At 41.5% G+C, this 113,750-nt stretch overlaps 3 protein-coding genes across 8 annotated transcripts; 2 read left to right on the top strand and 1 right to left on the bottom strand.

Annotated features, from left to right (window-relative positions):
- The first annotated feature begins 4,584 nt into the window (after window positions 1-4,584).
- On the top strand, window positions 4,585-6,228 carry apoc2 (apolipoprotein C-II). The gene is made up of 4 exons (XM_061777655.1): window positions 4,585-4,683; window positions 4,841-4,899; window positions 5,584-5,743; window positions 5,823-6,228. Exons 2-4 carry the CDS (start codon window positions 4,854-4,856, stop codon window positions 5,911-5,913), a joined length of 297 nt encoding a protein of 98 aa, XP_061633639.1. The 5' UTR covers window positions 4,585-4,683; window positions 4,841-4,853; the 3' UTR covers window positions 5,914-6,228.
- A 3,281-nt stretch (window positions 6,229-9,509) lies between these two features.
- On the top strand, window positions 9,510-13,983 carry LOC133480109 (trypsinogen-like protein 3). Its single transcript, XM_061777793.1, has 5 exons — window positions 9,510-9,668; window positions 9,747-9,888; window positions 10,604-10,857; window positions 12,278-12,412; window positions 13,775-13,983. The coding sequence occupies exons 1-5, from the start codon at window positions 9,629-9,631 to the stop codon at window positions 13,849-13,851; spliced, it is 648 nt and encodes a 215-aa protein (XP_061633777.1). The 5' UTR covers window positions 9,510-9,628; the 3' UTR covers window positions 13,852-13,983.
- A 13,828-nt stretch (window positions 13,984-27,811) lies between these two features.
- Window positions 27,812-97,935, bottom strand: bcam (basal cell adhesion molecule (Lutheran blood group)). 6 transcript variants are annotated; one of them, XM_061776142.1, is made up of 17 exons: window positions 97,691-97,935; window positions 53,450-53,577; window positions 52,867-53,080; window positions 48,050-48,123; window positions 45,691-45,787; window positions 45,430-45,612; window positions 43,617-43,738; window positions 42,322-42,463; window positions 41,434-41,549; window positions 39,718-39,859; window positions 39,148-39,272; window positions 37,356-37,497; window positions 35,197-35,247; window positions 34,704-34,736; window positions 32,672-32,813; window positions 31,682-31,781; window positions 27,812-30,298 (listed from the first exon to the last, which is right to left on the bottom strand). In XM_061776142.1, the coding sequence occupies exons 1-17, from the start codon at window positions 97,752-97,754 to the stop codon at window positions 30,296-30,298; spliced, it is 1,878 nt and encodes a 625-aa protein (XP_061632126.1). In that variant the 5' UTR covers window positions 97,755-97,935; the 3' UTR covers window positions 27,812-30,295. The 6 variants fall into 6 exon arrangements, with proteins under 6 accessions (XP_061632126.1, XP_061632128.1, XP_061632127.1 ...); XM_061776144.1 differs by having other exon boundaries at window positions 35,197-35,220; XM_061776143.1 differs by lacking the exon at window positions 97,691-97,935 and adding an exon at window positions 90,629-90,656.
- Between the last annotated feature and the right edge of the window lie 15,815 nt (window positions 97,936-113,750).

Below are 113,750 nucleotides of genomic sequence, written 5' to 3'. Positions count from 1 at the left end.
CTCCTCAATTCTACAGACACGCCTTTCTATAAGGAAGCAGAGTCTGGGGACTCTGAGGCGAGTACTCCTATTTCAGGGGTTGCGGTCACCGAGGTGGTTAAAAATCTCCTCGGTGGCAGGGCCCCAGGAGTGGATGAGATCCGCCCGGAGTTCCTAAAGGCTCTGGATGTTGTGGCGGTGTCTTGGTTGACACGCCTTTGCAACATCGCGTGGACATCGGGGACAGTGCCTCTGGATTGGCAGACTGGAGTGGAAGTCTCCCTTTTTAAGAAGGTGGACCGGAGTGTGTTTTCCAACTACAGAGGGATCACCTGCCTCAGCCTCCCTGGTAAGGTCTATTCAGGGGTTCTGGGGAGGAGGGTCGATCTGCGAGTCAAATCTCAGATTTAGGAGGAGCAGTGTGGTTTTCGTCCTGGCCGTTGAACAGTTGACCAACTCTACATGCATACATGGGAGTTCGCCCAACCAGTCTACGTTTTTTGTGGACTTGGAGAAGGGGAGTCTTGTGTGTGTGTGTGTGGGGGGGGTGCTCCAGGAATATGGGGTACCAGACCCCCTGATCACGAGAAGTTCGGTCCCTTTACGACCAGTGTCAGAGTTGGTCCGCATTGCCGCTACTTGATCGGATTTGTTCGCAGTAAGAGTTGGACTCCGCCAAGGCTGCCCTTTGTCACCAATTCTGTTCATTACCTTTACGGACAGAATTTCTAGGTGCAGCCGAGGCGTTGAGGGCTTCCGGTTTGGTGACATCAGTATTATGTCCCTGATTTTTGCAGATAATGTGGTTCTGATGGCTTAATCAAACAGTGATCTTCAGCTCTCACTGGAGCAGTTTTCAGCCAAAATCAGTACCTCCAAAGCTGAGGCCATGGTCCTCCTTCAGAAAAGGGTGGAGTGCTCTCTCCGGGTCAGGGCGTATGGGGCCAGTGACTCATTCATGCCAGACCCGCCACTGTAAGTTCATTGGTGTACAGTGGGTACGGAAAGTTTTCAGACCCCCTTAAATTTTTCACTCTTTCTTACATTGCAGCCCTTTGTTGAAACCATTTAAGTTCATTTTTTGTCCTCATTAATTTAAACACAGCACCCCATACTGACAGAAAAAAAACGTAATTGTTGACATTTTTGCTGATTTATTAAAAAAGAAAAACTGAAATATCACACACCCATACGTATTCAGACCCTTTGCTGTGACACTCATATATTTAACCCGGGTGCTGTCCATTTCTTCTGATCATCCTTGACATGGTTCTACACCTTCATTGGGGTCCAGCTGTGTTTGATTACACTGATTGGACTTGATTAGGAAAGCCACACACCTGTCTATATATAAGACCTTACAGCTCACAGTGAATGTCAGAGCAAATGAGAATCATGAGGTCAAAGGAACTGCCTGAAGAGCTCAGAGACAGAATTGTGATAAGGCACAGATCTGGCCAAGGTGACGAAAAAAATTATGCTGCAATTAAGGTTCCTAATAGCACAGTGGCCTCCATAATCCTGAAATGGAAGACCTTTGGGACGATCAGAACCCTTCCTAGAGCTGGCCGTCCGGCCAAACTGAGCAATTGGGGAGAAGAGCCTTGGTGAGAGATGTAAAGAAGAATCACTGTGGCTGAGCTCCAGAGATGCAGTCGGGAGATGGGAGAAAGTTCTAGAAGGTCAAGTCTTGAAAATGGCTGTCCACCAACGTTCACCATCCAACCTGACAGAGGAGGAATGGCAGATGATCCCCAAATCCAAGTGTGAAAAACCTGTTGCATCATTCCCAAAAAGACTCATGGCTGTATTAGCTCAAAAGGGTGCTTCAACTAAATACTGAGCAAACGGTCTGAATACTTATGGCTGTGTGATATTTATCTTTTTTAATAAATCTACAAAGATTTCAACAATTCTATTTTTTTATGTTAATATGGAGTGCTGTGTGTACATAAATGTGTAAAAAAAAATGACCTTAAATGATTTTAGCAAATGGTTGCAATATAAAAATTTAAGGGGGTCTTAATACTTTCCGCGTAAGTCGGCTTTCACCGTTAAAGTTGAAATTTACGTCGAAATACTTCTGTTACGGGTGTTGTCCCACGTGATTGTGACAGCAAGCTCAGTGTGTGTGGTCGTGTGCGTCGATGTGTGAGTGAGACGGGACTGCGCAGGCGTCGTCCGGCGGGACTGCGAAGGAGGAAGGAGTGCGCACAGGTGCGAGTGTGTACAGTAGCAAGTGTAGTGACGGCGAACGGGGAAGAGTAGCGATTAGCGGAGGACCCGTTGACGTCGAATGTGCGGAGGACCCGTTGACGTCGAATGTGCAGAGGAGCTAATAAAGCCATTAAAGCAGCAAATCGGTGCTTCGTGCCTTTATTGTTGCCGCCACCCAGCTCAGCTGTGTAACGAGAGAAGGGAGTTAACCCCTGCGTCTCCCGACCACGGTCAGGTGACTGTAGCAGGAAAGGTTAACACTTCGTACAACGAAACTAAAATACATTAAAATTAAAAAAAATAAGATGCTGTACTTACCATTACTGCTGAGTGTGTGAAAAAAGGAGGACGAAAATGCAAAGATACTCCCGCCGCACAAACACAGACAACCACTATGCACTAGCTAAGCAGAAACACTATCGTACTGGGGACAAAATGGCAGACGAGGCGCGGGCGTCGTAAAGCCGAAACGTCGTAGGTCAAGTACGCCGTAACTCGAGGACTTCCTGTATATGGATTTTTAACTGAAACTTGTCAGCCAATCGGCTCCCGGAGTAGCAGAGGAAACCAAAAAGAGTCGAGGAGATAATGTTGAGAAATAATGAAATAAGTTATACAGTTTTACTTTATTTTTTATTTTTTATTTTAACCAGACTTATTATAGCCAATATCTCACAAAAATGTTCCCCAAAAAGGCAAACCCCCCCACCCCCAACCACACCCCCACACACACACAAAACTGGAGCCCACCATCCGAGTTTCAAAATTCTTGGTGCATTGTACTCAAGTTGAAGTGGGCCTTCCAAACAGACTCAGCATTTTGACGAACTGTCATTAGCACATTTTTACTCTACTCATACAGTTTTAAGCTAATTTGGGGGAGCTTTTTGACCAGATTTTCTATAGGCGATATCATACAAAAACAATTCCAAAAAAGGCAAAACATTTTCCTCCACACAAAAAAATAAAAAAGAGCCAGAACCGATCATCCGTATTTCTAACTCTTGTTGGGTTGTACTCAGAATGGGGTTTTGAGTTTTTCCTTGCGCGGTTGGGGGTTTCAGATAAGTGAATGTTGCAGGTCTTTGGCAACTGTGTGCCTCTGACGGCCTTTGAAACTCTGTGATTAAGGGTTGTACAACCCCAATTCCAATGAAGTTGGGACGTTGTGTTAAACATAAATAAAAACAGAATACAATGATTTGCAAATCATGTTCAACCGATATTTAATTGAATACACTACAAAGACAAGATATTTAATGTTCAAACTGATAAACTTTATTGTTTTTAGCTAATAATCCTTAACTTAGAATTTTATGGCTGCAACACGTTACAAAAAAGCTGGGAAAGGTGGCAAAAAAGACTGAGAAAGTTGAGGAAAGCTCATCAAAGACCTGTTTGGAACATCCCACAGGTGAACAGGCTAATTGGGAACAGGTGGGTGCCATGATTGGGTATAAAAGGAGCTTCCCTGAATTGCTCAGTCATTTAAAAGCAAAGATGGGGTGAGGTTCACCTCTTTGTGAACAAGTGCGTGAGAAAATAGTCGAACAGTTTAAGGACAATGTTCCTCAACGCACAATTGCAAGGAATATAGGGATTTCATTATCTACGGTCCATAATATCATCAAAAGGTTCAGAGAATCTGGAGAAATCACTGCAAGGCCGAAAACCAACATTGAATGCCCGTGTGGACTTTTGTAGTGTATTCAATTAAATATAGGTGGAACATGATTTGCAAATTATTGTATTCTGTTTTTATATATGTTTAACACAACGTGTTAAACATGGAATTGTACAAATAAACTTCAATTGACTTGATTTGGCTTGCGAAAAATTGACAATTGCTAATTTCCCCCCTGGAAACTTTGAAAAAGAGAGAGAGAGAGAGAGAGAGAGAGAGAGAGAGAGACAGAGAGAGAGAGAGAGACTATGAATGTAATGTAGCTAGCCCCATTCTTTCATAAACTTAAGTAGCCTGGATGACGTGTTCAACATCCTCTGGACTAGGGTCCAGCTTCAATGGACTTTTCGTGACACGTCGTGAGGCGTCATGCCCTTTATGTAAGTCATGAGAAGGAGGCCTGTGATTAGTGCCGCTGAGTGTAAGACATTATGGAAGTAGTTGGTATGAAGTCAGGCATAAGTGTGATGCCTTCAAAAGCTCAATGGTAAGTATACAAAAAGATAATCATCACACCAAATTCCCAACTGATAACATTCCAAAAATCCCCTCGGTGCTCCTCGTCATCACCCTCTTCCACATATTTGCACAGATAGTGTGTTTCAATCAACACACAATGCCACACCGCATAGACTCACAAACACACCAGTGGAGGGGGACGTCAACAACACAGGTTTATCTCCCCCAGGGTGCACTTTGGCTCCCGGAGCGACAAGTCAACACATTGCCACCGCTATATAAAGGGAGCAGGCTGGCCGAGTAGCCGATCCGTTGTTCTCATCACACTTCCAGAAGGAAATACAGTGAGTACTTTGACATTTGCTGTAGTAAATGATATGTTTGATATTAAACTCATTAACTGAAAGAGATTCTGGATGCCTAAGCGCAAAGGCAACACAAGAGGGACAATGTTGCACCCTAGTGGATAGAACGGATAAATGTTTACACTGTTTTTTGCAGATCCACCGTCATAATGAAGCTGTTGGTAGTTACTGTGCTGCTTGGACTCCTTGCTGTCAGTAAGTGGCCACTCTTTAGCCATGAGAAGAAGAAAAAAGCCGGAAAATGTACAGTGGAACCTCTAAGGTTGAACACTATTTGTTCCTGGTTCACTGTTTTTCAATGTAAAAGCACATGTTTGCAAATGTCTTATTTTTATTAAATACAAAGATAATCAGTCTGCTTTCATGGAGGACTGCAGATATCAAAGAGGTTGAGAGGCTGAAATCAGAGGATTTGGAGTTAAACAATGGCTCTAAACAATTAATCAACTCTCAAAATAGTTGTCGATTGATTTGATAATCGATTATGTGTCGATTAATTGATTAGTTGTTGCAACTCCAGCCTGAATGTTGATGACAAATCCTGATGCGTAAGGTGACCCTATGTATATTCTTCTGCTTGATTTGAAGTTCTTTTTTCTTCTTCTAAAAAAACCTTAAGACTACTACTTCTTTAGGAATAGGTTTTGCGAAATATAACACAGAAAAAGGAAACCAAAACAGATGGCGATGATACGTCGATGCTCACTGAACTGACACCGTAGGTGATGGTACGCATGACGGTTACATCCCTGAAGTTTTTGTAGCCATATTTTTCCAAAACTGCGCTACGTCAGGGGTATCTGACTGGTCAGGTTCCACTTATACTTGTGACCACTCCCCTCCAAATCCCTACTAACCCCTTGTCCTGTTGTCATGCAGGTGTTGAAGGCTTCCGAATGCCTCGGCAGGTCGAGGAGGAGGAGCAGGGCCCACTCACCACGTTCACCAATGGAATCAAGTCCTACTACAGTGACGTGGTCAACACAGTCCACGACTACGTGGACACCATCAAGGGCCTGAAGATAGAGGAGAAAATCAAGTAAGATGTCTTGATGGTGTCGAAATGCTTCAAGTGGAATCCATAAAAAGAAAATGACAACATTTCGATGTTTCTGCAGGAATCTTTATACGGAAACCAGCACCATTGTCAGCACCTACAGCGGCATCTTTCAGGACCAGCTCTATCACGTGTTTTACGCTCAGCAGTAAACAAGAAGAACTAATGTGACTAAACATCCACAGGGAAAAGCAATTGCCAACATGAAAATGGACTAAACCGCTTGAAAAAAAGCACACAGCCAGGAAAAAAAGAGCAAGGAAGATATTCCTTAGAGTGGCTTCAAATGAGATACGCAAGCAAATCGTCAAGTGAAACTTTGCCCCATTGTGGCCACCACACGTGCTGACCTCGACTATTTCACGTCTTGAAATATTAAATGTATTTATAACAAACTGCAACGTGTTTAAAAAATTATTATGTGTTTAGGAACAGCCTTATTCAATAATAAATGCAAAAAACAATGACCCTGATGTTTGGTATGTAAATGTCGCATGTGTCTAAGAATTCGGTAACGACCCTAACCAAACTAAAGGTTCTGAGCACAAATAATTGTAAAGGTTGTGGTACAGTATATAAAAACTGCTGTTTTCCACAAAGTAAGCCTAAAACAGTGTCATGGAATAATAACAATAATAATAATTAGTGTCACCCATCTGTCTAGGGCAGTGTATCTCAACCTTCAGTCAAGCCACATAGTTTACATTAGAACAATCTCACAGCACATCACCTGAGAAAAATCTTACAAAGAAATACTGAAATAATGATGACGCAAATGTATTTACTCGACGTGAATTGTGAGCCTGTTGAGTTGAACATAAAGCTAATATTCTGTTGAAAGAATGGCAACAGGCGAGTACACAGGTACTGTAAATTGTACCATCTGCCATCGAGTAGAAGAGCTTTACCTAGAGTTCATTGTTCTGCATATCACTACACGTTGCTGGCATAGATAGACGAACAAAGGCACATTATTTGTAGTAAACAAATAGTAATTTTCGTACCAATTACAGGATAATTTCTCAGTGCACACTCATGTGCAGAAGCACAGTGGTTAGGAATTAGTGGTCCGTGGGAGTCGGTCAAAGTACGACTCTTGGAATTCACCCAAAATGGCTGCTTCAAAGCAAAATGGCTGACTCCCTGCTGAATATCATGCCTGTGTCCTTAAGACTGTTTTGTGTATCCTGTAATGACAGACACGTTTGCGGAATTCCTTGTCACTAGGTGAAACTTTAGTGCAAGGCAGATAAATGATACTAGTACTGACTTGACTGCAACTAACAATTATTTTCAGAATCGATTATTCTGCTGATTATTTTTTTCAATTAATCAATGAATCGGATAAAAAAAAATTCCATCCCTTTATTCAACAGGACATTATTTCAAATTGACAGGACAGAAAATGCACAAACAAACTCATTATGACTCAGTTACTGGTTTGGGCCATAATGTCAGAAAAAAGGGAAAAATGTTCATTGTTTTCAAAGGTTTGCAAATGTCTTATTTTGATTAAACACAAAGATAATCAGTCTCCTTTAATGGAGGACTACAGAAATCAGAGCATATTACTGTATTTACTGTTGAGAAGCTGAAATTCTGAGGATTTGGATGATTTTCAAAGTAAATAAGGTCTCTAAACGGTTAATTATTATTATCAAAATAGTTGTTGGTTAATTTGACAATTGATTAGCTGTTGATTAATCAATTAATTGTTGTATCTCTGACACAAACGTCTCCAGGCTGGTCCACTAAGATGCCAGATCACAAGGGCAGGTGATAAGGCATTGCCATTTTCCTTTATACGAGCTGTAATGACTGCTAATGAAGCCATTTGTGCAAATGCTGAGAATGTCTGGTTGTATTCCATGAAGCTCCATTAGCTAATAGAATCATATTTTCTTGACGGATTTCGACCCGACAGAAGAAAAACCTGCTGCTTGTACATTGTATGTATTTCATGGTACATGGTGATCTCTATTATAGACTATGATATATATGAATCACCATTATAATCCTCAGATTATTGCTTTCATTGGCATTTCAGCATCTCCCAGAATTCACAGTGATTTGCCAGGTCCAGTTTCAAGTCTGCTCAGTGCCATTCCTAAGTGGGCGTGTGATTATAGAGACATCAGGACTTTCGTTAGGAGAAACAGACTTCCCATGTTCACTTTGACAAACATTCTCTGGTGCAAACATGTATTTGCCGTTCTCCAAGTGCCTTAATTTGTTTTGCAGCCAATAAATTCGGAGGGCCCATAGGAAAAAAACAACAACAACAGGACTTTAATGCAGCATAGAGACGAGCAAATATTTTGGCCTTCAAAGCCCGACTCTATTTGTGCAATCAAGGAGGATACTTTATGAAATAATATATGGGGGAAAGGTGCGATGGTAAAATATTAACTTTATTAACAGAATCAGCTAAACTTATTTCCTCAATTTGTTCTTATGCAACAAATGCTTTGTTCTCAATGTCAATGGTGCACTGGACTTTTTCATTTCATTGATTTATTGTAATTACATTTGAAATAATAATAATAATAATTAGGGCAGCACGTTGACCGACTGGTTAGCACATCTGCCTCACAGTTCTGAGGACCGGGTTCAAATTCAGCCTCGCCTACGTGGAGTTTGCATGTACTCCCCTGTGCCTGCATGGGTTTTCTCCAGTTTCCGCCCACATTCCAAAAACATGCATGAATACTCTAAATTGCCTGTAGGTGTGAATGTTGCGAATGGTTGTCTGTTTCTATGCGCCCTGCAATTGGCTGGCGACCAGTTCAAGGTGTACACCGCCTCTCGCCCAGAGTCAGCTGGGATAACCAGCTCACCCGCAACCCTAGTGAGGATAAGCGGTACAGAAAATGGAAGGATGGATGGATGGATAAAAACATTAGTAAAATAAACAAGTTTAACAAGTCATCTATTTAATTATTAGAATTGTTTTTTAAAAATAATTACATTATTTATAAACAAAACAATAAAATTAAAATGACAAATGTATTTATATGAACCATTTTACATACACATTTTACCTTTTTTATTTTTACCTCATCTTTGAATGACCTGGCCCATCTGTCCATATTCTAAAATCACGTGAGCCTTGAGCACAAAAGCATGCCCACCAATTTATGAGATGATTACGAAATGGCGAAAATGGATTAGAAAGTCGTTTCACTGATACAGCATGTTCTATGTGCTGTATAAAGCAACGCTTCCCAACCAGTGTTGTGGCACGTTAGTATGCCGTGAGCGATCATAAGGAGTGCCTTGGGAAATTGTCCAATTTGACTTAATCTGTCCAGAAATTATTATTTATTAAATACAAGTACGTATGTTTGTTCATCTATCTATGCCAGCGGCGTATAGTGACAGGCAGAACAACTATACGCTCTTCTACTTGATGGCAGAAAGCACAATAAACCTGTATATCCACCTGTTAGCATTTATACATCAGAATAAGTAATGGCTTCCTGCAAATATCTCTGTTCAACTAAATAGGCCCATAATAGACACAGTGAAAGTAAATTTGTGAGTAAATCGAAACGAGATAATTATTATTTCAGTATTCAAACTTTGTGTGACATTTTTGTTTGGTGGTGTGCCGTGAGATTTTTCTGATGTAAAATGGGTGCTTTGGCTCAATAACCGTTGGGAAATACTGGACAATAAAGAATGTGTCCTCATTGTTTTAGAAAGGACAGAAGAAGACGGGAAACAAGGTGTGATCCTCCAACTTTAAGCGGCATTACAAAGGTCAAGTTGGGACACGACGTGATGGGAAATAAAGTTCCTCCTTCCCTCCTTATATAAGGAGGAGGCTGCGTGACCTCAGAAATAATACCCGTAAAGAAGAACAACATGGAGCTTCTCCTTCTGCTGTTCGCTTTGGGCCTCACGGGTACACGATTGCTGAAGTAAATGTGTGAAGTTTCGCCCCATTGGGCTTTAACGACGATATAATAATTATTATTAACAGGAGCATCACCGTTGGAGGACCACGATCTGTGCCAGCCTCACTCCAGACCTTGGCAGGTGTCTCTTCACGACCGAGGGACGAGGTGCAGCGGCGCCCTCATAAACCAGTGGTGGCTGGTGACGTCTGCCGCCTGTGCGCCCAGGTAAGCGAGACTTAAAACCTAAATCAGCTCTATCGATCATTGCAACTTTTTAAGAATGTGCCTCATCCTTTTTGTCATTGGTGACGTAAATGTTTTCACGTGACATAAAAAGACTGGACCACGGGTATAAAACTCAAGTTGAGCCACTTCTCACCTGTACTGTGGGACAAATGTAAAGTACGCTTTCATTAATGTTACAATCAAGGGCAGGGCAAGGGCGCTGCGATTAGGCAAGTCCCGACCTATCCTCAAGCAGGACAGTCTGAAGAGAAAAGTGAGCGCCAAGAATTCGACATAAAAGCAATCGTCCCAATGTACAGTAATTACACTTTTTAAAGCCAGTTTATGTGTTTATACTCTTGTGTTATATGCTTTTATACAATACAATGTGTTTTTTTTCCTTTATTAAAACATTTAACAAAAAAGGGTTTGGATTTTTTGGGGGGTGGAAAGGATTAATAGGATCTTAATTCATTTCAATGGGGAATATTGGTTTGAAATACAAATAAACTGAGTTACAAGTTTGGTCCTGGAACAAATTGGACTTGTGTCAATGTACCGCTGTATGTCCGATTTAACATGGGTTGACGAAACTATCGGAGGTACCGCTGGGGTGAATCTGCGGCAGGGCTGGGACTCTTAAATGACTGCACATCGACTGGTTGTTTTATTCTAACCTAAATAAAACTGCTCACTTCCCTTCCAACCGCTTTAGATCGACCAGCGTCATCGCGTCGCTCGGGGAACACGACGTGACGGTGGACGAGAGCACCGAGCAGCACATTCCTGTGGCGGACGTGATCCGCCACAGCCCGTACCGCTCGCCCCTCCATAGCCTGGCCATGGTGCGTCTGGCCGAGCCGGCCCGCCTCACCCCCCACGTCCGACCCATTGGCCTGCCGGGTCGCTGCCCTCAGCCTGGAGAGAGCTGCAGTGTCAGCGGTTGGGGCTCCACCGTCCCAAATCAATGTAAGCAGATGTTATTCACTGCCACACTTGATGTTTTAGTATGATTGCAGAAGGGGTTTCCAGTCTTTCACACACACGTTTTAGAGTTTCTTGCTTTCATATCATCTTAATGCAAACAAAGGTCACACAGGATACATAGGATCTCAAACAGGCGAAATACAGTATTTTGCTCTACGGCATAAAAACATACTCTACAGTAACCCCTCATTTATCGTCGGGTTAGAGTCCGGAACACCCCGCAATAGGTGAAATCTGCAAAGTGGTGGTATATTTTTAAAAGACACTTTAAAGCTTTATAAATCTCCCTAGTCCCACACTTATTAATCTTTCCCACACTCTTATTAACCTCTGTCATACTCTTATAAACAGTTCCTATACTCTTAAGCACTGTTTATACTCTTAAACATGTATAATATTAACAACATAAAATTGTTGTTAACCTAAAATTCAATTAACCTACCGTGCATGTTTTTCAGATGGGGGAGGAAACTAGAGTACCCGGAGAAAACCCACGCAGGCACAGGGAGAACATGCTAACGTGCTAACCAGTCGTCCACCGTAATTCTTTATTTATTTTTTAAATTTAGCTTGACATACCACCATGTTTAGTTTGACCACCACCAGCTTTTTTTTTTTTTTTTTTTTTTTTAAGAATTCTTCACTATCTGTCAAACTGCTGCTTGTTGTGAAGGGAGTTCAGTGAAGATCACTGCCACCATACAGCACTTGCCTCTCAAATTATTGCTCGTAAGTCAAAGCAAAAACTTAGCCGCCGACGGGTCGTATCTAAAAAAACGTGTAAGTCGGTTCACTCATATTTCAAGGTAACAATGTAATTTTTTTAAATTGCATGAAATTAATGAGAAATTTCAGTGATCTTTTCTCCATTGATTTTATACAACAAATTTTATATATAAAATGCAACAAAATTAATAAAATATTAGCACAAATATTAGCACAAATAAAATTAAACAAAACAAATCTGCTGGCCAAACAAATACCATTCAAAATATCTGGTAGTACAACCAGTATGAAAGAACGACATTCAAGTATGTCTATCATGGAAAAGGTGTAAGAAAATGAACGGTTTCAGAGGCTGAGTTTTAGGAACACTACTTTATCAGCTTGTTCCGAAGGCCATGGTTTACATGACTGTGGTGACTTAGTCTGAACACTAGGGGCATCTTTGCATGCATCTAATGCTTCTGGATGCTGTGTTGCTGTGTGGAAACGACAGTTGCAGCAGTATCCTGCATCATAAAACTCAAAGGCAGCTACATATGCACTCAAAAGTGGCTTCAGGTGCCATAACAATTGCACCGAGGGCCAACCACGTGTTCCAATACTGTAAATGCTTACTCTCGAATAAATACCTCATATTGAAGGGAAACTCACTCTCTCTTTCTCCTTCTTTAAACAGATGAGTCTCTGAAGGCAGCTGAAGTGTTTGACTGTGCCTGTTGTGGAAGATCAAACTTGTATCAACACTTTCCCCGACTACCTGTTCTGGAGCATGGGCATGGTGTGCGCTGGTGGGGACAAGATCAACTGCTTGGTGAGCCCAAATGTCCTACAGTTTATTGACTAAGCCACTTTTGTTTTTTATTTAAAAGGGACTTTAAAGTCATTTACGCGTTTTGTTTCTAAATACATTAAATATGTTGGAAGTGGCGGCACGGTGGCCGACTGGTTAGAGCGTCAGCCTCACAGTTCTGAAGACCTGGGTTCAATCCCTGGCCCCGCCTGTGTGGAGTTTGCATGTTCTCCCCATGCCTGTGTGGGTTTTCTCCGGGCACTCCGATTGCGAGTTACTTAGTAATAAAACCTTGGCACATTTCTACCACTCTCGTGTCCATTTAGCAAGAAAGCTATGCCAACAACCCGAAAAAAATGCATCTTCCCTGAAGTGTTATGCCACGCGCAGCGAGCCAATGGCAATTTGGATGGCTCCACTGCGGGTTGGCCCGCTACTAGCAGCAAGTAGTTAGTAGCTAGTAGTGTGCTCGTGGACCGCCGTTGGGTCCATCCAGTACTCCACAGCCTCGCTCCATGTGCTGCGCATAAATCGACACAACAGAGAGACTTAAGAAAAAGTCAATGTTTTACTATGTTCGATAGCCCCTGAGCTAACGACGGGGTTGTTCAATACGTCAGCACCCCACCCAGTGTTGTTGAGTGTGTACCCAAACAACAGAGATACTTAAAGGTCAGATGATAAAATTGTTATGGGGTCAGTTAACATTCATATTTGCATTGTTTATATGTTATGTAATACAACCACCTAACTTCCAGCAAGTTGTCAACTGTAGTTTAGCTAAAAATGAGGTTTTTATTACACATATTGAGCACTCCCCGAACGTACCGAAACTCAAGACACCGGGGTGTCATTACTCTCTTCCCCTGTCGATTGACTTTCCCTATCCACTGGTCACGTATTACTTTTTCCATTTCTTTTTTGGAAAGCCAAAAAAAAAACTATTGCCACTGCCTGAACCATTTGCACAACCAAATGCCACACAATAAACCATTGTGACATTGCTAAATCATACGACAAATATACAAGGACGGGGACAACAGCATGGAACAATAGCACACAAAGCAGAATGAACAGGCTGTTTGGCTCGTGTGACATCACAGCGCCGGATGGAGCCGAAGACCGGAAGGCACTGGATGCAAAAAGCACAAGGCGCATTCTGCATCATATTTAGCGATTTAACTGCTGTATATCTGCTATATAATCACTTCGAAAGGGCAGATGTGGTTCCTGTGGTTTTTATTCATTCAAATTTGGCAGACTTGTTAATAACACTCTTCTCTGTGGTGTGTTAAGACATTTTTTCCCCACTGTACATCCCCTTTAACTTTGTTTAACTATTATTATTCATTTTTTTAATGTAATCCTATGCCACCTGTGTAGAACGACAAAGGCGCAGTGCTGGTGTGCGGCGGGCAGCTGCAGGGCATTCAGTGGTTCAGTCATGGCTGTCAGAATGAGGAACACCCCAGCGTCTATACCAAGCTGTGCATGTACGACAACTGGATGCGCAGAGTGATGGACAACTACACGCCGACCACCACCACTGCACGTGTGATGACCTCGACAAAGGGGCTGTGAGGGGACGGGAAACGCATAGAAAAACAAAACATTGTTACTGCTCGTCAGCTTCAACAGCTGCCTCGCGGCACGTGAACAATCACTGATTATTCAACAATTTTAACAGACCTCAAACTGCAACTCAGAGAGCATTCATTCATGTGTACCTACTAAATAAACATGAAAATCTGTAATTTCAAGTGATCATGATCAGGGTTGAACAAGATGTTTCACTTTTTTAAACATCAAAAGTATTTATGCCATTCTCCTTGTAAAAACAAACAAACAGATAAGAACATTAAGTTTAATTGCACAGAACCTTTCAAATTAAATGTCTTCTCATTTGTATACGTGCCCCTGACTGTTTACAGTTGCACCATTTCTGTGTTTGGATTCAAATAAATATGCTAATTAGCTTATTTTTATTTATAGATTTTTTTAACAATATGGCTGGGCCGTTTAGATGTAGATCAACAATTGGGATTTAAAATTTGATTTTGTATTTTTTTTGGAGGGGGGAGGGCGTCATTTAATACAACTATAAGAAAAAATACTATTAGTTTTACCTTTTATCCAACACTGTCCATCCCTATAATTTTTTTTGTGCAGTGCACAAATTGTCTTCCTTATATTTTAAACTTAATACTGTATCTTCGCTCAGTCTGCATCTCTAATTTTGTTCTAATAAACAACGATACACTGTGCCTTTTCTGGAGGCGAAACCATGGTTTAGGGGTTTAACAGAACCTATTTCATCAACCTATTTAATCAAAAGGGTACCTGAAATCAACCTCCACAAATGCAGTGTGATTAACAACTTTGCTAACCACCGAGTACTTGAAAACAATCTGATTATCATCATCATCATCATCATCATTTTTGGAGGGGGTGGATACCCTGCATGGATCATATCACATCTTTATGAAAAATGAGGAAAGCACGGTGGGCGACTGGTTAGCACATCTGCCTCACAGTTATGTGGACGTGGGTTCAAATCCGGCCTCCCCTGTATGGAGTTTGCATGTTCTCCCCGTGCCTGTGTGGGTTTTCTCCGGGTACTCCGGTTTCCTCCCACAACCCCAAAACATGCAGGGTAGGTTAATTGAAGACTAAATTGCCCGTAAGTGTGAATGTGAGTGCGAATGGTCGTTTGTCTATTTGTGCCCTGTGATTGGCTGGCGACCAGTTCAGGGTGAAGCCCGCCTCTCGATAGGCTCCAGCACGCTCAGAAAATGGATGGATGGATGAAAAATGAGTGCTGCCCATGAGCGCCACTAGAGGGTGCGCTAATCCTGTTTGAAGTTCTCTCAAAACGTGCGAGCATGAAACTCATGCTGCTTGTGAGCAAGTGACACGACGCTTAAATACTTCACAATCCTGAGTACAGAATGTGATGTGAGATCAGAGCTTTGTGCATTGACAGAAATACACTCGTGCCATAAAGACGTGGATATCGTATTGCAATATCGAGTACAAAGGCGCACACACACACGCGCGTGCACACTTACGTGCAGAGTGAGTAACAGCTGTGTCCATAATCAGCCAAGACTGTGGAAGGAGGAGGCCACTGTGCCATCTGTTGTCAGCACCGCCACCCTCCCGCGCTCCTTCCCCACGGCGGGAAGCCCAAAAGCCAAGCGAGCGATGGCGACGTTGCTGACGGCACTTTAGAAAGTCAGTGTGTTGTTAATTGCCGTGTTGTCACAAGCGCCGCCTGTGTTTGATGGTCTCTCAGGCACGATCGATCATTTTGACCGGCACTCATTTAATGCAATAGCTGGTGGCTAGCGCGTCTCGATGGGGTGTGGAAAGCAGGCTTTAAGAAAATATATTTTCGCAGCTCAAACATGTAGGGATGTGTACGCATAAGAAAGATGCTAGATGAAGTAGCATCTTTTTTTTTTTTTTAAGCAGGGAGTGGGTTCACCCATTCAGCAGCCAACAGCGTTTGAGAGCAGACACAACATGCTGATTCCTCATGATTTTGAAACCTCATTTTATATAGTGTTCCCTCGCTCTATCACAATTCACCTATTGCGGATTCAGTACATTCCAGATTGTTACTTTAATGTTCATATCGTGTATAATTTGCCATATCGAGGGGTTTTGAGTGAATGGTTTCTTTTTTTTGTGCTAAAATAAACGCTTCCTCGCCTAAAAAAACAAAACAAAACAAAAACTAAAAAGGCAGGACACGCTTCCACCTTCCATCGCAGCAGGCCGCTGGCTCGTGCACGCCCACGAGTGACCGCTCTGAGTGGCCACAGCGACGCCCATCCCCCGCCGCTTCTCAGAGCACGGCGAGAGCGGTGGAGCATCCTCTCGGCCGCCAACCTCCGCCGACCCGCTGGAGAGGACCGCATTCGCTTCATTTATGGCACACAGAGTGTGTCTAAATCATTGTGAAGCACAATTCACCGAGCATTGGATTATAAAAGGAGATTGGACGTGTGGGTGACAAAAGAGAGGGGGCGATTTTGAGCTCGTCAAACGCGATCATTCATGTGAATGGAAGTAGCCGCAATGACCATGAATGCAGGCTTCGCTAGTTCAGCCACCACCGGTCGATTTAAACACGGAAATGCCGTGTTGCTGTTGAGTTGAGCGGGCAGGTAACAGCCACAACATGGTCAGGTATAATATATGAATGTATGCATGTATATAATTACCAAAACTACATCACACTGTCGGCGATTTCAAATCCTGTCATTTGCAAGCAGTTTTGGTGTTCAAAGGATTTCGCATTCAGATGCCAACCTTAAACCATGTCACAGACTCATTTTGACCTATGTTATTAAAAAAACAATGGAAAAAAAAATGGATTCTGATGGAAAGGGATGAATCATTTTGGCCCTTTTTTTTCCTAGAGCACCTGTCCCCAAAATGTCTCTGCACGTGCCTAGGTAGATTAGAACAATTTGGAAGGCAACCATGCCACAGACTGGATTGTATTCAACTTTGAAAGTTCTACTTCATAATAACAAAATCTGACGCATGGCTGGAACCAAGTCTCAACCTCAGTCTAGGGTTTTGTGTGCAAAGCAATTTCGAGGCAAAAACAAGTTTTGGTTTTCCTAAGCGATGATCCATCTTGCAAGGATTTATTGTTTGTGCCAAATAAGGAGGTGATTTATTTCAATAGGACAAAGGACAGGACCATTGTGGGCGGAGGCGGCGGAACTTTCCTCCGATTTGGCTCGGCAGCTGATGACCCTCCTGAGCTCCCACTCCCACTTTAATGGAGCGCCACAATAACAAGTCGCAAAGATAAGATGACCTTGGTGGCCAGAGGGATTTCAACGGCGCGATACAATTCAAGAGACAAGTCTGACTCCCACTCAGCGCAACCCTTCTTTCTGTCCTTCACACTTACAATCACATCTTGGACAAAATATAAATTTGTTGTCTGTTACCACCCCATTTATGTGTACCGTATTTTCACGACCGTAAGGCGCACTTAAAAGTCGTAAATTTTCTCCAAAATGGACGGCGCGCCTTATAATGCGGCGCGCCTTATGTGTGCACCGAGTACCAAAATCTATAAATGTTGTTGTGTGATGAGCGCGCGTCCGTATTATTGGGAAGCTTTTATTTTGAAGGTGACTTTCACCCCGAGTTGGCGACCTATTACCGTAATGCCTAGTATGCCTTATGTATGTGTTAAATACAGAAATAGACCCCGTAACTGAGACTGCGCCTTTTTATACAGTGTGCCTTATGGTCGTGAAAATACGGTAATGTCGCTCAGTTCTTGGTATCTAGTAATGATTGTAATTTGTCTGAACGTTTGTACACTGGCTAGGTAACCTTCTAAGAAAGTTTCTATGACATTTTGGTGGACATTTTGAATGTTTATGTAGAATCGTAATCCATTTAGTCCCATTGGCTCTATAGAAGAAATTACGGATCAATATTTGAGCTTTTAGCGATCATGTCGTTATAGTATGAGAAGTGTTACTTTACAAGTAAAGGTTTCAAGTAAGGGTTGAAATTACCAGTTCAAGTTGGGGTTTCAAAGTAGGGTTGATGATTCAAATTAAGATTTCAAGTTAAGGTATGAGGGCATAACAGGGTTTCTAGGGGTTAACATGTCAGCTTCAAAATTCTGAGGTTGGGAGTTTTAATCTGGAGTACCAACTTCCTGTGTGTAGTTTGTATGTTCTTTTGTGCTTGCGCGGGTGAGTGTGAATGCTTGTTTGTCTACAGCACACGTGTCCTGCAAAATGCTCCATAGAAGGAAGCGTGTCTCTGTTATTGGGTTATCAGGAGGATGAAAGATTTACTGTATTCCTCCCTGCTTCCATCACTCGTCACCATCTTGCACATTCCCAGCATTCCCCTGTGACACCTGACTCCCAAGAGCATTGAATGGCTAACACGCAATCAAACAAGCCTCCACAAACACACCACTTTCCATCACAGCTTACAGCTCTTTTCACTGTGATGTACACAGGAAGGCAGCCATTGTTAGCGAGTGTATGGCAACGCTGGGCTAATGGCTCTGCGAGATCAGCCTGGGCCACGTCAATCACGCTGAGTCTCTCCCACGCTGTCCCACCGAGACCTGCGGCTCATCAGGACGAGATAATTAGCCTAAAGAGCTTTTATGACAGTGGCCTAATAGCTACAAGAGCGCATGGAGAGGCCCCAGAGTCTGGATAAGGATAATGTGAAAGCTTATAGGGTAATGAATACAGATGTGACGAATACATTCACATACGATAATGTATTAAATTTCAAATTAGAAAGCAGTGGACACAAGAGAGCATGCAAATTGTATGGATGTTGTGTGCTCAAGCTATACCAACACAACCGGAAGTCTTTGTGTTTAAATCAATCATTTTCTAACACCTTTGGTGCGCAGCAAACACTACCGGTTCGTGAATCACTACACACCACACTCTGTAGAACATACATTATATTATTTGCTAAAATTGCCACCTACTCGCACCTATCTGTTTATTTTTGTGCTCTTTCTGTAGTACCCTAAGAAGCCACCCAAACGCCCGGCTCCTTCTAAGGTTCCATGTTAGCGTAATGTTGGTCATCAGCAGAGATTGGTCGAGTAGCCAAATATTGTAATCAAGTAAGAGTACTGTTACCTTAGAATAATATGACTCAAGTAAAAAGTAGTCATCCAAATATTTACTTGAGTAAGTAAAGTACTCAATGAAAAAAATACCAAAGAATTACTCGTTTCAGCTTTTTTTTTTTGTTTTTTTTTTAAAAAATAAATCAGAGCGGCGGCACGGTGAAAAACTGGTTAGCACATCTGCCTCACAGTTCTGAGGACCGGGGTTCAAATCCCGACCCCGCCTCTGTGGCGTTTGCATGCTCTCCCCGTGCCTGCATGGGTTTTCTCCCACATCCCAAAAACATGCAGGGTACGTTAATTGAAGACTCTAAATTGCCCGTAGGTATGAATGTGAGTGTGAATGGTTGCTTGTTTCTATGTGCCCTGCGATTGGCTGGCAACCAGTTCAAGGTGGACCCCACCTCTCGCCTGGAGATAGCTGGGATAGGCTCCAGCACGTCCGCGACCCTAGTGAGGATAAGCGGTAAAGAAAATGGATAGATGGATGGATGAGTGATATACATAGTATAGTATATATGTAATATATACATATTACATAGTCACTCCCACCACTCTTAAGTTGTACAGCCGGGTTCACGACTCTTGTCCTGCATGCTTCTCCTGTCCTATCTTGTCATGTCCTTCCCTCACAGGGTGTAGCACTACTGCCCCATACAACACTCATATCTATCCATCTATCCATTTTCAGGGCAAATATAAACAAACAACCATTCGCACTCACATTCACACCTATGGGCAATTTAGAGTCTTCAATCAACCTTCCATGCATGGTTTTGGCATGTGGGAGGAAACCGGAGTACCCGGAGAAAACCGACACAGGTACGGGAAGAACATGCAAACTCCACACAGGCGGGGCCGGATTTGAACCCTGTTCCTCAGAACTGTGAGGCAGACATGCTAACCACTCGTCTACCGTGACACACCCATATCTAATGTTTAATTATTCTAGATATTGCACAATGGTCATTGCACCGGACTATTGCAATATTAGTCATTCGAACTGCTCTACGTGCTAGAGGACTCTGCATCTTTTTGCACAATTGTCAAAAAAAAACAATTATGTACCGGCATTACCAGATAACTAGCAACCCTTTACTGCTCAGTGACTTTTTTTTTTTTTTGTCAATGTCTTTCTGTCTCCAAAGTGTTTCTGTAAATTGACTGTCTGTTATCGTACTAGAGCAGCTCCAACTACCGGAGACAAATTCCTTGTGTGTTTTTTGGACGTACTTGGCAAATAAAGATGATTCTGATTCTGCTATATAATGATTTACTTTTCTCATCTTGTTTACAATTAGTGCTTTGTCTTTTGTCTTCTTTTCTCACTCCCCTCTAGAAACTTTGTTCTGTTCGACTGATCGATTCGGATTCTCAGTAAATATCCATTATAATACTAAGAAACCACAGCGGCAGCTTAAAAAGTCCACTGTAACAGTAAAACTGTACGGGACAAAAAAAAAAAAAAATATATATATATTTTTTTAAAAAACTGTAGCGGATCTGTGCGTGTACCAAAAGCAGTAAACACAGCAACATGTTTTCTTTTGACCATGTATACACACGTGACTGCTATCACAAGGCATACAGTAATGGCGCCACATGAACTGAACTGCTGGGTCACAGGAGCACATGCAGTCTGATAATGCATTTCTATCGATGGGAGCAGGTGAATATGGCGTGATTTATTATTTATTTTTTTTATAAAAAGGGCCGAAGTTAGAGGTCAACTCCACAGGGAATCAATTTGCTTTCACAAACACTCTAAACACACATCTCAGAAAAAAAGATCTGTTTCTATGGTGACATACCGCTTCACTCCTCCCTTACAACTGTGCCATTTTCTCTAGTTTTTCACTCATGCAAAGCCCCACGGGTTGGTTAAAGCGCTGGCTACATACCAATGCATGTTGTTTTCCGTATGGAAGGTTGTGTCAGTGTGTGGAACGCAGTAAAAAAGCTTCACCCGAGGGTGGGGGAAAAAAAAACCTCTCTCTGATCCAACCAACAAATAATAGTCATGCTTTTTACTTCAATGAGGAGGCATCATGGAGCGTATAGGGCCTCTTGCTACTTCTGTAACATGGCTAAAGTAAGGTCACCTCTTGTGTCACCTGGAAACTCCCCGCCGGCCGGAACATGCACAACAGATAATGTTACTTCTAGGCAAGTTAAATGAGACCGATTGGCTGGGCAATACTGAGCGTGCCGTGAATCCTGGGAGAAACATACGTCCGGTGGAAGGACAGCGGCACAGTTATACTATGTTTTAACCACAATCAGACACAGAGTAAAAGGAGACTCGCAAACAAGAGTCAGACACAACAGGATGTAACTGAATAGTTAAACTTTGAAACTTTTTTTTTTTTTTTTCCTCTGGGGCTGTGGTGGCAATTCTAGTGACAGCTAGCATTTTATATAGTGCGTTTATGAGACAACACTGATAATGCTGCTAGACATTGCTAATGTGTCGCTCCTTGTGAGTAGAGCTACAACTAACGCTTTTAATAATCGATTAATCTGTCGATTATTTTTTTCAATTCATTGATGAATCGGATAAAAAGCAATACAGAAGGACTACAGAAATCAGAGAATATTTACTGTTCAGAGGATGAAACTGAGCATTAGCACAATTTTAATTCAATCAAGGTCTGTAAATGATGAATCCATTATAAAAATAGCTGTTGATTAATTTGGTAATGTATTAGTTCTTTGATTAATTGTTGCACCTCTACTTGTGAGAAAAGAAAATGGCGGATCATCGCCCAGCTACCAGTCAAAGTCGTGTGAAGAAAGGTATTATACAAATTGACCCGACTTAAGTGACAATATAATCAATGTCCTACAATGGAATTCGGTCAATGTGTAGGACCAATGTCGGATTGAATGTCTCTAAATGTAACAATTTTCAACTGAATCCAAAAATGCAGCCTTGTACCATCGGGTATCCCCACTGGGAATCTTCCAATGGCTTGTACCATCCAAGAAAATAATCAGGATCTAACTTTTGACCCCACGTTAAGATCTCAAGTATTTTTACACAGAGACATGCACTATGAAGGAAGGGGGGCACAACCACTCACTCTGGCCCTCGTGCTGTAAATCAGAGCAGAGGTCAAGACGAATGAACTGGAAATCTTTGACTCTGAAAGTATTTCAATGAGCTGACCTGACCTGACATGCAAACAATCAATCTCAGCTCGTTTTCCATCTTTAGAAGTCAACATGACGTCAGCTGTGGGAAGTTGCGTTTCATCCACACAATCTTGGCAACATTACTGGGCTCAATATGACACTGGCATCGAAGTAAGAGTACACAACACACGAAGAGTGATTTTCCCATTCCATTGAATATAATATTGCAGAAAAACATAATTCAGTAATATAAATTTTTTTTCAAAGGTTCATCCCTACTAGTTTTCTTTTACACAGGGCTTTGGTGTATGCACAAAAACAGCAAAAATGAGTTTTTCATCTCAGTTTAAAACACCAAAAAAAAAAGGGATCTGGTCACTAATTGCTTTGTCTAAGGGTAGGGAAGGTCAAATAAGCGAGCAAGGGAGATATATAGAAAATTGGGGTGAAGAGGGGACATTGAAAATGTAAAAGAAGCTACAACCAAGGAGGAGTAACTCCAGGCGTCTCCATAAACAGTTTGGGGGGAAAAAACCCTCTTTATTGCACCGAAGGAAAATGGACACCATATATTGTGAAGGCCAAAGGTGCGTGCAATAGCACAGCAATTATTAGGTGAACTCTTGGGGAAGAACCCTCAATGCTAACCACATTTGTGATGAGTACATGATGACATTGATACACCCTTTAGCATTCTGAGTGTTTCTGACAGTCAAGCAACAAGTTCAACTGGATTTTCATAATACAACAGACTGTTAAAGAAGTAGCTAATGATCCCAATTGCTAACACAACAAAATGTTGCTCGTTTAATACTGTATTTGAAGGTAAAACTTTCAGGTAAAAGTTTACTCACCGCTTCCTGTTTGTCATCAGGGGGTGGAGCCAAGAAGCAAGGAGGTGGTAAACATGCAATTTCACGCCATATTTAGTCTTTAGTCGCATACTATGCCTTATTGATCAAAAAGAGTTGCGTTATTTTCAAGAGAATCACTTTTCATTTGTTCCTTCTATGGTGTTTTTACGATTTTATAATGTAACTGTGGTCTCACCTGAATGGTGCACGCAATCAAATCAGAGTAGGTAGAAACCGCAGCTGCGTGCCCCTTGGGATATTTAGAAGGCGGGCTGACTGAAACTGGTCGAAAATGAGAAAATGGTCGCCATTTTGTGTGGAAAATATGTTAATGCTCAGACTTGACAATTTACCACCAGTGAGCTACACTTCAACAAGCTAGCTTTCTAAAAAAACTAACGTGGTTCACCCAAAGCATTGCGGCAGTTTTGAAAGAGACAAAAAATATATATTCTTACCTCTGAAAGGTTATTCCCAGTTCGTAATTCCCTTGTTGTGATTGTACGACGTGTGAGCAACAATGTGCAGACATCCTTGTGATTTTTACTTTCTGACCGTGCCGTCCACAAACATGGACTGCGCCGACACTTTGCCCCCACTAGCTTAGCGTCGCGTAGGCACGCGACTCAAAGGGTAGTGTTGTATTTACGATATCTATGACCAATGCACTCGACTCGCTTACTGCCGGTTTCGGTTTCCGGTTTTTTGCCGTTCTCCTTTTTGCGTTGCGTACTGTATAAGATGTTAAAAGTAACAGATTTTTAAAATTATTTTATTAAATTTGTAATAATAATAATTGTATTATTAATTTTTTTAAATTTAAGACGTTGAGAGTACACATATAAGTATATATATATATATATACACACACACACACACGTTTATTTATACATATAGGATACATGATCATTGATCATCTTTGGTATTTCTTGAAGACATCTTGTTTAAAACAAAAGACCTCGATGTTTAAAGTACTCATTTAGTTGTAGTACACGTAGGCCAGTTTTACTGCCGCATCTTCTCTCTCCTTCCCTTTCCTTTCTTACTCCGAGAGGGGGCTAGGTGAGGCTGTTGCTGTATGGATTCTGCACCAACCAACTGGGACAAGATCTGAAGTGGACCACTTCCCCCGGAGGCGTTGCTGTGGAGGATCAGGCCAGGTCCAGAGGCAAAACCACAAATGGACTCCTCTGCCGTCGTACGTTAACATTGTACAGCACCACACTATGTGATAAATGTTGCCCACTTGACATCCATTTCAGCCAGGTCATCCTGAAAGGGGAATCCCTCCATCTGTGGTCCGTTTTTCCTTGCCGAATTGGGGCTTTATATCAGGGGATGTCATCAATCTTTGTCAACTGAAGCCCTTTGAAACTCATTTGTCATCAAGGGCATATCCAAATACACTTGCTTTTGAAATTTGGAATGTGTGAACATGCAAACACCACACAGGAGGAAGCTAGGTTCAAACCCAGAAACACAGAACTGCAAGCCAGATGTGTGAACCACTAGTTCACCATAAAGCCTCCTTGAAAATCCAATTCCACATAAATAGGTAAGCACATTTGAGCAGAAAAGTTAATTTTAGTGGGCTGTCATATCATATGCGTGGAAAGAGAAGTTCTGAAATGAATGAAGCGAAGATGAGGTAAAATAATGGTGAACAGCACGTCATCGTGACACACACAACACAAAATAACACTTTTCCTTTTTGCCATCACACAAAGAACGCCACTGAACAAGCAAAACACATTTGACTTTTGGTCAGCAATGTAAAATTCAAACACAAACACTGCATTTGGCTGCCGATTACAGTAGCTCACTACAGTTATCGATACAATCAACGATACAGATCCACCAGGATATAAGAGACACAACAGTACACACACACGCACAGGATATGAAAGTGTAGGACTGAGGGAGATAAAGACAGTTATAAACCAAGCTCTCCCTCATTCTTCTTCTCGCCTTTATTTCCTCAGAGCTCACATTTGTATCAATCAGAGGGCAAAATCCAGATTTATGACATCATAAGACATGCTTCCTTTATCCCACTGTGACCGCGCCTCCTTTTCTGCTCTGCAGTTTTTGCATCCATCCGTCGATTATCATCTTTACTTTGCTTCCTGCCCGACCGTTAATCTCGCTGCTCTGGTCTTATTTGTTGTGTTGCTCTTTTGTGTGCATGCTGGTTAAGATGAATGATGGCACACACACACACACACACACAGACACTTGCAACATCACAATCTGTTTGCAAGATGAACTGGGCTCGCAGGTATTGACTTGGATGCCCGCCGTTTCTGAGACAATGGTTGTCATTCCTCACCGAAGTGGACAGCAATGATTTTAAAATGCATTCATTTGGTGAATATAGTTCTGTTCTGGACCAATTAAGCGAAACTGGGTCGATTGATTGGATCCTGCGGCACACCTAATGATCTCTCACAGGACACTAATGTTCCGTGGCACAGTGGTCGAGAATCACTGCTTTAGTGTCGATCTGGGCATGTGGTGCATGGAGCGGATTCACCAGCAAACACAAATACTGCCCACATTGACACATTTGCCGAACATTCGACTGTGTACCGCGTATCAGAGGTTAACCTTGTGCTGCAGTTAGCTAATGCTAATCTGCGTTAACATTGCAGAGCTCCTTACCTTTTGAATTTTCAATGACAGTGCTTCTGTGGAGTTGCCTGAAAATGGCGGATCTTCGCCCAGCCTACCTGTCATGTCATCGGTGGAGAAAATCAGTGCAGAGGTGGAGATATATATATATATATATATATATATAAATTAGCATGGCTTGCTCACGGATACATTTTCAGAAGTACACAGCTAACAAACGATTTACTTGGTTTTGTAATTCCACACATGATGAATGGGCAGGCTCTACACAGACCAAACAAGTATACAAGCAATCAAGAAGTCCTTGTGTTTTTTTCCCCTCTCAATCGATTAAAGCTTGACTACAAGGATTAGACTTGCATCTCGGTTCAACACCCAAACACAAACCAATGCAAGTCGAATCATAATGGCAGAGGAATTGCATCTAGTGATGGAAATAATATTTCACAGGAATCTTTTTCTGTTTTTTTTTCCAATGAGTCGAGGCCTGCAGGAAATCCTTTCAAATTGATCCAATCACAGCTTTCCCTAACTGTGTCTTTGCTGCTTTGCATTGCTGGGAGCCACTGATTGATAACTGCTTTGATGGGAGACACTTTTAATCTGCTAATGGACGGCTAGCCGAAGGCGTCTGAGGGCGAGGACGCTGATGATTCTGCCAAGCGTGGCATAAACAGCACCGACACCATGCTTGATTAATGCCCAGTTTTCAATCTCAATTGGATCAATTGTAATGAGTCATCCTGGTTACTGCAAGTGATCTGTGTGCAGCTGTCTGGTGGTAATTGATGGCTCAGTTGAAATAGTTCGAAAGTAATTTTCTTTCTTGTCATAACAAATCAAGAGAGGAGGGTTTTTACAATACCATATATAGAGGCCAATCCGAATTTCGAGTTGTGTGCCTTTAGTGTAGTACCACGGTTAGGGCTGCAACTAACAGTTATTTTAATAATCAATTCAATTATATTTTTGATTAATTGATGAATCAGATAAAAAAAAAAAGTTCATCCGTTTAAAATAGGGAATTATTTAAAATTGTAAGTGCAGAAAATGTACAAATATTGATTATGATTCAGTTACTATTTTGGTCCATAACAGCCATCCATCCATTTTCCGTAGTGCTTATCCTCACTAGGGTCGTGGGCGTGCTGACTCTGGGCGAGAGGCGGGGTACACCCTGAACTAGTCGCCAACCAATTGCAGGGCACATATTAACAAACAAGCCTTCGTACTCACATTCACACCTACGGGCAATTTAGAGTCTTCAATTAACCTACCATGCATGTTTTTGGGATGTGGGAGGAAACCTGAGGACCCGGAGAAAACCCACCCAGGCACAGGGAGAACATGCAAACTCCATACAGGCGAGGCTGTATTTGAACGTCCACCGTGCCGCCTCGGTCCAAAACATGTTGATCATTGTTTTTCAAAGTAAAAGCAGATGTTTGCAAATGTCTTCTTTCGATTAAACACAAAGTCAGTCTGCTTTCATGGAGGACTACAGAAATCAGAGAATATTTACTCTTGAGTGGCTGAAAATCCAAGCATTTGGACAATTTCACGTTAACCAATGTCTCTAAACAATAAACCGATGATCAAAAAAAAGTTGATTAATTTGATAATCAAATAGTTGTTGATTAATCAATTAGTTTTTGGACCTATAAATACGTGACACAACATGGCAAGAAGCACTGAGGTCTACTGGAAAAGATGCAGCATAGTTAACAGCAAAAGGAAGAGGCAGAAAATGTCCTCAACAAACTCCACCACAATGCAGGAGGAGAATTTATGCCTGTGAGTAATGTTGTAGGTTGTGTTAAGTGAAAATTAACAATTTGAAGCCAGCACGCTTTGTTCTCATTGGGAAAACCATGCGACCGAGAGCAGGCACAAAGGAATACTTAAAAAAGTTTAAAAAAAAAAAAAAAAAAAAAAAAGTTTAAAATCAATTAAAGTGTGTTGGAGCAGGAACACCTTTTTTTTTTTTTTCTTCTACACATGGTTCCTATATCATTGGTTGGTTTGTGACGTATGCCCTGTGATAAACGGGGGTTCACTGTCCAGGCCAAATTCAGAAACTGACTAAAAGTAATGAATTACCAGTGACGTGATTTTTTTCTTTGCTTTTGAATAAAAACAGAAAACGAATAAGTGTTGTTTTTTTCCATTATAAATTCTAAACAGCTGGAACAAAATACAAAAAGATACATCAAAACCCCACAAGAGCGTACCACAAAATATACAGTTTACAGAAGAGAGAAGTAAAGCATGGAGAATCTCATCCAAATAATAATCCTCAAAGAGGAAACAAAAGAAAAGACAACTCAGTAGTCCCAAATTTCACAAATAAAAAGGCAACAAGCACATCATTTTGTATAAAACAGTGACTAAAACAAAAAACAGATGCTCCAATTTTAAGCCTGCCGTGACAGGTTTGCTAACAGTCAAGAACAGTAGACACACATTGAAATACAAAATCAGATAGTGGTTTGAGGTGACCCTTTGTATTTTTACGGTAATTCAAGGCCATTAGTTCCAGTGTACAACAAAAGTCAAAAGCCACGTCAAGCCGCTATTGGCGCGCACACAAGATCATAAGTCCCCCCCCCCCCCAAAAAAAATAAAAAAAATAAAATCAGCTCTCAACAATACCACCTCCCTGACTTTCTGCTGTGACATTTTCAAATGATTAATAAAGAAACCCCCAGAAAAAAAGAAAAAAAATTCACTCACTTCCCTTCATCTAACTGCTGGGCCCGAGCGCCTTCAAATTCTGCTCAGACAAGTGATTGTACCAGCATCCCCCCACCCCTTGCCTCTGCAGTTTCACATCATTTTCACTGAAATTGGGCTTTCGAATGGTTTAATCCTTGAAAAAAAAAGGCAGCTCAGACACTTAAGAAATCAGTTTCGAACTTGCAGTTCTAAAAATAATCTTAAAAAATAAAAAAATAAAAAAGAGAGGAAAGAAGTCAAGGGAAAAAAGTGGACGTAGCAAAATTCTATACTATATCTATAAATGTGTATGCTGGAAATGGCTTGACTGGCACTAAAAATCTTAGAATAATAAGAATAACGTTGGGGAAGTATTGTATAAAGTCCTTCGAGGAGCATATTAGGCCAAATAAATCATTTTGAAGGGCTATACTATGAAAATGAGACAGAACTGGCACTAAAATGCCAAAACTGTTTTTCTGTCCTAGGTTTGGGTCGAGCAAGGCAGCAAAGTTTGACTCCACATGGTCACCAACATCTAGTTAGATTTTAGATTTTCATGGGGGCTAGATCAAATAGCTCTTGTGTCAGCACACATGGCCCAAGTTCCCCAACCCTGTTGTAGAAAGTCTGACTAGAAAGAGCGATGCTGCAAAAAAATATTTGTTTTTCCCCTTCTCACTTCCTTGTAGGAGTATTAGGCTGGATTTACACTTAATGGTTCAAGTAACAGAATTTGTTATTTTTTTTTTTTGCTGTGAAGTGGCACAATTGGGATTTGGCAGCGTTTGTATAAAAAAATGCATGGAATCGGATATCTTCAGCTTGGAATCAGGCCCCTTCCAGTTATGTGGATAAAAATCCAATACGTATTGGATATCTTCCTGTGTGCGTGCAGATGGATACAACTCATCAATAGAAGCTTGACATCAAGATAAATACATCGTTGATGTATACACACCCGCGTCTACCCAAATGACACACAGAAAAAAAACAACAACAAAAAAAACCCCACTGAACATCCAAACTACAGCAAAAGCCGAGACAACTAAACATGGTCCAAATATGCAAGATTAGAAGTGTGTCCATCATTAAATTAGGAAAATAATTACAGATGACGGCCAGTGGGGCTAAGGTTAGCCTCATTTACAGTAATCAATGGTGGGAAGAGTTAGTCAAGGACAACTAAATACTATGAATGTTTCATATTTGTCTAATTTATGTATTATTCTTTCGTGTTGTCATTTGTGGGGTTATTCGCGTGCAATTTGGGCATCTGTCTGAAATGAACATGGAAACAGACAGTAAAAACAACAACAGTGAATATCGGCATTAAATCAGAACTGCATACTTGGACTTGCAGTGTGAATCCAGCCATAGTCAGGTGTCCCAATACATTTGAACATAGAGTGTGTACATGTATGTATGACGCCATCAAACATTGCTAAAGCAGAGCAGAAATGTAACACAGTGCGCTTGATTTAGAAGCAGACAGTCATGATTATGGAAGTGGGTAAAGAGAGAACGTCGGCAAATTTCACACACACACTACAATGATTTGATTTAAGTGCAGACTCCAAGGCAGAGTAGTCGTAGTGTGAAACTTGAACAATACACAAACGCACAGGGGCATGGTGGCACTATATGAGTTTGCCACCGTTGAATTTTTTTTTGTAATTTAAAATATTATTGAAAGCACACTATTGCACTACTCTGCCAGGGAGCACCCAAAAGCTGTGATTGGTTCAGTAAAGCATCATTCAGTGATGCCATAGTGTAGCATTTTTCAAGGAGAGCTGACACCCCCCCCCCCCCCACCCCTCAAAAAAAAAAAAGTTTAGCGAATACAAATCGGTCCAGTTTTTTCTTCATAACTGTCGAGCTTCTTCCCTTGGTCCCTCTGTCAGTCTTCATTCATCACTGCAAGAGAACACAGAAGAAAGAGCGAGCGCGGCGTCAATGTCAAAAAGCAACACAAATGTCTCCAAAGTGACAGTGTGACGGCATCGAGGTGGACGTGGTGATGTTATTTTCTTGAAAAAAACAAGCTGCTCGGATTCAAGACAAGATGCCAAAGGGAGCGTGTCAGTTGGCTGCCAATCACAAGACCAGCTATCAAGGGTTTGACAAGACGTCTTACTTGCGCGATGGCATTTTGGAAGCGAGATGTCGCAACCGCTAAACTGTGGGGGCAACGTTCTCAATCTGTCTGGGAGACAGTTGACTGACAAGACAGTTTGCGAAACTGATATGATATCGGTGGATGTTTCCGCCCTGACCACAGCTCATTAAAGTGTTCCTCTTCTATCTGCGAGTAATTGACGACCACCTACTTCTTTTCCATGGCCTGACTAAATGAAGCTTCAACAAAGGTCCTTGGCACCAAGAACAGGTGAGCTTTTCTTCAAATATTGAGGAATAGCTGACAATTACATAGTTGACAAATTCTATCTACAATTCAAAACACTTATTTAAAAAGGGTGGCCCGGCGGGCGACGGGTTAGAGCGTCTGCCTCACAGTTCAATCTGGGGTTCAATCCCCGGCCCCGCCTGTGTGGAGTTTGCATGTTCTCCCCGTGCCTGCGTGGGTTTTCTCCGGGCACTCCGGTTTCCTCCCACATCCCAAAAACATGCAGTGTAGGTTGATTGACGACTCTAAATTGCCCGTAGGTGTGAATGTGAGTGCGACTGGTTGTTTGTTTGTATGTGCCCTGCGATTTGAAGAGTATTAAGACAACCTAATGGTTAAAAAACGTCAAATTTACACCAAATTTGCACATGTCCGCATATTTTTGTGCTCTGTAACGCCCTAAGATGTCGCCCAAGAGCTATATTCCCTCTTAGGCACCATGTTAACAGAGGGAAAGCTCTCTATATTTAGGGTTTAAAACTATTAATATGGGCAATTATAAATATTGATACTATTAACAATGTTTTACTATTTGGTTAGCTGCCTATATCCAAAGATGTGTTTCTGTGAGCGAGACATTCTGAATATTGCCGAATTGTGATTTTGATGGAACAATCAAATGCAAAATGTCCTCCCTTTATCATTCGTTTTTAAGGTTAAGACCAAAGGTTTTGTTGTTGTTTTTGTTTTAATAGAAAGAGCTGTTAGCTTTACACTTGCATGACTGTTAAAAATGTTAAAGTGGCAGCTTGACACCAGAAATGGAAAAACAAAAGGAAAAATCCCCCCAAATTTGCCAAACTGTTTTCACCTGGTATCAAACGATGACTTAAACCGAGGCTACTACGCCTTTAGGAGCTTCTTAGCATATTAGGCTGTGTCTGTTAGCCCACCTGCTCTGCGGGCGGTCTCTTGTTGAGGAGACCGGCTTCTTCGTTGGCCTTGTCTGTCTTCATCTCCACGACGATGTCATTGTTCACTTCTGTGTCTGCTCTGTAGGGGGAGCAGGAGAGAAAACACTTTACATTAAAAATCTAGACATTAAAAACAACCAAAATTATACAGAAAACATCCTCTGAAACAACAATATGAACCTTTATATTGTCCTCGAATGTGAGGACAACAACAATACAATCAGAAAGAAATAGTTCTTTGGTACAGTGAAGAAGTGCCATTTACATCTAAGTTACTGTCGTAACTATGAGCAGTAGTTATATATATATATATATACCTTTTTTTTCAAGCCAAAGACTAGTCAGAAGCTAATGACTAGCACTAGTGCATACAAAACAAGGGTTACTGTAATTTGAGCACAACATAAGTTGCGTACATTGTGGAGCAACCACATTTCAGGATATACTGGAACGCTATTTGTTGTTACGTTCGTTGTGAGATCACTTTTCTAAGGTACGCTTCATACTTCAATTTATCGGAGACTGTTTACGTGCCGGGCGGCACGATGGACGACCGGTTAGCACATCTGCCTTAAAGTTCTGAGGACCGGGGTTCAAATCCCGGCCCCACCTGTGTGGAGTTTGCATGTTCTCCCCTGTGCCTGCGTGGGCTTTCTCCGGGTATTCCTGTTTCCTCCCACATCCCAAAAACATGCGTGAAGACTCTAAATTGCCCGTAGGTGTGAATGTGAGTGCAAATGGTTGTTTATTTATATGTGCCCTGCGATTGGCTGGCGACCCATCAGGGTGTACCCCACCTCTCGCCCAGAGTCTGCTGGGATAGGAACCAGCACGCTGTTCAGAAAATAGATGGATGGATGTTTTACGTGCCTCAGTTGGGTGCTGCTGTTTTGGTTCGGGCGTATTTCAAAGGGGCGGACCCCCAAGGTATCGCGCGTGGGTTTGAGAAGCACTCTACCAGATACTCACACTTCCTTCTTGTCCTTCTTGCCACAGGGCAGCTTGCTCTTCTTGTTCAGGAAGTAGATGAGGGCCACCAGCAGCAGGAGCAGCAGCACGCACACCACCACGGCTATCACCACCCCGCTGGAACCTCCCTGCTGCTGGTCAGCTACAGCGCCGCAATGACGGGGTGGGTGAGGATGGGGATGGAAGAGGTGAAGGTTCAGGAAGAGGTTATGGGGATGGAGGTGGAAATTCGTCATAGTGGAGGAAGAATTTGGAGGGGATGGGAGCGTTTTATTGATTTGGGAAGGGGGGAATCATGAGGCGTTTCATTCACATGGGGAGCGGGGGAGGATGATGATTTTGTTTTGTAGGAGGGTAGGGCAGATGAGAATGAGGATGGGAAGAGGGAAGGGATGGAGGAAAGATGGGGATCCAAATGCGGGCGGGTGGGGGAGTAGGAGAGAGAGCGGGGGTAAGTGGGATGTGGAGTTAGTCTTAAATGCAAAAGACTGAAATGTGATGGGACCCAAATAAACGGGACCGGCATATTCACAACAATGAAGCTGCTGACCAGCCACGGCACAATGACGACATCACCGACCCCGACGCCACCCATGTTTTTATTACTGGACTTGTGGAGACATGACGTTACAATACAATTACAATTATAACATTTTTTTTTTTTGCGGTGAGTTACCAACCACGTTGCAAAATTTTGTCATCAAGGATTTTATTTCAGATAAAGAATAAGTCTGGGGAAGTCTTTGATTCACAACAGAGTTCCGTTCCTACGATGGCGATGTAAGCTGAACTTGTTCTTGAGTCAGAACGTGCCATAGTCTATGACTAACCTACACTGGCATGCATATTACCGCAATGTCAGTGGATTTTTGTGTTTGTCAGCATGTATGTGAATCGTCTGAATCGCTACTGTCACTGTCCAATGAAATGCATGTACACGGGGTCCTGAGTGTAGGATGGGGTTCTGTTCGTAAAACACAACTAAACCTGAATTTGTACAGAAGTCGGAATGTGGCACAGTCTCTCCCTAACTCAAGCTAACGGCAGTAGTAAAGTCATAATTACAGTAAGTATTTTTTTGTGTGCTCGTGACCACGTATTCTTATACTGCTAGTTCATTGCTCGCCGTTTGCAACCACAAAAAGTCATATGTCGGACTGTTGTAAACTGAGGATCCCGTTTCTCCAATTTTTTTTTTAGTTTGCGTTTTTGTTTTTATCTGAAAAAGTAACAATGGCAAAAAAAAAAAAAAAATTAAATAAAATTGGAGATACAGTGAACATCTGCCTATTCGTGGTTCACGATTCACAAATTCACCAATTTGCGTTTTTTGTGCTCTTTCCACAAGATTGCCCCAAAACCCCAGCTAAAAGGAAAATGGTAATTGGTGTCAAAGACGTATGTTGAAGTGATACATCTCGACTAAGAGACTAACATCTTTGTATGTCAGGGAGGAGCTAAGTTTAGCCTGAGTTGTTAGTGGAGGTTACGGTGAGTCTACATCGAATGTTCACGTGCATTTCCAGTGCATTTTTTCTAAAATCTAATCATCTTTAAGCCATTATTTTTTAAGGGTAATGTTGTAAGATGAGTTTAAAATGATATTAATTGTTTTGCGATCATAGTTTTGGGTATATTAATGCTTTAAACTATTAGTATAGGAAATTATTTAGTCGGGGTGTCAATTACTTGTGGCAGGTCTCGGTCCATATCCCCCTTGCACAGCATGGATTGACTCATGTTTTTATTGGACAGTGACTTTATGCTCGTTCCAGGAACTACCATCTAAAAAAAATGACGTCGCACAAACTTAAAGATGGAAATCTAAAAGACGTAAAAGTCAGATGATGTTATGGATCTCTACGCAAGACGTCTGTCCCCACAGCAGCAGTAATACAAGCATGCGTACACAAACAGCTTTTGTCAAAACACGACTAAACTAAATCGTAATGTGCACAGAGACACAGTTAAAACACACACACACACACGCACGTGGACAAACAGCCCGTGAGTGAAGTTAGCGGTTACAGACCTGACTTAAGCACAGGGTTTCCAGAGAGCAGCACTTTGAGAGAAAGAAAGTTGCTCAGTCCAGTAGCTTAGCAAAGCAAGCACCGCAACGCACACACAAACGGCGAGAAAAAAAGAGAACGAGCGTGCAAATACAGGCCGAAAGGAGACACACACAGAGTGGAAAGGAAGGGATAGAATAGAATAGAATCCTTTATTGTCCCCTGAGGGCCACAAAAAACGTGTCGCAGCATCCACAAAATATCTGACAGACATTACAAAGGTGACAAGAAAAGAAGAAGTACAATATACAATATCCACAGTGTTTGGTAGCAAGAGGGCTAATGTACAAGATTGCAGTGCAGTGGTGTGTGTGTGTGTGTATGATGAAGGGAAGGGGACAGGTGGGTGAAGAAGGAAGGCGTTTGGGAGGGTGTACTAAAATGACAGGGTCTGTACAACAAAGAGTCCTGAGAGCAGGAGGGACAAGAGGAGGAGGAGGGAGAAGGCTCTACCTCTGTTGGCGGAGTTGTCAATAGCTGCAAAAGCAGGAAAAGAAGAAGAGACTAGTGAAAAAAAAATGAAAAAAATCATCAGGATTGTGTGGCTCCATTTGGATTTAGTTGATTTTTTTTTTTTTTTTACCCATAAATGTAATGCGCTGAAATTAATAGAAGGTCAGCATTTGTTTTTACATTCATAGTTCTGAAAATAAACTGCATGGTCTGCTTTTAAAAAGGCACATTTTGCATGAAAAGTACAATGTTAACTCATTCTTTCCTTTGCATATTATTTTTAATGAAAAATTCAAAAAGGAGAAAAAAAAATGAGTGGTGGTGGTGCAGGAAAAAACAAAAACAGGATCGTGTGCTTTCCCTAGAATTTAGTGGTGAAAAATGTATCGCAATATGCTGAAATTAGTAGTAAGAATCTTAATTTTCTTAATTCATTCAAAAATAAATTGCATGAGAATTTTACTATTTTTTTTTAAGTAAGGTGGATTTTATATTAAAACTAATGCACTGAATTTAGTCAATTGTTTTTTGCTTAAAAAGCTTGTTTTTATAAACAACTGCAAAAAGGAGCAGGTCAGGATTGTGTTTTCATCACAAATAGGATTATTTCTTTTTCTTTTTTATAAAAAAATGTAATGCGCTGAAATTAATAGAAAGTCAGCAATTTTGTTTAAAAAAAAATCCTATTAATGAAAATAACATGCCTGATTTATCTTTTTTGACATTCTGTATGAAAAGTAATTAAGTGAAATTTGTGGAAAGTGAACTACAGGCGGGTTTGTTATAATGATATAATAATTAAAAGCAGTTCAAGCGCGTTATATATCATTCTGAAAAAATCCGTTGGACTGTTCAATTTTTCACAATTTATTTTGAAAAAGTGGAAATCCTCACAAGAATTCATTCAGATTTTGCACAAAGCTAATGTACTTTAATTAGTAGAAACATGAAAAATACTGGGCCTTTCTGAAAAAAGCTTTCAGCTATTTATTGTGCGGTGCTTCTGCCATGTTTGTAGCATGTGTTGCACCATTTATTTTATTTTAGTTCTAGAGTTGTTTTCCCCCGTGAGACTTCAGGGAGGTTTTGCACTAAAACTTATGCATTGTGACACATTTTGGCCTTACATAAAATAGTTCAAGTCATTTTATTACATTTTATTAATATAAACTATTTCCTATTGATTCGTTGTGTTGTCCATAAAAAATGATAGCAAATGTTGCATTATGTAAACTAGAGATGAAAGTCATCACTTAACCATACTTCATGTTTGTGTGCTAAAATTAGTTGAAATAAGATGTGTGGGTGAGTATGACATACTGTATATAAAAAGTGGAAATGAGTGTACAGTGGACCCCCTATAGTCATGGTTCGACACTCACAGATTTACCTATTTTTTTCTTCCCCCGATGGCAGGGAACCAACCCCCGTTTTTCGTGCAAAACGCTTATTGGCAGTATATTCCCGCTTATTCAATCATTTTTTGGGTTAAAAAGAAAATAACTAGTGAGATTTTTTTCTCAATGCAATTTTAATTTTCATCAATTATTGGAGGATTTTCGCTATTTGCGGTCGGTCCCGGTCCCTATCCGCTGTATAGTATTTGCCTGTTGTGTCGCCGCGGTGTTATTACTGTATATTTAATACACTTGCTAAGGAGAGGTGTTTGCAAATTCAAAAACAATTACAAATATACAATAAAAATAACATTTACAATTACAACTTTTCGAACACATATTTCCTACGTTTTACACTTTGAATTTGCTGAATTTGACCCACAAGTTATGAGGAGAGTAAAACGTTTGTAAGTTGTGTTACCCCCCCAAAAGTTGACTTTGCTCAATTTTAATGTCAACGACTTCATCTTGCATTGTATTAGCGGAGCGGAAGGAAAAAAAAAAAGAAGCTGCCTCAGTCCAGTATTTTGTGCTGAACTAATGAAATGGGCAAAATGCACATTAATGCTGGACCAACATCATACTTTAGTGTTAATTTAATAAAACTGAATTGTGTGAAACCAGTCCACATTGAAAAAAAACAAACAACAACAACAAAAAAACATGATGTGCCATTCTTTTGAGTGTGATGAAGACATTCCTTCTGCATGACAGAAGGCGTGGTCACTTTTGATATAGAGATTTTAAAAAATTGTGACCGACCTCTTTTGAGAGATACAGCGAAGGTCTTGCTGTCGGTGCCGTGCTCGTTGGCCACCTCACAGGTCACGCCGTCCTTCATGACAGCGGCGGTGGCCGGCAGGGTGACGGTGTTCACCACCTTGTTACCCTCCACCATCACCGACTGAGGGATGGACATACACAACTATGTCACATACAAGCAAACGTCGCCTCGAAATGACAAACGTTTTGACACTAGTGCAAGTAATTATTAGTTTTTCCATTTCTTTTTTAATTGAAAACTCTAATCCAAAAACTCTTTTCATGTTTTAATAGTGCAGCCATCAGCATTTGCAGATGAAACGGTGGAGCATAAAGGAGGTTTCATTATAGTTTTATTATTTCACTTGATGTCACGCCAAGCTGCCTCCCGCCTACGGGGGCTTTTGTTTTTAACTGCAGTGCATTAATAGCTAAATAGTGCAAGTAAAACACAAATTTCCTTCCCTGTGCGAGCACATCGAACCTCTCTGATGTTCTATAGATCTGTTTTAATAGGTTTACTTCTGCAATGGCTAATAATAATTTTGTTATTGTTATCATCACAATTTTAGTGCCTGCTTGAAATTCAAACCGTGTACATTTTTTAGTTCTACCAATACAGAGGTGCCTTAACTTTTTGGTTTAATCTGTTCCATGACCAAGCTCGTAACTTAATTTAACCAAATCCATCTTCCCCTTTGAAATTAACTGAAATGCCATTTATCTGCACCCCCCCCCCCCAAAAAAAAACACTTTTTTGTTTTTAATGAATACAAATAAAATTGTATTGTATAATACAATATCATAATGTAACATAATAAAACATTTAAAAAAGAATGGCAATAAACTGACTTGTTTTATAGTGTAGGAAGAACAGTCCATTTACCTTGATTCAACCTTTGCAGATTATTATGACCAAGATGACTGAGAATTTACACAGACATATTTCTTTGAGGGAAAAAAAGTATATATATTTTTTTAGATTTCTTTTCCAAGAAAATCCCCACATTTAAAAAAACGAAGACAAAAAAACAGATTTTAAAAATATTTTAGAATAAAAATGTATTTTTTAAAATAAAATATATTTTCAAAAACAAAAAGTATTTATTTTTACAACAAAGTCATATTTTTGATAAAGAAGTATCATTTTTTAAAATAATATATTCTTAATTTTATTTTAAGATAAAAGTTTTATTTGTGGTAATTTTAACTTTTTATATTTTTCAACCAATCCCCCACCCCCTACATATTTTTCAATAAAATAAATATTGTTTGAGAAGAAAATTTGCAATCTCAGGAGGATAACATTTTCTTTAGCGCTTGTTCTCATCAATTACAATCACTGCCATTGACGACTTTAGAAGTCAAATATCCATGTTAACTGGTGGAAAGGCTGGTGGTAAATGAGGTCGCTGATGAGCTGGAGCCGACCCCAACTGACTTTGGGCAAGAGGTGGAGTACACCCTGACTGCTCAGCATACAATCTCAGGGGAGAAAAATGTCTTTTTCAACTCATATTTTTCAGAAAAAAGAACCTGTGATTTGAGAATAAAGTCATAATTGTATACAGGGAAGGGAAGAAAGCTATCAAAGGAGCAGAGTGTCGCTCTCATGGGCCATTGACCAACGTTGTGTGAACAAAGGACTTCAATTTGGAGCTTCAGTGACTGCTGTCGTGAATTTGGTTCCATCTGTTTATGCGATTTGACTTGAAGGAACACTGAGTAAAGATGTAGACTGCTACAATTATCATTCACGAGCTGGCTAGGTACCAATGTCTGACACTTTTACCTCTTTTCCTGAGGGCTTCCAGGTGAACTGAGGGGCAGGGGAGCCATAGGCGGAGCACCTCAGGGATACCACATCTCCTTCCTTGGACACCTCCCCGCCGACTGGTGTATCGATCATTGGCTTTCCTGTGGAGGAAGGAAGAGGGCATAAACAAAATGATTCCATCCCGCGTTGGGCGTAAACCAACAAGGTGGAAAGCGACACCCTCGCTTTGCCGTTTCCTCCAACTGTGCTGTGTCCTTCCTGAACAACGTCAGAGCCAGCTAACATGCATTGTTAGCATCCTGTTGCCGTGCAGAAGCCGGGAAAAATTGGGAAAAATAGCTTTTGATGGTTTTGAAAGATAGCTGATTGTGGGTGAGAGGCAGATGCACCAGTCAATAGTAGGGTGCATGTACAGACAGACAAACAACCACACACACACACACACACACACACACACACACATTCACACTTATGGACAATTACAGACTTCAATGAACCTAACTTGCATGTGTATACAGTGTTTCCAATAGGTCTTTTGGTATCTTTATGTTATGAAGTCATGCCAGTGTCAGTGTACTGTTGTACCTTTGATGGTGAGGGCTGTGCTAGCCTGGTCTATCAGTCCCGGGACTGACGGCACGGCTCCGACGCACATGTACTCGCCGCCTTTCTCGTAGGAGTCGGCTTTTATTGAGAGCGTCCCATCCTGAGAGAGAACCTCGGAACCCTGCGGAGATGAAAAAAACGATAATGTAAGCCGTACATTGCATTCATGAGGTACATCCATCCATCCACTTTCTATAGCATTTGTCCTCAGTATAGGAACAGCCTAATAAAATGATATTTTCCCCAGGAAAACAAATCATATTTAAAAAATCTAATAATTAAAGGGGAAAAACATCCTTTTGTTTTCTGTAGAGCTTTTCCTATTTAGGGCATGGTGGAGCTGGAGCCTATTCCAGATGATAGGCGAGCACCTTCGCCAATATTTGAACCTCAAATTCGAGAATTGCCATGCTAACCACTAGTCCATCGTGTTCCCCTGATTAGGTACAACTAAAATAAAAGTTTGATTGAGGTATTAGCAATATGTTTAATATTGTGGTTGTAGTTTGCACTGCATCATATAAAGTTCTTTGTAATATTTTGGTTATTCATCACACGCCCCCTATATTGAATCTCAGTTGACTGTGCACGTCTACCTAATGTCGTAGGCCGTCAGGATATGGGAAAGCAAAAGTGCAGCTTTCACACACACAAACACAGAGTGATAACAAATGACAGTCACTTGGCCGTTGCGAACGCACAATTTTCTCATGGAAATTCCGCCGCATAAGAAACAACAATAGGAGGGTTTTCTTCCTAGAAAGCAGTCGCTCATGCCAGGAAGACACAACAGAATATTCAAAAGGCTCGACAACAACGGAGAAACATTCTTTGCATGACAAGTGGAAGGTATCAAACGACACTAGCGCAGCTTTGTGTCAGCAAATCGCAATAAGCGCTGAGATGAGATTGACAGGATAAGAATAAAGTTGCTATGATTATTGTCTTTTTTGGATCGTGATTAATTTTTCTTAAACATTTTTTTCAAGAAAATACATATTTTATATTTTTTCAGAATTAAAAAAAAAAAGAATCTTGTTTAAAAGAAAACATTTTGTATCTATTTTTTGAGAAAAAAAAATCGTCATATAGGAAAATAGTTTTATTTTCTCAGATTAAAGCAAAACATATTTTAAGAATTGTTTGATCATTTTTCAAGAAAAGAAATCTCTTACATCTTAAAGGAATGTCTGTCCGTTTTTATAGCGCTTGTCTTTATTACTACAACAAAACTGCAACTGTGAGTGAGTGCTAAAATGGGACTGATAGGATGAGAATGAAGTGATTAAAATGTTTTTCAAATGGAAAAACCTTTTCAGCAAGAAAGGAAATCACAGTCCATGAGAAAAGTCTTATATTTTTAGGATAAAACCTCTTTTTCTAAATTGTCTCTTCAAACCAAAATGTCTTTCTGCGTCTTTTCAGGCTTGGGTTCTTGAGACTTTTTTGCGAGTCTTAGTTGTGATAGACATGTTCACCGAATTTAATGTTGCTATATATTACTGGCTTCGGGGGCTAAATTTCCAAAGCGCAAGGGTCACTCCTGCTTTGCACCTGGTGCTGGGTTCCCAAAATGAAATTTCACATAAAATACTACTCCAAATGTCAAATTATGACTTCCCTGGTAATAGGGGGTGAGAGACCTCAAATAAGTCCTGGTAAAGGGACAATGCAAGGAAAAAACACTCATCTCACCTTTTTCCATTGCACCGTATGTGGTGCAGAGGCTTTGGTCTTACACTGCCACTCCACACTGTCTCCAAGCATGACAACCTGAGGCTTCGCTGGAGTCACACTCATTGGATCAATGTCTGACACGGAGAGAGAGAAAAAAATCAATTAAGAGCTTTGGCGAGCAGGTAATAAAGCTCTTAAGAGGGTTACACAAAGAAGAATATTTCGAAGTACAAAGCTAATGCCCTTTCTCTGAAGTTTAGACCATTTTGTGCCAAGGCCGTTCCGCACAATTTGGAGGTTATCTCCCCTTAATGTGTTTGATAGGCACAAATTAGGACGACTTTAAAGTGACGCCTGAACTGTGAACAATCCGACCGGACGGTCAGACTCTTTTGTCCTTTCCATGCATAAAGCGCGGTACACACATACCGATAATTTGGCCGAATTTGAGCCTTTTTCCTCCCTATCAAAGTCAGCAAAGGCTCGATTATCAGATGTGTCTGTAAGATTATCCTGAGCGATTATCCTTCAGTGTGGGGTATGTTAATAAGGAATTTTCCTCCCTGATCTTCTCAGTAAATAGTCGAGGTAGATAATCACAAATGTTAATCTACTTGTAGTTCAATATTTACAATTGCAAATCCTCGTTAGTGTGATCAAAACTGAATTGGGCCAAGTCAGACTCTGTGATGGTGACACGAAACAGAAAGATAGCCAATCAAGTGGAGTACACGCAAACAGATTATTGTACCAAATTTTAGCATTTTCTATTACTTCCAAGCAAAGTCAGCAAAGGCCCCATCATCGAATGCCTCTGGAAGATTATCCTGAGTGATTATCCTGTGGTGAGAGGTGTGTTAAGAGTGTTTTTTCCCTGTGTCTACCCTGCTTTAGTGGCTCACTCACAGTGTACGCTGAGGTTGATCTCGCCTGTCAGGTCGGCGTCGAGGTTGTCGAAGTCAATGGCCTTGCATGTGTACATACCGGCGTCGGTGCGCTTGCTGGATTTCAACATCAGGAGGCCGCCCTGGCCAGTGATGGCCTTGCCCTGGAGGGTGAGAAATTATACATTTGTGTGGATGACAAATCTAATTATACAGGTGTACCTTGACTTACAAGTTTAATTTGCTCCACGACCAAGCTTATAAATCAATTTACTTGTGTACCAAATCAATTTAACCCATTAAAATGAAGTGAAATGCCATTAATCCGTTCAAGCTCACCAACATTTTTACATTTTAAATTTTTTCAGTTTTTAATTAAGAAAACTCGACCTTCCCCACAGGCCAGGGTATTCACTTCACTTTAGCATCAGTGTATCTGAAGCTTGCTTGTAACAAAAAAATTGGCTTGCAACACACAGAAAAAAAAAAAAAAAAAAAAGAATAATAATTTTTTTGTTGGACAGCAACCAGATCTGATTTGTCTTTATAGGGCACTGGGGCAGGTGCAATTGTAATTCTGCCTTGTAACAAGTACATACACAAGTTGATACATTGCTATGCCTGCTACATGACACATCGCCGGTAAACAAAAATCATGTACTCTATCTTTAAATTCTAGGGAGGTTATTTTGTATCTGAAAAAAAAAGAAATAGTTTTTTTTTGTATTTTAAAAAACAAATACTTTTTTTTCCCAGATAAAATTTGAAAAACAAAGTCTCAAAATCTGAAGATGAGCTTTTTGTTGGACAGCAACCATATATGAATTTTTTCCATAGGACATTTGGCAGCTGTAATTGTGCCCCACAAATTCTCTCGAACAAAAAGTTCATGTGTTGCTATTCCTGCTACACGACACATCTAACAAAAAAAAGCATGCCTCTTCACACTCTTAGGAGTCATTTTACCTAAAAACACATCAAAGACACATTTTCTGGGTATATTGGATCCAAATAAAAAAAACTAAAATACTTGTCTTTGTTTTTTATAGATTACTAAAAAAATAAAATAAACAAACAAACTCAAAATAAAACAAACTCAAAATTTGAAGATGTACTTTTTGTTGAAAAGCAACAATATGTAAATTTTCTTCATTGGGGCTGGCATAATTGTGCATAAATTCTGTATAGCACCAAGGGAACACGAGTTGATGCGTTGCTATCATAACAAAAAGCATGAATTTACAAATTGTTTTGAGCAAAAACAACAAAAACGTGTTCCCGTTTGATGTTTATTCAACACAACTATTTTCAACATACATCTTTGATGAAGTCAAACTCTGGCTGAGGGTTTCCGTCCGTCTCGCACTTCATGGTGACGTTGTCGCCCTCTTTGACAGCTCCGGCATTGAGAAGGGTAAATGTTGCCGACTCCGAAGGGTCTAGATGGACAAGGACAGACATTGGGAGGGAACAGGTGAGAATTCCTCTATTGGGTGAGTTTCCACTGCCAGACTATATGTCATCAATGGGAGACGTACAAAGCATTCCACAAGCACTTTCCCAGTGACTCCTCTTTCCTCATCTAATGCTCAGCATTTTTCGTCTTCTGTGGTGGAGTACTAACTGTGACGCCACCAAAGAATCGGCTAAATGACATTTAGGAGCTGGAAGAAAATTTACTTAAAACCAAAACCCTAATAACAACATGTGGCTTAAAATACCTAGTAGTCACATTTGGAAAAAACAATATAAAACTATATAGTACAGGTTAAAAAGTTATTCTTTATTCTATTCTATATTTCCATTTGATTCCCAAAAAGAGCCACAAGCTGTTAGGTAGTATTCCTCAAACATGCTACGCATAGCATCTTGAGCTAACATAATGAGACTACTTTAAGAACAGGATGAAAATAATTGTATTCATTTTATTCACATTTTACCCATTGATTTGTGTTACTTTTATTTGATTCAACAAAAATAGTCACAAGCTGCTAGCCTGCAATCCAGAAACATGCTAAACATACCCTCTTGAACTAACTTGATGAGACTATTTTAGTTGTAGGGTAAAAATGTTAATTTGATTAGTTTTTATTCCCATTTTAGTTATTTTAATTTGTGTTATGTTTTATTTAATTCCACTAAAAGAGCTACAAGCCGTTATGTAGCATTCTAAAAGGTGTTTTTAGGATTCCTACATAGTTTCCAGGCAGGACACGCCCTACTCGAATATTACTGGCTCTTGGACATGCGCGCTGCACTATGATTGGCTGTTGTATCTCAGTAGAACATGCCCTACTGCTTCCAGACAGGTAAAGAAATATGTGATTTACTGTAAGTTTGGCGGCGTTAATATGTTTCCCACTAACCCTAACCCACCCTAATCCTAACCCATCCTAAACCGCCTTCAGCCCCAAACCTAGCCCTAAACCTAACCATAACAAACTTACTTGTTTTTATTTCATACAAATGTGATGCCTGTTTGGGATGGTCATCTTGTTACATCTACGTGCACTTCCCGTGACGCAGGAGCTAATCATGTTGCAGCGGGACATGTCCTGCCTGGAAACTATGTGGAAATCCTAATAACCATCTCGAGCTAATGTGACAAAACTACTTTAATGATGGGGTCAAAATGTTAATAATTGTAATTATTTTATTTATATTTCAGTTATTTCATTTGTGTTCATTTTATTTGACTCCACTAAAAGAACCACAAGCTGCTATGTAGCATTCCACATGCATGCTAAGCATAGCAGCTCAAGCTAACTTGACAACATGTTAATAAGTGGGTCAAAATGTTAAAGATGAACTCATTTGTAATCATTTGAAAGTATACAGATAAATTTACACGGTAGTACAGAAGACGATGCAACCTACATAGCATCTGGACCTAGCATGCTAGCACATTACTATCTTGCTGCTATCATTAACTATTTTTGTTTTCCATTCTACTTTGTTCTGGCGTGGCTCACCTTCACTCTCGGTGGTGGGAGATGGGGACACATACAGTTGATTAGATAACACGAGTCGTGGATAGCAAAGAACGTAAGATAGCAAGATAAACAACAAAACAAGAGTTGAGCTAATCACAGACATTTTAGAAGGAAGGCCTGTCAATTCGTGCGCTCACAGTTGAGGTTGAGGTTGATGGTGTCGGACTTCTTCTGCTTGATCTGGTCTCCCGGCATGCTGTACTCTACCATGCAGTGGAACACCGAATCCTTGTCGGCCTTGCTTGGCTGCATGTACAGTGTGCTCTTGATGGTGAACAGGCCCGATGCCTCCTTCACCTGAGATGGAACCATGTAGGTCTCTTTGCGAACAAGAGTGACAATGTCAGTTGATGTGCAAAGTGACTTTAAAAATGATAAAATTATATATATCAACATACTTTCTTTCCTGTCCTTGACCTCGGCAAGGGGCTGCCCATCTTTAAACCAAATGATCCTTGGCTGCGGGTGTCCATTCATTGTCACGCAGGTACCGATCTGATTGACAGGACCAAAGAATGACCATTTTGTTATAAGCTTCTTGGTACACTTACACAATAAAGCGGTACCTTGATTTATGAGATTAATATGTTCCAGGACCATGCTCGTTACTCACGTTACTCATACTGTATATCAAATACATTTTCCTTATTGAAATGAATTGAAATTTCATTCATCCATTCAGCCAACCAAAAAACACGCCACATTTTTTGTTGTGTATTTGATAAAGAAAAATAGTCCTGCATTGTATAAAAACATAATAAAAGAGAAACAGGAATTTTAAAGTGCAATTACTGTACATAGAACAGTAAACCCCAGTATATTTGTGGTTCAGCATTCGCAAATTCACAGATTCTTTCGGGGGAGCCTGTCCTACATTATTCACTGAAAATCTAGTTTATTCACTATTTTATGCTCAGCCCAAAGCGATACATGTTCTAATTTGGTACCATCTGGTGGAATCTTGGTGTTATTGTTAGGTTTCATTCATTGAGTGTTTTTACATCTGCATTTGCAATGTACTGCTTTGTTCGTGGTCCTTGAATTCACCCCTTGAATTCACCCCTTGCACAGTCAAAAGTAAAAACCTACTTATAGCCCATGTAGGCTACTTTGCCATTACAATTTGCCTGCATTACCAAACCTTTATTATTGTGTGTAAATGCCAAAAGTTGTTTAATGACTGTAGCGCTAGTGAGCTTATAGACCCTTTCCAAAAATTTGAATATTATGTTGTAAAAGTGTATTTATTTCCATAATTCCATTCAAAAAGTTAAACTTTCATTGATTATAGATTCGGGAAATGTAAAGTATTTGTTTGTTTTTACATAATTTGGGCTTCCAGCTCATAAAACCCACGAAATCAAGAATTCAAATAATTTGAATACTGTGAAGAAATCACCATTTACCTCTCAGTTTTTGTAGAAAAAACTAAAAATTAGGGTCACATTAAATCAATCAAAATATGGTACTTTCAAAATGATATGTTAATCTTCAATACTTGGTTGGGAATCCCTTCGCTTTAGTCACTGCCTTGATCCGCCGTGGCATTGAGGCCATCACCCTGTGGCATTGCCTGGGAGTTATGGAAGCCCAGATTTCCTTGATGCTTGCTGTCAGTTCTTTGTTTTTGGGTCTGGTGCCCCTCATTTTCCTCTTGATAATACCCCATAGATTCTCAATGGGGCTTAGATCCGGCGAGTTGGCTGGCCAGTCAAGCACTGTGTTAGCATGGGCGTCAAACCAGGTTTTGGTGCTTCTGGCATGGTATGGGCAGGGGCCAGGTCCTGCTGGAAGATGAAATCTGGATATCCATACAGATCCTCAGCAGAAGGAATCATGAAGCCCTCTAAAACATTCTGGTAGACTGTTGCGGTGACCTTGGATTTAAGAAAGCAGTTTACCAACAACTGCACTGGACATTGCACCCAAAATCATTACTGACTGTGGATATTTCACACTGGACCTCAAGCAGCTTGGATTTTGTTCTTCACCAGTCTTCCTCAAAATCCTTGGACCTTGATTCCCGAATGAAAGGCACACTTTACTTTCATCAGAAAAGAGGACCTTGGACTACTGGCCAACAGTCCAGTCTCCTTGGCTTAGTTGAGACGCTTCCTACGTTGGCACAGGCTCAGAAGCGGCTTGACCCGAGGAACCCGACAGTTGTAGCCCATCTCCCGGATGCATCTGAATGTGTTGGTTTTTGAAGCTGTGACTCCCGTTGCATTCCACTCTTTCTGGATCTCTGCTAGATTCTTGACTCTTCTCTGTTTGATAATCGACTGAAGCCCACGGTCATCTCTTTTGCTGTTGCAACTTCTCCAGCCACACTTTGTCCTTCCATTGATATGCTTGGACACAGCACTCTGTGAACACCCAGCCTCCTTAGCTATGAATATTTGTGGCTTACCCATCCTATGGAGGGTATCAATGATGGTCTTCTGGGCAGTTGTCAAGTCTGCAATCTTCCCCATATTGAACCCAACTGAGGCAGGGTACAGCCTGAACTGGTCAAGTTACTAAGTGAAACTGGCTTTGGGGGCTGAATGAAAAAAACATTTCTTTTGCACCCATACTTGGGGCACAGAACCTTGCCACTTATGTGCATTATCTTTTTAATGGTATTTTTTGGGGATTGTATATAATTAGATTGTGCAGGTGTACCTAATGAAGTCTTCAGTTTTTGTCTGGAAACCCACAGACACACAAACATACACACAGCATACACACGACATAGCAACTACATTGTAAACACACCTCAGAGCTGGCGGGCTGTCCAACAGAAATAGCTTGCGTTGATGCCTGTGTGAGGGAGGGCTTCTCTGGAGCAACTGAGGGAGGGAAAAAAAGAGGGAGGAAGATGAGTGTGACGATAAATGATCATATCATTATGATTCAGAGGAAGCAACACCCGCACCTTTAACCTCGAGACACAAACATTAAACAGCACGACCATCCCACGCTGGCTCCTGACCTTGTTAATTCAGTTGAGTAGTAAATATTCTGCTCACCGTTATTCTAACCATGACCCGCTTCACATGAGCTGATAAGGGTCAAATCACGCACGCACACACACACACACACACACACACACACACACACACACACACACACACACACACACACAGAGAAAAAAAGCACTCTCCCGAGCTTGTAAAAACAATAGCACAGGTGCAGGATCCTCCTGTATTTCCCCACTTCTTTCTTCTGTGCACACGCAAGGTCAATTTATCATCAGCAACATTCCAATGTTTAGAAAAAAAAAACCTCTCTCTTAAAAAAACAACTAATATCTATATATACTGTATGAAGTGAAAAAGTGTCAGAAGCGTCAGAGTAGAAATGGCAGAAAAAACTCCACAATCCAGAGCTACAGTAAGGCACAGCAACAGGGTCAACTAAGATACAATTTTGGGCCATGGTAGGAGACATTATATCCAAGAGGAGACTAAGGGCCGTTGCTGCAAAGTGGAGAATATGGACTATAAATCTGCAGCATCCATTCTTCTTCTTTAAATTCCCCGTAAAGTGAAAACAAATGCCTTCCAAATTTGACACACCAGGAAGAGTGTTGTTACCAACCTTGCCAAATTTGAATGCTTAAAATCATTGCCGGGGGCATGGTGGACGACTGGTTAGCATGTCTGCCTCACAATTCTGAGGACCCGGGTTCAAATCCCGTCTCGCCTGTGCAGAGTTTGCATGTTCTCCCCGTGCCTGCGTGGGTTTTCTCCAGGTACTCCGGTTTCCTTCCACATCCCAAAAACATGCATGGTAGGTTAATTGAAGACTCTAAATTGCCCATAGGCGTGAATGTGAGTGCGAATGGTTGTTTGTTTATATGTGCATTGCGATTGGCTGGCGATCAGTTCAGGGTGTACCCCGCTCCGGCACGCCTGCGACCCTTGTGAGGATAAGCGGTACGGAAGATGAATGAATGAAATAATTGCAAAGTAATGTATATAAAATCATACTTCAAAATCGCGAAAAAAGCTCTTCTCTCTGCTCTCAAAACATTTGGGCGTCTCCGCTGAATGCGCTGAAACCACACCCTGCTCAACTGTCAATCAAAAACCTGCACTATGACCTGGAAAAATTGATGTTCAGCTAGCATCTTTCGTATTCCTACATGTTTGAGCCGCGAAAATATACAGTATCCACTTAAAGCCTCCGGTTGATGGAATATATCCCACCATGTCATTGTGGGGCTTTTCCACACCACAGCAACAAGGCACTCTAAAGTAGCCATGCCAGCGTGAATCCCCTGTCCACAAGCTGGCTGTCAAATCAGACTTTTTTACATTTATTTTTTTGCGCCTTTCTTTGCATGACAAGCGAGCACTCACGGCTGACAGCGAGGCTCTCTAAAGTGGCCACGTCAGTGCACTATTCGAAAGGTAGATGCATAGCTAGCTACCTGATTACACAGCGTAGCTACACTGGATGGCCGCACATGCAAATAAAGTTCTTATATAGTTGGTGAGGGGCGACTCATGCCGGGGCACGTCACTTGGCCCTGTTTTAGCCACGCCCCAAACATCAGGAAAACTGCAATGGAAGATTACTGTTTAACGCTATATCTCCACAATTGAGGATGACAGCAATTATCTTTATACATATAGAAACAAATCTCTGAATTCACTTAACATGGTCTTTAATGATGTTTTTCTCTTAGCAGTCGTTTACTCCCTATTGCAAAACTCAGAAACCAGCACAGCTCAGCTTTCACGAGACCATAAAAACACGACAGACATAATTCATTCTCCCCTCTTGTAGATTCCAGCAGCCAAATGTGACCAATGAATAACTGTGGGCTGGTTTCTTCCACTAAGTGCTTGAAACTAAATGGTCAAACAGCGCTTCATTGCGGTATTGTCCAACACTGTTCATAAATTCGCCCACTCACCACTGACCCAACTTCTTTTTTTTTTTTTTTTTACAAGTACATCACAGTTAATGGATAACATGGTAGCACAGTTTTTGAGTACAAGCTGGACTACTAAATCCTTTATTTTGTTATTCTTTCTATCTATCACAGCAGCCGTGACCCAATGGTTAAGATCATCGCCTGCCACCGTGGGGGACCTAGGTTCAAAACCCCGACTGGACCATCCGCCAACATCCCCTGGACTCACGGCTGTGGTGTCCTTGAGCAAGACACTGATACGCCGAAATGCTCCCCGGGCGCTTCAGCTGCCCCCTGCTCCAGTGTGTTCCACTAACATGTGTATGTGTTCACTGTGATGGGTTAAATGCAGAGAACAAATTTCGTGTGCATGCATGCATGTTCATGACAATAAAAGATGATTCTTCTTCTTCTTCTTCTTCTTCTTCTTTTAGTTGTCAAACGTGAGACTAGCTAAAATACTAACATTGCTATGCCATCATATAGTATTATAAAGAAAGCTACTTTGATACAGAATGAGCATAGGCAGTTTGATAAAGATAAGGTACGTCATTGGTTGGGTAGTTGTTAGTAGTTGGAGGGCAATAGGCACAGAATGGCAGCCATGCTTCCGTCAGACTGCCTCAGGCCAGCTGTGGCTACCCAATGAACACTATTCATTCACTCCACAGTCACACCCTGGGTGGTGGTCAGGGTGTGAATGTGGAGTGAATGAATATCATGTGCAATTGTAAAGTGTCTTTGCGTGCCTTGAAAAGTACGATATAAGTGGTATTATTATTATGCCCTGTAGTGAGGTACTATTGTAAAAGGCTAATGATATTGGATAAAATGCTAAAATATGGTATACTAACACAGTCAGATATCGACTGATACAAAACGTGCCTAGGCAGACTGATAAGGATTTTACATAATGCCCTGTAGTCAAGTATTATGTTGAATAATGATGCAGGCTGTTTTTTTTTTTTTTTGTTTTAAATAAAATATGGCAGGAGCTTTGATTTGTCAAAGTTCCGCAGATATCTCCTCGTGACGAACATCGTCCCCCGGTGCACGCGCAGCAATTTCCTTTAATAAGTTCAACGAGGGTCAATTAACCTCAAGCTAATCGTTCTTGACACAATTGATAAAGAGTTCAATCACACCTGTCATGTCTCATACATCTCACCTAAATAACACTCAGAGGGCTGACTCCCCCGCCCTCTCCCCCCAACTCCATGTGTGTCCTTGGACCACCCACAGCCACCGCTGATGAGACACCGTTCATACTTTTACATGCATCGCCCCAGAATAAGTCATACACATGCTTGCTTGAGTTTTCAGGCACATCATGTTAGCATTTAACTAGTCACATTAACCTTACTACAGAGCATGATGGAAAATCCCTATCAATCTACCAAAGTGTATTCTGTATCAAAGTTGATCGACATTGTCAGCATACTTGCATTGTAAGAGTGTCATGCTAATCTTGCTGTGTGCTGCCATATCATATGTGAGCATCATTAGCATTTTATCCAGTCTCATTAGACATTTTGAAATAGTACTAGGACGGTCACTATTGAATATTTGTCGAATCAATTATTCTATCAATTATTCCACGGATTAATCAAATAATGAGAAGAAAAAAAATTCCATTAAAGTTTATTGCATAATATTTTTTTCCTGATTACTGTTTATTAACATATTATTATCGTGGTAAAAAAAACAATTAAGCAATATCACATGAGAGGGAGTGATGTGTTCACCAACCATTTTTTTCCCGTAATACAGGGGTGTCAAACTCATTTTTGTCACGGGCCACATTGCAGTTATGGTTCCACTCGGAGGGCCGTTATGGCTGCAAACCCATATGATTGCCTCATATTATTACATATACACAAATTAATGGGTAATTATTTTTTTGAATCAGAAGCCAGTAAAAACTGTTTGTTCAACTACAGTATGAATCAATTTTATTTTAAAAAGGGGGGTTGGTAACAAAAAATGCTTGCAATATCTCAATATTTTTAAAAGTGAAGCCAATTTGCAATTTTGGTATTTTAGCCAGAAACACAATGTCGATGCACACTCTCGCGGGCCACATAAAATGACGTGGCAGGCCGGATCTGGCCCCCGGGCCACATGTTTGACCCCAGTGCCGTAATAGATTAAACGGACTCTTATTTGTCCCATAAATTGATTATGATTCAGTTACTGGTTTGGTAACATGTCAGAAAATAGGGGAAAATGTTGATCATTGTTTTCCAAATGAAATGCAGATGTTTGTAAATGTCCCATACTGATTAAACACAAAAGTTAATCAATCTGCTTTCATGAAGAACTTCAGAAATCAGAGAATATTTACTGTTTGGATGCTGAAATCAAATGTACTGGACAATTTTAAGTTAAACAAAGGCCCAAAACAATTGATCAATTGTCAAAATAGTTGTTGATTAATTTCATGATTGATTATTTATCAATAATCAATTCATTATGACACCTCTTAACACATTCACTTCCATTGACGGCTTTAGAAGTAAAATATCCATTTACCCAACTACAGAAAATGATGAAAAATCCTCATCAATCTGCTGAAGCACTTTCTGTAACGTAATGTTAGCACACCAACCATTAGAAAGTTCGCATTCAACTTATCACTTTAGAATTGAAGCGTCTTAGGTGGACTCACAGAAAACTTTGAGCATAGTGGCTGCTTCTCCGTTGCCAGCAGATCCGGTGACCGAGCAGATGAAGACGAGGCCATCAGAGGGTTGGACCGACGTGATGGTCAAGGTGAAGTCCTCGCCGATTCTGACGCGGCCGGTCAGGGGGGTGCCCTTGTCACTTGTAGCCTCGCCGTCCTGCGTGCGGTAAGCCACGCGCTTCCTGTTTCCCAGCGCCTCCTGAACAGGCGAAGAAAATGGTGAAAATGATGCTATGCCAACATATAGCAAGATAGCAACTTCAGTACTGAAAGCGCCACAGTCGATCAATAAGGATTTAATGTCATGACCTGTGGTCAGGTGCTATTTCAAAAGCCTAATGAGAGAAGATCAAATGCTAACATGCTAAAAGTTGATATGCCAACATATAGCAAATCGCAACCAGTGTACAGAAAGCGCCACAGTCAATCGATAAGGATTTAATGTCATGCCCTGTGGTCAGGTAGTATGGCAAAAGACCAATGAGATGGGATGAAATGATAACAAGTTGGTATGTTAATTTATAGGACAACGCTTAAGTCGAAGGTCAAGTAGTTAGTGGTTACTTACAATGTGCCACTCCACAATGGTGTTGCTGGATGACGGCGACACGGTGTACTTGCAGGGCAGCTTGGCAGTCTCGTCCTTCAACACTTCTACTTTTGGAGCAACGTTGACCATCACCGAGGCTAGGCACACTGCAGAGACAAAGACACAGAGCTGAGCATACTTAGCGCAAGTAAGTTTACACAAGTATCCCCCTAACCCAGCAGCACAGCGCGTGAATAATAAATGAACCATGTCGTCAATTTCTTCACTACAAAATCCACATGTGAATAATTGATGAATTGTGAGAAAGCTGGAGAGAGTGGGAAGAGAAGGAAAGGACGAGGACCATGTCTGGGTTTGGGTCTCGTCCTAATAACGGGGCGAAGACAGATGAAAGAGTGTTTGCTGTCTGCAGTAAGATAAGAGATGAGTGGACAACCTGGAAGGAAGGGCACAAGGAAACAAGGAGGCAAGGTAACATAGGGGTCACCAGGAGGAGGTAAACAGAACGTGATGTAAAAATCAGCATCAATTTATCTAAAAGTCTTCTGTATGTACTTTATGTAGGACCCTGTACCATAGTCTCTTAGCATATTGTGAGCATTTTCTCATTACTGCATACAGTTGAAATAGTACCCGACTACAGGACAGGATGTAAAATCCTTATCAATATAATGTGCCACTTTCTGTACTCAGGTTGCAAGCTTGCTATGTGTTAGCATGTTAGTATCTTATCTGGTCACATTAGCCTTTTGAAATAGTGCCTGACGATATGAAATGATGTACAATTCTTATCAATCTGCTGTGGCAAATTCTGTAGTCACAATGCCCTCTTGCTATACTGTATGTTAGCATAATAATTGCTAGCATGTTAGCATTTTATCCAGTCTCATTTACCCAACTGCAGCACATGATGTAAAAAACTTATTTTATTTATTTGTTCTGCATATGTACAGATTAGCATTGTAAGAATTATTGCGATGAATCCGAAGATCCCCTTGTTGGGATGCAATAAGAAACGCCCCAAACACACCAAAGTGTGATGGGAAAAATGTGAGACATTCCACACAGGTCAGACTTAACAATTCACCATGACCCTAAAAGCGGGAAGGAGTCGAAGGTCAGTCCAGTGCTCACATTTACTGTATCTCGATGTACCTTAGTGCAAATCACTTTTGTATGTATCAATCATGTACTCCCCCCCCCAATTGACTCACTCTACCCATCCGATTACAACAACTTAAGTCTCATGTTCTGAGTTTGCAAGGAGGATCCTCATGTGATCCTCGGTTGCCAACGCAAATGGCCAGCCAAAAAGCAGCAATGAATGAAACGCTGCACATTCATCAGGATTTGAGAGCCACTGCTATACAGTAAGTGGTGCTTGGGAAACACACAAATATACACACACACTGACACTTAGCATATTAGATCAAGTGATTCACTGGCACATGTAGAAAGAGTTTAGATTTAACACACTTAGTCTACATATTTGATCTTTTGGAAAACATGCAAACTCAATTTTCTGCTAGTTGAGAGTCTGTGGGATCTCGCAGCATGTGCGGATGTTTGATGTTAAAACTAATAGATGGAGAAAAAACTAATTATTTATGAATGCTAATGTATTTTTTTGCACTTAAAGAACCTCGAAAAATGAATGCACCCAATGTCATATAGTTTTAAGAAAAATTAAAATGTGGAAAACTATACAAAAACTACTTTTTTTACATTTGTATGACTAACAAGGCTAAAGGAGACATCTAAATATGTTTTCCACGTTCCTTTGACAAAATACGTCAAGGAATAAGAATTCGAGTATACGTTTTTCAAGCCTGAAACACGCCTGTGTTCTTTTGCCATGTACGGCTTTGGAGACCATGAAAATTGGGGAAAAATTGGCGTTTTCCATTATATGTTAGCATTAACCTAGCAGGGGCATTCTTACATCAAAGTTTTTGGGTTGATTTTAAATACACCATGCAATTCTTTGTCTTATGTTTAGTTTGACAGTAAACTTCAACTGGGAGTGACAAACAGCTTGAAGCCTCTTTTTTGAAGAATGGGTAACTATCTGCCAAACTGCTGCTTGTTGTGAAGCGAGTTGAGTTGAATTCACTGCCACCATATAGCGTTTGTATCTCAAGTGTATGCTCACAAGCCAAAGCCAAAAATCGGTTGAACGATGGCTCATACAGTATCTACAAAAAAACGTAAGTCACACACAAATTAATTCCTAATGTTTAGTCCTGGAGTGATCAATCTGCTTTATACATTACATCAGGCAGCTGGACAGACAGAGCTGGGCAATTAGAGCATAATTAGGGAGTCCTCAGTCCAGTGTGAGACTGGAGCCAAGTGTTTGCGAGTGTGTGTGTGTGGAGTGGACAGCGTGAGTGCAGAATGGGTGTGGTTGTTGGGCTTGGGGGGAGATGGGGGCACCTGGTACATGGAGGTCTCATTAGCTGATACAGACCAGATAATCCGATTTACCCAAAGAGAGGGAAAGTGTGTGTGCGTGTGTGGTTGTGTGTTCGTGTGATGAGGTGCATGACCGTGTAGCGAGACAGATGGGAATGAGACGATCAGACTGTAATGCGGACACCCACACACAAACACGCGCACGCACGCACGCGCACACACACACACACACACACATTTGATCTATTATTAAGGTTTATATTTATGAGCAGCCGAAAAATGGCAAAAAGCTACAGTTAAGTACAGTACGCGTGCAGATGTGCGTGTGTGTGTGTGTGCATATGTTTTCGTGTGTGTGAGACACTGTCAAAAGAGTGAAAGCATGGCGGCAGAGTGAAGCGTCCTGCGTCTCTTGAAAAGTTAATGCAGAGCCGTCTTCAATGCTCTCGCTCTTGTCTTTTATGCACTTTGCTTCAACTCCTCTTTGCAGAAGCACACGCACGCACACACACACACACACACACACACACACACACACACGCTGCTCATTAGCAAAAGAAGCCAACTGGATCCTCTCTTTTCTCTTTCACCTCTTGCTGTATTCCGGACATCAAAACCAGGACTTGTTTCATGCGCCCCTCTCAAAGAGCATTGTTTAATACAGAGTGTACACAGCCACCGGCTAGAAGAGTGCCAAAAAAGTAAGACAAAAAGAGAGAGACAGCACCCGTTTGTCTTCTCACTAACCCAAACATTGCTCAAGAGGGCGGCTGACTGTATGGCTACAAAAAGGAGCTGTTGCATGCATCATTGTCCCCCTGTGTGCGTGTACCTGTATCAGTGTGTGTGGTCCAAAACAACCTTGCTGAGTAAATGGATTATTTTGTGTTGGACTGTTGGCAAAGCAAACAGAGGTCTGGTGCAGGAGCGAGACATAAGGACTGAGTCACCTAGAGCAGAAGGTCACTCAAGACTGGATTACAATGCAGATTTAATTCCCAATTTAATGCCTATAGGCTATCTGATTTTTTTCTATTCTAATTTCTATGTACATTTCATGTAACACATCCAATGTGGCTGCGTTTATACTGTCAGAACACACAAAAAACAATGCCCAAATAGCACAGGAATACCTCCACAGGCATCAACACCAGGCAGTGATAACACAGAAAAATGGTAAATGGAGTAGACATCACGGTAACCAAATCGCTTGACAATTAGCCCATTCACGTACACATTCATACACCAAAGAGCAGCTGCTGCCAAGCAAGGTTCTGCCAGGCCCAATGGGAGCAATTTAGGCTTCAGTGTCTTGCCCAAGGACACTTCACCTGCAGACCGGGATTTAAATTGACAACCCTTCGTTCAATGGGCGACCCACTCTACCAACTGATCCACAGCTGCCCCAGAAGTTAACAATAAGTCATAAACCAGGGGTTGCGCTGCCTGTTCGCCACCTCGCTAATGGCTAACTGAAACAGGATGTGGCGAAGCAAATATTGCCCACATTCGCCATGCTGGCATATCAAAATTGCTTGCGTCAAAACTCAAAATCCTTTCCTGATAAAAGTTCAAGTGAGCGCGCTCATTCTCACGTGTGTGAACGGGGTAACGGTTTAGTTTTTACCCACTTCGTAAAATCCTTCAATCCACCGTCCGGTCGCTGCTGGCTAAGCAGTCAGCCTCACAGGCTTTCCCAGCTGTTGGGAGCGACGCATCAGGAAAGGCCTGATGCTGTTTGGCGCCGAATTGAAGCAAGCATAGTCACGAGCCCCGTATCCCTTATGGAATTTAGACCACTTTGTCCTGCTTTTGAAATCTGTTACAATCTGACAGATAAAATTAGCCTACTAATATTTACCACCAATGATTTTGAATATTAATGTTTATCTTGTGAGTGCGAATGGTTGGTTGTTTATATGTGCCCTGCGATTGGCTAGTGACCATTTCAGGGTGTACCCCGCCTCACGCCCGGAGAGCGCTGGGATAGGCTCCAGCACGCCCGTGACCCTAATGAGGATAAGCGGAACGGAAGAATGAATGAATGAATGACTGTTTATCTTCCACTAAAAAGTTTGAATTTGATCAAATTAAGTATCCTTAAGATCCTTCTTGAGGATTATCAAATAAGTGAAACAATTTCAAACTTTTACTTTAATTGATAAGAGCATTATTCAACATTTATAGTTTACCATTTCAACTGCTTTTATACGCACATCTTAGTGTTGAAAAACGTCACTCATGTCACTCCACTTTATCTCTATACTTGGCTGACACTGACAGCAGTGCTATTGCTACTGACAAGAGCATCATTATACAGTATAACATTTTTCCAAGACATGAAGTGAAATCAATAAGTGTATATTCTACTGTGATTGATGGTTTTTCTTTTTACAATTCACTAGAAAATAAAGATTTGTTCTTCATATCAATTCACCATAACATTTAGACCTGGCCTACAGGAAAGAGTAGCTTATTTGGTGGCTATATCCACTATTGTGTTGGTCATACTATAAAATAATTTATTTGTTGTGTTAAGTGAAAAATGCTGAAGATAAACTTCCTCCTTAAAAAATTGCATACTAAATCGCAATTGCAATATTTGTTTAAAAGAAAGAAAGAAACAAATGAAAAAACACCCTCGCAATTAAGAGTATTTTCCCATATTGTTCAGCCAGACTCCTGATTGCTGACTAGATAGTTTTAATTGGGCCCACATTGTTAAAGCTTATTGGCTTCACAGTGACGAGGACTGGCTAAGTGTGGCTAAAGGTTTTGCCACATAAACACGCGTGATGTTGTGGCTAGCTACACACAAGTGTGGCTCGGAGATTTTTATATTGTTTAGCCGCATTGGCTAAGAGGTTTCATGACCCAGTGCCTACCCTATAAATAATACAAATATTGGACATTACATAGCTTTTAGTTGGCCTGGAAGAGGTGTTTTGCTATATTTTGCAAAATGCTTCTGACTATTGTTGCTGCTGTTCACATTTAGTTCTCTACAAATAGTATTTCATTATTCATGTACAGTTTGTACAGTTTGCCACTCATATCTGCAAATATATTTATTATTCATGTACAGTTGACGCAGACACTTCTGCTCTCATTCTACTCCGTCTCATTGCCTGATGCTGGAAATATTATGCACACAGAGATTCACTTTGCTACTTTAAAACTTGAATTTCCCCATCGTGGGACTAATAAAGCTGTATTCTTGTCTATTCTCTTCACAACCTTTCACATAGAGAGAGTGCATTTGGGTTCATCTGATGTCTGCTTTACTGTATCAGCATCACAAAATCTTTGTGTGCAAGTACACACACATACACACGCACAGGATGAGCCACTTTTAACGTTGTGATAATACAGCATAATGGATCACTAATTTAAAAATCACATATCCCTTTTTTATAGTCACTCAAAGAAATGACAAAGCTGCAGGAAATCTGTGATAAACGGGTTTCAATTTACAAAACTAAGCCCCATCGCCAAAAGTCATCCTGAGAGGAGAAAAAAGAATCATGTTGTTGTTTTTCGCAATTGTCACTTTGAGCCAAAGACCTGCTTTTTGCATGGCTGGAGAAATTCATGTGTTGACTGGGTGGCTCATCCTTCAGCTTTCCATAGACCTTGTCCTCATTAGTGTAGAAGGTGGGCTGGAGTCTATGCCAGTTAACTAAGAGGCTACGTTCACCCTGAACTCGTCACCGATCAGTAGCATGGCACATATACACAAATGACCATTCACGCTCACATTCACACCTTTGGACAATTTGGAGTCTTCAATGAACCTAACGTGCATGTTTTAGGATGAGCAAGCCAGAGTACCTGGAGAAAAACCCATGCGGGCATAGGAATAACATGCAACCCCCCTCTCAGGAAGGTGGCGAGGTTCAAACCCAGATCTTCAGAACTGTAAGGCAGGTGTGCTAACCACTAAGACTGTGTTGCCCTCGGGTTAGCCCAATTAATGAAAGAGTGGAGCTTATTCGCCTGCTGTACAGTTCTCTATTGTGCAGTAGAATAAATGTGTATGTGTGGGAGAGGGGGTGGGATCAGTCTCGGGGGGGGGCAGAGGAGCCCAGTAAAGCCCAGGAGTCTATCAACGGTGGTTTGATGAAAGCAGAACAGGTGCAGGGTAGCTGCAGCCACACACACACACACAGACACACGCACGCACGCACACACACACTCGTGCAGTCAGAGGCCAACAATGGTGGTCAAAAAGTGAGGGCGAGTGTGAAAGGCGAGCGTGGTGTCACACAGCTGGGATTGGGCTGGGGGAGAGGAAGTTGAGTGTGGAGGAGTTACTGCAAAAAAGGAAACAAAAAGTGGTGCTCTGGATAGTTCTAATGTTGACATGAAAGGAGACATGGAAAATTGACTTTTTAATTACAGTCCAGACCCACCCAAGACAGGTGAAAATCCACAATATAGAGGGACCCTTTCAAAAAACATACAAACAAACAAAAGGTGCTGTGTCCTGAGTTGTTTAATACATCTAGATGCAAATACCATGAAATAAAAGGTGGAATTCTGAACTTTTGTCTCATATTCATCTTTTGATCTGAAACCCAAATGTCTTCAGTATACAACAAAAACAAAGGAATTGACCTCCAATACTTTTGGAGGGGACTGTATGTGAGCAAGCCATTCTGCACTTCGACCCTATTACTACCCTAATTACAGACTCACCTGCAATCGGTGAAAATCCACGATACAGAGAAACCATATACAAAAAAAAAGTTTTTTTAAATTTAGTTTTACCCCTCTCACACGCTTTAAATACATTTAAACTTACAAAACACAGTTTTTTACTTGCTCAATTAAAAGTACATAGCAGCTGCGCACACTTGCCGGCCACGAGAGGCAGCTGACGAAACCTCTCTCGTCGCAATCGTGGCCATCATGGAAACAAAAGATGAATTCGCCATTGGCCCAGCAGTATATTAAGAAGGATGAGGGTTAGCTCACTTGTAGGCTAATTTCAGCAATACAAGAAATAGGGCAAGTAAAGTAACTACACCGATCTGATCAGCCTGATCGGTATCGGCCGGTATTTAGCATTTTATGCTGATCGTCATAATTCGCCGATCCGATCAATGACGTCATTGACTGTTATTTTAGGTTGGCATGAAAGGGTGTCTCGCCCACCTAGCCTGTGAAATTTGGGTTTGAAAACCACCGTAATGACTAACAGATTGTTGTAAATGCCAGTGTTGCATCGCTTTGGATTTGAGATCAGCACAAAAGATAAAGATTATGTGGTGAATCTCATATTGTCACAGCGCTAGTTTGAGAAGTTTATGGAGGCTTATCAAACTACTCCGACACGTACACTTTACTCTATCGGGGCTTGAGACTGCAACCAAATTGGTGCATTTGCGTCCTCTTTTTCAGCTTTTGCGTATGTTGCTATGGTTGAAAGTCACCTTTTTTCCACTGCAATCACCTCCTCGTCAGCACGCTGTGTCAGTAATTGTTACGAATTCCATTTGAGTTAATAGTGACTCGCTGCAACATAATTGACTGCTTCTTCCAGATAGGACACGTTGCATACATGCGCACCACATATGCACGCCACAGACAGAATGGTACGCGGTTGTGTTTGGCCAGTGCCCACCAGATACTGAACTGTGTGCGTGTGTGTGTGTGTGTATGGGGCGGCCTATACCGCTAACTGCAAAGATTTCCTGCTTAATTTGTCTCTCGCTTTCATTTCAATCATTATTACAAACACAGTCGTGCAAAGGTTTTTAATAACTTTGTTATGAATCTAGCCAAGCTAACAAATCTATCTATCTATCTCTCTCTCTCTCTATCTAAACCCTGTTTATACCATAGACATATGAAGCTACTGTATGTGCAACGTTGAAAAGCCCAGACTCCTTTAAAGAGGATTGTATAGGAATACAAACTATCATGGCAATAAAGTGCAATAACTGCAGTAGTAATGATTTATCCACGTTCTCTGGGACTATGATTTTAAATAGGTAAAGTGGTTTGTTTTTCAATTAAATAATTTGCAAAATAGTGTGATAATCATAAATAATACTTTTATATAGTGGTGGCACACTTATGCAATCATTTTTAATCACTTATGTCAATCATATGGTTGTGATGATGCTCAAAATTAAGTGGTTTTCCCAGGGGAAGAGAGTTACGAGTCCTCACTATAAGAACTGGCCCCTCTGAGTCAAACAAATGATCAAATAAAAGTAAAAGCTTTGTTTTTTTTAAATGAGTTTTTTTATTTTTTTTTTTTATTTAATTGACCTATTTTGTCTGCTACTGCTTGTTGCGGACAAACTTCTTGTTCAGAGTAACATATTTTGCAAATATATCTCGAGTCACTGTCAATCCAAACTATGGTATGCCTTGGTCATGCTGTACCTCCTCAAAAAATGGCACGACCAAATCATGTGCCAGTGCGACCCACTGAAAAAGTTGGTCGCACTGGTGCTACCCACTGAAAAAGTTGGTCGCACTCGTGCTACTAATGCAAAAGTTACTGTAGAGCCCTGTCTATCCATGGCAATGTTCTCAAAACAGGATCTGCTCTTGACAAACTTTGCAGTAGAAGGACTGCTATACCACCACTGATGAAACCACTGAACTGAGAAAAGCCAGGGAAAGTCTATCTAGAGGGCTGCACTGGCACTCAGCATCAACATAAGTGCAAACTAGCAGCTGCTTCGGAGAGTAATACAGCTTTATCCTACCGACTTCAGGTTGTTCAAACGTGGTAGATTTCGATGCTCAACAACCTGAAGTCGGTAGTCAATTTTTCAACATGTAGCCAATTTTGCAACGCTCACTTGGCGAGCCACGGAAAAGAGAATGATACGCTGACAAAAACTAAGTTGTTGAATCCTGATAGCCTCACATCTGTCTGAACGATACCAGAAACAAAATAGAAAAATTGTGCAATCGTGTAATGTACTGAGAAGCCAGGACAGGTCACAATAACTTAATTATTAATTTTGGATTCTATTGTCATCATAAATGTTTTCTTCTTTCCCATCACTGGTACCCTTCCGTGGTTCATCACAACTACTGAGCAGCCAGGACAGGTCAGCAAAAGTTCCATTTTAATGTAACTTCTAAGAGGAACAGCTCCAATGTGTGAAGATGATCTGAGCCTTTAATTGTCTGGCACATCCTTCACATCTTGATTAGAACACGCAGATACCCACCAGATTTCCGCTATTGTTGTGTGACTTGATTTCCTGTGCATCTAGCAGAGCAGGCTTCTGATTAAAGGCAAGATTGGGCTCAAAGCGGATACGCCAATATTACTGAGTCACTGCGCCGAATTTAATCGACATAGGAGCCTTTAGTCCACTGTGTCTGGGCTTGTAAAGGCCGTCCACCTCGGCAAGTAAAAGTCACACCTGGATCCCCTGTGGCTACACATAAACACACTCAAACACATGCTGGAGTCACAGCTGGTGGTCAAAATCTTCATTCTTCTGTTTGTTTACTGGCTTTAAACAGAAAGGGCAAAAAGATCTGCAAGCTTTGTTTTCATCCTATATTCTGCACCGTTTGATTCCTTATCATTTTACTTCATCTCTATTATTTGTCTGCCCTGCAAAGCACTTTTTTTGCACTTGAGACATGCCTTCATTGAGATTCAGCAGCACTCAAGAAGAAGGAGAAGCAGAGGACATCAGGAGGACGCGACGAAGGACGAGTTCGTCTGATGTTCCCACGGACTGCAAGCCAAAATGTCGAGGAGTCGAACATGAGGCTGTTAAGTGGTTAGCCTAAGCATGCATCCCCGCCTCGCAGGTCCATAAATATAACAATATTGGTACATTTACATGCATGGTTTCATTGCTTTACCACTAAGATATTACAGTTGATTGGCATCGTCTATAAGTACACAGTGATGTGAGGGGGATGCAATTTATCGTCTGATCTGGGTGACGTTTTGTCATGAAATACACAACCGTTGCCATTCAGCTCCTTGTTAGAGAACGGCAAGTTGTGCAAAAAGTACTTAAGAGCAAACAGTTGTATATGTGCATTTAAAAGTTGAGAAGGTCAAATTAAGTTCACCTGTAAAAGGTTATAGTGCATTTTAGGTTCATCCTGAAATTTCACCCTAACTTTTTGTGACTATTGTATATGTGTATGTTTAGTGTGACATAATAGGACAGTGCTGGGCCGTTGCAGTTTCACGCATTCAGATAATTAGATGTGAGGCAATGTCAACCTAAGCGTCCGCCACAGTGACAATTGCTTTTCACACAGAGGAGTGCACGGTGGATCTCTCACAGGCGACGTCTTTCTGGGTTATTACAGCAAACGATGAGTCCATACACCTTCTCCGGGATAAGTGGAACAGCTTACAGCCAACAAACCATTTCGCCAAAAAATAAATCCACATAGAAAACGGCAAAAACTGACCAATGCTACCGCAAGGCAATGCCGGGAATGGAGATAACACGGCATCCATAAACAGTGAGACATGGATTTAACCAATGAAAGAGCAGTGCGGTGAGTTTAAAGAGTGTGCAGACTTTTGTTTTCTACAACTTTGACTGCCTGCTTTTGAGTGTCTGGGCGTGAGCTGTGGCCGACAGCAGCTTCTGCGTGAGTATTCTCATTGTGTTTTACTGTTCTAGCAGCATTCAGCAAAAGGCTGAAAAGTGAATCAACAAATGTGGTTCTTGTTCAGAATCAGAATCATCTTTATTTGCCAAGTATGTCCAAAAAACACACAAGGAATTTGTCTCCGGTAATTGGAGTACACATTTTCTACACAAGTGGAGATTAAGACACAAATGAGATACGAGCTGCCATTTGGCCTATTTTTTGCAAGTGTAAATTTGAGATACGAGCACTTTGTAGTGGCAGTAAACTCAATTCAACTCAATTCACAAGGAACAAACCAGCAGTTTGACTAATGGTAAACATTTGACCAAAAAAGAGGTTTCAAGTTGTTTAGTAAAATTAGCAATAATTCCTTGTAGTATTTTGATGAAAGCATGTTGCAGACATTACTGAAGCATTTATCAATTGTTTTAAATTGTGAAAAAAATGAATAATATCACTCCTTTAAAGTGTATCATACTTTTGCACAGCACGGTATACAAGGATTCGACACACAAGTCATCACTCCAGCAACTCAGCAGGTGTAGTCTGCCTGGCAAGCTGCATGTGCAAATTCCTCAGTGGCGCACACATGGCGTTAAAGTAGCAGCAAGCGCAGTTGTAACGAATAAATCACACTCTTCCTTGTCTGTGTGTGTGTGTTCGTTGTGTCATCCCGCGTGACCCTTTTTTAGGGAGGACAAACAGCGTTGAAGTGGGCAACAAGGTCCATCTCTCACGCACTCTTTTGTCCGATGCGAGATTCACCCTCGCTGGGCCTGTTGTCCTGGCAACGTCGTGGGTGATAAAAGTCGAGTCCATTCAAAGGCCGGATATTAAGGCGGACGGTCAACAAGTGATTTTTGTCTGACAAGAGGACAATGAAGATAAATTTAGAAAGCGATACAAGAAGAGAAAAACAGACACGACAATGCAAAGTTTACTACCAGTAGTTGACTTTAAACCAGCAGAGGCTCTGCTGAGTTACTCTCAACTCGGTTGCTGAAGATGACATGACGTCAGCTTTGGCAAGTTGAGATATATCTACGCAAATCTCTTCTGTGGTAGAATTATTCAGTTCAAATAAGACACTGGCAGAGAAACAGCAGTTTAGAACAGCCAGAGAGAGACGTTCCCATCCAATAAAAAAAATAAAATGGATGAATTGATTGTGGCACGGTGAAAGACTGGTTAGCACATCTGCCTCACAGTTCTGAGGACCGTGGTTCAAAACCCGCCCCCGCCTGTGTGGAGTTTGCATGTTCTCCCCGTGCCTGCGTGGGTTTTCTCCGGGCACTCCGGTTACCTCCCACATCCCAAAAACATGCAGTGTAGGTTGATTGACGACTCTAAATTGCCCGTAGGTATGAATGTGAGTGTGAAAAAAAAAAGATTGGTTGTTTATAGGCGGCCTGCGAATGGCTGGCAACCAGTTCAGGGTATATCCCGCCTCTCGCCCAGAGATAGCTGGGATAGGCTACAGCACGCCCGCGACCCTAGTGGGGAGAAGCGGGACGGAAGATGAATGAATGAATGAATGAATTGTTTCAGTATCGAGAAATACATGTCAACAATAACTTTGTTTCATAGCATTTAATGTTGTTCATTTGTAATGTAAAATTTATTTTTTAAATAAAACATCCATTCATTATCTATCTATCTATTGTCTGAGCCGCTTATCCTCACAAGGGTCGCGGGAGCGCCGGAGCTTATCCCAGCTATTATCGGGCAGGAGGCGGGGTACACCCTGAACTGGTTGCCAGCCAATCGCAGGGCACATAGAAACAAACAACCGTTCGCACTCACATTCACACCTATGGGGAATTTAGAGTCGTCAATCAACCTACCATGCATGTTTTTGGGATGTGGGAGGAAACCGGAGTGCCCGGAGAAAACCCACGCAGGCACGGGGAGAACATGCAAACTCCACACAAGCGGGATTGAACCCCAGACCTCAGAACTTTGGAACAGACGCTCTAACCAGTCGTCCACCGTGCCGTCTAAATAATACATATGTAAGTAATACAAAATTCTTAAAAAACGTACACTTTCCTTAGTATGTTAAGATAATTAAGATATCCATCCATCCATTCATTTTCTGTACCGCTTATCCTCACTAGGGCCAATCACTGTTTTCTTATTAGCCAGAACTTAGGTGCCATTTTGTGGCAACTGAGGGGATTTCAGAAAGAGCACAAAAACTGCAAGATAGATAGAATAGAGTTTTTCAGCAAATGGCTGTGTATGGGAAAGGAATACCCAATTTCTCGAATCATGAACTGTGAATAGGTGGGGGTTCACAGCACTGTGGGCTAATTCTTCTGCTAAGATTGGTTAGCATGACAATAGCTTAACCTCTTGCTCGTGCCGTAGGAAATGTTTCAATATTGAATACTGATGCATGAAAATAGGAAGTAGAATCTCATGACTTTTCAAATCAAATCACACATAATGAAGAGCACAGCGGCTAGTTCGCGCGCTAGGCTAGATCTCGCCCCCCTTACCCTGCGTGGCCTCTTTTCATTTGAAACTCAATTTAAAATGAAGCCAGAGATGGACTGAGAGAGAGAAAGAATAGGCAATCAGTGGGGTGTCACCGAGGGGCCAGAGATGAGAGAGGATGTTAATATTTAATGTTTTGGGGCGCCACCCCATTAAAAAAAAAAATATATATATATATATATATATATATATATATATATATATATATATATATATATATATATATATATTGGCCTCCTCTTGGCTTGCAGGGCCTCCCAATTAACACAATGCTGTCCTTTTCTTCTCCTTGCAGCCTCGCTATTCCCTTCTCTAGAGCCGCTGGCTAAATATGAAATTGGGGAAGAGGTGGCAAAAATGAACAAGCAGGAGTTAAAATGTGAGCACATGAAGTAAGATGAAGTGACAGGATAATGGAGTCCCCTGTCTTTTCCACCTATTTATGAGCGTAAATTACTTAATGGATAGGAATGATATGCAGAACGTGGTTGGGAGAGGCAATCTGCCTGCATATGCCACCGTTCGTAATGGCTTCTCCTAATGAGGCTCATTCAGTGAAGAGAGCAATGTGCCAGGCGAGAGTGATGCATTTCTCATAGTCAGGCTTTCTTAAAGCAGCAGTAAGGAATAATGGTTTTGTTTCACTACAGTTTCATCACTGTAAATACATAAGGGACATGCGGTTATAATGTACAAGTTTAGACACGGTCAAAAGCCACAGAAAATGATGTCAAAGCTGAGAAAAAAAACATACTATATGACATTTTTGGGAAAATTGGAAAAAAAAAAACTTTTTTTTTTTACATATAAAATATACTACTTTGGGGATAAATATACAACTTATTTTCAAAAATATACACTTTTTTCTAAAATATGAAAAACATTCGGAAATACAGTATACAACTTGTGAAGAAGAAATTAATAAATAAATAATCACTTTTTTTAAAGGAATATAAGAAAATGAATTTTTCAATGAATAAAATAACATTTTGGGGGATGTAGAGAACTTTTTAAAATGTTTATTTCCTTTCTTATAAATAATTTTCAATAACACATTCAAGCATTTAATGATCTCAGTCTGCATGTATTCTTCCACTGTGCTGCGATTCATGTTCCTGTCTCACTTTCCTGCATGGGGAATGTGTCATTATATACATCATACTGTATATATTTAATATACAGAACTATGATAAACTCTGGAATCGCCCTCCCAACAATCATAATGGTACAGCCCTTTGTCTGGAGGTAGCCTGCTAACGAGCAAAGAAACAGGACACAACACAATTTTATCCACAGGTGTAGTCGCTGTTCATGAAACCATTGGTCGGTTTCATGTATCAATTGTTTGTCACATCACAAACTAATATTACTTTTTCACATTGGTGGGCCCTTCACTCACTCCTAGGGTTGGTTTAGTTTTCCTTCTGAGAATAAAGTGACTTTTGGTCATTGTATGTATCTTTTCAGAAGCAAAAGAAAACAATTTGTATTCTGTCAAAGAGAGACAGGAGGGACGAGGGAGGCTGACTTGGTATAAATAAAAAAGGAAAGACATTAAGGCAGCAGCTAATCTCACTAAAAGGATCGGCATAAAGTGCTACCGCCTGTGCTGTTTCGTCTCTTGCTGTCTGTCACTTCCCCTTGAATCAATTCATCCTCAAAGTCATTTCCAAGCATCGTGTGCAGATAAATACTCGGCCCATTTACTGTAATGCAATTCTGCGTATGTATGCGTGTGGAGTTAGGAAGACACACAGGTTTAGCCCAGCCAAAGGGGAAGTGAGATTTAAAGTAAGTACACACAAAAACTGTATATGGTAACATTGTAAAACAATTTACAGTACGTTGTTTACAAACACACCTGCCTGCTCTTCATTCGTCAACAACTACATTCTTCAAACATTTCCTGTTATTTAGTTTTTCTATTTCTCGCCCACAGCAGAATTTTTTTTTTTTTCCATTTGTCACTTAAACTGCTGTAGACAAAGTCTGTTAGTTTCAGAATTGGCCACTGTTGTTTACTGGCGCTGTGGCGCAAGGCAGGCAGAGAATGGGACTGACGTATTTCCGGATCACAGATCCAATTCCAAAAGACGTGCCTCCCGTGCCTACGTGACGGCCCTGTTGAATGTGGGCATTAACGTGTCATGATGGATATATCTATTATCTATTGTACATAGACTTACAGCTGGAAGAGAGAGAAAGAAAGAGAGAGAGAGAGAGAGAGAGAGAGAGAGAGAGAAGCATGGCAGCAGTGTTAACTGAGGAATACAAAATACAAGTCTCTGGAGTCTGCAACATGCTACTTTTGGTACAGTAAAAATGTTTTGTAAAGCCGTTCCCCTTTGTGCTTCCTAGAACTAGGAAGCACACTAATTCTTCATGGCTCATGAAAGCGACTCGCCTATGATGAGTACTGTACGTCAACAATGTCACCATGACCAAGCACACCGGTGTGGTAAGTTTGGATAAAATTTTAAACTTTCAAATATTTTCAAGCTTTATTTTAAATATTTATTTACAATAACTTTGTATTGTACTGGGTGTTTTAGGCCACGAAAAAACCTGCAAAACAGTTTTGTACTGTACAGTGGTATGGGTGCATATGGCCTAAAAAAAAATCCAACTGATCTGAATGTGAAAAAAAATCACTTTGAATTTAGAAGTCAAATGTCCTTGACAAGAAATATGTAGCATTGATTCTGGCCTGGCACTAACGCAAACAGTCTATTTTTCCAAGTGCCTCCAGCCTCCTTCATTGTCTCTCTGAGGGAGCACCGAGTAGCACTCTTCATTACAAAGACCCATGCCTTCACTCTTTAATGAGCCTTCATTTTGGCATGAGTAGCGTGTACATCTCCGCCACTTCAGCCTTCAGCTTCACCCTCTCCAAAAACCCTCCTCTCATGCCCACGCGGGACGAGAATAAGGGGCAGTGGGAAATGGTGGAACAAATGGATAGCCTCTCTCGCTATTAGTAACAAGAATATATGTATCCTTCCACTGCACTGTTTCAGTTTATCAGTTTATTTTTGAAAGGGGACAATGCAATTTCATAAAACACATGAAGTACACATGGTTAAAAAAGCCAGGGGGTGAATCATTATAGCAGCACTACCGATTGGCTGTAATGTGGGGTTAACGCTCATTAATATCGTAGCAACCTAATCTGCACCTCTACCTAATCTGTAGCGGATGTGATTATAGCAAGCAAAATTGGATCATGATAGGTTACTTACTGAAATATTCTTTTTAAATTACAAATTGAAGGATTTCACTATCTCAGTCAGCATGGATTATTCCACTGTACTGCAAATTGTGTTTCAGTTATACCTTCTGGCACAGGGTCACTGATAGCGCCATGGATATTTAAAAACAGTGTCATGTGATCATTTTTTTAAATGGGTTTTGACAGTATACTGTACTTAATTACTAGGAATGGTTTGAATGGGTCCATGTGGAAAATAGAGGTAAAGATGTCTGAAGGCCTTCATTTGGAGTTTCATTTTGAAATTTGTTTTGTTTTTTTGTTAAATGGGAATGAGCTGAACATTTTGAAGTTGGAATGGGTTGAATCGGTCAGTATATATGGAAATTGGAGGTAAATATATAAAAATGTCTTAATTTTCTGCTTTTATTTTGAAAAATCTGGAATTTTAGCATAAAAAGGGTGGAAGTTTGGGAATGACAGTATTCTTGGAATGTTGAAAATAGTTCCTGGACATGTTGGATTTGGATTAGGAAATATTTGTCATTAGAAATGAATAGGTTTTATTTGGGTGGAATTCTTGGGAAAGTGGGAAGTTTTGCAATGTGAAAAATAACAGGCCGCATATCCTGAATTTTGTGAAAATGTTGACGTTGTAATGGTGTGAATCGGTTGTAAACCACATAAACACGTTCATGCAGAAGTTGCTGTCGATGACTGCTCTCACCCAGACACTCACATGCAAACAATCTGATGTCACAAGCCACCCCACCTGGCCCTGCCTCTTAAAGGCACATGCATGTAGAGACAATATGATACATACAGTATTTTCAATCCATTTTATGCTTGTAATTTGGGTTCTTTTTTGTTCAAATATGTTTACAGTGTGTTTTAAAAGTATGTTTAATACGTTTAAGTGTGTTTTAACACTTAAACATGTTCAAAGCGTGTGGGAGGTGTAAAAATATATTTTAAAAAAAGGTTCTCGATGGTTTCTTTATATTGTGAAATTGTACCTATTGCGGGTGGGTCTGAAACATTTCCTCCACGATAAATGAGCTTCACTGTAATATCAAATGACAGAATTATGGCAGGAAAGGATTTCAAATACAGAAATATGGACGGAGAAGGGGGGTCGTGACAAGCCAGCCTTGCTGTAATGAGATAACAGGCCATTGGAGTGCACGTTTTTGGATTACTCGTCCTTTCTTTCCGTTCTCCTCATCACTCTTCCACCCACGATACATCCAGCATGCTCAATAGAGTGGCTAAGCTCTCTCCCCAGAGTGTGCAGCAGTGATAGAGACTGAGGCATAAACATGCTGCACGCCTGATAGGGCGAAGGAGAAAGGGAAAAGAAAGAGACAGGGAGGGCCTGGTATAATCAAAGGCAGGAGAGAGAGGGTGTAGAGCACAATACGGGTCACTGGCTTACCTCCACACTCCCTCATACATCGCTCAAATTAGCCCCGCACCTGACCCCCGCGCCCCCGCTCTCCTGTCCACCTCCTCCCAGTCAGACAAACAGCGTTATACAGTCGCAACAAAGGCAACGCTCAGAAGGTAGGCAAGGAGATGCAGGGAAGCCCCGCTGAAGCGTGAAGTCCAGCATTGTACCGGGAAAACTCTCGCTGATGCACGACCTCCAAATGACCTCCGCATGCCGACTTGTCTTTCACACCTTGCCATGTAACAGCAGAGAGAATACAGTGAGACTGTGTCTAGTCTAGTGCGGCGGTTGAGCGACTGAAGATCTTTTCGTATTCGACTACAACGTAATGAAAGTTGAGTCGAAGTCGTTTAATCGATGACATCACAAAAAGTGAACCACGACATTTTGAGGGACGACTGTAACTCAAGCGTGCGAGGCTAACCGTACGGCGGATTACTTTTCGCCAAGGACAGGTGAATTGAAAGTCCTGTGTAAAGTTGCTGATAGAAGGACGGGATGCCGAAAACACGTGATTAGTCGAATTCAAGCTTTAAATGTTGATGCAGAGCAGTAAAGTCAAATCTTCGACTAATCGCTTCAATCCCTAGTCTAGTGGCGGTGCAAACGTCAGATTGGTAAAACTACTGCAGATAACGTCAGAAAATCATGTGAAAAGTTTTTGTTTTTTTATTTCCTTAAAAAACTAAATCCAACGGAACCTTTGGCTGAGGAAGTTAAATGTCTGTACCAGTATTCTGAGTAACAGAAAAGCCAATTAGCAAGCCAGTTCCTCAGTGATCCTCTTAACTACTGTACTGCATGTCTGAATTTCGTATGATTGTATTTGTGTGGAATTATAGTCACATGGGCTGTGATTTTATCAACACCTGCTCTCCCCAAACACAGCATAAGCCTTTGATTTCATCTCACCCCATATAATAAGCCTTTTGCGTGTCATACCTAACACACACACTTGGAAAAAAACATTCATGCCCCACCTGCCCTCTAAGCCCACCCTCCCGGCCTACCTCTACTCCCACCACTTTCGCTCACTTTTGGGCCTTTTTTGCCTATTATGGTGGATTAACTTTCTAATGCTTGGATGAACTCCAGTAAGTGGGGGGTACAGAGTCACACATCAGTACACTGGCAATCTCTGGCTGGCTGGCAGGGAGATATGGTCACAAGCCCGCTGGCGCAGACACATGAAGCGAGATACATGAGGCAGACCCCCATGATGCATCTGAGCAAGGGGCGCGGAATCCTGACCAAAGGCCCCCTATTAATCCCACTTTATCCCTGCGAGATTGAATCATTCAGTTAATTACTCTTCTCCTGCATTCTTTCCGTTGATTTGTAAATCTGTTAAAGTCCTGCTTTGCCCCACACTCAAGCTCCTCCATTGTTTTTGTTCAACAAAAATAAACAGCTTAAAAAACAATAAACAATCCCTACTTTGCTTCAGCGTTCCTTACTCTCCTCTCAGATAAAATTTATCTTTCCTAGTAAACTGTCTTTTATTTTTCTGTACCTTGTTTTGAAATGTCTTTTGCTCTATTTGTTTTGAAATACTTAGAAGCACATTGAGTTTCCTTGAGTATGAAATGCACTATATAAATAAATTTGCCTTGCCTTGCCTTAACCTGGCCAACGAGTCCCACAAATGCATACCCAGCAAGAAGTGACAAAATAATTACACAACTAAACACTGCGGTATATTACTCCAGTTTCCACTTTGCTGCAGCGGCCCTTAGTCTCCTCTTGGATAAAATGAAGTCTCCTTAACAAGGCCAAAATGTCTCAAAATATAGTCTAGAAAACCCAGACGGAAAGGACAAACCTAAACACACAAACTAAACGCTGCAGTATTACACTCCACAGTTTCCGCTTTGTCTCCCCTCGGATAATGAGTCTCCCTAACATGGCCAACAAGTCTCACAAATGAAGTGACAAAAATAAACACACAAACCAAACTGAGGTATTACACTCCACAGTCTCCACTTTGCTGCCGCAGCCCTTAGTCTCCTCTCAGATGAAATTAGGCTCTTGACCATAAATGCAGAAGACCCTCGTTCTCCTCTATTGTTTTTTGTCAGTGTCTGCTACGAATATGTTCGATGCAGCATGCTTTTCGCAGTTTCCCACAAAGTGGGAAATCCCCTTATTAATCCCACTGAGATATAATAATTCAGATTTAATTACTATTTTCCGGCATTCTTCACTTTCTTCCAGGTGATTTGTAAATCCATGAAAGCTTTGCCATGCACCCAGTGGAATATGTTGCACTTCTTTGTCTGCTTCTCCACATACGCTCCAGAGATTCGGCGTGAAAGGAGAGGCAAACATGGTGATGAGTGTCTGCATACAACGGCAGTCGCAGTCTGCCGTCAAAGTTTAGGGAGCCGGGTGAGCGTAATAAGAGATGGGAGAGAGCGAGGCCGCATGGCTGACTGACTGGCTGGCTGTTGTGCGACGACAGTGCGAGAGGCTCACTAACAACCGTGTCGGTACAGTAGCATGCACATCGACGCCTCGACTATCTCCTTCCAGTCTCCAAACTGATGCCAGCTCTCACGCAGATAGACTCATTAAAAGGAGATAAAAGCAGGCCTTTCCTGAAACCCGTCCTTCGTCGTACCTTACGTGGCACCGCCATATCTTGTGTGCCTGCGTTGCTCAAGTGCATATTTGACACAAGGCATTGGCACAAAGTTCTATTTTTGCAGCAACACTTCAAGACAGGCTGCAAGATAAGCCGGCAGACAAGGAGATAGCGAGTGTCTGCTCATGCATATATACATGGACTATACAGTATGTGGCTATCGGCCACGAGAAAGATGAGAATGTAAGAGACTGGTGCACCACAAATATAATGGACTACAGCGGGTCCTTGGTTCACTAATCTACGCTATTGGAATAGTTAAGTCATCATTAAAATAAACATTCATATGAAAAAGGGCTTCCCTGTAGGGTAGACCCAAGCCAGAACTGTGTCGGGGAAAAGTGGATTTTGAGTTGTGGCATGTGCCCTGGAGTACTGTAACATTTGATTATACACAGCTAGAAATGACAAAAATAACACAGTCCACATTGGTGCAGCTTCCCTTAGTCTCCTCAAGAATAAAATGAGTCTCCCTAACGTGGCCAGCAAGTCTCACATATGATGAAAACGAACACACAAAAGAAAGACTGCAAGATAATACACCACAATCTCCACATAGCTGCAGTGACCCTTAGTCTCCTTTTGAATAAATGTTCTACTGGATGGATGGATTTGTCTCTCCCTTTTTTTGTGCTTGTCCTCTTAAGGGTCTCGGGGCAGCTGGCTGGAGCTGACTTTGGGTGAGAGGCAGGAAACACCCTGGACTGTTTGCCGGCCGATTGCAGGCCCTTAGTGCCCTCTCGGCTAAAATCTCCTTAATGTGGCCAACTGGCGTCACAAATGTACACACAGCTAGAAGTAACAAAAATGAACACAAACTGAACACTGCATTATTATACTCTACAGTCTCTACTTAGCTGCAGTAGGCCTTAGTCTCCGCTTGGATAAACGTTCTACTGGATGTATAGACACAAATTTCTTCCAAATTCTTTCCCATAAACTTTCCTGAAGTCCATATTCTCATTGGTCCTTAGTCTTCAGCGATATCAATTTCACTTTTCTACAGCACTTGTCCTCGTAAGGGTCTCGAGTGAGCTGGAGCCTATCCCAGCTGACTTTGGGTGAGAGGTGAGGTACACCCTGGACTGGTGGCCAGCCAATCGCAGGCCCTTAGTCTCTTCTCAGATAAAAACGTGGCCTTTTTCTTCTCCTTAACGTGGCCAACAGGTCTCACAAATGTATACAAATTAAACACAGCGGCTCTTACTCTCCTTTCGGATAAAGGTTCTATTGGATGAATGGATACAAATTCCTACATTCACACTACCAACATCTTGAATAAGGTCTTCCTGAACCACGTTTTTTGCTTCCATTGGGCCCTTAGTCTCCACGCATCCAACTATTTTCTACTGTATTATATGCCACAGTCTCCACTTTGTTGTAGCCTGTCTTACTCTCCTCTTATATAAATGCTCCACTGGATGAATGGTGTCCTGCGACTGACTGGCAACCAGTTCAGGGTGTAGTCCACCTTTCGCCCAGAGTCAGCTGGGATAGGCTCCAGCGCCCTGCGACCCTAACCAGGTTAAGTGGTGTTGAGAATGAATGGATGGATGAATGGACACAAATTCCCACATTCACACCACCCAAATCTCAAAGAAGGTCTTCCTGAATTCCATGTTTTCACTTCCTGTAGGTGTACCAACCAGGCGTCCCAATACCTTTGGCCACATAAACAAAGTTAGCTTGATTGTGTGCATATTAACCTTCCAGAAATGCCAGCTTGTCTGCAGAATAATAGCCCACCTGTCCTCTCCCATCATCTCCACAGGGATACAGTGGGTCGGACAAAAGAGGGGGAGGACCTTCACACACCATAATCATGAACAAACAGCTGATCCATCCTCGCTTTTTAATTCACTTCATTTTCATTTAATATTCCTTTCTTCTTCTATCTTCCACCATAAATGCATATTTTCCTCAAACAAGAGATTTGCTTTTGGGGGGGCTATATGTTGCCGCGGTAACAGGCATGCGGGCTGTTTTATCACAGAAAGACAGCCGTTATTGGTAAGAAGCAGACAAGGGGTCACACACCGGAGCAACGCAGGCTGGGGGGTGAATAGGGAAACGCAGCAGGCAGGCCCCGAGTGGATGGGGAGGTCATATGATTATTGATTGGCAGACATTATGTGGACGGTGGCGGGGGTTGGAGTAAACAGAGACGGGACGAATACTTTGTAGCAACACATCAAAGTGAGGCTACTGACATGGAGCCTGCGGGGGACACGAGACGCTGAAGGCTGGATTACAGAGCGGGCAGGGATAGAGAGCCCAAACAAACACACTGACCTCCATTAAGTGATGATGTAATGTGAAAACACAATAAAACTAAAGGAACACTCAAAAAGGTCAAAATGACATCAGCGATATGGGAACGGGTTTTCTTGCCTCAAATTGAGATCTGCTCAGTTGCACGGGTACGTATGCTGCGTGGTGTTTCAAACAAGGGTGAGGGTTTCAAATTAGGGTCTGAAGCAAAACAAATCTGAGTTTAAAGCCAGGATTAAAGTTACAAAATAGGGTTTAAAACAAGGATTTTGGTTTAAAAGTAAGGTTTCAAACAAAAGATCGTTTCAAATGATGGTTTAAAGCAAAGGTTAGAGTTTCAAGTGATCGTTTCAAGTCAGGGTTCGTGTTTCAATCACGGTTTAGGGTTTTCAAATTAGGGTAGGAAGTAAAGGTTAAAGTTTCAAGTTCGGGTTTCAAGTCAGGGTTCGTGTTTCAATCAAGGTTTGTGGCTTTCAAATTAGGGTTTGAAGCAAGGATTATGGTTTGAAAATAAGGTTTCAAACTAGAGTTAGGGCTTTCATAATAAGGTTCAAAACAGAGGTTAGCATTAAAAAGTAAGGTTTCAAGATTGGGTTATTGTTTCAAACAAAAGTTAGGATTTCAAGTTATTGTTTAAATAAAAGGTTAGAGTTTCAAGTTAGGGTTTCAAAACAGTGTTTCAGTCTTTTAACTTATTTGTGTGTGTATGTAATAAAATACAGTGGTGCCTTGAGTTACAAGTGACCTGACTTTCAATTCGAGATACAAATTGTTGCTCAGCCTTTTCTTTTCTTTTTTGCTTCGACTTGAGAGCAATTATTTGAGATACGAGCGCTGTATGGTGGCAGTGAACTTAACACTCTTCCCATCACGGCAGTTTCTTGGTTTGCCGGCTAGTGAATAATTCTTCAAAAATGAGGCTTCAAGCTGTTTATTGCCACTCAGTTGAACTATACTTTCAAACTAAACATAAAACAAAGACAATTACAAGTTGTGTATTTACAACAACCACATATCTTCGCCTTTCACTAGCTTAATTCAAACACAAAAGGCAAAACGCAATAGACTGGCTGACGAATAGTATTGTTAGTTGTGGCCTTATAACTCTTTAAGCAATGGATATTTGAACACAAGCGGGCCATCAACACGATGTTCATGTTAATAGGCATGAATTCTTTATTCTCTGCGAAAAACAACTTACATTATTGCAGTTACTGAGTCACTTACAGTAGTTACAAAAGTTTTCTTCATTTGTGCCTTCATGACTGTATAAAACTGTCCTCTGGTGGCCAAGGGAGGGAGTCGCAACAAATTAATCATGAAGCACAAACTGTTTGTCTTAACTTCTATTTAATTACGTTATTCTTATATGTTTATAAATTACAACACTATAAAGTGCTATGCGGCACGGTGACCAACTGGTTAGCACATCTGCCGACTGGTTAGCACATCGGCCTCACAGTTTTGAGGACCTGGGTTCAAATCTAGCCTCCCCTGTGTGGAGTTTGCATGTTCTCCCCGTCCCTGCGTGGGTTTTCTCTGGGTACTCCGGTTTCCTCCCACTTCCCAAAACCGTGCATGGTAGGTTAATTGAAGGCTCTAAATTGCCCGTAGGTGTGAATGAGAGTGTGAATGGTTGTTTGTTTATATGTGCCTGCGATTGGCTGGCGACCAGTTTGGGGTGTACCCTCGCCTCTCACGCGACGATAGCTGGGATAGGCTCCAGCACGCCCACGACCCTAGCGAGGATAAGCGGTACAGAAAATTAATGGATGTATAGATAAAGTAAGTGCCATTTTCCCCATTGAAAAACACATTACAATTTATTTATTTATTTATTTTGGAAGTGGGGGGAGGGGGGGGGGGGCATGAAGCTAGAACAGATTAAATCACATTACCATTCATGTTAATGCGGAAAGATGATTTGAGATACAAGGATTATGAGTTACAACCATGGTCATGGAAAGGATAAAACTCTTATCTTAATGCACCACTGTACAATTATGTAAAATATATATATATATATATATATATATATTTTAAACCAACATCATTTTTAGGGAGTTTGAAGAGCAAAAATCCAATTCATAAAAAAAATACCAAGCTAGTTTGAGTTTTTAAATTAATATTCATATCTTGGATGATTAAGTGATTAGCTATGAAATTGGACACGAGATTCAATAATGGAATTACGATTTCAATATCCATTAACATTGTGTGGGATTCCATACATCTGCAAATCAAAATTATAAAAAAAAAAAATAAAAATTGACGAGCCTGATGTATTGAACGCCATCGGTCAAAGTCACGCCAAATAACTCCCAGATGGCTGTCAGCTAAAGCGAGCCGGTGCCAGCTGATAACATCGCGGAATGTGTAGAAGCTGAGCGAGACAAAACAATGACTTGTCTCGACCTACACGCGGCCGCGCCTTGAGGTTGATGGCTGATGCAGATCGCGCAGATAAATGGCGGCCGCGTCGGAAACAGAAGAAGCAGCAGCGAAACCAACTGGTGTCACTACTTCCTCCATTTGCATCCGCTTCCCACGAGATCTGAGCGCAAGATGTGACCCATATTGAATGACATGTACGCTATTCTGAGCTCTCGATTTGTCAGTAACTGTAAACAAAAGGCCATGCGTTGTCATGAGCTGTTCAATAAACAAATTGGGTCCAGTGTGAAGATCTGTTCATTTCGGTGCGAAATAATGAACACCAAAGCTAATAATTAGCTTTTGAAAAGGCCAAAGACATTAACACAATTATTATACAGAATAAGGTTAGGCTAAATTCACTTCGACAATGCGGAAAATGTATTATAATTATTTTTAATGGGATGGAAGAATTACATATTTTAATTTGGACTTTAAAACGTAAATAAAACTTTAAAAAAGGAATAATTACATTAGTTGGACTCATTCATTCATCTCCCTTTCCGGTTCTCCTCACTACGGTCACGGGCATGCTGGAGCCTATCAAAGCTATCTTTGGACGAGAGTTGGGGTACACCCTGAACCGGTCGCCAGCCAATCGCAGGGCACATATAAACAAACAACCAGTCGCACTCACATTCATACCTACGGGCAATTTAGAGTCTTCAATTAACCTACCATGCATGTTTTTGGTATGTGGGAGGAAACCGGAGTGCCCGGAGAAAACCCACGCAGGCACGGGGACAACATGCAAACTCCACACAGGCAGGGCCGGGGATTGAACCCCGGTGCTCAGAACTGTGAGGCAGATGTGCTAACCATTATTTGGACTATAAAATAATATTTATTTGTATTGTTATATATATATATATATATATATATATTAATGTTTGTAATTAGGCAGAATTGTGTGTTCACCTTTAAAGAAAATCCAATTCAAACATGAAAGAGTAAATAAACCTGTAATAAAAATAATAAAATAATGACTGTACATCGAAAAAAAATCTTTTTTTCCAGCAAGATGAGAATCTCCCTCTGAATGTTTTGAACTCTTCTCTCCTCCTGTCTGTCACCTTTTAAATAAAATCTCAATTAAATAAATTCAATTTAAATAAAATAAAATTACACATTCAAATAAAATGCATGCCTTTTCGAAAAAAAACACTTTCACACTTTTAGTTGGATGGACGAATGGTTTTAATTCCTGTCTCCATACCACTGTTGCATTAATCAGAATAACTTCAGCTTTTTTTGAAAAAAAACCAATGACAATAGAATTTAATAACAACAACAACAATAACTATAATTATTATTATTCTAGTTAATTACATTGTAATAAAATAATACAATTTAAAACCTTAAAATGATATTTAATTGAAAAATATTTTTTAGAAACGATTTTAATACTTTTAATAGAACTGGAGAATCTTGCTCTGAATGTACTAAACTCCTGTTTCCAAGCCAGTTTTTGTACTGAGCAGAATAATGCATCCAGTTTCACTATACAGCATTTTACTGTGCGAAGTTCTCAGGGAAGAACATTCCTCTTGCCGGAAAGTGACAAAAATAAGTCTTTACGGAAGGTATTTTTTCTTCAAGATAAAATCTATTAATAAAGAAGGGCAACTAAATCTCTAGCCCTTGTAAGCCCTTTTCGCATGCCGTCGTTCTAGTGGTATAAGGACACGCTCCCTTCGTATGCTTTGGTCCTCTTTTGATCCTCCAACCGTTGCGTCTTCTTTGCAGGTTTGCCAAATTCAGTATTTTTTATTTTTTAAAGAGCACTTGGATGTTTGACACAGGTCAGGAAAAGAATGGAAAGTAATTCCCCATGTGTACACTACCCAATAAAAGTTGGTTTGATTACCTTTTTTTTACAGCAGTAAACAGGCGGACAGATTTTTTTCATTTGAGTTTGTTCATTGTTGATATTTGTACATCATCTCTGAACCTGAAAGTACGCTGCTGACTAACAAAGACAAATGCGGTGCCTTGGTGGAGGTAAAGTATGTGTCATAAACTGCCCTGCAGTACTATTGTTGGAGCCTGGGTCGCGCTTTGCGCCCTCTCGCCCTTTCGCTCTCCTCCCCTCTCTCTTTCCAGCACCTTCCTCAAGCCGCGCACCGGTCACCTTTTGGAGTTAAGCTGGACTTTCATTGATTATTCATTATTATTGAAACATTGATTGCTGATTAGGCGCATTTTGAAGCAACGGAGACAAAATGGAGTGCACTACATGGCAAAAGCTGGCAGGGGTGCTGTTGATTCCTTCTCAACTAGTTTGCTGTCTAAAGAAGCGGAACGTGATGCCTTTACTTTGGGAAGTTCCAAACAGTCTTGAGCAGCATTATTCTGCTAAATAGGACAGTGGCTTGGAAAAAACAGAAACATTTGCAGAAAGATTAAAAAAATAATAAATGAGATATTTAGAAAATAAAAATCAAGCTATGTAATTAGTTCAGAATTTTATGACAGTTTTATTAGCTTTGGAAATTTAATAATGCTCTTTTTAATGTCAAAATATTTGGGTATGGGTTGTTGTTTTAATGGTAGAATTTTTTTTTATATATATATAAAAAGGTTAGAGGTAAGAGCAGGGAGGCTTCTTTGAAAACGTTTGTAAGGGGTGTTGACGCTGAATCATCAGCGCCTTGACTAACCTGGCACCATCACCCCCTCCTCTTCTTCCTCCTCCTTCACCATTGCCAGGCATCTTGAGCAAATGAAAGCAGGGAGGTGAAGGAGGAAGGCTTTGCTATGAAGGTGAAGAAAGATTGGTGGGGTTAAAAAGAGGTTATCTGGCATAGTAGATATCATTTTAACCACAAAAAGAGACATCTGCTTTTTTGGGCAATGTCTCAAACCAAAAGCTTTATTTGAGCTTGACAACTTGAAAACCATGAATACAAAAAAAGGAGCGGCGCAATAGAACACATCATGTGTTATATAACATGTGATGTTAATTCAGAAAGTGAGAGTGGGAGACCGAAAAGGAATAGGAGACAGAGATGAAAGCTGTTGTGACTCTTTTGAACTCGTTTCAATGAGGGGAGAACCTCAAAAGCTCCAAATCTGCGTCCTTCACTATCTCTGCCACGGTTACGCTATGTTTTCATCAGCATTTTATGTTAGCAGGATTAAGCAGAAAGTACAAAAGCAGTGAGAAGAAACTTGGAGGGGTGGAGGACTGGACCAGGAATAACACAAGTACAAGTGTTTGTTATGTTGGCAGGGCTGGCTCAGGAGCGGAGAGGTAGACGGAGATCTTCGCTAGTGACGTAAATAAGCTTGAGAACTTCGAAAAACCTGATTTCAGGGCTCTCGGCAGAAAAATGTCTGGAATTCAGAAATGCGTGGAAGATTTTAATTCATATTTGACATGTTTACTGAGGCACCTTAGAGACAATATTACATCCCAAATACTAGAGATACTTTGTCAAAATACGGGACCCTTAATAGGATGGAAGAATCGTGTTCTCAATGTTCTGAAATCTCAAAATTTAGTGATACGTAGGGGGAAAAAAAGTATGGTTCTGGGATATTTTCTTTTCACCAATTTTTTGAGTCATTCTCTGAACGTTTTCTTTAATTTCTCAGGGAATAACGCTTGAATCTGTGCTTAAGTGAGTGCCATTCATTCGCAATAACATCCTCCTTGATCAATCATTGACGGTTTGTTTAAGCACAAGTCACAGCGAGAGGGCTATTCTTTTCTATTAATACATTGCTGTCACCTATTGCTTCGATGTGTCACCTATGTTTGACCCATCCCCCCCAACACCCCATGAATGTCGCAAAAGCATAAGTTGGGAAATGTCATCAGAGAACACTGCGCGTTTGAAAATGTAGAGGTTAGAATTACACACATTCCACTTTTAGATTGGATGCCCCAGGGCACATTTTGACATTTATGGTGAGATGCAGGCGCGAAAGCTTGTCGATGCAGGTGGAAGTGGCCTGCGAAGAAAAAGCGAGGGACGGTTTGTTTGGTGAGGTGGGGCAGGGACCAGAAGGAGGGGGAGGCTGTCGAGAACTACTGTGAACAAAAGAATGTTAAGGGGGTTTGGGGGTGCGAGGGGTTCTCGGACAGGAGATGTGGAGGCTGTCAGTCATCAGCGCTGCTCTGAAATGTTCCATGACTGTCGTCGTCTGTTATGGAGAGACAATGGGAGGGAGATGATTCAACTACTAAGTATGGGGACAACTACAGAAAGGGGAAATGGAAGAAAATATGGGGATATAGAGGGTGAATTTAGTCATTGAACGTAAAGGGACTTAGGCCAATTTCCTGAGGAACTCCAGATACACAATATATAGGCAAACGTATTGGGACACCTATTGGAAATGGTAATGGATGAAAATAGAAAGTTGCTATTAGAGTATTTATTTAGTATTTCCCTAAGACACACTTACAATATACAGAATATAGACAAAAAGAACAACCTAACTTTTGAGCTTTTCAGATGACGAGCCATCATTCCAACGATTTTTTTTCTTCGACTGGCAAGAAATAATTAGAGGTACAAGCGCTTCTGGTGTCAATGAACTCAACTTAACTCACTTCACAAAAAGCAGCAGTTTGGCAGATAAGAAACAATTGTTCATAAAAGAGGCTTCAAGCTGGCTATTGTCACTCCCAGTTGAAGTTTACACTGGAACTAAACATAAAACAAAGATGATTACACTTTGTGTACTTGAAACAACCACATAGCTTTGCTTGAAGTCCTCTTCGCTTAATGCCATTGATGTGCTAATAGTTAGCATCGATAGTTGTGGTTTTAGATCCCTTTACGCATATTTGAACAAAAATGGTGTATCAACACATGTAGATAGACAATACAACAACACGCCATATCGGGCGACCCCCATCCACAGTAGGGGGGGTTGGAACATTTCCATTCATTTCAATGGGGAAAGATGATTAAGGTATGAGATTTTTTTTTTTTTAATTATGAGCATGGTCATGAAACGAACACAAATTGTATCTCAATGCAACACTATATTGGAAATGGAAGAAAATATGGAGTTACTATCAGAATATATAGGGTTCATCCTTGACACAAAATGAATGGACCTTGAACCTTTCCCTGAGGAACTCCACACACACACACACAAATGTATGCACGCACGCACACGCACACACAATATGGACAAAAATTATACTATAGTGCACTCTTCTGGAAATACTTTTGACAAGATGCTGGAACGTGTCGGACGAGTTCTTCCACACGTGCAAACTCCTATACGAGTATGCCTATATGGACCTTGCTTTGTGCACTTTTAACAGAAATTGGCCTTCCCTCAACAATTGTCCAAAATATCTTGAAAAGATTAACTTTGATCCAGTGACAACTAAGAGGTCTAGCACAACTCCTGATTGATTAAAAATCAATGAGCTCACTACAGTTTGAGTTCTGGGTCACGCACGAGAGAGAGTAGATTGAGACAAAAGAATCTTTAATTAGCAAACTCGCACCCAGATGGATGCTCACCCTTCACCACGCACACAAACGCACACAGAGGCATATATCCCACCAGCTGTTTGCTCCATTCATACCACTCTGTCACATATGGACCCACACATTTTCTATTGGAAGGAAAACATCACTTGCAGCATAGACAACCAAAACAAAACACTAAACATAATTGTGTTGGCTAGGACATTGTTATTGTCTGTTTATAACGTTTACGATTCGCAGTCTTGACAAAAAGTACATGACAAAACCATACAATCATATTAATTTTCATTATTTTTTTTTTTTTACTGTTTTCGAAGTTCAAATTTCAATTTCATTAATTTCTCCCTTAGATATGATTGATTTACACGGTGTATTTTCTGAACCGCTCCACCATATGATGATAGGGGCAGCAGCTGAGCAAAGAGTGGTATCAGCTTCCCATTCCTGTTGCCTCGCCACCTTTGCCAACTACCACGCGTCTGGCAAACTGATTCGTCTTCCTTTAGGGGTTTCCAACATTATTGTTTTTTTTGTTGTTGACTGTGAATTTGTCACTCACTGGATACAATAAAATGTATTTCTTGTTTGATTGAGTTTGGTGGAATACAGTGGGAACTCTCAGGTTTAATGAGGTTTTGTGGAAATTGGAATACAGTAATACCTCCCTAAAATGTTTATAATTGCCTATACTAATAGTTTAAATTGTAAATATATAATCAATTATTATCTCACACATTTTAATATCATTTTGAACTCATCTAACAACATAACCCCTGAAGAATAAAATGACTTACAGATGATTTAATTTTGGAAAAAAAAGGCACCAAAAGAGCGCGTGTACATGCAAACGCAACAAAGACTCTGTGACTACAACCCAGGCCTAAACTTATTCCTAAACATTCAAAGCTTGAGTCTCAGTCGGGATTTATCACATTAACATAATTCCTTCACACCAATTCTTATTTAGACAGGGCTTTGTGAATATCTTTTGGCATTTTAGAGTGTTTCATAAAGAGCACAAAAACTGCATAAGAAACATTTTAATTACCTAATGTGAGGCACAAATGATGAAGGCAGAAAAAAAGCAAAGTCAAAGAAAAAAAGTGCAATTTAATCCTTTGAGATCTTTTGAGACCACAAATGTCTCGAGAATACTGTTTTTTCCAGACTTGCTTTTGTCAAATTTCAAACTGCATGTGCAGAGCGACATTTGACTTCAGAGGTTCCACTGTAACGAATTGTAATCAACTCAGGCGACCGGCATGCTCTTCAAACAAACAAAACTGCAATATCGTGTGACAGCGCAACTTCTGTATTTATCTGATAATTCAGTTTGCGCACAAACACAAGCTTCCTCGGCGTGTTTATGACCGACCTGGCTTAGTCTGATATGCGCGCTTGTTTCTACAATGTGGCAATCATTTGGAAAGCGTCTAATATTTGTACAGGAGGCTCTGGCCGCCCCCTCTTTAGGTCAACAGCTTGGCAATCCACTGACCACGTGGGCTCTGATCACTTTAGTGTTCTTCAACTAAACCTACAGCTTGCTTCGCCATACAACATTAGAGCATGTTTGGTGAACACATGAGGCATTCTGCCAAAAGGGGTTGCCTATGAATCAAGGGCAGAACTTTCATAACACAAGACACCAAAAGCTCATGCTTTGACCTTGTGGAGTGGAGTTTTTCGAGTTTCATGTTTTACAGCGAGTTGTCAAACTTCGCCGCTATGCTCGGCTCTCACGCCGTGATGAAAACTAAGGATGTTCGTAACTCAGCGTTACCTATCTGTCTGGAATACGTGGTTCAAATTTGGTAGCAATCTGGCAAAATGAATCACAATTTCTAGGACAAGTCCCAGATTTAGGTACCCCGAGAAATCACCCCGAACTAACCGCTTCAAACCAGCATGGCAGACTACCTCTGTCTTTTTGGGCTATGGGTTCTCGAGACTTTTTTGTAGGTCTGCTCATGACCGACATACCTACCAACATTCATGCAGGCGTTCTTTAAATTTGATAGTAAACGGACAAAAGTCCCCTATGGAAGGATCCCTGGTAATCAACAAAGGGACCCTAAATTGGTTGCTTCAAACCAACATGGGAGACTTCCTGTGTCTTTTGGGGGATGGGTTCTTCAGACATTTTTTATGGCCCCAGTCATAGACGACAGACCTACCAAAGTGATAGACAGTTTTCATATTTGGCAGTAGTCGGAGAAAATGCCTATAACATATCCCTGTTGAAGGACCTCATAATTTTTTTTTGTTGATGTCCTATTTTTTAATCGATCAAGATTTGTTGAAGGACTATACAACCCATTCAGAAATACTTCCATTATATATTTTTTTACACTTAAGTTTATATCACAATAGATGATATGATCAACAAAATGATAACATTATCCATTACCGTGAAGAAATTATGCCGTGATATGATTTCAGGCCATATCGCCCAGCACTCAGACACATCCATGACCCCAATCAAATGTACATGATTACCAGGCTGAACACACCTGCAAAATATGTTGACTCTTTTAGTATAGAAAAGCCCTCAAAATGGCAATTTATCTTTAATAACAAGGAAGAAAGTAAACAACTTCAAGAGTGCCTTTGCACAGCATGCCCAGGCCCTAAAAAACCTGAGAGGAACTGTTATATATACAATCATAGTGCATCATATATGTAAATAAATTTGGTATGGCCCTAGAAAAATGCAAAATGCCCCCTTACAGGAAAAAGGTTTCCCACCCCTGCATTCGAGTCCTCAAACTAGTTCCAGTGAATTAGACTTGTTTTGCCAGATCTACACTATTTGAAGCTCACCAGCGCATCGTCATGCCAAGTGCCCTGAACCGCCCTCGGACACATAAACAAACAGATGGGCCCAGGCGTGGAGTTTGGTATTGTGTGGGTGAGGGGCTTTTCAGAGGAGGACACAGGAGTCCGAGTTCTCTGCCAAGGAGACACAAGGTCTAACTGTGACAGCTTGGATGGCACACTTCCCCCAACTAGCAAGACATATACCGCACAATGCAAACAGGGAGAGAACTAATCGATGCATTGAGGATCATGATGGTGGAAAACAGAGAAGAAAATGGTAGAAGAAATGTGGGGCCAATGCAGAGCTTAGGGTCCAATCGCCAGCTGGTACTGCTATCCATGTGGACGCACGCACACGCGCACACACACACACGCCTATTCATAACCTCACTTAAATCACATGCACTGATTAGCTCCAAGTGACGGATGCCCACACACACGGTAAAGTCATGTCCCCCACATCGCTGACACGCACGGTGGCGTGAGTGCAGTTGAAGGGAAACACTCGTCGCACATGACAGGCTCAGACTTCGGGTGAAATGTTTTCCTACTGGAGAGTACAGATGCATTGTCGCCCTCTGCCTCCTTCTCATTCCTTTGTCTGTGTGTGTGTGTGTGTGCTCACTATTAATACCTGAATTCCGACAGCCTGAAGGAATGTCTTAACAATGTGGCCTTGTTCAGGTACCCCACTAAAAAAAAGGCATGAAAACACAGTGCACACTGCTTCACCTGTTTTTAAATCCCATGTAACTCTGGCTAGAACTTGATTACTTATGAAAAAGAAGAGATAGTATAACTGGTAATGTAACACATACTGTGGGTTCTGAGCTTGTGCACAAGGATTTTGTTTTGCAAGCTCAAGTTTTCCCCCCTCTGTTGGACGTAAACAAACTTCTTCAGTTCGATTTGATGCATACAGTCAGCAGGACATTGAAAAAGCAAGGTTGCTAAGTCACCATAGGTCAAAAATCATCTATATAGATAATAAAAATACTCAGAACAGTCAAACTCACACCGTAATAGTGGTAGGGGGGGGGGGGGGGGGGAACAAATACAATAAAAAATGCAAAAACAACAATTCATAAATGATGTAAGGAATATTCAACGTATGCATTTCAGATATTATAAAAAATATATTACAAATTCTGATTTTTTTATTTTATTTTATTTTTTTAAATACATTTTTAACCTTGATTTTACTGTTTGATTGCAGGTTGTCTTTGAAAGGTGCCATTAATTAAAACACATTATCGTTATTATGGAAAAAAATAGCCTTCCAGAAAAATTTTTTATAATAATAATTTCCCCTAATAGATGCCTGGTCCTCTCTGCAGTTATATAAATGGCCACGGCCACTAGAAGAGGAATAATAAGGTATTTTTTGGTTCTGGATTTAAAGGCCATACAGGGATGAAAAGGAGTAACACACTTAAATAGCCCATCATCCTCCCTGTATGCCACGCTCCGCCTGCTCTCCTTTGTCAGGCCTTATTATTGAACATGTGTCCTCTCTGCCCCGGCCATTAACCAAACTCATACACCACCGTTACACACTGCTTTCAATAGACACACGGACACACACACCGACGCACACACGCACACCATGTGAAGTGCACACTCCTAGACCGCTAATTGACATGTGGGGAGCCGGCACATCTTTCATCATTGTCCACGGAGACAAATCTTGAATTGTGTGATGTGAGTGGGGAATGGGATCAAAAGGGGCTGGGCATGGGTGGGGTGCATGTATGTGGGGGTGTGCGTCCTCCAGACTGCTGGTCTCGGACGTCTGTGCTCTCCGGACGACAGCGGGGACCACCGACATCATTCAGTTTAAATCATTGTCAACTAATTTTAAAACACGAGAGACAGACTCTCAAGGTAAGAGGGCGGGGTCGTAATTACTTTAGCCCCTTTAACAACAACAGGCTAAATTGGTTAACCACTCTGTGAGTCTGACATTACCCCGATAATAACGATCCCTCACTGTTGCTGCTCTGCACAATGTACAGACGCAGAATTGGAAATCATTTAGCCTGATAGAGCTATAACCCAATTGGACGCTATTGATTTGCGATTAAATATTCTTACAAAAGCAGGGGCGGCCTCGTTGCCTTTTGCTGCTGGTGATGAATCAAAACAATGAAACTTGAGAGCGCCTGTTTACCGTAACATATGCAGGCAAGCCGTAAAAACACGATCTGCAAGAGGAAGCTCTCTTGTTAGCTCCTCGTGTTACACATCTTGATAATAAAATTTAAACATTGGGTTGGAGAAGTTTTCAGCCAATAGATGAGTCAGAAAAATCTGAAAATTAAAAGGAAAAACACAACCGGCAGGGAATAATTTCGGTCAAGGACAGGATGAGACTTGCGCAGCATTAGCAATCAGCGCATGCTAAATGTATTCTTTCCTCACAAAGTCAAGTTCACACAAGCAGAAAGCAGCAAAGAGAACTTCAGTAGTCCCATGGTAGTTTCTTCACAGGGACTCTCTGTAAGCAGAAACCTCAATAAAAAGACAAGCTATGTCCTTGAGGCAGCTGCCTGACTGTATGACTGCAACACCATGAAAACCGACACCTGTTTGCTACTCCCGGCCCAGCACTCAGGTGACATCCCCCTTTCCCATACATGTAGACATGAAGTCATGGTTGGCAACTAGAATTTCTGACTTCCGCCAAGCCCGAGCAATACTAATTTGGATCACATTGGATGTGAATCTGCCTGAATTTTGTCAGTATGCCCTAAACCATTGCTCTACCCATAACTTATGTCTCATCCCTCTCCAAATCATGGTGAAAACTGGTAAAAAAATTTTCATAATCCCATACACTAACAGGACCTCCACAAAGGCCGAACGATCCTGATTAGGACCAGCAACAACCGCAACCAGGACTGATAGCCACCCTTGCATCTGCCTCAATTTGCTTTATTTCCCAACAAATTAAGGAAAAAGCAAAAGAAATCCCTATTTGGCAATGCTAAGGAATGTCAAGAAACTTGGATCTGATTTATTGGGATCCACTGCCAATTTTTATAGAATATACCTTGACCCATGTCTCACCCTTTTACAGAATATGGTGGAAATTGGTCAAGTTGATTCCTACATACATGATTATACTTAGTAGCAGACCTCCACCGAGGGCAGACAGCCCTGTCTTGTATACCCACCCTTGTATCTGGCTTACATGCCTGGGAAAAGAAGGAACTTTTTTTTTTTTTTTCTTTCTTGGCCCTTGCCCCGCCTTTCCACAAATATTCATGGAAATCAGTTTTGAGCCAACACATGGCAATAAAAAAAATTTGGCACACGTAACAACACCACAGCAAAACCAGTGGCGGAAGCGTGCATAAGACCCTAAACACCAACACTGGCTGTTTCTCACCAACAACTTCCATGGTCACTCCACCGCTTCTGAATCTTGCGCTCCTCCAACGATTCATGTCTCCACTCCTGTCTCGCAGGTCCCCGCGGCCCAGTTAAAGCAATAAGATCTCATTGTCAAACAGTGACCAGCCTCACTGGAGAGGTTAAACACAGCTGCTTAACCATTAACTAGATTAAATTCACAGGGCCACAGGAATGTCGTCGTGGCGATGCGAGACAGAGATAGGACATGAGAAGTGGCTCAAGCAATAGTGTGATCTCTGCGGTCTTGGCCTTGGCTTTTGTCACGGCGGCTTAGTAATTTCGCACACATGTATATGCACACACACAGTATACTCCTCGCTAATCCAAAACCTTATGAAGCACAGTGAACTTTCAGTCACCCTTGTGGTTATCAATATACCACGGAGATAAGCGTAAGCCGAAAATTCCTCTGAGACCCATTGTCATAATTCTTTGACCACTCCTTCAAATATGTATACTCTGTGTCTACAGCCAAGAGTAGCTTACCCTTAATTGGAGGTATTTCAACCAAATATGAAATAAGTTTGATTGTCCGGTTAGCTCTAGCAAAGCAGAGTCAGAGACCAAAAATGTAAGTAAGTCAAGCGGCAAACAAGTTTTCTTATCTGATCACCCAATACATTACCCAAATATTTTCTAAAGATATGGCAGTGTCGGATGAGGAAATCCTCTATCACGCTTGACCAATGAATGAGTGAGTCGAAGTCCTTTGATTTTTCCTTCTTAAATGGAGACTGGGCTAAGAATGTACAAGCAAGTTGACAGTCTGCTGCTGTCTTTATACCAGGTTCAACATTAGCAATCCAGCTCATCTTTGTGAGGTCATGTGACGCCAAACTGCTTAGGGGTGACGCTCACCTTGAGAAGGTGACATAGTTGACACATACAGTAAACCGCGTTCCCCCCCCCCCCAAAAAAAACAGTTTGGTTGAGTTGGGTATGCATTTTTCAGCATAACACTGTAATTGAACCCAAAATATCCAACCTGTAACGCTTGATGCGTAATCTAGGCATGCAGCAGTAACTTTCAATATGCTTGTTGAGGGTGTCGTTATACATACTGCTGTCCATTGATTGGTCAACAGAAAAACGTCGGTGCTGCCATGGAATGGGAAGTAAATCAGAACCGTGGATTATGATGGAGGAAGGAATTTACAGTGTTTGGGTGCTTGCTTATGGTTAAAGTCACCAAATAGCACTGTACTAATGTATGTTGGCAAGTTGTATGCTGTCTCTTGCTATGATGCACTAATTACGCAGCTATCGCTATCCTACACATCAACTTAACTGGACCACTTATATCATGCTATTATTCTTAGGGAAGAACCACGCAGAGACGTGGATATCATGCAAGCTGCACAACTGTGCCACCAAACTTGCGGGGTGGATCACCACGAGGTGGTAATTGAACCCAGGGTGTGAGGTGAGGGAGAGGGGGATGGGGGGTCTTCTTGGAAGGGGTGCATTAGACAACTGCTGCTGAGGCAACTGTTGATGTCTGAAAAAGCAACAGCTTGCGGGGCTCCCAGAGGATGCGCTGCCAGCCAACAGTCAGATGGTGATTTTGGGGCTTGGAGAGGTTAGGATTTCCTCTGTGCTGCCAAGAAGATGATCTCCTCGTCCAGAGTATCACGCTTTTTTATGACATTCCCCATTTTAATTGGTATGCTTAACTGCTGACACATACTCGGTCTGTCTTTTCTTTACTGCCACCATCTCGTGTGCTCGCTTCATCTGAACCCGAACTATTAAAAACACAACTTGACTAGACACGAGTAGCCCTTCTTGGTTATCCGACGGACTGTTCAGATGGGTATATTCTGCAGTTGTACGAGCCAAAACAAATTTTGTTTTTCAAATAAAGCCTATTCTTCGTATCTTGCTGCAGCACTCTCCAGCTAAAGGATTGGCTGCACTTTAACCTCCGTTCCCTGCATGAGCGAGCTTTGTGAATTTTCAATATTGCTCCATCTTGTGAATTGAAAACCCCCTCTCCATCGCCACGACTACCGGCATCAAATGTAGAGACACAAGGACACACTTGCAGACCGACGGAGCCTCTTTTCATTTCAAGGCCACATTTGAGATTGCTCATCGCCATCATCTTCCTCCCATGGGACAGAAATAACAAGACTCCATAGTGGCAACACAATAGTCAGCTTTAATCATCTCTCACCCCATGCCTTCCCTTCCTTCCTTCCTTCTTTCCTCCCTTCCTTCCTCGTTTCAACTCCCACTGATAACAAGGAAGCTCATCCATAAAAGAACAGCAGGTTAACCAAATCAAAAGATTTAACCAGCTTCTTCTCTCTTCCCCTTAGTCTTCCTACACGGTTAGACTATATGGTAGGCTATTATGATTTTGCTGATAAGGAACTTTGCTGGATGGGTAACACAGACAGTGGAGGAGATAAGACGCCATTAGTGCTTTGGACAGTTGATATCGATGCCAAGTGAGGAGGTTTTAAAAATTGTCAGTAGCTGCCATAAATCTTCAGCAGTCAGGTTACAAGGATGGGCGTAAAAAGCAAACACAGCCCTGCACTAAAACACAGAGGCCAATCTTCCTGATGCTACGCGGGGTCATTTTAACTGAAAATCGTACACAAAAGCACAGAAGCCAGGAAAGCTTGGTAAATCACGGCTAGCAAACGCACATGAGGGGACAGGAGTTTCAAACAGAAGCTTGTGATGGATAAGGAATACGATAAGGGAAAATTGGAGAGAATAAGGGGGACATATCCATCTGATCATTTTCTGTACCGCTTCCCCTCACTAGGGTCGCGGGCGTGCTGGAGCCTATCCCAGCTATCTTCGGCCGAGAGGCGGGGTACACCCTACACTGGTCGCCAGCCAATCGTAGGGCACATAGACACAAACAACCATTCACACTCAAATTCACACCTACGGGCAATTTAGAGTCTTCAATCAACCTACCATGCATGTTTTTGGGATGTGGGAGGAAACCGGAGTGCCTGGAGAAAACCCACGCAGGCACGGGGAGAACATGCAAACTCCACACAGGCGAGGCCGGGATTTGAACCCCGGTCCCAGGGGGACATAGTATATGAAATAAAAATGTCATAAAAAGTGCATTTGTATAGTCTGTTTTTGGGTTGTTTCCACTATACAACTCCCAAAAAAGGAAAGGTCTAACCTACAAAGGATGGACACAAATGACGAAACCGGAGTCCTTTTTTGGAACAATGGGACGAACCTGTTAGTTTACACTTTGCTTTAGGGTAATTCTGAACTGCCAAGAAGATGCTTGCCAATCAGACGGCCTTCAGGTCAGGGAGGGGGTGTGTGGGGGACCATTTATTATATTTCATTGTTGTCAATCAAATCCAGTCAAGTTAAAAAAAAACTAAATTGAACACAAGAGTGTTAAAGGGATGCACGAAGAGAATTCAAGAGGAATAAAGTCCCACCAATAATTCGCGTCATTCTTGCCAAACTAGGATTGAGAACCCAGATGCCCCGGCTGTGCCGACTGCCAGCTCATCAAGGCCTGAATCCCGGCGCAGTAATTGAGTTTCACGTGTCGTTTGTCACAAACGTAAACAGCACAAGTGGGTTTTTGAAAGGGTGGGTAACTGGAATTCCATTTCCGAGCTCTAAGGACTTCCTTGCAAGAGAAACCCAAACCCGTTCTTCACAAACATCTAATAGATTCTGAGTGGCTCCTGGATGCTCGGCGGAGCAGAACCCAGTTACAAAACAATAAATGCACCCTGGTTGTGAGCTAACTTCGCACCTCTGCGAATCTCTGCAAATGCATTGTTAGCCTCTTTGTTTGTAAACCGATTACTGACGGTGAGAGAGGGGGCTTAAGAGAAAGAAATGAAGTCCTTTTTCTGCAGAATGCAAAGAAACAACCAGCAAACACAAACTTTACAGAGCACGCTACGACACGTCCTGGGGAATGCCACTAATTCCATCTCAGGACTCTGTTACTGTCAGGAAAACATACACTCACCCACCCGTCAGCCCACTGAGGGGTATGAATCACCTCAATAATTACAGCCCCAATGTTCCAAGGCCTACAGATGCCTCCGTGACAAGGGGGGCAAACATGGACTTGCTCTTCTCAAAGTATCTGTCACTCAGCGCTATACAAGCAAAAGATTCCTGCTCAACGTCAAAGCCAAGACATTTTTAAAGTGGGGGTTCCTGCTGGCTTTTATCGCCTTAAGGTTAAATGACCCTTTTTCTGGCCTAATACCATAATAATTACAAATGGCTGCAGGGGGTTGTTCCTGCCAGGGTAAGGCAGGGGGTGTAGAAATTAAAGTGAGGAAATGACTGCGGGTTTGAAAGCGGCCACAGACAAAGAAGTGACACTTTTAACTTGTTGATGCTTGTCACTGCGATTCTCTCCACTTCAACTACAGTTTGACTATCACTTCTGTGACTGTTTCCTTGAACAACACTTTGGTCTTAACCCATTGAAGACAGCAAGTGGAGCGGGTCATAGGGCAAAAGCATGGGAACATGCAATAAATGCCCATGAGATAGCAAGTATGCCGTGCAGCCGTGTTATGAGTCCCATGATGGTGTTTAGTGGATTGACAGTGATTGTGTGTGTGTGTGTGTGTGTGTGAGAGAGAGAGAGAGAGAGAGAGAGAGAGCAGTAACTGAGAATGTGGGTCCCACAGAGACCCTACAAGTGTTGCTATTATTAGCACAGAATCATGTTAGATGCAGATGGGGAAAAACTAGAGAGATTTGGTAAACAATCTTTTATGGACAAGGTGAAAAGATGACTCTCTTTCCCACAACTGAGACATGCAGAACACAACTTCAGGGAGGGAAGGGGCAGGGTTCTGCGTAGCCTTTAAATCAATGCAGCACTGCTGACACAGAGAGCAGCGAGATGTGTGATCTGCACTGCATCCTTCAATTAGATGGCACCAAGTTTTAGTTTAAGGCACCTGTTAAAATGCTTTACGGATGGGAAGCAGACAGTAAAGTACACACCAAAAAAAAGGGGGGGGGGGGGGACAAGAGGAGCTGCTAAAAGCAGGTACTCAGGAAATGAATCAACAATAGGTTGCAATATCCAATCATTCATTAAACATAATGACATGAGAATCCAGATTGAGAGACTCTAAGGACCTTTTCATTCCCTCTAGCTGTGTTTCGCCAAACATATACATATTGCCAAACATGTTTTGCCAAACCAACCTTTTTTTAGTATTTGGGATGTAATATTGTATCGATGGTGCCTCAGTAAACGTGAAATCTGAATTAAAATCGTTCACGCATTCCTGAGTTCGAGACGCGTTTCTTCCGAGAGGCCTGAAATCAGGTCTTTCGAATTTCTCAAGCTTATCTACATCACTAGCAAAGAACTCCGCCTTCCCTTTCCACTCCTGAGGCAGCGCTGTCAACATAACACGTGTGCTCTCACAACTGGGTCTTCTATATGGAGGCAACCAATCAGAGGAAATAAGGTCTTAGCTAAATCTGGACAAAGCGGATACAAAACTGGGACAAACAGAAGTAGATGTCAGAGAGGCCTTTACTGGACACTCACATGACAAAACCAAGGTGGTTTGTTTTTAAATGAAATTGACACTTTTATACTACATCCATGTTAGAGAGTCACTCTTTGAGGTCTTAATAGCCAAAATACGGGACCTTTAAAGGCCCCAAAATTTGGCACCCCAGGAAAACCACAATCCCTTCACACTACCACACGCTATGCCAGTCACCACTTTGCTTGACAGACTGGGACTCTTTTACGGGTACCGGAAGGAGAAGCGAGGCTACTTTACAGGTGGAGCGAGGTGACCGTTGTAAATCTCTTTTTTTCCCCCCCCCCAATGATGACTACGTCTACTGCTACTGAATTTTTCTTTCCTTTGAAATGTTACACTCCCAAAAATTTTGAACCCCCGGAGCGAGCCCGACCCCGCGACCCCCCCACCCTCTATGCTATTTCAGAGACCACATAGATGGGTGCGGTCATGACGGACAGATACTCTTTAAACAGGTCAGGATGGGTGCCTTGAATGAGAGCTTATTATTTTCTTCTTTTGAGAAGCTACGCTACCTAAATTTCACACCCTCCTCGATCCTTCCCCCATACGACATTGGAAACCACAGAAAACTGGTGTAAAGGACAGGGACTCTTACCAGATAGCGTAGCCTATGACAAATTTGGCATCTATTTATTTACTTATTTATTTTCAAGATGACCAGGACGACATCATGCTCTTCTTTTGAATAGAAGCTGCTCAAAATCCCCCCCCCCACACACACACACACAGTATTCCACTGGAGGAGTGGGCCCCGCCCACCATTTTGGACCACTACAAGCCAATAATTATGAGAATAACTTCTGAATAATTCTTAACCGGAACACGTTTAAACGAAGCTTTTTCCATTTAAAAAATACGACTGTGACTGTATTAAGAGCATCATGGGATTGACTTTTGACATCCCCATTGAGGGCGAGTCATTTGGTTGCTGTTTGTTTTGGCTCATTACGGAGGCAATCTAAACATGAGCTCGTCCGGATGAGTTATTAGCAAAATGGCTCGTCGCTCTCACTGTTTCTTGATGGTATTTTTTTTTACAACGATACAATTATGATTACCGTTTGGCATCAAAGCACTGTGTTGAGATAGAATGAACCTGCACCGGTGTCCCAATGTGGGTGAAAGGGGGTCTCTAGGTGGTGCGAGCCAACAAGTGCAATCAAGTGTGGACAAGGGGAGGGGGCTTCCCCACACGACTTCAAAGCACCGCCACTAGCTTAAAGTCGGCGGCAGGACCGGACCGCCACAACCTCAACATGCAAGTTTGCACTTGTTGGACACATGTCGGAATCGACCCATCACGGGTTTTTTTCGCCAAACCACCACAAGATGATCGGGGAAAGTGTGACACGCCACCAAAAAGTTCGCTTCAAACTTCCAAAAATAATAAATCAAAATAACAACACACACACACACACACACAGGTTGAGGGAGTGCAAGGCGTAATTACGCACAGCGAAAAAGGCTGCAGAAATAAAGAGAGGACTTACGTTGCGATGCGCAGAGCAGCAAGGTGCACACAAGCCACGCGTGTCCGAACTTGATCCCGTCCATGATGACAACCTTTTCTTTTCTATTCCTTCACTTAAAAACTGTGCGCCTCTCGGGTTGTGTTCTTTCAAGCAAGCGAGAAGCTTCTATGAGCCTTGGGTCTCCTTTTTGGAACTCTAAATCTCTCGCTCTCATGCGCACGAAGTAATCTGACGCGGGTGGTACTCTTGATATATTTGCACAAAAGGTGCCCGACACCCTCATCTCCCCGCCCTCTCTCTCTCTCTCTCTCTCTCTCTCTCTCTCTCTCTCTCTCTCTCAACTCACCCCCCACTTCACTCACTGGCAGAGTAAAGAAGAAGAAGAAAACAAATATCTGCTTGACTGAACTTTCCGGAAACGGAAGTAAATAAGAGTGATTTTTATCAAGAATCACATGAATGTGAAAACAAAAAAAAAGTATGGACAACCCTGTTTATGCTTTTCGTTAGCACTTAATGGCGAAATGGAAGAAGAAAAAAAGTGCACCAAGAGCCACGGAGGGCAGGAAATTGAAAAACAATGAAAACAATCGGTTGCACATGATTAAAATGGCTTGAACTGATGTAATTTCCCCCTCTTTTACTCGAAAGTAAAATATGTTAGTTTAACACATTGTAATCATGTGCAACTGATGTACATGTTTGAATTAAGTAAATTCAAATGACTCTTTTCAGTACATAGCCAGGTACGGTCCTGCTAACTCCAAAATAAACAGATTACCTACCCCTCATCTAAAGGGTTGACTCCACAATTGTGGGTTTATATATATATATATATATATATATATATATATATATATATATATCCAGCATGCCTGCAACCCTAGTGAGTCCATATATCCATATCCTTCCATCCATTTTCCGTACCACTTAGACTCACTAGGGTCACAGGCATGCTGGTGCCCAGCTCAGTTGACTCTAGGTAAAGGCAGGGTACACCCTGAACTGGTCGCAAGCCAATCGCAGGGAACACAGACAAACAATCACTCACGCCAATGGGCAATTTGGAGTCGTCAATTAACCTACCATACATGCTTTTTGGAATGTGGGAGGAAATCGGAGTACTCGGAGGAAAGCAGAGGCGAGAACAGGCAAACTCAACACAGGCGAGGCCGGATTTGAACCCACGTCCTCAGAACTGTGAGGCAGATGTGCTAACCAGTCATCACTGTGCCGTCCTGATGATAACAATAGAGCCAGAAATGTACTTGGTGAAGTGCAGAGGCATTAGGGCAACATTGAAAAAGAAAAAACAATAACATTGCACGGAAAAAGTTATATTTATGGGGGGAACAAAAGAGTCCCAATGTAAAACATTATTGTCAGATGATGACAAATTATTTTTTCTTGAGATAAAGTGACTTTTTCCTGGTATTCTGACTTGGCACATCGGAATGATGCAACCTCCTGAGGATCATGTGACCTTTTTTTTCAGAGGGGGTAATATGTTAGGGTAACGGGACTGAGTGTAAACTCTGGGACATGACTAAAGAGTGAATTTAAATTGACAATTAAAAAAAAAGAAGAATAAACTTAAGTATAGTTAGGATAATGAGTAACACAAATATCTAAAAAAAATACTGGTATAACATTTCTAAAGGCTTTACAGTATATTATTCCATTTCATGGTAAATTCAAATTGTAGGTAGTTGTGTAGAAATGTTCATGGTAGTGTACTGTAAATTAATCTTTTGAATTGTATTTTTTTATATGCAATCAGATCATTGTGCAGGACTCTTTGCTCATTAAAAAAAATGTATTTCACAGTTAATTTGATTGTGTATTTATACCGATTCGGTGGAATGGAACATATGAATTTGGAGGAAGAATCCAAGCAAGCATCCGTCTCTATGTAGGAAATATACATTTTGGTGTGCACACATACATCCTCCAGCTGCCTCGTGACGTATGCAGAGGTTCCCGCCTTGCGTCGTAGACCCTCACAGTCATCCAGCATGCTAACATGCTTTTCATTTTCAAACCGAAAGGTACCAATTTGTTGGGAGTGGGTTAAGCTGTCTGTTACTACCAGACATACCATTCATTCCGAGACACGAAATCTCCTCACAATCTGTTTGGGTATTTACAGGCCATGCTGCAGGCATACTGTTGTTGTGGAGCGGGCTAAAGTGTCTTTTGACTAAAGTGGTCTGTGAGTTTAGTTGGTCTAATGTTAATCTACGAATTTGACTTGGGAAAATCACTTAAAACCAGGAAGAATCGGATAAACAATGAGGATTATTTTGCTCTTGGACCCCCACCCCCCAGAGTGTTGATCACCTTTAAGACACTGTTGGAAACACAAACACATTGGAACGAGGTGGTCCACAATTTGTTCGTATTTTGAATAAATGTTGGCGTAGTAGAACAATCCATTGCAAGGTTAAACCGTTGCCATCGCAAAATTTTTACTAACAGTACTGGCCATTTTGTAATGTCATAAAAGTGTAAAAATACAGTGTTCCCTTGCTATTCGTGGTGATAGTGACCAGCCTTGCCTGAATGGTTTCTAATTGCCTTCAGATAGAAGATGCAAATTTAGCATTTAGCACTCATTTCCCAAATTTTGCTAGCAACTCAAGAAAAGAAAATGGCCAAGCGGTGAGTCTGGTCACTCTTAAGTCAAGGTAGCACTGTTTACACTTTTTGAGACATTTTTGTTTGGTGACGTGCCGTGAGATTTTTCCTTGACCTTGGTTCAGCCAAGTTTGGGAAATGTTAGTGTAGATGGCGGCCGAGGAATGGGCACGTCTTGCCGCAGCAGTTGACACACATTCCAAGCGTGCTTGCCTCCCAAAACAGCTGGCAAATATTTTTGCAGGCCCGTTGGAAGAGGTGAGGCGATACTTGAAACCTGCTCCTCTGCACCCCCCACCCACTTTGTGTGGAACTCTGATATCAACCCACAGCTGTTCTATACATAGCCTGTCTGCTATAAGAACACTGGCAGGAGTGTATTCATGCTACTGAGGGCACCAGTTTACTCTTTAACTTTCCAAATTTCTCTTTTGGCGCTTTCTATTCTAGAATTTTTCAGCAGGAGAATGGAGTTAGGTTCCACTGATCTAACATCAATATGTCCACTCATCCCTAGTATTGACTCTGTAACAGTCATGGATTTGTTGTTGAGACTGATGATCTAAGTCCTTACTCAGTTTGGTGTAACCTTGGTATTTCCTTACATAAGCCCAGCGTCTTACCGCATAGCCTCGTTTTACAGTATATGCTGATGTGGCCGAGCAAGGGCGTTCTTACGTAAGGACTGTAGTCACACAAAGTGTGATTTACTGTATTGGTTCATTACCTAATGGAGCTGCAGAAGAGAGCAGTAAAGGGGAGGATGGAAGAGGATGAATAACAGAGGTGACCGGTAACGAGAAAAGCAGAGTAGACGGAGAATATGGATGGAGGCAGAGTCATCCTTGATCGTGCGTGCCTGTAGCCCCTTTCACACAGTTTCCACAAGATTAACATATCAGTGAGAGCTGTCCCACTAATGTTACATATCTGACCCCGCATTATATATTGGTATTTTTCACACAGAACGATAAAGGAAAAAGTGTTTAAAAAAAAAAAAAGACAGTTTTGATGGAGCGTGTGAAATTTAACAACACACTTCTACTGCCCTGTTGTGTTGAAAGCAATGCTTCTGTCTTACATGATATTTTTACATGCAGCACCATACACTAGTGCTGACATCCGTATCTTGTATCTTGATTGGCAGAGTTCTGTGTAAAAAGCCATGTGTATTACCACCATCAACTGGACTGGAGTAGAACATTATCAACTGCAGTATTTAAATTTTAATTTCGTCACCCATTCATCCATTTTCAACACCACTTATCCCGGTTAGGGTCGCGGGGCGCTGGAGCCTATCCCAGCTGACTTTGGGCGAAAGGCGGACTACCCCCTTAACTGGTCGCCAGTCAGTCGCAGGGCACATATAGGCACGGACAACCATTCACACTCCCATTCACACTGTCACTGAGTGTCAACTGAACCCACGCTGCCCGCACCAAAGTCAGGCGAGTGTACCACTACAAATTTGGTCAGCCTCATAGCATAATTGCCCATGTAATTTTTTACTTTTTAGAAACACAATAAAAAAAATAAAAAAATAAGAAACAAGAGACCAGTTTCCTTGATCTAACCCTTGTGGATTAACGTGACCTGGACCTAGACTGAGATTCTACACCAATGATTCCAAACTGGATCTGCCGTGGCACATTAGTGTGCCGTGAGAACTCTGCAGGTGTGCCACGGGAAATTATCAAATTTCACTTAATTAGGATAGGCTCCAGCACGCCCGCGACCTTAGTGAGGATAAGTGTTACAGAAAATGGATGGTCAGAAAATTATTCTTTACAAAAAATAATGGATATTCGCTCTTCTAGCCATGCCAGCAATGTAGGGTTACAGACAGAGCAAATCAATACTTTTCTATTAGATCGCAGAAAGTACATAATTGACAGGTGTATCCATTTTTTGTAGCGTTTTAATTTGCAAGTGTGCCGTGAGATTTTTCAAATATGAAATATGTGCCTTGGCCCAATAAAGGTTGAATATCACTGGTCTACACAGACAAAGAAAAAACATTTTTAGTTGAGCAAGCGCATTGGTATTTTTTATTAATATTGTGATAGTACAATAACAATTACTTGGGCAATTATGATATTAGGCAAGTAATATTTTATTCACAACAGAACAGAAACAGGGAATGCTCAAAATCCCAGGACAGGGGTGCGAGGTTTCACACAACACCCACTTCTCTCGCCGTCTTTTGTTGAAAACGGTTGCCCCTGTCCGACATACCGTATGTCATACCAAATGATAGTGCTGAAGTTGTCACGTGATGAATTATCTGAGTGCGGTATGCCCAGTAAAAGCATGTGTTTACGGAAATATGCCACCTTTGCTGGGTTCTGTGTAAAAAGACAATGGCAGCTTATTGCCAAATCTTCTGTTATGGCTCTATTTGGCGGGATCTCTAAGTGAAAAAGGGTACCGTTTCTCCTGTAGATGTGGCTGATTTGGATTAACATGGATTCCCGACACGATAGAGGAGAGTGATTACAGTCTCATGGCCTACTTTTAATGTGCAGCAAAAACGTTAACGTTCCAGAGGCAACCCCATGCGCTCGGCCGAACACTGACTGTAGATCGGTTCGTCCAAAATGACATTCCTGGATTGTGTTCCATTGTCTCAACATTGTATGACCCAAACCTTGCCTTTAGGATCCCACCTTAGCCAGGAAGCCTGGCTGAGCTAAGCTTAAATATCCGCTCACACCTGGGAACGCCTGCAGTTTAGGTCAGAAATTTGATCCCCTGTGCCTCGGGTTCGCCACTGAGATGGATGCGCTTAGAATACCTTGACAGGTCGAGTGGACTAATCATTGCCATAGACTGCTTTAAAAATGAACCATCCAGATGTTTCAACTCTTGAACATCATCCCCCTAATCAGCTGCCGCTCCCCGTTCACGTCTACAATACAAATGTAAACTGACTGCTTCTGCTGCCATTGAACAATTTTTTGACACTGAGGCACATCCCTCTAATCAGAATTCCTGATGAGCATATGGGATACCCCAGTAATAGGTGCTCACAATCTGGTCCCCCCTGATTTTTTAAGGACGATGAACTTCCATCTGTCAGGAGGACTACCTATTCCGATTTCCTATTAATGCCTTTCACACTCTGTAAAAGCCAACATTTTCCCTATTTTGTTCCCACCAACATGAAATGAGGGGACAAATTCAAACCTGAAAGTTTCCGCCTTCAAAGGTAGAATCGGACTGAAACACAGTACAGCGGTCCCCAACGTTATCTGAGCCACAGATCGGTTTCATGTAGACATACTTTGTTGGACTGGCATGGAAACATAAAAACAAATGACTGAAAATACAACTCACCATTATGCTGAATGTAGCTGTTGTATAGAAGGAGTTTTGCGCATTTTTGTCTTAAACAAGCTGGCCGGTCTCATCTTGTGTTCCACGTGTTGTAAAGCAGGACATATTAGCCAGTCTCAAATAATTAAGCATTTCTCTGTTTCACTGATTTTATTTAACTTTTTCTTTGATTTTATTTAAGGGTAGACTTGCATATTTTGCAAGTGACTGTGCTACGACTCATATTTTTGGGAAAATATTTCCACACACACACCTGAACAAAATTTTCTGATCTTAGGGAGTGTTGTGTTATTTATGAAAATTTCATTACCACACAATTGTCGAGGTGTTCTAGGATGAAGTGCAGTTCCATGTTGACTGCGTCATCCACAGACCTGTTTACTCGGTAGGCAAATTGCAGGGGGTTCAACAGAGGACCTGTGACGCTCTTGAGGTGGTCCAGCACAAGGCGTTCAAAGGACTTCATGACCACAGATGTCAGGGCGACAGGTCAGTAGTCATTTAGACCCGAGATTGTAGGTTTCTTGTGGCCTGGGTTCATAGTGGAGCGTTTGAAACAGGACGGTACTTCACACAGTTCCAGAGATCTATTGAAGATTTGTGTGAAGACTGGAGCAAGCTGGTCCGTGCAAACTTTGAGGCAGGAGGAGGACACAAGGTCTGGGCCGACCGCTTTGTTGAACTTTTGTTGTTTGAAGATACGTCTCACATCCTGTTCTTCGATGGTCAACGCAGGAGGGGGAGTCAGAGGTGTAATGGTGGTCGGTGGTGCGGCTGGGTGGGTGTGGGGTGTGAAAGTGTCCTTTTCAAATCTGCAGTAGAAGGTATTCAAGTTGTCAGCTAATCATTTATTGTTCTCTGCTTGATGGGATGGTCGCTTATACTTGATTAGCGATTGTAATCCACACCAGACTGATTTAGAGTCGTTAGCGGTGAACTATTTTTCTAGCTATCCTGCATAATTTCTCTTTGTGATGTTAATTTCTTTAGTCAGCTGGTTTCTAGCGCAATTATACAGGGCTCTATCCCCACTTCGATAGGCGTCCTCTTTAGCCTGGCGAAGTTGCTTAGTTTGGTAGTGAACGACAGCTTGTTGTTATTGAATGTTCGAAATGTCAGTTGGTAGACACACACATCTTCACAGAATCTGATATAGGATGTAACAGTGTCCCTATATTCATCCAGGCTGCCAGTAGAAGTTTCAAAGACACTCCAATCTGTGCAGTCTAAACAGTCTTCATAGGTCCACTTCTTCACTGTTTTCAAGAGAGGCTTCGCACATTTAAGTTTTTGCATGTATGTCGGTGTTAAGTGAATTACTATGGTGAGAGATGTAGACATCGGCGAGGGTGAAAGAGGCGAACTCGCGTGGCGAGTAGAATGGCTTACAGTTCAAAAACAGCGACTCCAAGTCCGGGCTGCATTGTGTGCTGAGCTCTGTGACCTCGGTACACAATTTTTAATTTATATAAAAGCATATCGCCCGCCTTTTGTTTACCCTGATAACTCCGTGACCCGGTCTGCTCGGTGTAATTGGAAGCCCGGAAGCATTATGGCGCCATCAGGGTTGCGTTCACAAAGCCGTGTCAGGGCGGCGGAACGTCCAAAGTCTTTACTGGTCTTTGTGAGAAGATGAAGCTCATCCATTTTGTTGGGTAGGGAGCGTAGGTTTGCGAAGTGAATCGACGGGAGCGGCATTCGGAATCTTCTCTTATGGAGCGTGACCTGCACTCCGGCTCGCTCCCCTCTCTGGCGTCGCCTTCATCTCCATGCTTCGTAGACTGCGGCCGGCGCGCCGGTGAGTAACTCCGAGAAAAAAACTGAGCGGATTTTTGAAAGTTGGTGAAAGAAAGTCCGGGGTAGATCCCCCAATGTTTAGCAATTCTTCCCTTGTGTAAGTGAGTCGCGTAATGTCTCTAAAGACGAACGAAAAACACAAAACATAGTCAGCACTAGAGAGCACGTAACCGAAGCGGCCACACAGTTAGGCGCCATCTCGAATGAACACATTGCGATTATGATCAATCTACTTTTGTAAAATTATAACATAAAACAAAAAAACGCATGCACGAAATGAACAAACCAAGCAAGAGACTTGTCAGCATTTTTTACATTTCAAGAGTGACACAAGCATGCAGCGATGTGTCACTTGATAAAAGGTACACAAAAGTAAAACTGGCAGACCTTGCAAAAAAACGAACGATCTGGCGTCACGTTAAAATCACTATTTTATGCTACACCCCCGCATCAACCTCCTATCCTCTATGTCACAAACCGTAGAGAGAATATTTAACACATCAGCCTGCAACACAGAGTTACAGTGAAACAGACGCAAAGGCACTACAAAGGCAGTAGACGTGTGATGAAAGAATCATGAAGAGAGCAGATTAAACGTGGAGAAAGGAGGTGGGAGAACTTTAATTCCAAAAGTAAGGGGATGAGTAATATGTAGCCCTAAGGAACAACTACAAGGGAATAGGGGGTAAAAAGAAGGGGAAGATTTAAACTAAAGGTAGAAATAATCTGATAGGATGTCACATTGCAGAGAAGGATGAAAGACAGACACGAAGACCATAACACATTTTCCCACATGTTTGGGGGATTTTGATCTGGTCATATGAAACCAAGGTTGAACTTTTTGGCCATAATTCCAAAAGTTAGTTTATCTTTAAACACAGCACTGCTTATCACCAAAAGAGCACCATACCTGCACCATACCATACCATGATGGTAGCAGCATCATGCTTTCTTTTTCTCCAGCTGGAACTGGGGCCTTAGACAAGGTGGAGGGAATTATGAACGGTTCGAAATACTGTATAAAGCAAATTAAATCTCAGGAAAAGCCTACTAGAACATGGTGGCAGGTGTGTGCCGACTACCATTCAACATGACTTTGAAAGCTATTGGTTGATTATGAATACAGTCACATCCCCAGATTGTAACTACGTAACTGTAACTAGGTACTTAAGTAAGTAAAGCAAAATAAAGTAAACAAAAACTGTCAGCAAAAGCCTTCTACAATAATTCAACTTTATTTTTGGGTTAATCAGAGCCACTTTAAATGGTGGCAGGTCTTCGCTGACTGACTCCCATTTAACATGACTAGGAAGGTTATTGATTAATTCTGAACACAGTCTTCTCAGTTACTTAGTTTTACTTCCTCTCTCTAAAAGAAAACACTAATTCAGTTCTACAGGTCACAGATCACATTAACGATGGATTTCTTTTTTTAATGATTCATCTCGGTCTCGTTTTTTTTTTTATCACAAAAACCTGGCATTATAACTGGGGTGTGTAGACTTATAAAACCCACTGTATGTGTATGGTCATCATTTCTCTGTGACTGGGCTCTAACTCTATCAACTCCTCTCCAGCTCTGTTCTCCATCATAATTATGCAGCTGTTGTGCCAGCCTATTATGAGTCAGCTCGCAGTGAAATCTCTGGGAATGCCTCGCTTATCATGGGCAGATGATCAATAGAGCAAACAACTGTGTCGGTAAAATGATTCAGTCATTGTGATTCATCTCAATATGACATTTTTCTTGTTGATCTCTTTCCACTCTCACTGCTTCATGGAACCATGACAGCATCACGTGCTAGAATGATAGATGTTTACAAATAATTCAGGATGTCGGTTATGAGAGAGCAAACTGAGCTGTTGCTTTTTTTTTTTTTTTTGGAAGATAACCCAAACGTTGAGCTCAACATTGGTTCCTTGCTAGGAGGACTGCCACAACATTGACAGTATTGATTAATATGAACCAAAAAGCCCTTTGTCAAGAAAAGGCAGTCTGCTAAACATTCAATAACTTATTGCTATTTACTTTATTAAATAAGGACCACAATTAATAAAGGACACTGGTTTAGTCCCAACTTGAAGATTGATAAATGCTGATCTAAAGCCAGGTGCTAACCCTAAACTGTAAATTGTAAGTTAAATAAATAGTCTCATATTAGATAATGGGCGGCACGGTGAAAGACTGGTTAGAGTTTGCATGTTCTCCCCGTGCCTGCGTGGGTTTTCTCCAGGCACTCCGGTTTCCTCCCACATCCCAAAAACATACGTGGTAGGTTGATTGAAGACTTCAAATTGCCCATAGGTGTGAATGTGAGTGCGAATGGTTGTTTGTTTGTATGTGCCCTGCGATTGGCTGGCAATCAGTTCGGGTGTACCCCGCCTCTCGCCCGAAGATAGCTGGGATAGGCTCCACCACGCCCGCGACCCGAGTGAGGATAAGCGGTAAGGAAAATGGATGGACGGGTAGTCAGGAATTACAGTAGATAATGGTGGCCATGCGAACTAACAGTTGCTTATGGTTGTATTGTTGTGTTGTTGAGTTCACTAAGATGCAACTTACTTGACGTTAAAACACGATACTCACTCCAAAACCTGGATGAAAAAAATGCTTTCCTTGATGTGACCGAATAGTGTGATTCCTCAAGGATGTTGTTGACGTGGGGTGTTACGTATATTGTTTTACAACAATTGTTTTAACTTAAAGTAAAAAAAAACAAAAAACTGTTTCTCTTAATCGTTTCTGTCAGCCGAGTGAGTGTGAGTGGGGCAGAAGTGTGCTGCATTTCGCTGGTCTGTGTGTTTGTGTGTGGGGGGAAGGGCCAGGCACTCGGGCAGAGTGAAGCAAAGACACACAGGAGCGCGAAAAAATCTCTATGCAGCAAAAACGTAAATACATTAGTTACATAATGACCAACGTTGATTTTATCGGTGACATGACAGTCGATAACCGATGAATCGGCGTTAGTTACTTTGCTGTTGAGCTTGCAATTCTCTGCATAATATATGTAAACTGTCTGTGGTTACATTCTCAAAGCAAGAATGTCACTGATTTTGAATATGAGACAAAATCGCCCAAGTAGCTCAGGTCTAATGTTAAAATCAGTTCAATTTCAGTGGCTGCCATCTGTCCATTTTCAGGGGCAAGAACTATTTTTTGAGGTAGTTTTTTGGACATGAGACAATATATATATATATATATATATATATATATATATATTTTTTTTTTCTTTCTAAGAGATACATGAGGTGCATCTACGACCTCGTATTTATGCACTGCGAAGTCAGCTGGGTTTAGTCTCGGTGAGAAGAGATTCGCCTGCCAGGCACACATAGTAATCTTTCTATGCAGGTTTTTCACCAAGTTAAGGGCAAGTACACATTTTATTGTTAAGTTCGACAATAGTTTTTTTTTTACTGTTATTCATTTCAGTCAGTCGCCGTCTTTACTCCTCTTGAACCCCGCTTGGCTCCCGTTCAGAAACGATGTCTTGTGTAATGCATGTAAATGCAGGATTCGAAGACTAATTAATTAGGAGTCAGCTCTTTGCCTTCAAAGTCTTAACGCCTGCGCTCAGCACTTTCTCGCAAACAAACCCGCTCGCTGCCTCCTGTTGCCTGCCGGGTGTAAATGTGTGTGTGTGTGTGTGGTTGTGTGCATTTGTGTGCGTGCGCATTTCCGTGTGCGTGTGTGGACTCCATCATGCCTACGCAACTCAAGGTTAGCGTTGTCTCTGCACTCATGCATCAACACACACACACACACACACACACACACACACACACACAGACACACACCAGGCTTTGAATGAGAATACATAAACAGTTTTGTAGAATATTAATCAACTTTCAGCAAGCCTTTTGAAGTTTTTTTCTGTGTCCATGCGAGAGATTAAAACATCACCACCGCAGAAAAGCAAATGGTGCGCTCCTTCTTTGGTTCAGCATACATTTATGATACGAGTTTAATTCCTTACGTGACCATTTTGGTAACTCAAAAATGTTCATATCTCAAATCATCTTCCATCATAAATGCCATTTCATCTTTGAATGGAAATGCCATTTATCCATTTCAGACCGACCCCCAGAAAAAAATATGTTTTTGTTGCAAAAATGGTCATCATTAATATTGTACTTTATAAGAACAGCTATCCATCCATTTTCTGTACTGCTTATCCTCACTAGGGTCACGGGCCTGCTGGCGCCTATCCCAGCTATCTTCGGGCGAGAGGCGGGGTACACCCTGAACTGGTCCCCTGCCAATCGCAGGGCACATAGAAACAACCAACCATTCGCACTCACATTCACACCGATGGGCAACTTAGAATTGTCAATTAACCTACCATGCATGTTTTTTGGGATGTGGGAGGGAACCGGAGTTCCCAGAGAGAAAACACGCAGGGACGGGGTGAACATGCAAACTCCACACAGGCGGGGCTGGGATTTGAACCCCAGTTCTCAGAACTGCGAGGCAGATGTGCTAACCAGTCGACCACTGAAGAACATACATTACTGACATAAATAAAAAGAATGTAAATGAAGTTTTTCACAATTTAATTAATTAATGTCAATGGACATTGTGCTTCTCCTTCTGTTGTGCGCACTTTGGCCACTTGGGGGGAGTATAATACAGACATACAGTGGGTACGGAAAGTATTCAGACCCCCTTAAATTCTTCACTCTGTTATATTTCAGCAATTTGCTAAAATCATTTAAGATCATTTTTTCCCCTGATTAATCTAAACACAGCACCCCATATTGACAGAAAAAAAATTAATTGTTGAAATTTTTGTAGATTTATTTAAAAAGAAAAACTGAAATATCACACAGCGATAAGTATTCAGACCCTTTGCTGTGACACTCATATTTAACTCGGGTGCTGTCCATTTCCTCTGATCATCCTTGAGATGGTTCTTCACTTTCATTGGAGTCCAGCTGTGTTTGATTATACTAATTGGACTTGATAAGGAAAGCCACACACCTGTCTATATATAAGACCTTACAGCTCACAGTGCATGTCAGAGCAAATGAGAATCATGAAGTCAAAGGAACTGCCTGAAGAGCTCAGAAACAGAATTGTGGCAAGGCACAGATCTTGCCAAGTTTGCAAAAGCATTTCTGCTGCACTTAAGGTTCCTAAGAGCACAGTGGCCTCCATAATCCTCAAATGGAAGACGTTTGGGACGACCAGAACCCTTTCTAGAGCTGGCCGTCCGGCCAAACTGAGCAATTGGGGGAGAAGAGCCTTGGTGAGAAAGGTAAAGAAGAACCCAAAGATCACTGTGGCTGAGCTCCTGAGATGCAGTCGGGAGATGGGAGAAAGTTCTAGAAGGTCAACCGTCACTGCAGCCCTCCACCAGTCAGGGCTTTTATGGCAGAGTGGCCTAATGGAGCACATGAAATTCCCGTATGGAATTTGCAATAAAAAAAAAAAAAACACCTGAAGGACTCCAAGATGGTGAGAAATAAGATTCTCTGGTCTGATGAGACCAAGATAGAACTTTTTGGCCTTAATTCTAAGCGATATGTGTGGAGAAAACCAGGCACTGCTCATCACCTGTCCAATACAGTTACAACAATGAAGCATGGTGGTGGCAGCATCATGCTGTGGATGTGTTTTTCAGCTGCAGGGACAGGACGACTGGTTGCAATCAAAGGAAAGATGAATGCGGCCAAGTACAGGGATATCCTGGACGAAAACCTGCTCCAGAGTGCTCAGGACCACAGACTGGGCCGAAGGTTCACCTTCCAACAAGACAATGACCCTAAGCAGACAGCTAAACTAACGAAAGAGTGGCTTCAGAACAACTCCGTGACAATTCTTGAATGGCCCAGCCAGAGCCCTGACTTAAACCCAGTTGAGCATCTCTGGAGAGACCTGAAAGTTGTTGTCCACCAACGTTCACCATCCAACCTGACAGAACTGGAGAGGATCTGCAAAAAGGAATGGCAGAGGATCCCCAAATCCATGTGTGAAAAACTTGTTGCATCACTCCCCAAAAGACTCATGGCTGTATTAGCTCAAAAGGGTGCTTCTACTAAATACTCAGCAAAGGGTCGGAATAATTATGGGTGTGTGATTTTTCAGTTTTTCTTTTTTAATAAATCTGCAAAAATTTCAACAATTCCGTTTTTTATCTGTCAATATGGGGTGCTGTGTGTACATTAATGAGGGGAAAAAAATAACTTAATGATCTTAGAAAATGGCTGCTACATAACAAAGAGTGAAACATTTAAGGGGGTCTGAATACTTTCCGTACCCACTGTACATGAAGGTCATGGTCACAATTACGAAGCCGCAGTGATATTAGTCATTCCTCACAGAAGATGAAGAATATATACCTGTGAGTATTGTTATATTATCTGTCTACATGTGTTGAGTTGCATTCACAGACACCATGAAGCGCTCTTAACTCAAATTTTTGCTCGCAAGTTAAAGCAAAACAAAACTTACAGAACAGCTCGTATCTCGAAAAACTCGGAAGGCGGGTCACTTGTATTTCAATTCAGCCTTTGTTGATTATGGTCAATGTTGACTCAAGGCCTCTTTACACTCCCGCGCTTGCAGGCCGCATTGCATGACGTGACCGACGCATTGGGCCGCGTGCGCATCAAGTGTCGCACAGGGGGCACAAATTGTCGCCGCACACAGAATGCCAAGACCTAATCTCGTGATTGGTCCGTTTTAGTCACATGCTGTGATGATGTACTTAGCTACTCAGCTGCACATACAACCCACGCCGCCACCTTCTTGATCGATTTTGCAATATAATTAAACATCATTTGATCATCTAGGTGCATTTGTTCTAGCGGGCACTGTTCCACGGTCGCCATTGTTGTTGCTTTGTTCCTTGTTCCGGAAAGTAAAAACAGCCACCGGAATTGGCCATAAAATGCAGAGGAAACTCCACCCTGTGGTGTCCTAGCCAATACCAACCGTAGCGACACCCCTGACTTGGAGGTGAACTGCAGCACTTTCAAATCAGCATTTTCAAAACAGTGTGCGTGGGTTGCGCTCAAGTATAAAGGCAAACTGCGCGCGGGATAGCCGCAGTGACGTCAGCACGGTCGCCGCCCGCACGAGTATAAAGAAAACATCCATCCATCCATTTTCCGTACCGCTTATCATTCACACTCACAGTCACACCTACGGGCAATTTAGAGTCTTCAATTAACGTACCATGCATGGTTTTGGGATGTGGGAGGAAACCGGAGTACCTGGAGAAAACCCACGCAGGTACGGGGAGAACATGCAAACTCCACACAGGCGAGGCCGGATTCGAACCCGGATCCTCAGTACTCTGAGGCAGATGTGCTAACCAGTCCTCCATCGTGCTGCCATGTTGACTAACACTGTCAGAAAAGTATTGCTCTAACAATAGGTTTTTTATTATATTATTTCTATCTTCATTATTGTTTTATTTCGTCCATCCAATTGGCATAACAGTTTATATGTATAAGATGAAATAATGACAAGTACAATTTGTTAGAGACTCAACTGAAAGAACAAGCTATTACTAAAATTACTGGTACTGTTTTTGCTACTCACTAGTTATTACACTATTGTTACTTCATTTAAAATAAGCAACCAAGCCACCTAAGATTATCAGTAGTAGTAGTAGTACCAATACCACAATGTATTGCAGTAGACGTCTAGCACTGCCTGAAAAGCAGATGTCGCATCTTTAAGCTCATGTTTACCGCGGAAGAGAAAGTGATGCTGAATGCAAAAACAAGCTGTAACAATCTATTCCGCCTTGTGACAACTACATAATGGATGTAGTAGCGCTGCCTCCATTTGACTGTCTTTCTCTTCACTGCTGCCATATCTGTTCTCCCCACCTGTGTGTGTGTGTCCACTGTACAGTACATAAATTGAGGGACCCATCTGTGTGTGGCTGATGAAGCCTGAACCATTACCTCTTTACTAATGCAGGGGCCCCCATGACAGGAGCCAGGCGAAGGGCGTCCCCTGGGACACCCACTCCCAGTCTGCACCTCACACACAGACACACACATGCACACTTGCTGCAATATGCTAATAGGCCCTTTTCACTTGTCAAAGCACAGGTGGAAATGTTAACACTAATGACAGCTCCATGCTACTGAATCAGCACCAGTGATAGCCTGGCATCTGGTTAACCAAACCAGAACGGAGCGTTTATTCATTCTTATTCTGCTTTTACTTTCTCCCTCCCCCCACCTGCCCCACGTTGACTCGGCCATAAAGTTATCTGCAGAAGTTAGCCCTCATTCTGTTACATTGTCCTCCTGGCTTGCCTCTCTTGGCCAACAAGCTGGACCTTCA

Source organism: Phyllopteryx taeniolatus, chromosome 6 (genome assembly GCF_024500385.1).
Source record: "Phyllopteryx taeniolatus isolate TA_2022b chromosome 6, UOR_Ptae_1.2, whole genome shotgun sequence".
Classification (NCBI taxonomy): domain Eukaryota; kingdom Metazoa; phylum Chordata; class Actinopteri; order Syngnathiformes; family Syngnathidae; genus Phyllopteryx; species Phyllopteryx taeniolatus.
This window is presented reverse-complemented; position numbering and strand designations above follow the sequence as displayed.

Coding starts and splice junctions, on each gene's coding strand:
- bcam (XM_061776142.1), bottom strand. CDS start 97,754: ATGGACGGGATCAAGTTCGGACACGCGTGGCTTGTGTGCACCTTGCTG. Junction 34,737..35,196: donor TGACAACTCCGCCAACAGAG/GTAGAGCCTTCT, acceptor TTTCTCTCAAAG/TGCTGCTCTCTGGAAACCCT. Junction 31,782..32,671: donor AAGAAGGACAAGAAGGAAGT/GTGAGTATCTGG, acceptor CTCCCCCTACAG/AGCAGACACAGAAGTGAACA.
- apoc2 (XM_061777655.1), top strand. CDS start 4,854: ATGAAGCTGTTGGTAGTTACTGTGCTGCTTGGACTCCTTGCTGTCA. Junction 4,900..5,583: donor GCTTGGACTCCTTGCTGTCA/GTAAGTGGCCAC, acceptor GTTGTCATGCAG/GTGTTGAAGGCTTCCGAATG. Junction 5,744..5,822: donor AAGATAGAGGAGAAAATCAA/GTAAGATGTCTT, acceptor ATGTTTCTGCAG/GAATCTTTATACGGAAACCA.
- LOC133480109 (XM_061777793.1), top strand. CDS start 9,629: ATGGAGCTTCTCCTTCTGCTGTTCGCTTTGGGCCTCACGG. Junction 9,669..9,746: donor GTTCGCTTTGGGCCTCACGG/GTACACGATTGC, acceptor TATTATTAACAG/GAGCATCACCGTTGGAGGAC. Junction 10,858..12,277: donor CTCCACCGTCCCAAATCAAT/GTAAGCAGATGT, acceptor TTCTTTAAACAG/ATGAGTCTCTGAAGGCAGCT.